General features: G+C 35.0%; 1 protein-coding gene across 1 annotated transcript; it reads right to left on the reverse strand.

The window, feature by feature from the left end:
- Positions 1 to 10,872: 10,872 nt before the first annotated feature.
- Positions 10,873 to 101,180, reverse strand: LOC118190956 (uncharacterized). The gene is made up of 11 exons (XM_085826188.1): positions 101,028 to 101,180; positions 96,899 to 96,993; positions 92,067 to 92,176; positions 90,370 to 90,554; positions 79,024 to 79,122; positions 61,938 to 62,052; positions 45,061 to 45,139; positions 44,062 to 44,098; positions 27,969 to 27,994; positions 20,050 to 20,119; positions 10,873 to 12,508 (listed from the first exon to the last, which is right to left on the reverse strand). The coding sequence occupies exons 1-11, from the start codon at positions 101,028 to 101,030 to the stop codon at positions 12,275 to 12,277; spliced, it is 1,053 nt and encodes a 350-aa protein (XP_085682314.1). The 5' UTR covers positions 101,031 to 101,180; the 3' UTR covers positions 10,873 to 12,274.
- Between the last annotated feature and the right edge of the window lie 42,999 nt (positions 101,181 to 144,179).

Here is a 144,179-nt window from a genome sequence, read left to right on the forward strand (position 1 = left end):
ATTAAACGCCTTTATGAAACGAAACACATTCAAAATTACTCAAAATATACAGGAAGTTTGCAGAGATAAAAATCTGAAGCTTTGAAGAGCGGACTGTAATCGCAGCAATATTTGTTTACGAAAGTCTATACTGAACAAGAAGCTGCAACTCATGGAACGTAAAACGTGGAAACCCATTCATCTATAGAGAAATGATCAAAGAATGCGTAATTGCAATAGCCGAATAAATATGCAACGAAAAAGTAAATTTATTCAAAATTATCAGTTTGTCAGCAAACACCGTGGCTCGGAGGGTAGAAAACATCGCAGAAAATATATCATTTCAACCATCTTACAAAAATCGATGTCTTAAGTGGTTTTCTCCGGCCTTGAATGAGTCGCTCAGATGTTAATTTTTATTCGAGGAGTAGATAAAAGCTATCAAGTGTATGAAGAATTGCTTGATACTAATAATATTCACAGCCCGACTACTGGGGATGGTTGCTCCTGCATCAAACGCTTGGTTCAAAACAATTAGTCTTACATTATATCATTCATCAACAGTCCTTGTGCAGGAAATGTTTGGATATGTCTTGAGTTTTAAAACCATTAACAATTATTAACATTTGAATCAATTAACATCCTTGTTGTAACAATTATTAACAATTGTATCAATTAACATCATTGTAGTAACAATTACTAACAGCTGTATCAATTAACATCATTTTTGTAACAATTATTAACAATTGTATCAATCAACATCATTGTTGTAACAATTATTAGCAATTGTATCAATTAACATTATTGTTGTAACAATTATTAACAATTGTATCAATCAACATCATTTTTGTAACAATTATTAACAATTGTATCATTTAACATCATTGTTGATTCAATTAACAATTGATACAACAAAATCATATCATACTGCCATATGCTGGCTTAGCTGCGGTTAAGTCCTTCAGCGCTTTTTTGAACTTGTAGAGACATTAGGATTTTTTTTGGAAGCCAGCGAGATGAAAAATTAGCAACCGCCTTCGCCGACAATCGAACCACGGACCTCTGGAATACCGGCCCAGCGTGCAGAACCACTACACCACGAAGGCACGCTAGGGATGTGGGAGAAATACCTTATATACTCCCCTTTTTAAAGGGCGACTAGGGTTTTAGGGGACCTAGTCGCCAAATCCTGGGTGTGGAGAATCATCATCCATAACCCTTTTAGTTATGGGTTATAACTAAAAGGGTTATGGATGATGTAGTAGTACACTGTACCCACTGTAGAGACACTGTAGAGACTGTAGAGACCCCACTGTAGAGACATTAGAAATTTTTTTTTTTTTTTTTTTTTTTTTTTTGAAGCCAGCGAGATGAAAAATTAGCAACCGCCTTCGCCGGGAATTGAACCACGGACCTCTGGAATACCGGCCCAGCGTGAAGAACCACTACATCACGAAGGCATGCTAGGGAAGTTGGAGAAATACCTTATAAACTCATTAATTTTTTGATTGAAATATTTTGAATGAAAAGCATCGCCCTTTTAATGAATAACGAAATAGCGAATGGCTGTTTAAGTAAGCATTCTATGTCGATTTCACAAAACATGTGAACGGACTGAATTTGAAATTGCAAAGAAAAAACCAGCTTCTTCCTGATTTATACATAAATATCAAATCGTTACAGCAGAAACTAATACTGTTTCAATCACAATTACTAAAAAATGTTTCATACATTTTAAAACATGTGAAATATTCAGCCAAACTGCTGAGACTGAATTTCCCGTTCGATTTTGCTGTCGAAGATTTGAGTGCTTTGAAAAAAAAAAAAAATTGATCCTCGTTTCTCAGACTTTGATGTCATTGCGAATGAAATTAATATTTTTCAAAATCCTTTTGATATTGACATTAAAAGCCTAGCCCCGGAAATTAAAATTTTGATTTATATAATTAACATTAACTATCAAAACTTATCTTTGTTAGAATTTATTAAGAGTCTTCCTCTGGTACAATTTGATAATTTGTTCGTGGGCTGTTTTCTATTTTTTGTACTACTAACTTGTGTGAGAAAACATTCTCTAAAATGAAGCATACAAAGAATATTTACAGATCTAAGCTAACAGACTGAGTATCTGAAATCTCTTTTAACCCTTTGCACTCGAAGTCTTTCTCGCTCGGGCCAATCAGGGAGTGGAGATGATTTTCCGCTTGCAGTCTTGTGCCTATTTCGCGGGGTACAACAGGTATTCATTGTATAAATTTCATTCGGATTCTGTGCTCGTTATCAGTTCCCAATTTTCTCTCTCTTCTGCTGAATCACTGTCGCTTTCATTTTCACGATTCTATTACATCACCTTACACCTTTTACTTCATCACTATCTTCATCAGTGCTTTCCTTCTCTCTATCGTCAGGTGGTCTATCCATAGACGTAATTTCATTCTTCATCAAAGAAAAATTGAATTCGTCTTCACTTCACCTTTTATTTCAGTGTTATATACATAAACAGCACAGGAAGTGGAAAAAAAAGTCGCAGACTAGCCAGAAAAGCTGCTGGTCCTAGTAAGTTTTAAAATCTCTTTACCACGCAACGAAGACTGAAAATATTTACCATCGCAGACTAACAATTTGTAAACGTACATGAAACTAAAAAAAAAGAAGAGAGGGAGGAAACTTTAAAACCGGTCTACGTATAGTCTTTTTAGCCCACGTCCTTTGCCACAGACTCAATTCTGAGTGAAAATGTGAGGAAGTGCCTTCACAATTAGCTTTCAGATTTTAAAAATAGTGTTAGTAATGATTTTAAATTCCTGTTAAAATTAATCAAGTAGAATATATTGGAAATCTAAAGAAGCCATTCTTATGCTCCCACTTTAATGATTTATGGATCTTTTATTTCAATATCACACATTTAATGTCTCAAATAGTACATGAAGTAGAAAATCACGTCGCAGAATAGCCGGAGAAGCTCCTATGTGGTCTTGGTAACTTTTACAGTGTCTTTATGTAAAGCGAAGACTTAAAAGATTTACCTTTTTAACTTAGCAATTTGTCGACGTCCGTGAAACGTCCTGAAATAACACTTTTGAACGTAATCGTTTTCTCAAGTTTACTAACTCTTCATTCAGAATGAGAATAGAATAATTCTGCCCTTTCAAGATTAAGTGCTATCGACAAGATTAAAAATTTTCCTTGATTTATATAATTTAAATGCATTCATTATAGTGAATGAATCAAATAAAATATAAATAATTTTCAGATTAAATTCAAGTAATATCTGAGAGTTTATATTATTATTAAAAATGTTCAATTAATTAATACTAAACATTTCGTTTTTAGGGATGGTGTAAAAAAAAAACGTTACATATATTGTAACCTATTAATTTATGCATTTTAAATACTTTATAACACTTTCATATTTTCTAAGTATGAATAAAATATGAAATTTAAATCTAATAAAAATTAATTAAACTCCTACTAATATAATAGCCTGCGTAAATGTAATTTTTTTAATAAATATTATCACAAAAATGTAGACACATTGTTGCACATCATTTGTACTTTCACAAATCTATCGAGTGAAAGGTAAGATAATGCAGACAATTAGAGAGGTGGCTTTCAAATTTTGATACTTGCGTTGCAAATGTAACATACTAATATTTCTGTTGCAAATAAAAAAAATTGTAGATTAGTTAAGCTTTAAAAGCCAAAAACTAGAAAAGTAGAATTCCTATTGTCACTTTAAAATATTTCCGAAAACATTCTTTTAATAGTATGCATTTTAAACTAAATTTTTTTAATAGAAAGCTATGCCAATGAAACATTTTAGCTCTAAATTCCTTATAATTTTTATGCTAATTAATTCATTGCTCTTAACAATATCCTTTCGAAAAATGCTTGCAGAAATAAATTATTTTTATTACTATGGGAAAATGCATTTTTGTTACAAAAAGGGAGCTTTCTTTAAAAAACATTTACTTTGAAAATGTGTGTTATAATTAATCCGATGTGAGTACATGTCATAAAATAACATACCCGCACATTTATATTGTTTATTAGCATGCTTTTACATTTAAGAAATTTCACGGAAATCTAATTAAAATCTAAAATTGCAGCAAATTTTGTATATGTTTAGGTGTTTCGAAAATTTCACATAAAAATTAATAAATTCAGAAATTTTAATACAGTATTTTTGTTACATTTAAAATATATTTTCTTTTTATCTTTTACATAATGTTTTGGTTTTTCTTATTGTGATCTTAGTAGAAAAACTTTAAAATGCTTTCATTGTAACTAAATAATTATTAAAAGAGTTTCAAAGGGAATATAACATTTAAATACCTTACTTCTATAGTAAGTGTTTGTAATGTGTAATATTGTAGTATTATTTATATTATTCTAAGGCTGTTCAATAAGACTAATGTCACCTTTGATGTAATACGTGAAGCTTTCAACGATGAAGCATTAGCGAGGGCAAGTTTATTTCGCTGGCATAAAGCTTTTAAGGGAGGCAGGCAACATGTGGAAGATATTGAACGTGAGGGACGACCTTCAACGTCCGTCACAGAGACAATGATTAACACAGCTGCGGTTATCATCAAGGACGACCGCAGAATTACAGTACGTCAGCTACATTGCTCTCTTGAATATTTCTGTAGGAAGTGTTCGCTCAATCATGGCAGAACATTTGCAATTGAAACGTGTTTGTGCGCCATGGATTCCGAAACTGTTGACACCTGAGCAAATGCAGTGGATGTGTGCACAGAATGGAAAGAAAGACTGGAACAAAAAGGCGACAATTTCTTAAAATGCGTCATCAAACGGATGAAGCTTGGTTGTATCAGGTGACAAGTGACGAAGGACGAGGGCGCCTGATGTTTAACATAGGTAAACAGGCATATGCCCCGCGTCCTCCACTATCTAGTGGCAACAACTCCCTGGAGCCTCATCAGGCTGCCTCGGGAGTATATTTGAATCTTAATGAGAAAGTTACATGGCCATACAAGGGCGGTTGACATAGTCTACATTACGAGTGATGTGTATGACATTTGAAAGTTTTAGGATTACAGTGGTTACAGGAAATCTAAAAAAAAAAAAAAAAAAGGGGGGGGGGAGGTGGCATAATAATGTAAGACATAATACACATAACAACATTAAATAACATTTAGACCATACAGTACACATAAAAACACTTAAAATACACAGAACATACTCACACACTACTAAGTAGAGTACTAATAATGCATCCATGTGATGCTGTTAGAACATATAATGCTGGGCAGATGTAATACTATGTGACATATAAAAACGTGTAATAAAACTAGTAAGATCAGAGGATGCAGAGCAGAGATAAAGCTGTGATACTAGTGAAAACACAGGGTGCATGGCAGATATAAAGCACGCGTGTAACATTGCCAGATATAAAGCACGCGTGTATACTAATTAAAACACATGATGCAGGGCAGTTTTAAGACAGATAATAACATAAGTTGCAAATAATTATTAGCGATGAACTTTTGGTTTACATATGAAACAGATGGTAGTATATGAGTAATAATACTTATGGGGAGACAATTCATAGTGCATGAACCTAGGCTAACACGTGATAGGAGTACATGATGCAGAGCAAATATGTTAATAGTATATACACATTATACAGAGCAAATATAGAGCTAAATAAAAGACATGATTCAGGGCAACTATAATACTGATAAAAAACACATGACTTTGGGCAGAGATGATGCTATTTAAAAGCACATGATGCAGGACAGAGATAATACTAATGAGAAACACATGATGCAAGCATGAATATGATACACATGGTACAGGGCATATGTTATACTAATAGAAACTCATGATGCAAAGCAGATATAATACAAATAGGAGCATATGATACAAATAAATATTAGGGTAAACAGTTGGTGTTAGAACATATGATAGTATGTGTGTAGTAATATTTTAATGAGACAACTCATAGAGCAGGAGCCTAGGCGAACACATGATAGAAACACTTTATGCAGAGCAGGTATGATGCTGGTATATACACATGGTGTAGAGCAAATATAGAGCTAATTAAAAAACGTGACATAGGGCAGATATAATACTAATAGTGATACATGAAAATACATTATGCAGTGCAGTTTAAATTCTAATGAACACGTATGATGCAGATCAGATATGAGAGAAAAAAAAAAGGGCCACATGCCGCTGAGCAGGTATAGTACGATTAAAATCATTTGATGCGGGACAGATATGATACTAATGAATATACATGATGCAGAACAGATAAATAGCTTATAAGCTCATATGGTACAGATCATATGTTGTACTAATAGGAACGCATGATGTAAAGTAGATGTAATACAAATGAAAATATTTAATGCAGACAAATATTTGGGGTAAACAGTTAGTGTTTCACATAATGCATATGATAGTATATGTGTAAAAAAAAAAAAAAAAAAAAAACACCTTAGGATTAGACAACTCATAGTGCACGAACTTAGGCTGTCATACGATTGAAACACATAATGCAGTGCAAATATGATATTAATGTATATACATGATGCAGAACAAATATAGAGCTAATTAAATGACATGGTGCTGAGTAGATGCAGTACAGGTGAAGAACGAGTAAAAACACTTGGTACAAAGTAAATATGATGCCAATAAATACACATGGTGCAGAGCTGATATGATACTAATAGCAAAGCAGATATAATACGAATAAAACACATTATGCAAATAAATATTAAGGTAGACAAAGATACATATGATAGTAAATGAGTAATAAGTGCTAATAGAAACGTATGATACAGAGAGCTGATATGATTCTGTGCTTGTATAGAACTAATAAGGACACATGACAGCGTTAAAGTTCATTAAATATTTGCTATTGTGCAAGAGTTCTCAAACCAGTTTAAGTTCTGTTTAGGTATAAGATATAAGGTATGCGTGTGTAAATTGTAGTTTCCTGGATCAATGCAGTGGAAAACCTTATGTTGATTAAATGGGCTGGCAGATATCCTGACCTAGTGCCGCGATAAATTTTATAATTTTACATATTGCATTAATGCTTCCCTTGTGCTTAATTATCAGTCTGTGGTAGGCACTTATGTTGCTCGTGGGCATGAAAAGATGCATGGTATCTGTCAGAGGGCACTTGAATAGGTAGTGGTCTGGCGTTCCGTCTTCTCCACAGACACAGATGTCTGTATTTGATATCCCATGTCGATGAAAATAAGACGGGAACGGCCCGTGACCTGTTATGTAGTTTACCAAAGGAGCAATGGCGATAAGGCGGTCAGTTGATACCTTTGAAATACGCTCATAGGTGCGCCTCCCTATTTCCGCATTAGTCCATTCTTCTTGCCATTGTCGTATTGCTTGTCCCTGCAAATGACGCTTTAGATAGGATGGTGGGGCAGGAATATTTATTTCTTGTGCTTCGAGATTGCTTGCAGCATCCTTAGCCAAACGGTCAGCTGCTTCATTTCCCTGGTTGCCATCGTGGGCTTTGACCCAGACCATGGTAATTTTAGTGTGACAATTATGCTGCAGGATGTCTTGCAAGTTAATGATGCTCAGCGATACATGGTGTTGATTCTCTATTGCATTTATTGCTGAAAGGCTGTCCGTGTATATGGTAGCTGCCTGTATATTGTTGTTGAGTATATGCTGAACCGATGCTGTGAGAGCAGTAACTTCCGCCTGAAAGACGCTGTTTTCCGGTTTCAGATGTCCTTTCCATGTGTATTCGGTGTTGGAACCGTCATAGTGTTGGATATTCGGTGTTGGAACCGTCATAGTGTATAAAGGCACTAGCTACTCCAAGTTCATGCTTCGAGCCATCCGTGTATATCTTCGTGAAGGTGTCTCGATGAAGGCAGTTGGATTTAACTGTGCGTATGCCTGTCCCTTTTATTGAGGGATGTGTACGCAATACGTCGCCCTGATGCTCATATTGGACTGGGCTATAGGTAGTGTTTCCAAATGTCGCATCTCGGCGCAAGTGGATCAGTTGGGCATATGCAGATTCCATTAAAGCTTTGATATGCAGTGGTATGATACCAGCTAGTACCTGTGCTGCATTTGTGGCTGTAGTTCGATATGCTTTGGACCCAACCATGAAACAACAAAGTAGTGAATGGAAGCATCCGTCTTCGCCTACTGCCAAGAAAGCAAAAACTGTGAAATCGGCTGGTAAAGTTATGACCATATTTTTTTATTATGAAGGAAAATTATGTATCAACACGCTGTCAAACACGGTAATACCGTAAACAACTCGTCCTACGTCAATGTCCTATGAACAATGGTACAGCACGGTAAGAGGAAACGTCCATTGCTCCGAAATGGCTTCCTATTGCATCATTACAATGCCCGACCACATATTGCTCGTTTCGTACAGGATGTTTTGCAGCAGAACAACGTAGAGATTTTACAGCACCCTCCATACAGTCCTGATCTCAATCCATGCGATTTCTGGCTGCTTCCTGAACTTAAGAAACCATTAGGAGGCAAATTTCGCAAGCAACAAAGAATGTGTAAAGGGTGCGGAGGAGTTTTGAAAAAGCTCTCAAAAAACGGACTTTTACGTTTTTCAGAAGTGGACAGAACGTTGGGATAAATGCATTGCGTGCCGCGGAAATTATTTTGAAAAAGACCATGTAAATGATGAGGATTAAAGGTATTCTGTATTTTTTATAATTTTAGTCTTGTTGAACAGCCCTCGTATGTGTCTGAATGACACACTTCATAGGAAAAAAAATGTGCGGGATTATTTGAAGAACCGATGTCAAAATTTCCAAAAATGCAAACAGCATTTCTGTAAACATTTACCATTCTAAGTTTGTATTTAGCGTATTTAGTTTTAAAATTCAAATTGGCATCTTGATCTCTCATATATTTTATTGAGTTATATATTAGAGAGAAAACTCATTAAAAATAGTATACATGTGTGTATTTTTGCGAAAGCTGTTTTTATGTAGCTAATTATCTAATTATGTACATGCAAGAAAAGCATACAAATATGTAGATGAATAGTTAATTAAAATTTTAATTGGGTAGCATAGCATTCATTAAGAATTAATTCTAGTTTATTTCCTTAAAAAGGCGCAAAATACAGGGTGATTATAATTAAAGTTTAAGTTTCAAAACGCTATAAAAAAAAGAACCACTCATGGAAATGACGTCAAATTTGAAAGGAATGTTATTGAAGAACGCGGAAAGCGTATGGCAGAAGAAAAAATTTAGTTTCAAAAGTTAGCAACAGATGGCACTGCAAGCGGAAGAAGACGTAAATTAAAATTTTAGTTAAATTTCAGTGTTATAAAGCCGCCAGGTACCAGGTTGTTCCTCATTTCGCGTCTCAGACGTTCGCCATGGGTGTTTCACTGCAGGATCGCGTCTGCTGGTAAAGCTGTATTACAAGAATGATGATTGTGCAAGAGTAGCTCTGCAAAAATTCAGGACACTGAAGGGTATAAAAGAAGGCGTTGGTCCAATGAGTGTCGTAGGTCTAAAGAAAATGATGCAAAAATTCGAAACGACAGGTTCGTTTGATGTGCAATCTGGTAGAGGGAGAAAACGAGTGCATTCGACGGTAGTTGAAGAAGTGGCCACAGCATTACAAGAGGGGTCGGCCGGTGGCGTGCAACCGTGCAGTGCACGAGAAATCGCCTGAACATTGGACAGGCCTACGAGCGCAGTGATGAAAATTGTACGAACATCCTGCAATGCTATCCGTACAAAATTGGCCATGTGCAGGAGTTGCTTCCGTCTGACTTGACAGCTAGGGAGACTTTTGCGTTAGAATTCCTGGCTCGCATGGAAGTGGATAATGAATGGCCGTGGAAAATTGTGTGGACAGATGAAGCCCATTTCCATCTGATAGGATACGTGAATACCCAGAATTGTCGAATATGGGCAACAGAAAATCCACTGGCAACGCACCCCGTACCACTTCATCCTGAAAAGGTCACGGTATGGTGTGGCTTTACGGCATCATTCATCCTACAACCATATTTTTTCGAGCAGACGGGTGCTTCCGGTCCTGTTATCGCAACCGTCACTGGTCAGAGGTATGCATCGATTTTGCGCAACCACGTGATTCCAGCTCTGCAACAGCGTAGATGTGTGGATGAAATCATTTTTATGCAAGATGGCTCTCCTCCGCACATTGCACATCCCGTGAAGCAGCTGCTGAGGCGCCATTTCGGAAATGCTCGAATTATCAACCGTCATTTCCCTATAGCCTGGCCGTCCCGATCGCCTGATCTTACTCCGTGTGATTTCTGGCTGAGGGGATATCTGAAGGATGTTGTGTTCCGTGCTCCAACTGCAAATTTAGCGGAATTAAGGCACGCATTTCGTAACACATTCTGAACATCACCCCGGAGACACTGCGATCCGTTGTGGAACATGCTGTTTGTCGCTTTCAACTTGTTGCACACAACGGTGGACACCATATTGAACATGTTTTGCGCCAGTCTCGCGACAGTTCCGAACTGCTTTGATGAATGGTTTTTATGCGGTATGTCGCCGCAAAACCCTTGAAACCGATTTGTTCCTTTCTATGTGATATGTACAGTCATGCAAATAAAATTAATTATTCAACAATTCTAATTTGTCAATGCGTTTTAATCTGTAACTTCCACCTTAACCCGTTGTTTTACGAATCATTTCTCGTTTCTCGTCGTGATTCTCCCGCTTACAGCGCCATCTGTTGCTAACTTTTGAAACTAAATTTTTTCTTCTGCCATACGCTTTCCGCCTTCTTCAATAACATTCCTTTCAAATTTCACATCATTTTCATCAGTGGTTCTTTTTTTATAGCGTTTTGAAGCTTAAACTTTAATTATAATCACCCTGTATGTCAGTTTTCATAAAATTCTGCTTTGTAATAGATTGTAACTAAATCACTAATTAAACACAATGTAAAGCAATGTAATTTATATATAAAATTATATTAATTTTCAATCATTACTTACCAAGAAGCACTAAATTTTACATTAAGTTCTTGGTAAGTAATTAGCATAATTTAGAGTACAGTTTTTATATATATTCAAATTCTCTTTATTAACAACTTCAAATATGTAAAAACGTTATAGCGATAGCTTAAAATATGTAAAAAACATTGTAATGATAGCTTTTATCTATAATGTTTTTGTATCAGGTTGGTATGAATCAGTGGTATTGTGCAGGCAAGTTTTCACATTATTCAAGCATCAGATGTGCTAATCGCAACCGTAGAATGACAAGGCGAAAACGAATGCAACAACCGGTTTCTCGCTCTCTTCTGCTGCTGGGGTTCAGAGGTGTAGCACGGCTTCTGGCTGTTCCTCTCCTGCCGATGCGATGGCTTTTCCTTGTTTGCTTCTTCCTTGAATGCTGTTTTATAATACTACGGAAATTTTTTTGTAAGATTTTGAATTGAAGGTACAACGTTAGAAAAGATTTCTCCAAAATCGTAGAATATTGCTGCAGTTAATAATTTTTTCCAGCCACATTATTTTTGTAAGAAATCTTTGTGCACACGTGTCTCCTCTTTTCTCGATATAAAAAGAAAAAAATACCATCGTTTATCAAGTATCCTTATTTACTACCTTGAAATTTTGATGGTTCGAATTCCACCAGAACCTTGATTTGTACAGATGTAAGAAGATTGACTTTAACTTTGAGTTCAGCGTTATATTAGTAATGTGCATTACACGTGTTACATGTTACGGGTGTGATTTAGTTTAGATACCTACGTTCGTCTGTCTGGCTAATATCTTCTTATTTAATCTTTAGTGCATATTCAGATATAGTGATGGTAAAGGAAAAATAAAAATAACTGATTTTGTGATATTTGAATTATCATCTTTTGGGGTAAGTTTACTTTGATCTCATATTTTTTTCATAGATCACATATTTCTATTCTCACATTTGTATATATCTATATGTTATTGCATCCACATCGCAATCTAAGTAACTTATCAAATATTGCACGTATGAGTCAAAGTTCAGTTGATATTACAAATAATATCCGTTTTCTGTATCCAACTTTCCAGAACTCTGCATTTTCAAATACAGCTAGCGCGATTTCATGAACGAAATGACAACGAAGATAATGTAGCTGGTAAAGAGGCGAGAACGATGTTTTTGTGTAAAAAGAGATGAGTTCAAGGCATGAAATCGACGCTTTTGAAATAGCTACGAGTAGTAGAATCTCGAGGATATCTGAGGTTTTAAATGCGACAAAATATAACACTTTGTAATGCATGCGCAAAGAAATTGCATTGCCGTGTATCGTGCCACCTGTGTTTTAACATTCAGTTTTTGGAGCACTTTTACGCCTCTTCGATGATCTCAACATCAAATTTTGAATTAATCTTCCCGGACACATTTTCTGAAGTCTGGATTTGCATTTTAGCGTAATGTTTTTCACTGCCACTAAGAAGATGTAGATAAGTGATGTAACAAAGTCAAATAATGCAATGGCAGAGAATCCTAGCCACAGTCCCATGTATCCACCAATATGGCTGAAGAGTTCGAAAGGCTGAAACAAAAATTATCAAGTTTAATCGATTATCTGTGGATAAAAAATAGCATTAAAAGAAATTAAAATTTAGATTTACGAAATGCAAATTATTTACATGATGAAGTAGTTATGCCAATGCTCAGGAAAAATATTAGAACGCCATATATATATATATATTTAAATAAATGTTTCTTTTTAAAAAAATGTTCTTGGTCTTAGCAAGACCCACTGCGTTTGTTTTCATTTTAATTTAATTTCAGATCTATAAAATTTATAAAGGTTTAATTCTTTAAGCTTGCAGGTCCAGCCCGTACGTTATTGTATAGTTTGACTAATAGCAGACCGCTATTTATTTTATTTTAATTTTAGCTGTACATCGGATTTGCATTTACATTTTTTACACCTTAAAGATTTTTTGGAACAATTCATATTATAAAAAAATTTTCGTAACACAAGAGTTTCGATTGCCTGTTTCGGCGAAACGCGTAATGGTGTTAGCTTGGTTCAACGTTTAACTGAAATTTCCCTTGAAAAGCCAGGTTGGAAGTCGAATTGAGCTAATTTACCATTTACCGCTTTATAATTTTTATAATTTTATGTTTTTTATAATTTTATGTTTTTATAATTTTATGTTTATCGATGTGATAACTTTTCACTTATCACATCGATAGGTTTTTACTGTATTTTTTGCCATTCACATGTTTCCAACGATTGATTTTAACTGTGTTTTATTTTCTACATTTTATTTCGCGTGTAGCCTAATTTTTCACCCTTCAATGTCATTGTTTTTTAAAAAATACTGTGTTGAACTATTTCTTGGAGCCACAGCTCCTGGTAACTTTTTGGCGAGCTCACTACAATTTTTTCTTTTTATTATATATATATATATGTCGTATATGTCACAGATATATATATATATATATATATATATTTGTGAATTTAATTTATGAATTATATATATATATATATATATATATATATATATTGTCTGTTTGTGTGTGTGAAAAATAATACATACATGCAATGAAATTGTGGCACGAGATGAAAAGACATGAAAGATTTGATTATGAATGCGGCACAAACTTGCATTAAAATTTTCTGAGAAACAGGTCTTTTCCCGTGGTTCACTGTGAACACAGAATAAAAAAACCATTTAGATTTCTTCATAATTAGAACTGACCAAAGAATGCAAATTCTGAACACTTTTAGAGGCACTGAAATAAGAACACTGAGACGTAAATGCGTAGAAACACTAGTTCTGCAGATACTTGAAGCTTAGAGCATCCATCCATTTTGAAGAATAAGCAATCGAGCCGGATTAAATTACTTTTATTTATTTTAATTCACTTGTGGTTACAATTCACTTGGCACTCAACTCGTGCCTATTAAAGAACATTTTCAATTTTGATATTATTCCCATAGAAGCGAAAGTAGCAGCGCACACATAATTGCAGAAAGACGTCTGGCCAAGAGGAAAGCTCAATCAAAAATGACGCATCATTTCATAGAAAGAAAGGAGGGAGTCAGTTTTTAGTTTTGGTTTACAATTTGGTGATTGGTGAAGAGGCATCTGCATTAAGGATTACGTAAGATCGCATGATTAATTTGAAGGCGCAGTTTAGACTTAAGCGCTTTTTTAGGACAGATAGATGAAGTTCTCAAATGAAATAAAAAATAAAAGTGGTTATAGTGAAGGAAATTTAGAAGTTTGCTTTCATATTTTTTACCTTACATATATATATGGGACATCCTCACCCGCACCAAAAGGTGGCGTTTTCGTGACTTGCCGGTTGTTAAAACAGTCGCCACAGTGGAGAAACAGTACGAAAGTACGAAAAGTACATTCGAGAAGGAGCAAGATGACAGGCTCATCATAGATAGCATATGACAAATTCCAGTCTCTCTCGCAGTTTAATTAATTAGAGACAATCTAAGTGCCATGAGAAAGTGTTAAATGTTATTGATTGTACGCAGGCATCAGTTTGTGATCGCATCTCCGTTTTCATCTACCCTGTAGTATCTCAAGCACCCATTTTATATAAACTTCAATAAATGTGTGTGTCTACAAGCTGCATTTCTTCATTAAGAATTTTACGAGATACTCACACACGTACATGTACATGGTAAGCCAAAAGTTTGCTAAAGTTTCAAAAATTCATAGAAAAAGAAGACATTATAAAAAAGACGTGTGGTTTGTATGGAAGGACTCACAAAGTTGGAATTTTTTAACAGCAAAACACTTTTTATTTAAAAATATCACCGGTAGAGGGCGCTGACATGCGAGAAATTCAGCAGAACTACGCAAATTAATCTTCCAATAAAAAACTGCGATACACGAGAATTTCTCCTTCGCTCTCGGAATGCTATCAGTATGCAAAAGACTGTTGGTGGTAATGATGTTTTATTTGAACGGGCAGTCAGCAACTGTTGTGTTGCGGAAATTTCACATGGCTAAAGGACTATATGATGTCCGTTTTCTGTATCCAACTTTCTAGAATTCTGCATTTTCAAATACAGCTAGTGCGATTTCATGAACGAAATGATAACGACGAAAATATAGCTGATAAAGAAGCGAGAACGATGTGTTTGTGTGAAAATAGATAAGTTCAAGGCGTTATTGGACTTGCAAGTGATGTGGTAGCTGTTATGGTTGGCGAAAAATAGAGCTGTAGCAGCTGTGGTTAGTAGAAAAACGAAGAAGCTGTAAAATAAATAATTCATCAGGAAGCACTCTGAGCCCAAAGCAAACAAATGGATGATGTTATAGAAACGATAATTAAACATTAAACTTTATTCTCAGACAAGCCCTGAGTCATTCATAATTTATAGTATTGCTTGAAGAAATAGAGTATAAGTACGGAGAAATGGTGTATTATAACGAAATGGGGTATTTAATATCAAAGAAGTGTATTAAAATGATTTTATAATTTAATAAAGAAACAAAGGTTTCATAAAAAAATATAAACGAGTTACATAATGATAAATGAATAACAAATTTAGCTTTCTGTGTTGATTTAACCTCATATTTAAGTATTCTCAATTAAGAGCTTCAAGAAAAGAATAAATTTATCACTGACATGTGTGCTGTTAAATTTTCCAAATGCAAATAAAGGGGAATACTACTGAAATCAAGACGTTTCGCACATTTTCTTTGTCTTAAATCTCTGTTATTTTCAAATGAAAAATCTCAAGAATTCGGAAGAAAACTAACATTATTACAACAAAGATCTCAAGCTAAATTTAATGATTTGGGGTCCGAATTTAAATTCTTTTCATTACCATTAAACGTTGACGTGAATAATGTAATAGAAATCTACAAATGGAAATAATTAATTTACCGTCTGATCTAAATTTTGTTCAAAGATATAGATCTGATTAAATTTTATTCGTACTTTCAAAACACAAATACCCTCAGTTGAGAATCTTTGCAGTAAAATTAATCATTTTTTAAAGTACACACACACATAAACATATGTTACGGTGAAACACCGAAATCTGGAGAATGTCGACTTTCACCGGTGAATATCAACATTCACATAGCCGCTTGGTGTATGTCCGAAATATTTCCAAATATTTTTATTTCTGACTTCACCGGTGAATGTCGACATTCACCATGTACTAATGGTGAATTTTGAACATATGAGAATATTATATTTCCTTCTCCGTAATTCATTGGCGAAAAAACGCACTTGAGACTGAGAATAAGGAGTTAAGAACATAAGAACTTAAAACACGCAGTACATTCAAAATGAGAAAGGAAAATAATAGAAGTTATAAACTCACCAAATTATGTGATTCAAATCTTATTTATTGCAACAACTTAAACTATTATGACACTCCGAATTGCACAAGAGGCCCTTGCTTTTACAACTGCATTTATTTGCGGAACACTTCCTTTTGGAATGGCAGCGTGTACATATACTCCTCTCTTTTCGACCTACACCAGAGCTAAACTGTGATTGTCGACATACACCGATGAATGCACACAAGAACACACGACATACACACAAGAATGTAAAGAAATATTCGATCTTTCACCGACGTATTGGTGAATGTTGACATTCTCCGGTGAAAGTCGACATTCTCCAATTTCGGTCTTTCACGGTAACATATATACAAAACAAAACTAAGTAATAAGCCAAAAACTAAAAGCTAATGTTTTTTTTTTAACCAGTCCTGCACTATAGCTGCAGGATTGAAGTAAATTAAACTAAAGCATCTAAAGTTAAAATTAAACTGGAATCAAAGCCAGGCAATTCCTCAACAATATTAAAAACTGCAACCTTGGAAGAAAGGAACACTGTATCTAAATATACCGAAATTTAAATGAGAATTCATCAAGAGAACAAACTCGAAAAATAAAAATGCGAAAAGGAAAAAAAAATATACAAAATTAAAAAATATAAAAAGTAATCTTCTTTTACTGAAATCCTTATTCAAAACTCATCGTAACAGATTGAATAGTCCTACAAAAAGTTAAAACTACTTTTTCTTATCACGAGAAATATAACAAAGCGCTGAATTTTTTTCCTCAAGGATATTCGTAGAATATCACAATACCACGCAATATAATCAGTAGCTAAATTTTAAACTGTTTAAACGTTAAATAGAACGCAATTCAAAGCGCAGAGAAAGCAAATCCGAACATCAAATAAGTAAACAACAACAGCTCACATAAACAACAACAACTGGGCTGAGATGTTTTTCTCCGAATTTTTAGCTTTATAAATCAGCTGCGCGAGAGAGTTCTGGCAATTTCTGGAAAGCAAAAAGAGTAGAATTACGGTTACAGTTAACATTGTAGTCAATTACGTTTATTCAAATTAAATATCAATTACTGCGATAAAATTTGATTAAATGTTAAATGCACGTGCTCCTGTATTTTTAGTGTTTCGGCGCAGCTTTCTCTTAAAACTCGTCACGCTCTGTATTGCACGGGGAAATAAAGCAATTGTAATTACAATTCGACTAATATTAGCTAACTAAATACAAAATCCGTAACAATATATATACACACACACATATATAAGAACACACATATACATATATATAAATACGCGTGTATTTTCACGATATATATATGTTACCGTGAAAGACCGAAATTGGAGAATGTCGACTTTCACCGGAGAATATCAACATTCACCAAATACGTCGGTGAAAGATCGAATATTTTACTACATTCTTGTATATGCGGACCCTCACCGGTGTATGTCGACAATCACAGATATGCTCTGGTGAAAGTCGAAAAGAGAGGTCATAAAGTGCCATAATAGTTTAAGTTGTTGCAATAAATAAGATTTCAATCACATAATTTAGTAATTTTTTTATTACTGTTATTTTATTTTCTCATTTAGAACGTACTGTATAATTAAGTAAGTTTTTAACTTCTATTATTTTCCTTTCTCATTTTGAATGTATTGTGTGTTTTAGGTTCTCATGTTCTTAAGTTCTTATTTCAAGTCTCAAGTGCGTTTATTCGCGACAGAATTACGGAGAAGAAAATATAATATTGTTATATGTTCAACATTCACCATTAGTACATGGTGAATGTCGACATTGACCGGTGTAAGTCAGAAATAAGAGTATTTGGAAAAATATTTCGGACATACACCAACAGACTATGTGAATGTTGACATTCACCGGTGAAAGTCGACATTCTCCAGATTTCGGTGTTTCACCGTAACATATACATATATATATATATATATAGGAAAGTAGAAAGATAACATGAATAATGAAAGACTTTAGTGGTCAAGAATTTTGCGGATTAAGCTGCAAAATTAAAAATTTTTTTTTAAAGAAGAGGAATGTTTAAAAGCTAATGCTAAAAATAAATTTGACACTGTAGTTTCTGAGCAAAAATGTAACATCATGTAACAATAACAAGCCGTTACGTACCATTGGCTATTGCTTCTTAGCCCACCAGCGGCCGAGCGGTAAAGTCGCTGAACACTGGTAGTTCGGTCCGACGTTCGAATCCCGCGAACGGGCTGGCTGCATGGGCGTTTTCGTGGTTTTCCCCATGTGTAACGTGTATACGAGCCAGTTTCCCTTAGAAAGTCCTCCACGAAAGGCATCCCTCCCCTTAGGCAGATAGCCCTCGTGTGCTTTGCCATAATAATTAAATACACGCTAGTGCTTCTTTATGTTTGTTTCCCCCTTCTACGAAGCTCCACCTTATTGGAGAATTTCAATTACTTTACTTTTCTGGTAGCACTTCTTTAGAATTCTTCTATTTACGGCAACCCTTTGCAGCAATTTTGCTCATTTTAAGTTGAACAGGCAACCGCTTTGGACGCAGGCATGTTTCGTCTTATTTTTGTATTTTTTCTTTGGGTCTTTCAAGACCCATTTCGATTCGTTTTTTATTATGTTTGTTTTAATTCTTCTCCTTATAAAAGTTTATATTCTTACTGCTAGGAGGTGTCTCCCTTAAAATTGTGTAATTTTTGTTCTAATAGCTTTTTAGCTATTTATATTATTTGTACATTGACCTAACTAGGCTTTCTTGTATAGCTTTTTCATGCTTAATAGTAAGTTTTACATTTACAATTTAAATTGCAAGCGCGTCGGGAAAAGAAATGATATAATTAAGTTTGATTATTCTGTTAATAAAATTACGTTTATAGTCTCAATTATTATCGTTTGACGAAACGTGCTAAAGCTTAATACGAATTTTGAGCTGCTTTTCCCTTGATAAATCCGGCTTAAACCTCGGGTAGTTGAGCTAATTTGCTATTTGTTGTAAATTTTTGTACATATTTACTGTGTATTTGAAATGTATTTAATTTTTTGCGAGCAGCCTCTTAAAATGTATTGTGTGTTAAAATTTATTAATTTTTTCTCACCCTTTTTGATTTTTAAGTTATCTCGTTTTGTAATTCTTACATTTAGTTTTTACGCGATATCCTTTTACTTCTTGAGTTATTGTTTGTTGTTGTTACATGACGTTACATTTTTGCTCAGGAACTACAGTGTCAAATGTATTTTTTAGCATTAGCTTTTAAACATTCCTCTTCTTTAAAAATACATATATCTATATCTATATATATATATAAGAATAGATTTTTTTGCAGATCAAAATTGACAAGTCTAACAAAAGTGCCCGATATACATACGACCATCTATAATCCTTGATGAAGATAATTTCCGATACTTTTTGTCCAAGGCTAGAAGCGTTTAACTAGAAATGCCACCAAGTGTCAAGCTCTTATAAACAACTGAGAAGCTTATAATTATTTGCTCAAATATATACATTTTTTGCATGTGTCGATAACAAATTTAGTACATAAAAGAAAGAGAAAAAGTTACAGTTATTTTTCTTAAATTTTGTGCAAGAGATCATTTCTTTGAAAATCTGTTAAGTTTTCATAATTCAGAAATTAAGTTAAAAGTTAGTGATTTATTTGAAATTTAGATTAAAATTTTATTAAAAATATTCTGGCCGTCAGCAGTTATCAGAGACCCACATGCAGTATGAGTATGAGACCACTGAGTTAGAATGTAATCATAAGCAATGAAACCATAAAATGACATAATGTATAATAAAATATAATTACCTGATATTTTGGCTGGTACGAAATTATTTTGACTGGAGGATCCAGATATTTAAACCAAATAACCGCATTTCTAGAACAGAAAGAATGTGTATGAATGCAACCAAATTAAAACAGTTATTACAATACAACTGATAGGTAAGAACTAACAGAAATTTGCAGTTTTTAGTTAAGATCATTTGAAGAAAAAAGGAGATGCCGTACTGGAAAAAAATGGGAAAACACGATTTTTAATCCGAATAAATAAACAGATATTGGATATTTAAAAATTTAAGACGAGGAATACTTCAGCAATGTGTATTTCAGGAAATCATTATGAAATCACTGAAGTGCTCAATATAAGGTTCCTGCTAATGTTTTTGAAACTCAGAAACACTTAAATGAATTTATATTGGCCCAAACTGGAAGAGAAATAAGCAATACGTTAAATTTAAAATTAAACAAAATATAACTTTAATTTTACGTATTTTGAGTAAAACTTGACAGCAATCAGAAATAGTATATTTTTAGCAGCGAAACACGTTTATCCATGTGGAGTTGCTACAAAAACTCCATATATTTCAGACAAAATTCCATATAATTTACAAAATCGTAAAGAACAGGGACCTGTGTATGATCATCCTCAAAAAAATCGAAGGAATTTTATCCACATTCTCCCTTATGTATCATCTTTTGTAAAACAATATAAGATGACGTCCACCTTCTTTTCATTTGCATGCTGATCCAGTCCAGACCGTTAATGCCGCTGCAAGAATCATGAACCTGATGATAAGACCCAAATGATACCTTTACCTATACTTAAACGTTTACCTTACAATTTTATTATTCTTGATTTTTTTCTAATACACTCTGCTTCGATGCTTAGATTCTACATTGAAAAGTACTTATTTTTGGAGTATATTATTATTTATTACATATTATTACTCTTTATTATTTTTTGATTGAAATACAAAATCTGTGCATTTTAATAGTTTAAAAATAGAAATAGCTAGCATTTCAGCTGTTGATTGTTTTTGCGCTTACATACTCATGTTATTTAAAGCTCCATTGGTCGATCTCGGGTTTTCCCCTCCAAAATGTGGCGCTTATATATATGTTACCATTAAAGCGTATAATTCAGTTATTTCATAGAATGACTAGGTATTTCGTGAAATAACTAGACAAGTCAGTTAAAGTACATAATAGATCAAAAATTTCATAATTTACCTAGTTATTATGAAATAACTAATAGTTACTATGAAATAACTAATAGTTAAAGTGAAAAATATACCATTTCAAAGTTACTTTATAAATTAATTGATGATAAATAGTTAAAATCGCTCGAAAAATACATTCTGTCTCTATTGCGGCTGATTATTTGATAAATAATAAGTGTTATGAATTTTATTAGGTATGTTAGCAAATGATTGCTAAACCAGCAAGAAATTGAAGAAATCGGACATCTGGGAACAGTTATTATATGAATAACAAGAAAACTGCTAAACCTTGCTCTATGCTAGAAAGTGTTTATTTGATTTGATTTAACCAGAATATTAAGAATCGTGGCGAAGCATCTTCTGCTACATTTCACGTAACTAATTTTGTACTAGGCCTGCCTGCGGCCGAGCTGTAATAACGCTCAACACTGGCAGTTCGACCATGTATAAAGTTCTATGAAAAGACTTGTTCCATGAGAGTTTTCAGAGTTTACTCTCTGTATAACAGGGAATACGAATCAGTTCCTCTTGGAAAATTCTCCATGAAGGCATAGATAGGTTGCTTTGCCTTTATTAATTAATTAAATCCCATCTATAATGTTTTATTAGCTTGGAAACGGGTACAAGGTTATTTCTGCCTTCCGCTAATGCGAGTCCGGCTCAATAGGGCATCACTAGTTCAAGTACTCAGTAACTATTAATATCATCTTAAAGAATAATAGAGAAGTTGAAGTAACTGATTGACACTTACTAGAAGGTCAGAATCTCAACAAACGGTTCAAGTGCTGATTAAAATTGAGGGAAGAGTTACAACAAGTATTTCGTAGTGGATATTTTAGACCAGATAAAGATGGAGGTCAGTAAGTCAGTAAAAGATCAATTAACACCATGTCGGTGTTAATTCATCTTTTACTGACCATGTCGGTGTTAATTAACACCAATTGACACCATATCGGTGACATGGTGTTAATTGGGCATGGTCATAAAAAGCGATTAAACTGACCACTTGTTAAAGCAATACATCATATTCCGGGCCGTAATGGTAGAGATAGAATTGTACCTGTCAAAACAACATCACGAATATTGTTACAACGAAAGAATCTGTCCATTGGAAATTGTGAGACATCAAGATGTTGCTGAATAAACAAAAGACTTAGCTCGGTCCAAAAGTGTTGAGATACAGGAAACAGCGGAAAATAATATATGCGAACTTCATTAGAATTATTCATGATTCAGCACAGCAGAAAAGTCATGAAAACCAACAGGCAACAAAAAAAGTAAAAGAACTTCCTGAGACTCTAATGAAATCATTTTCAAGTGATGTTGATATTAAAATTCCCAAGAGACTGACTAAACTTAGAAAATTATTATTTGTAAAACATATAATAATATATTTTCAGTAGTATGTTGTATTAGCTTTTTTTTTTTTTTTTTTTTTTTTTTTTTTTTTTTTTTTTTAGAATTTCAGAATTGAATTTCAGAATTTTTTAGAATTTCAGAATGTTAAAATTTATGTTAAATTCTATGAATGAAGTTAACTTTATTCACCTTGGCTCTTGAAGCCGTAGGCGAACGTTGACTAATGAAGAGCCACAGCTTTTGATGACACTATTTAGCTGCAGCGGAATGGCAACAGAGCGTTTTCCTTTGTCGACTAGCGTATTGTGAAATCGAAACCTTCTACGAAGCGGCATTTTTGTAAATAACTTAATGTTTTTCTTATTCTTCATGAAGAATGTTTGTAATTTTGCTAAATCACATGACTCGCTAAAAGTTAAGCGAATGATCGGAATTTCCAGATTAAATAATGTAAATATTTGTTAATAACAGAAATGCTTTAAACTACACTCCCCTTCAAAAGTTAACGAAAAGCATGTTTTTTGTCTCTTATTTGAGAATGAAGCAACATAGAAACAAGAAATTTACAGGACATGTTCACTCAGCAGTTCTTTAATAAATGCGACATAGAATGTTTCTGAAGTTTAACACAAACTTGAATTACAACAAAAAATTTCACTCTTAGTAGAGAAGTCCAGTCTTGAAGAAACAGTATATCACAGTTCTTTGAGGTAATTGATAACACCACAGTAAAGTGGTAACAATATTGTATGCCACGGAGCAGGCTTCCGTCCTATAAATTCATGCGGAATGATGGCTGTTCGGTGGAAGAACCTCAGGGTAGGACCGATAAACGTAGCTTTATTCGTTGTCACTGAAGAGTTTCCTGGCCAGGGTAGGTTATTGTTGCTTAGTTACATTGCATAGGAATGTTACGATTACTCATGGGGGAATCTACTTTTGACAATATGCCTTCGTGTTTGAGTCACTAAACGAGTCTATAGTCATAGTAAAACCAAACCTGTAGCATCCAAAGTTCTAGGAAAATACCATCGTGCCTATACGGATATTTCCGTGGAATTATTCCTAAGAATAATCCACAATGATCAGACGTTACTAAACCGTTATGCTATTTTGCATACCTAGATTACTGCAAGTAAAGTGGTATACGTGGTTACTGCACATAGATTACATACATTATCAATGGCCTTTCCATTGGGATACATGCCACAGTTATTAACAAATTAATATGGGTAGCCTTTAGTAATACTTTAGGTTATAAATGATAATAGAAAACTTAAACTAAAGTATAAACTTAAAACTAAGTATCTAAATACGAATAGGCCCACCAGCGGCCGAGCGGTAAAGACGCTGAACACTGGTAGCTCGGTCTGAGGTTCGAATCCCGCGAACGGGCTGGCTGCATGGGCGTTTTCGTGGTTTTCCCCATGTGTAACGTGTATACGAGCCAGTTTCCCTTAGAAAGTCCTCCACGAAAGGCATCCCTCCCTTTAGGCAGATAGCCCTCGTGTGCTTTGCCATAATTAAATACACCACCACACCACACCTAAATACGAATATGTTTGAACGTAATTGCATAGTGTAAGAACAATATATAGTATAGCAATATACACATGCAGTATACCTAGTATAAAAACAGTACACAAGCAAAATATAAGTACTGATGTTGCATGTATTCAGCATTACCGATACTACTAAATATGGTGTAATGAAAAATTTTACAAACTAAAGTATAAACAGTTTCTACAATAATAATTTTACAGTATAAAGTTAAAACGATTGTAGGATGAAAACAGAATGAACTATTCAGAATATACTCTCATGAAAGTGTATATTAGCAATAGTGTGTACTTCAGTACTGAAATATATTGATTAGTTTATTTGGTGCACCTTTATGCCTCATTAAATGCAATGTCCATTCTTTCCAGTATGATTTTGAAGGCTTGGACAGGCTTGGTGTCTCTTTGCAAACTCGCAGGAGAATGCATAGTGTTCAGAATTGCCTTGCTGTCCACACTCGCATGTATCGTTTTCCGCAATTCCGAAATGGTGCAGATATGCCGGGAATGGGCAGTGGCCAGTGAGGAAGGTAATTTGCGCTGGTGAAAACGAAGATACATCTGTGGAAACGTGCGGTCGGAAACAAAAGAATTTGTCTTCCGATGGTTCATTCATTCCACCTGATTTGCCATTTGGAAATTAGTAGTGTATATGTAGTCGTCTTAGGAAGAGGTAGGAATTTTGGGAACAATTGTGGATATTCTGGTAGGTAAATACTCATTGATGCTTCATTAGCAAGTTCACCTGCAATTTCGTTATCGAAGATGCTAGTGTGCGCTGGAACCCAGAGCAACTAGGGGCCTTAGGTCTGGCGAAATTTGAAGCAGTTGTTTTTGTATTGCAAAAACAAGTGTGTTCCTGCACCTGGTACCGCCAATGGCTTCCAGACTTGAGCTCGAGTCGCTCAAAATTTGTGCAGGTGCAATAAAGCGGCTAGAGAGGCTAATCGCCTTTTTTAAGGCCATTAACTGCGCTTGGAAGACTGAATTGTTTCAGGCAGCATTCTTCGCCATTTGTGTATGGGGACGCCATCTTTCATAACACATAGGCCACTACCAGTTCCGGTTTCCGTCCTGGAGCCTTCAGTGTATATCGTAATTCAACAATTTGTTGTTGTGGAAAGTTTTGTGCTAATATTGTCCGTAAGGTTATTACTTGAAAGGTGGCAGAGATAATTGTTTGTTTTACCTTCATAATTAGTATGCAAATATGTTCTGTTTCATAGAGTTCTATCTTTCTCAAGGCGCAAAACACAGGTGAGTGTACATCCCTGCTCTGCGACCAAGTCAAGAGGCAGAATACCAGTGAGCACTTATAGAGCTGTGGTGGGTGTGGAACGGTATCCCTTGCTAACACTTGACTCCAATTTCAACTTTCCCTTTACAACAAGGAGAAAATCGTCCGCGTAGGCTATAATGTCGCAGCTTTGTACGACGTTAAGTTTTCTGAGTATTGTATTTGCAACTACATTCCAAAGGCTAGGTCCTAAACATGAACCTTGCGGACATCCTTTAGAAAGCTTCCTTATAATTACTCCAGAGTCTAGGGTGACTTGGACTGAGCAATCTTTAGGTAGCTTCGAATTATATAAATCAAAGTGGCATGGTGACCAGGGTGTCTATGACATCTGGTCACCACAGAGAGTCGAAGGCGCTTTGAATATCGAAGCTAATGATTAGCGAGTGTAGATTGTTGGCTCTGTTGGATTGAACCACTGAGAGTAGCCGAGTGATGGCATGATCGGTGGATTTCCCCTCTAAGGAAACCGAATTGCATTGGAACTTGATAGAAAGAACAGGAGCCTGCCTAGTACTACTCTTTCCAACAATTTTCCCAACAAGGCTGGAAGCAAACAGATTGGCCTATAAGATGTAGGAAGCTCAGGATACTTATCTTTCTTGTGAAGCGTTATTAAAATGGTAATTAAATGAAACTTTACTAAAATGGTGGTAACATTACTAAAATGGTCTCTAATTAGAACGTATCAACCCCTAGCTCCAATACATTGACAGCAACGACTTCCATGTTGTAAATTAAGTTATCAGTCAGTGAAATAGAAAGCAACGACAAGACGCAGAGCAATCCTTGTTCAAGATCATCTAACGACCCTGGACGAGTACTTAAAGCAGCAACCTGTCTCCCAAGGTAGTTCCACAGGTGCTCTATCGGTTTCAGGTCTGGGGATTGAGCTGGCCATTCCATTCGCTTCATACCGTGACCTCTTTAGCAGCCCGTGCTCGTTGCAATCACGTATTGTGGTCCATCAGAAGAAATCCAGAATCAACAGCAACGGCATATGGGCGGACATATTGATCAAGGATCTCGTCTTGATATTTAACGCCGGTGAACGGTCCTCCATGGAACACATGCAGGTCAGTGTGACCATCGAGAGAGATCCCAGCCCAAACTACTCTTCCACCACTTATATAACTGTGTCTTTCTACAATGTGGGATTGGTTGTATCTGAAGCGTTGTTCCCTCTAGATCAGCTGACGACCTGAATCACCCCCAATATGAACCTGGACCCGTCTTTGAAGAGAACAGACGTCCATTGTTGACTGGTCGAGGAGACGTTTTCTCTTGGCCAATGTGAAAGGGCACCTCTGTGTCCTCGGGTCAAGGGGACACAAACAACTGGTCGTCTTGCATACAGACCTGTATTGTACAGGCGTCTACGTTCTGTAGTTTCTGAGATTCTTGTTCCTGTTGCCACTAAATTTTCGGCCATGTCCTGAGGCACGGTAATGTTGCTTCTCCTTCGAGCTAAAACAGCTAAATAATAGCCTCTCGCAAGTGTTTTAACTTTGGTCTGCCTGGAACATGTCTTCTGGACACAGAATCCTCGGATTCAAACTGATTCCATAGTCGGAGGATCACACTACGAGAAACATTAAGACGTATATCAGCATCAGCTTGTGACATTCTCATTTCAATCCCTCCGATCATCTGCCAACTCAACGAATCGGTCAAACAACTTCTCCTGAACAATAATACACTCTCATGGATATTGTCCATGAAACTGTGACAGCTGAAAATCAACACTCGTGGACAAAAATTACAATTTTTGCATTTATTTTTCGAACTTCCAAGTATTCATTTTCAGAAAATAAAAGTGAAGAAGATATAAATAATATCTTCATTTTCGTGATATTGTTTTTGCATATATTTTCTTTAAACTTCGTTACTGTCATGCATATGAACTGTGACTTTAAACATTACTGACATTTTTGTTATGGTGAGCTTTGAAAACTTGCTGTTTCTTAATTTTGTAGGTCCGTGTAATACTACCGGCTGAAATAATAAATCTCTCTGTCTTAACATTAGATTCTTCATTCTGTTTAATTTTTTTCTCATTTTCGTTTTGTAGCTCAGTAGATAAAATAATAGAAATATAGGATAGATTTTGAGATAAGGAACAAAATTACAAGTGAGTTTAACAGTAGATGTGTACGATAGATTCTTAACAATTAAAATAAACCTTACAAACAAGTTCAGTATGAACTAGCTAAAATCAGTTTTAGAGAGATAAATTTTGAATAGTATAAACAAAAATAGTTTAGACTTCCTCAAATCTGCCTGAGTGCTGGGCCAGTACTCAGGCAGAATTGAGGAAAGAAATTTCAGGTCCATAATTAATATGCTAAAACATTTTCAAGTCCATAATTAAATTATTCATTTCTAATTCATTCTAAATTTCCTGTCCAAAATTATGTGTTATTTCTTGAAATTTCAGGTCCATAGTTAATATGCTAAGACAACAAAATAATGTGCAAAAAGTCCGATAAAAGCTAAAAATTGTTAACTCACCGCTCATGCAAAAGAGAATAAGTCACCTATAAAGAAAATATTAATAAATATTAATAACATTCACAATTTTATTGCATAAAATTAGTTTTTAAATTATGTATCATAAAAAGTAAGAAAATCAGAAAATTAAGAAACATTATCATTAAAATAATAGAGAACTTCTTTTACATAAATACAGGGTGATTATAATTAAAGTTTAACTTTCAAAACGCTATAAAAAAAGAACCTCTGATGAAAATGATGTGAAATTTGAAAGGAATGTCATTGAAGAAGGCAGAAGAAAAAAATTTCGTTTCAAAAGTTAGCAACAGATGGCGCTGTAACCGGCAGAATCACGACGAGAAACGAGAAATGATTCGTAAAACAATGGCTAAGGTGTAAGTTACACATTAAAACGCATTGAAAAATTAGAATTGTTGAATAATTTTATTTGCATGACTGTACATATCACATCGAAAGGGACAAATCGGTTTCAAGAGTTTTGCGGCGACATACCCATTCATCAAAGAAGTTCGGAACTGTCGCGAGACTGGTGCAAAACATGTTCAATATGGTGTCCACCGTTGTGTGCAACAAGTTGAAAGCGACAAACAGCATGTTCCACAACGGATCGCAGTGTTTCCGGGGTGATGTTCAGAATGTGTTGCGAAATGCGTGCCTTTAATTCCGCTAAATTTGCAATTGGAGCACGGAACACAACATCCTTCAGATATCCCCACAGCCAGAAATCACACGGAGTAAGATCAGGCGATCGGGACGGCCAGGCTGTAGGGAAATGACGGCCGATAATTCGAGCATTTCCGAAATGGCGCCTCAGCAGCTGCTTCACGGGATGTGCAATGTGCGGAGGAGCGCCATCTTGCATAAAAATGATTTCATCCACACATCCACGCTGTTGCAGAGCTGGAATCACGTGGTTGCGCAAAAGAGACGCATACCTCTGACCAGTGACGGTTGCGGTAACAGGACCGGAAGCACCCGTCTACTCGAAAAAATATGGTTGTGGGATAAATGATGCCGTAAAGCCACACCATACCGTTACCTTTTCAGGATGAAGTGGTACGGGGTGCGTTGCCAGTGGATTTTCTGTTGCCCATATTCGATGATTCTGGGTATTCACGTATCCTGTCAGATGGAAATGGGCTTCATCTGTCCACAAAATTTTCCACGGCCATTCATTATCCACTTCCATGCGAGCCAATAATTCTAACGCAAACGTCTCCCTAGCTGTCAGGTCAGACGGAAGCAACACCTGCACATGGCCAATTTTGTACGGATAGCATTGCAGGATGTTTCGTACAATTTTCAGCACCGTGCTCGTAGGCCTGTCCAATGTTCGGGCAATTCCTCGTGCACTGCACGGTTGCACAGCACCGGCCGACCCCTCCTGTAATGCTGTGGCCACTTCTTCAACTACCGTCGAATGCACTCGTTTTCCCCCTCTACCAGATTGCACATCAAACGAACCTGTCGTTTCGAATTTTTGCATCATTATCTTTAGACCTACGACACTCATTGGACCAACGCTTTCTTTTATACCCTTCAGTGTCCTGAATTTTTGCAGAGCTACTCTTGCTTGTAATACAGCTTTACCAGCAGAGCGCGGTCCTGCAGTGAAACACCCATGGCGAACGTCTGAGACGCGAAATGAGGAACAGCCTGGTACCTGGCGGCTTTATAACACTGAAATTTAACTAACATTTTAATTTACGTCTTCTTCCGCTTACAGCGCCATCTGTTGCTAGCTTTTGAAACTAAATTTTTACTTCTGCCATACGCTTTCCGCCTTCTTCAATAACATTCCTTTCAAATTTGACGTCATTTTCATGAGTGGTTCTTTTTTTATAGCGTTTTGAAACTTTAATTATAATCACCCTGTATATAATCAATGAAGAATTTTGAATGTATTCTCGTTTAAACACAGTTCAACAATGTAATGAATTATACGTGTTTTAACTTTAATGAATTATACCTGTTTTATTATTTGAAAAAGACAACGAGGGAAGGGCCAAATGTTTTCTGTGTTGCATTGTGCTACGTAATATAATAGACTGACGTCATTTCATTATACAAATTCGCAGTTCACTTTCTTTATAATTTTAATAACAAAGTATTTCTCGAGGAATTAAAAAATAAATAGAAAAAATCGCAGCACTGTTTAAATATCTCAACACTGCTAGTTCGACTTGGCGAACAGACTTGAGCTTCATTTTTGTGATTTTCTAAACTGCATTTTCGGGATTTCGGGCTTTTTCGTGCGCGTGCTATAAATATGAACTACTTTTCACCTGAAAGTTCGATACGAAGGTAGTTCGTCCCAATAGATAGAACGCACCTGTGTGTTTTGCCTCATTCAAGCAGAATAATTTATAATTAAAAATATCTTAAAAATGATAGCGAGATAAGAAAATGTTTCCACCTTTTTAACATATTCGTCATTAAAAAATCTGACTTGTAAACGACATGACTTCCTTGAACGGAATATTAAATCCTACATATTTTTTACTGCATTTCATTTAAACTTATTTTCTCGAATTTCATTAGAGAAACATTTCTCATTCAATTACTTCAGTTCTCATTTCGCGACAAGGCAAAAATACATAAAAACATCAAATAAAAATTGAAAAATATAAAAAAGTATAAAAAGAAAAAATCTGAAAGTTTTTGAGAATTTATATTACCTTCAAAGGGGCTTTTTTAACGTTTTGAGTGTTACCTTTATTTACTAAATATCATGTTCTTCGCACTTGAACCATAATATTCAATTCGATAGCAATATCACAAAAAATAATATCAGATCACACTAAAGAATAAACGTCATTCTCACGTGGAGACCATGTTGTCCCAGTTTTTCTTATTTTTAGTCACCACATATCTGATACATAAACATATCTTAGACTGAAATATAATCCAAGGAAATGTAGGACGATTAAATCACGTCATCGTGATAATACTAGTGGCTTTTCTGTGTAGCTGCTCATAATTAATAATCCAGCAGAAACTTTTATGCTGTCTATGCACATACGTAAATATCACTAAAAATTTCATTTACTTTGCTATTCTATTCTATTCTGTTTGATTTATGTACGTTTTACATCTGTATTCACTATTACGACAGGAGAGAGTGCAACTATGAACTTTGGATTACCAAGTAATTTGATACATTTTGAATTATACAATGTGATGAGACTTTTCAATGCAAACCTCACTCCAGTACTTTAAGAAAATAATTTTCATATTTTATTTTCAATTTTTCGATATAAATACACTTTTTCAGTTTTACTACTGTGGTGTATCCACCAATCCAATGCCGTTCGCTGTTACACGTGACTATTGGTCACGCCCCCTTTCCCCAACTAGCCTATCCCCCGGACCTATGTTCAACATTCGCTTACCTGCTGCTCTCTTTGAAGCATAATTTCAAGGCAGCCGGAACAAAGCATGCAGATGCTATTCGCGGCATATTCATCGGAACTTGGAACTTGGATGGATAATTAATCAGGTAATCCGAGGAAAAGTATAAATTAACCTAGTAAAAGTGGCGTAGCTAGGTTGGGGCAGGGGGGACATCTGTCCCCGGCACAGTATCCAAGGGGATCCAAATTGATGCTACGAAATATTTTAATGAAATGTTTTTCATTTCACAGAAAGGGGCGCAAATTCTTTAGTTGTTCCCGGGCCCTGGAAACTCTACTACGCCCCTGCCTAGTAAGCAAAAAATATCCTTTACATTCCGAATTCTAAATATTTATGTGGGTGGGGAATTGAAGATGTGTAGCCTTGGCTACTAATGTTTAAAATTAATTTATGATTAGGTACAGCATGAATTATAAACAAATAGCTAAGTTTATCGCGTTTTATTTTCCAGCTATAGAAATGCAACGCTACGAGCAACGTTTTGAAACCAAAACCTAGCAATCATGAATCAGAACTAGTTGCCATTCGGCATAAAGAAATTTAAATATAAATATGAACTGCTTGTTGCCATTCAGCATAAAAGAAATATAAATATGAATATTAACAAAATATTAAAGTTAATTTTATAAAATAATTAAACACATGAAGAAATATATGAAATAAGAAATAATTATTTCTCATGCAGTAACTGGGCCACCACACTATTCCCCCACCAGTAACTAAGTTACGCTAAGAAGATGGAGAAATAGGTAGTAACTAGAATTACAGTGTTAACCACTATCAGAATAATGTAGTCAGTCCTTGAATCTAACAGGTAAACGTATAGTTCTACCTACGCGAGAATGTTCTTGATTCACATCCGAATTTGAGTGCGGTCTCTGCAAGTTAGTGTAGTCAGGTTGTATCAACTGGGAATTTTCCTGAGCTAAAATATATGCTGGTTTCAAGCGATCCAGGGATACATTGACATGTTTTCCTGTTATGCTAATAGTAAAATATTTGTCCTTGTGATCAATAACAGAAATGGTCCTTCATAAGGAGGTTCCAGAGGTTTTATTACCCGATCTATTCGCTGAAGCACATGAGAACAAGTTTTTAAGTCTTTAAGTACAAATATCGGTTCAGATGAATTTTTATGAATTAGTCTAGGTCCAACAACTTCCATCTGTTTCTGGAGTTTATCAGCAAAAGTCTCCGATGCTATCTGGATACTTGGTTCGCTGAAAAACTCTCCAGGAAGTCTGACAGTCTGGCCATAAACTACTTGCGCAATAGAATGATTTGTATCTTCTTCAATAGCAGTACGCAAACCCAAAAGTACTGTTGGTAATGTGTCCGTCCAAGATATGTTGTTGTGTGCTTTTAATGCTGTTTTTAATGTTCAATGAAGGCGCTCAACTTTGCCATTACATGAGGGGTGGTATGCAGTAGTGTTTTGTAAATTGATGCCACAGATTTTGGACAAAGCTCGTAATGTATCACTTTTAAATTGGGATCCACGATCCCTAATGAGTTTACTTGGCGTTCCGAAACGCGCAATCCGGTTGCTATAAAAGGCTCTTGCGACGTTCTCAGCGGAAATATTTTCTAAAGAAATTGCTCCCATCCAATTAGAAAATCTATATATGCAAGTAAGACAATAAATATTCCCTTTAGATGGAGGAAGTGGTCAAATGAGATCAATATGGATGACAGAAAATCTTCCTGGTGGTACTTCAAACTCACCTAATTTTGTTTTGGTATGCCGACTGATTTTAGCTTTTTGGCAAGGAATGCAGGTTCTTGTCCACAACTGTACATCTTTTTTTTATGTTAGGCCAAATGAATTTTGATGTCATTAATTTCATAGTCTATTTTATTCCTGGATGTGATAAACCATTAATTAGCTGAAAGACGTGTTTTCTGAAAGCCTGAGGAATAAACGGTCGAATATGTTTAGTTGATGTATCACACCACAAATACTTCCCCAAAGGTAGAGAACATTGCTTTAAATTCAAGGAAGTAGTCGTTTGCAAACCCTTCAGTTCTTCATCTTGAGTTTGTTCATCAGCTATTCTATCATAATCTATCGATGAAATTTCATTAACTCTAGATAATGTATTCGCCACAATATTATTTTCACCTTTTACATATTTGATAGCAGTCGAAAACTGGGAGATGTATTGAAGTTGGCGAGCCTGTCTAGGTGCTGCTTTGTCAAGTTTTTGACGAAAGGCGAATATTAAGGGCTTGTGATCTGTATAAATTATAAATACTCTTCCTTCTAGATAATGCTTAAAGCGTCTAACTGAAAGATATATGCTTAATAGTTCTCTATCATAGGTGCTATATTTTTGCTGAGTATCATTTAATTTTTTAGAAAAAAATGCTATTGGCTTTTCACGAGGAGTTTTCGTATTGTTGCAACACTGAGCCAATTGCCGTATCTGAAGCATCTGTAAATAACGCCAGAGGTAGTTCAGAATTGGGAAAAGACAACAGTGCCGTGTTCACCAGGTCATTCTTGCACTTTTGAAACTCTTTTTCAGCTTCTTCAGTCCATTCGATTTTATGTTTGTCCCTCTTTTTAGATCCCTTAAGATACGCATGTAACAATGCTTGATTCTTCGCTGCATCCTTTATATAAAGACGATAAAAGTTAAGTATTCTAAGAAAAGTTTTAAGTTCATGAATTGTTTCTGGTCGTTTGTAGTTAGTAATAGATTGAACTCTTTCTGGCAAAGGACGTGATTCCTTAGGTGTCATTAGGTAGCCTAGAAACTCGATTTGTGGAACAGCAAATACAGATTTTGAAACATTAATTCTTAACCCAAATGTATGTAATCTTTCGAAAACTAATTTAAGGTGATTTTCGTGTTCTTCATGGGTACTGGATGCAATGAGTATATCGTCTAAATAGGGAAAAACGAATTCTAATCCTCTAAAGACTTCGTGAATAAATCGTTGGAACGTTGCAGGAGCATTTTTTAAACCGAAACTCATTACATTAAATTCGTATAAACCGAAAGGAGTGATGATAGCCGTTTTACATTTGTCTTCTTCTGCAATGGGAATTTGAAAATAAGCTTTGAATAAATCAATTTTATAAAAAATATTTGTACCTCTTAAAATATGATGAAAATCTTCAATGCGAGGAATTGGGTATCGATCAGGTATCGTCTGCGCATTCAATCGTCGGTAGTCCCCGCAAGGACGATATGAACCATCCTTTTTCGTAACAAGATGCAAGGGGCTTGACCATTGGGAGTTTGAGGGACGAATTATTCCATTGTCAAGCATAAATTTAAATTCCTCTTTAGCTATAGCTAAGCGTTTTGGATCGAGCTGTCGTGCCTTTGAATAAACGGGTTGACCATCAATCGTAATAAAATGTGTAACACCATGTTTAATTTGTGTAGGAAAAAGTTAGGTTTAGAAATTTCGGGATATTTCGACAGTAAATCGAAAATTTTTATGGATTTATTTAATGTGGTTACTGAGTAATCACTGGAAATAGCAGCGACATCACAGGGGACAAAAAGCTGTGTTACGCCATCAACTAATTTTTTCTTATTTACATCGATAAGCAATTTATATTTGTGAAGAAAGTCAGCTGCTAAAATACCTTTTGTGACATCAGAAATTATGAATGGAAATTGAAAATCACGACGTAATCCCAAATCAAGAGTTAGCGTTTTTATTCCATAAGTAGAAATATCTGTGCCATTAGCTGCATACAGTTTGTATTCAGTTTTACATTTATTCTGTGAAGTAGCAGGAATTATGCTTACTTCAGCTCCGCTATCAATAAGAAAGTGCACATTTGATTTTCGGTCACGAACGAATAAACGAAATTTGAGACAATCCTTCATATTTTCTGTAGAAGCGTTTGCCGCTGAACCTACTGCAGATTCGAGTTTTTCTGGTTTTGGAATCGTTGTTTACCGAAGCACATGGAGGCCGGCATTTCTCTGGAATACATTTTGCTCCAAATCGAAAGTGATAGAAACAAAATTTGCCAGAAGGGTCATATCGTTTACGAGATCGGCTTCGAGATTGTGAACGTGAATTACGTAAATCCGAGTCCCTACGTCTTGAGCGAATGGTTATTTGATCAATTTTTGTTCAAGAGAGGTAATTCTTTGCAACAAATCATTTGCGGGAACGGAAAGAGCATTAGCATTAAATACTTCTAGTTTCCGATTCATATCAATAATTTTATCTACCATAGACGATAACTTGGTTACATCTTCATCACTAACTAATAATGTATTTTTTATTAAGTCAGGTAGCTTCTCCAGCCATAACGTTTTGATTAGATTTTCAGACACATCTGTAGTAGCAACTGATCTCAACTTCTGCAAAAGTTAGCTTGGTTTCATGTCTCCAAATTCGATACCAGTAATCAAACGTTTAATCCGTACATTTTCACTTTCTTTGAATAAATGTAATAACCTAATTTTAGCATCCGAATATTTTGTGGCACTATCGTTCGTTACAATGTCCCAAATATTTTCGACGAACTTAGGTTCAAGCTGTGAAACTAAATAATTAAATTTCGTTTCTTCTGAAACGATATTACTAATTTTGAACTGAGCTTCAACTTGAAAAAACCATATTTCCGGTTTATCTGTCCAAAAAGGAGGTATTTTTACACTCACCTTATGAAGCTCTGGTGACTGAATCGTATCTTTCGTAGCAGTTTCAGAAGAGTCACTTGTTGACATTTCGAAAATTAATCAGGGTCACCACGATGTGGCCTTGGCTACTAATGTTTAAAATTAATTTAGGTACTTTTCCGTTTTGCCGGCGCAAGCGATAAAGTCGCCAATAATGGTACAACCGATGACAAACGTAATATTCTCGCTGGTAACCTTTTACGCCTCATTTTCAAAACAAGTCGCAGTTTTTTCTTATCAGATTGATTGTTTCTTTCAATACTGGCATATAATTACATAGAATTTTTATCAGATAGTTCAGTTTTATGTCTAAGGCCATTTTCGGTAATTAAGTCAATTAGGATGCAATCACAGCGCTTACCCGAAGCCGAAAATATAGAAAAGGTAAAGTCAAGGGTTAAATTCATCAATTCTAATGAGAATGCATTAGCGAAGTAAAGCACTGCAGTTTTACAAAATTTCTGAGTAAGCTATTCGTACGAATTAAAATATTTCTTGCATTTAAACTTATGTTCCAAATTAAGATTTAACTTGAAATTAATGTAGATAATTACTGAGAGCATTAGATTTTTGTAGAATAGTTTGCGTGAGATGAGATCGCTTGGGGTCACGTGATATGAACCGGCGAATCAGGATGTTGAACCATGAAAGCATAGTAAATTCTTAAATTAGTGTCTTTTTATAAATGTATTGTCTTTATTTATTGACTTTTTATAAAATTTTAAGCGATATTAAAATGTTTATGCCTTCAAAATAAAAAATTCTTAGAACTAAAATTTTATAAATATTTTTTATGTGTATACTGTATGTTGTCGCCAATAAAATCTGCTTGGCGAGATTTGCGCCGGCGAAACGGAAAAGTACCTTAATTTATGATTAGGAACAGCATGAATTATAAACAAATAGCTAAGTTTACTGCAATTTATTTTCCAGCTATCGAGATGCAACGCTACAAGCAACGTTTTGAAATCAAAACCTAGCAATCATGAATCAGAACTAGTTGCCATTCAACATAAAGAAATTTAAATATAAATATAAACTACTTGTTGCCATTCAGCATAAAAGAAATATAAATATGAATATTAACAAAATATTAATGTTAATTTTATAAAATAATTAAACACATGAAAAAATATATGAAATAAAAAATAATTATTTCTCATGCAATAACTGGGCCACTACAGATGATATCCTTAAGTAAATAACACTTCCACAGACATTTAACGAATAATAAGTAATAATAGAATAGCTACAGATTTGAATTAAAAAGAAACAGTACTGTAGCGCGTTCTCGCGCTTGTTAGATAAAAAATAGCCTACTCGCGCTCGCTATTTTAACAAAGTTCTTTTGTTACGACCTTTACGTGGAATCAACATCTATCATCATCGTCTTTCGCCTCGATCTCGCGCTTGTTAGATAAAAATAGCCTACTCGCGCTCGCTATTTTAACAAAGTTCTTTTGTTACGACCTTCGCGTGGAATCCACATCTATCATCATCGTCTTTCGCCTCACTCTCGCGCTTGTTAGATAAAAATAGCTTACTCGCGCTCGCTATTTTAACATTCTTTTGTTACGACCTTCACGTGGAATCAACATTTATCATCATCGTCTTTCGTCTCGCTCTCGCGCTTGTTAGATAAAAATAGCCTACTCGCGCTCGCTATTTTAACAAAGTTCTTTTGTCACGACCTTCACGTGATGTCGTGAACATCATTGTGAGTTTAAGAGAAAATAATGAGCGGTTTGTTAAAATTTAGATCAGATGAAAGATCTTTTAATATATAGCATTTTAATACTATTTAGCACAGTGTAATAGGTTCATTTTACAATACGCAACATCCATAAAATGATCGTTACAACGCAGTTCGATCATCCATCTTTTGAACAACAATCTCTCTCGTTGCCATTCTGTAACAGAGAAATTTACCTCTCATTCAGTTCGATCGTCGCGCGACATTCTCCCCACCTTGAGTTTGGGGATACAAACTCAAACAATAACATCATGATAATATATACATACAATTTCAGATAACAATAACGTAGAAATAATAATAGAAATATTTCAAAATATTAGAATGCAAATTGAAATCAATATTTTAGAGTTCAAACACAGAAAGTTCAAAAGTTTGTTTAGAAGCTTATAAATCCAGTCTTAACTGGTTTCATTTTTCGTCCTGAGCGAGACACGCGAACAGTTTCATTAAAGTCAGTATTAAGCTCAGGATTTTGAGCTACCACTTTTGGAACCTTCTGAGGTTCCGATACGACTTGATCGTAATTTGGTATCAGTTCCAAAGGGTACAGTCGTTGGATTGGTCTTAATATGTTTCCCTTTTCAGTTCATAGTTTCACACGTCTGATGATTCCATCTTTTCATGGAAAAAGTTCCAGTACTCTCCCTAGCAGCCAATGGAGCCTTTTTTTATCGTCTGTACCAATCAACACTATGTCACCTACATGTATTTTATCTTCTCTTTTGTTAACTGAAGAACGAAGGAAACCCAGATACTCCCTTTTAAACCTTCGTTTTAGATTTTCACGAACCTTTTGAATATGTCTCCATCTCAAAACAATACTAGTCTTTTCAATTTGATCCAAGTCAGAAACATCATTTAATGGAATGTCCTGAAAAACATTGAGGGGGTCAAGGTCTTCAGCTCTTATTCTTACCCTCTATGTTTACAACTAGGGTCTGAAGGAAAACTTCATTCGTAGCACGCGAATGCAAAGAATCGATTGTTTTCTCTTTTTTTCTCATCATTTTCCTGGTTATGCATTTCACTAGACTTATTACATTCAAGACTAGGACAAAAAAATTTCAAATGTCTTTTTGAACAGATCTGGCACTTAACATTTGATCGAGACTGGTTACTGAGGTGACCTTTAACCAAGCATATTCTGCATAAACCTTTCTTTTTTACCGCAGACATTTTGTCATCTAACGGAATATATAACGCCTTTTTACAGTTACGCGTTTCATGATCTTTTAAACAAAACTAACAAGAAGGTATTGCTTCATGATTCATCAAATCCGACACGGAAGGAATATTTTGGCTAGTTGCCAAGTGCTTACGATCAGAAACAGAAAAAATATCCTCTCTGCTTAATTTTATTTTTTCTTCTGACTGAACTTCGCTTTTCAGAAATTCAATTATTGCATCAAGACTCGAAATGTTTCGTTCAGATTCAGTCATTTTTCGTTGTCTTTCAAACCATCGCAATACGTGAATAGGAATAGCACTTTCCACAAGAGGATATAAAATTGTTCCACACTGATCAGTCGTTACACCAAGACTGCTCAGGGCTCTAAGTTGTGTTGAAAGTTTGTTATACAAACTACTCAAAGAATCCTGCTTCTTTTTCGCTGCGTTATCCAAAACAAGTTTTATTAACTCTCGAACATAAAAATTAATTAAAAGTACTTTACGGCCATATCTCTCAGTAAGGCTTTCTATAGCTTCTATCTTTCGTCACAGGAAAAGATTCTACAATATCTCTAGCTTCTGATTTAATTTTTGTTGACTGTATCAAATAATGGAATTTGTCTGCATTCGTTAAGTTATTATTTTCATGTATGTTTTTAAACTGATTCCAAAACGTAAGCCAATTTTTTAAATCACCTGCGAACTTATAAAGTTCTACTTTCGGTAGGCGTTGGCACAAAGTTTTTCATATATTTTCATCAGTAACTAATTTCTGACTACTCTCTGACGATGTATTTTGGATTTCGTTTAATTTACTCTTAATATTATCGAGAAATCGTTCCGATTTTAACTGTATCGTAACAGCCTTTTCTCGTTAATCCTCTGTTATTTCAAATTCTGTTTCGAATTCTTTATCATCAGTTATAGTATCTAAATAAGCACTGTGCGTCAATTCTAATGTTTCTGCCTTTTTCTTGAACAAATAAAAACATATTTCTGCTTCTTCATAATCAACATTATCATCATTTAAAAGTTCATCTAGTCTTTTATATGCTTTAGTAAAAGCTGAACGTTGCGCAGTTTTGTTTCTTTTCATCACTTCCATTTTGTCTCAAGTTTAAAATATTCAGATAAAAATTAGGCAAGAATAGTATTTTAAACTTCAGTAAAACAATAATCAATAACTTCAAAACGGAAGTATAAGGTAATCAACTTACCCTATCTATTCTCAGGGATAAATCTTTTTTAAGTCCTGATCTATTCTTTCATCCGACATGTTTCCAACAAACACGCCCACCCGGGGGCGCCAGAAATGTCTTGAACATCATTGTGAGTTTAAGGGAAAATAATGAGCGGTTTGTTAAAATTTATATCAGATGAAAGATCTTTTAATATATAGCATTTTAATACTATTTAGCACAGTGTAATAGGTTCATTTTACAATACGCAACATCCATAAAATGATCGTTACAACGCAGTTCGATCATCCATCTTTTGAACAACAATCTCTCTCGTTGCCATTCTGTAACAGAGAAACTTACCTCTCATGCAGTTTTATCGTGGCGCGACACGTGGAATTAATGGGATTTTCCAAATCTACCCTTTTATATGGAAAGAGAAAATTCACTCCCATTTTGTCCTATGAAGGCATGCGCATTTTTCCTAACAGACGAAAATCGGAATAATTTACTTTTGAAAAAGAAAATGATTTTACTTAAAAAATAGGATATCTTTTACTAAGTGACCTAGAAGTAAAGAAAGATATTTCAACTTTTATGACACCAGCGTTTCTGAGAGGGTTCACTACAATTATACATTATTTGTAAAAATATTCCTAATGTATAACGTGGATATGAACTAGTTCCTGAGAAGGTACCTCACAAAGGCGTTGTTTTCCTTTAAGCAGATAGACCTAGTGTGCTTTTGTTATAATTCAATACAGATTAGTATATATTTATTTCAATTTCTGGGACTGCGAACGTAGTAGGTGGCTGAATTTAGTAACTTAATTTAAATAATTGGGGTGGGGGTGCACTAATAACATAGTCTAGTCTCAAAATGTATTCCATATATTTTGCAATTTATTGAAAGGAAAAATAAAAATATCTGATATTAATTATAGAATGGATCTGTATTTAATGTTTCGTTACTGAGTAATAAAATAGACTGCACCATTCTGTCTGATCTTAATTATACATTTTCATTGTGTAAAGTACACTGGCTGGAGAATCTGCAAGAGGAAAAATATCTTAAAGTTATACTTCAAACTACATTTAACCTTTATTTTGTTAGATTTTATTTTAGTTTTTTGTACGTAAATCCTTACTGTTCTTTTTGTTTTTCTCATACAACGCATCGTTTAATCCAGATGTCCTTCAGTTATTGAAATTTAACTAAAATAAAAGAAGTCATATGTTAGATGAAGCGAAAGAAATGATAGAAAACAGTTTTCAGTGTAATATCGTTATATTCTCATTTGCACCTCTATAAATGGTGACATTTAGATGGTAAAACTGACGTGAACATTTAGATGGTAAAATTGTTCAGGAGACTTAAGTTTACATACCAGAATGTGCCTCTTAACTGTCGGGGGTAGCTGGAAACGCTTCCAGCCGCAATCCAATATATGTGTATTATACAGTGGCTTCGTGGAGACAACTATATATTTACACTTCACAAATAGTAATCTAAAAGTAATTGAATATAAATTTCTCTGAGACATTCGCTAATCCTGGATTCAGATAGCAATCATTTGTTTGGCTGTAATTTATTAAATAAACAAAAATTATCACAAACGCGAATAAATCAACTCTTTGTAAAAATTTAAAATATGTCTTGCACGTAATTAATTTTTTAATTTAATATATTTAGCTTTAAATTTGCATACTTAGTTTAATTTTAGCGTTAATCTTTACTTATTATTTTAGGTAATAATTATATGTTAGTTGTTATCTTACTAGATACGTTTAAACCTGATATCACGATTTGCAGTATTTGAATCACACTCTATTAAATTCATCTGTTTAATAAACTCAAATGTGTTCTAAAGGATGTGGATTTTAGCAAACGGTGGGTCGTGTATACTATTTCAATCTCGTAATGATTTCGCAGGGATTTACTACTTTCTTTTACAAATAAGATATACTCCAGGGTTTCTGGATGAACCACCTACTGCCTAACATGGAGACTTCTCAGTTGGGCTCAGTCCTTGTTGCAAATTTGATAGTGGAACACGTACTTAAAACCATTAGCATTACCATCATACTTACAGCACATTTCTTTCATTATTGCTATTCCCACGTTTAACATATAATGAGATCTGCTGCATTTACACAAATACGTAATTTTTAGCTTAAATAACATACAGTACAAAGTCTTTCTAACCTTTCAATGATCAAATACTAAATCCTGACTATGTTCAGCTAGAAGTTCAGACACGTCGATGTATTTATGTCCTTCATTAAATCCAGTACAAGGTAGCCTCATTTAATGTTTTGAAAGAGAAACAATAATACTCTTACAACATTCGGACAGCCTTTGCGTTGAAGCCCCCAGCATATTATCGCCATTTTGCATTTTATTAATAAATGTTTCAAAAATCTTAGAAAAATATATAAAGAATATAAACAATGAAATTGAAACAATAAGACATATATGACATTCCAATTGCCAGATGAAAGGGCGTAAAGAATAGGATCTTGCTTCCTTATAATGTGTTTAACAGATTACATATCTAGAAAGAAAATTATGTGTTTTTCTGCAATTGTTACAAAACGAAATGGAAGAAAATTCAGTATCTTAAATTAAAATATACACTCTTTTGCAAATATATCGAAGCAAGAAGGACTTTTGCGATAGTGACGAAATTTGGTATGCAAAACCATCTTGATCGAACATCCAAATGATCAAAGTTTCAAGGCAAATGAACAGGAGTTGCGATCATAGCGCTCATTTCCAGTGCGGAATTCGCAAAGTATAAAACCAGTAACAGAGGTGGAAAATTTATCTTTTTTGTTGTTGTTGTTGTTGTTGCTGTCATTGTAATTCCGTAAAGAAGCAACTAAAGATGCCATTACGACGATATCGAAGACCTTATACACAACTCTACGACTTCGAATGTAGTTGCATTGTAGGGTTGCGTGAAGCTGGTTGGTCATACCGAGCAAATAAGCCGCCACCTGCAGCGTACAGACACTGCTGTGCAAATATGTTAGCAGCAATGGTTGCTACAGGGAACTTGCCAACGAAATGAAAGTTCTGGAGGGCCAAGGAGCACAAACGCGAGGCAAGATAGGATGATTGTTCGCCAGTCCCGAACCGCCCCAACAGTATCATTGTCAAATATTCAACGCCCTATAGCCACGTAATTACATCCTTTGTGGTACCGTCCATCATCCCACGTCACTTGTCAGGAGCCTTTGTTTCACAAAGGCATACAGCCATAACCATTGCTGTGATCGTGGGGGGACGCTATTTCTTATGGCAGCAGGTAATCTTTAGTCATCCTCTGTACATCTTTAAAAGCTCAACGATATGTTGATACTATCCTGCGGCCAGTTGCATTACCCATCATGGCACGTCATCCTGGGGCCATTTTCCAACAAGATAATGCCAGGGTACATACCGCTCGCATAGCTCTGGACTGTCTCCGTGCGGTTGATACTCTTCCTTGGCCAGGAAGGTCAACAGACCTTTCACCAATCAAGCACGTCTGGGGCATGGTAGGCTGCCAGAATCGAGGGCCACAAATTATCGCAGATCTGGAGCGACAACTGATGAAATCCTGGCAGAATGTGTCATAGGATGACATTAGGAACATCTACCACTCCTTGCCTCGGCGAATGCAAGCATGGATTGCCGCCAGGGGCGGTTAGACCAACTAAATATTCGTATACTCAATTGGTGATTGTGAGGCGTGAACAGGTACTATGACTTTTATTTTTTAATCATTTTATTATCTGTGTATGAGCTATACACATATTCAATTACATCAAAAACAACCCCTTCCTTCATGGTGCTTGGATGTGTTTGCAAAAGAGTGTATTTGTTCTTCTTTTTATAAATATTAGTTTAAAGAAGTTTTAATACTTACTTTTGATTTTTCAATTGAATAAGAATATCTGAATGTCCTTGAAAAGGAGAAAATTAAGAGGAGGTTATTTAATTATTTATTTCAAGCGAATATAGATAATTTTAAATATGAAAATCAATATGAAAAAGTAGTTTTAGCTCGCTAAGTGGTATAAGAAGCACATTCTTAAGGGGACTCATACACCTTAAACCCCTCATGATCTTCGAATATGTGACTATTGCAAGAATTGGGATATTTTATTTATTTTAAAAGCAATTACTTCCAACTTTTTACAGCTGACTTCATGGTATAGCTGCTTTGGAAACTAGTAACCAGAAAGTTTGTGTTGCCACAAATAGTTTTGTAATTTAAACCTCTTTGTGGCAAAATATTTCGCCATATTTCCACCTTGCGCGCATGATATTTTAAAAATGGCTAATGGTACATACTTGAAATTTGACGGAATTCTTTATATGGGCACTATTTTCTAACTGAACCAAAAATCTGATGAATATTTTAATTTTAAAAAATTTTATGGACGAAAATATTACACATTTTTTTAATAAAATACATTTTATAAACTCATCTCAATATAAAATAAAAATTTGACATGAAATTTTTAGAATTTTAGGTTCACAGTATTTTCCAGATATTATAAAAGCTATATATTAAATATAGAATTAAATTACGAAACAGAATGTTTTAAATAGTTTGCGCAAGTTGGAAACATGACGAAAAATGTTGTCACAAAGCAGATTAAATTATGAAAATATTTGTGGCAACACAAACTTTCTGATTACTATTTCAGAAAGCAGCTATATTATATTGTCATCTGTAAAAAGTTGGTAATAATTGCTTTTAAAATAAATAAGTTATCCGAATTCTTGCAACAGTCACCTATTCGAACATCTTATGGATTTTAAGGTGTATGAGTCCCCTTAAACTGAGTTGTACATAGAAATAAAATGATTATTTTTATACATTTGATAAATTTGATAATTTTTTAAGAAAAAAACTTACAAGCAGGATTCTTTACAAATCCCCGAACATTCCCTTTCATAATCATACATATATATTCCACAGAAGTTCATACGGTAATCTATATAAGAAATAACGATTTGAATAAATAAACATAATAAAAAGAAAGAAATGTTGCATATATTCTCTGAAATATAATTTAAAATCTTTGCTGTTCACATTATAATTTGATTAAATTGAAAACAAATAAATGAATACAATTTTTTTAATTATGTTTAAAATTTCCCATCACTGACATTACTTATATAAATCCACTGCTATTATTGAACGTTTTTTTGCTTACAGCAAAACAAGATTTATCTAAATAAATTAAAACTGCATAGACTGGAAGGAGATATTACTGCTAGATTTAATGACATAAAAATATTGCAGCCATCGTTTACATATTTAGAAAATCTTTTCCTGTTGATAATATAAAAATCGCTTTCTTTTCTAACCCCCAGGTGCTAGAGACATTACGGCTGTAGAGGAACTAATGAAGGTTAAATAAGATGAAGGATTAAAACAAGTAAAACAGAACTGTTGTTCAACTAGTGAGGCTTGAAAACAAGAACCGGAATAAATACATTCTAAAACCATTTCAGTGTGCGTTGAGAAATGATCTCATTTTTCGATATTTCGTATTGTTGTCTTTTTTAATTGTGAGAAACACTTAAATTCATTAAACATAAGAATCGGTCTAATCAGCATTTAACTGAGATGGTGCCAACTGCGTAAACATATCATAAACCAAACTTCCGGCAGTTAACTGCTAAATTGGAAAACATTCTTAAACAATTCACAAAAAAAAAAAAAAAAAAAAAAAAAAAAAAAAAAAAATCTAACTTTAAAGATTTTTTTAATTATTTGATTGAATGAGAGCAACTTTTTTTACATTATTTGAAAACATTAAACTTTTTAACTGTCAAAGAATGAAATAAAATAATAACGTTTGGATATTGATCATCTTAAATTTATTTATAACTTTGTAAAAGGAAATCAAGTGAATTAATTGCTTTCTTTACGATGTTCAGTAGTTTAGTTTATGTTGCGGCAAAGCCAGCGAACTATTAAAAATAACATTACTGTTAGCAATTAATTAGTTCCTTTATTAAAAACACATTCCGTCAAACATTACCGTTCAAACATTAGTTGCTAGATACTTGCTTTATTCAGAAACATTGCCGTCAACATTACTGCTAAAAAAATTACAGTTGAAATTATCACCGTTCTAAAGAAAACTGTTGTTGCCAATCAGGAAAATACATTTTAAATAAAATTAATACGCTGCGTTTACATTCGGGCATCCTGACTTAGTTACGACCTCGGAACATTAAGAACTTATACTTAAAAAATTAAATCTGTAATATTAATGTTTATAGTTCGAAAGGCTTTAACTGTCATATAGATTCACCGTCGTTTTCTATTCTTTTTTCCGTGTCCTTTTTTCCGTTTTAGTAATATGCGGCGTGTTGTTATCGTTATCCCCAGTAACACTAATGTCATCACCCTCATCATCGTCTTCTTCTGATTCAGCTTGATACTGCCATGACTTTAATTGGCTCACATGAGCTGTCGTACTAAAGAAATGTTCTTTCACATTCTCTTCTAATTGAGTCAGTCTGTAGGTATCACTTGGTAAAACTTCTGTAACTACCAAAGGTCCTCCATACTTTTGTTGTGTTTTGGTTGATTCTCCAGTTGATTTAGGTACTCTTCTCATAACTACTATTTCTCCTCGTTCGAATGTTAAAAATTGCTTTTCTTCTTGTCATAATTTGCTTTCATTTTCATCTGCATATCTTCAATTTTCTTCTTTAACTTCTTCCTTTTTAGGTGTTTTCTTTTACCAGTAATTGTTTTCGTAGATCTGTCTATTCCCTCATTTATCTTAGATTGCTTTACATATGGATTTACATCTTCCCGAGGTTTATTTCCTTTTGCAATATCTTTTTCCGGTTTTCTTTTGTTTTGTTTCTCAACAAACTTATTTCCCTTTAATTTTGTTTCTTCACCAGCAAAATTATCTATTACAGTTTCTTTTTGTAAACTTTTTTCTTTCCCTGTATTAAACTCTTTCTCAAGTGCTGTAATTTTACAATTCTTACTATATTTCTTAAGCTTTTGATTATAATGCTTTTCTTGAATAGACTTACATTCTTTAATATCACTGATATCATCACTTCTAGTTTATTCTTTAGGATATTTTTTTTCTTCACTCGTATTCTGTTTAACGATTTTCTTTGAAGTCCCTTTCCTTTTCAGTGATTTTCTACCTTTGGAATTAGTGACTTTTACAGTATTTGCATTTTCAAACTTTCCATCATAGTCCAGAGTTGCTGCCTTTTCATCGTTGTAGTTAGTGACTGGTATCACTGTTTCTCCCTGTATTACTTCCAATAATGAGCCCAACTCATCTTCCGATCCACTTATTAAAACATAACCGTTATTTATTTCATCAGTTTTAACTTTCACGAAATTAACCGTATTACTTTCGATTGGAGTTTCTTGGGAAGGCTTCAGTTTAATTCGCGGAGTGTTGCTATCATTTTGCAACTGTGAAAATGGGCAGTCATTAGCATAGCGTATGTGCAAGGTATTACCTATCTTGGCGTATGCAATATGTGGTAAATCAATCCATGTTCGACCAACTAATAAGTCGCATGGTTGCGTTTCATCTCCTACATTTAGAACTGTAATGTCCTTTCCTTCCACAATATCAATCTCTAAGTTAACAGTTACTTTCCCCAATGTTCTAGCGGCTGGTTTACTCTGGTTCCCAAAGTCAAACAATTCCTCCACATCAGGTTTTATAATAAGATTCAGTCACATTTCTTGCCTCTTGCCAAATAAGCCATCTTAGACTTCAATTTTCAAATAATAATACAATAATTATACTTAAGTTCTTTCCGTTTAATACTTAGACATAACATAAACAGTTTATAAATTCACGTATCTTTCTACTTTCAGTTTTGGCGAGCTTCCGCATTCAGTTTAGGCTTAACGTACATTAAGGCAATACGTTGTTAAATCCTAGATAATAATTCTAGTTAATCCCACTTGAAATGTTAGCAATTAATTAGTTCCTTCATTAAAAACACATTCCGTCAAACGTTACCGTTCAAACATTAATTGTTAGATACTTGCTTCATTCAAAAACATTACCGTCAACATTACTGCTCAAAATTACAGTTGAAATTATTACCGTTCTAAAAAAAAATGTTGTTGCTAATCAGGAAAATACATTTTAAATAAAATTAATACGTTGCGTTTACATTACCTTTTTTGTGAATGACATCACTTACGTTTTTGTATTCATAAATGTCTTTTACTTGTTCTGTACTTCATGTTTATGTTAGGAAATAAATAAGTATAAAATACTATCTCCTAATATCTGGTGCCGAAAAAACCATTTACGAAACAAGACCTTGAACTTATACTTCCTACTGTTGGATTATTCTTGCTGAATTATTTTACTTCCAACATTAAAACTTAGTTTTGTTTTTGTTCTTTTCTACTACTCGGGCAATGGCGCAGACCGGTAAAGCTGTAGTCAAAATGACGCAGCTGAAACGAACGTGGAAAGCCGTGCGAAGTAATGTTTCTCGCTTTTCTACTGAAATTAATACCTTGGACGATGATTTCTCAATTGAGAAAGTTGAATATATTTGTAATCGCTTAACAACTGCTTTAAATGATATGAAACTAATAGATAACGAAATTCACGACTTCCTTTCTGATGATGAATATGAAAGTGATAATTTGCAGTGTGAAAACTACATAGATACTGGTGAATCCGCGATTTTCAAAGCACGAAAAATTATTCAAAATAAATTATCGCCAGCTCCAAATAATGTTACTGCCTCAAATATGGATACCAATGATTTAGCGATGACATTTGGCGACCCTTCTACTACAGCGCCTATGACTCAATCATATACAGTTAAATTGCCAACAATTAAACTACAATCATTTTCAGGAGAAATTGAACAGTGGCATTGTTTTGGGGAACAGTTTAAATCTTTTATAGATGCCAATCCCCATCTTTCTGTTATTGATAAACATGGTTTCCTCAGAGGTTATTTAGATGGTGAAGCTAAACGCCTTGTTGATGGAATTAGTGCAATAGGAGACACCTATGAAACAACAAAAGAATTGTTGGAGGAAAGATATGGAAATAAAGATCGAATTATCCAATCACACTTAGATTATTTAGAACATTTAAATATTATTCAAGACCCATCTCCTACGCATCTAAATGATCTTTACATAGAATGTAACAGAAGAATTCAAGCTTTAACTGCTCTGGGTGAAAATATTGAAGCATATGGTAGAATCCTAGTGCCAAAAATTATTCGTGTATTTCCCAATGATATTTGTTGCCGCTGGATTATCTATGCCAAGCGCGAAAAACTAAACGAAGTTAATATTATTAGATTGATGCAGTTCTTGGCAGAAGAAGTGGAAGGTGTAGTTGCAGCGCAAAGAGTTAAAGGTACGTCTTTTTCTGATCACACCGTGAAGTGCACTGTAGAAAATTTTAATATCAATTCCAAAACAGTAAACAAACGTAAGAAAATTTCACCATTTTGTTCATTTTGTGATACTACAGGACATTGGCCTCAATATTGTGAAACTGGTACAGACTATGATACTCGTGTTCAGAAATTTAAAACTTCAAATCGCTGCTTTCTGTGTACTAACCGTGGTCATAGAGTTTCAAACTGCCCAAAAAAATACTGCACGATGCACTAAATGCAAGAAAAGGCATCATGTTTCTATTTGTCCTCCTGTTGAAAACAATCAACTGCGGATAACTAACAGTGCTGTAAATCACATAACCTTTCCTAAAACAATTTTCACACATTTGCAAACTGCTCGTGTGTATGTTACTGGCCCCACAGGCATTACTAAATTAACACGCTGCATTTTCGATGGTGGTAGCCAAGCAAGTTTTGTTCACACAAACCTCATTGAAAACCTTAAGCTTAAAGTTGTCAGTTCTGCCTCACTTTCAGTTCAAGCATTTGAATCTTTTACTCCACAAGAACAACGTAGGTGTGTTCAACTGTCACTTTCAAGTTTGTGGAGCAAACAAGCATTTTTGACCTGCGCATTTGAAAGCTCCGATTCCTATACTACACATCCTACTGCTCCACCAGAAATAGTTCACTTTGCTCAGAAGAAAAGATTGAGAATTGCTGATCCTCCGGATGACGCTTCACTGCCCATAGAAATACTTATTGGTGGTGATCATTATTGGCAAATTGTTTCCGCAGAAGCTCCAATCAAGCTTTCAGAATCTTTTGTTATGGTACCGTCAGTGTTTGGATGGGTTCTTAGTGGAACAAGAACACATACTACAATCGCTGAGAAGTCTTCTGTCCATCAAGTTTGTGTGCAAGTTAAAACTGATTGTTTAAATGATCAGTTACGTCACTTCTGGGAATTAGACTCCATAGGCATACAAGATGCGCAGAAACGAAGAATGACTACTCGAGATGGAGAAATTTTATCAGAATTTCACAAAACTTACAGTACTGAAGACAATCGAAGAATTGTGTCTCTGCCTAGAAAACCATTGGTCACACCTTTGCCTACAAACAAAATGTTCCATGAATGAATCCAATGAGAAGCCAGTATATTACCTTCCTCCTCATACTGTAAGAAAGAAAACGCAATCTAAACCTAAGTGGAGAATTGTGTTTGATGCTTCCTCGCATGCTTCAGGAATGATTTCACTGAACGATACCTTGGAAGCTGGCCCGAATCTTCTTCCTGAATCTATTGGTTGTCTACTAAGATTTCGATTACATGAATTCGCTGTTACATGTGATGGTAAGCAAGCTTTTTTACAGTTGTCACTACATAAAGAAGATAGGGACGTCACAAAATTTTTCTGGTACAAATTAAAATCTGCTTCATCTCCACCTACTATTACAGATGAAATAACTGTTTACAGATTTACTCGTTTACCATTTGGCCTTACTTGCAGTCTGTTGTTACTCTGTGCTGCGACACGAGAATTGGCTGCAAAACATATCGCAGAATTTCCAATTGCTGCACCAATGACAGATAAACATCTCTATATGGATGACTTTCTTGCTAGTCTGGAAACTGAATCACGCATTATAATGCTATATCACGAGATCAAGAATTTAATGGCTCTAATGAAACAGCCTATGGAAAAATGGGCTACAAACTCTTTGAAACTCAAAGATGTACTACAAACACATAAAGAATCTCACAAAACGGAAACAACTGTCTTAGGTATTGGCTGGAATACAACTTCTAATACTTTGAAGCATGCATTCAAGACTTCCCTCTGTGTTTCTACAGACAAACCACTTACAAATAGATCGTTACTCCGCTGCATTGCTAGTTTTTATGATCCCTTAGACCATTTTTCACCGTTTACTATTCTTGGGAAAATCTTATTCCAAGATACATGGATTCTTGGAATAAAGTGGGATGAATTATTACCTGCTAATTGATCAATTTTATGGTATGCAGCTGTGAAAGAACTTGATGACATTTGCTCCCTTCAGATTCCTCCATGCATAGGCATTTCATCACATGTTCCTTTTGCTATTCATGTGTTTTGTGACGCGTCTGAACGTGCCTATAATTCAGTTCTGTACATTGTTACCTTTAAATGTGACCAATCGAATGTGAATTTAGTGTGTAGTCGCAACAAACTAGCTCCTATCAAGAAAGTTACCTTGCCTCGTTTGGAGCTCTTGGCGGCCCTGATGGGTGCACGATTGTTGCAATATTTCTGTGCTGAAACAAACATCTGTTCGTCAAATGCAACACTGTGGAGTGATTCTCAAGTTGTCTTAGGGTGGATACGCAGTGACCCCAACAAATGGAAAACTTTTGTTAGCAACGGAGTGCCCCGGCAAAGGCAATCCAGCTGACAAACTTTCTCGAGGTGTTTCACCATCAACACTAAAAAACCTGGAAATTTGGTGGAACGGCCCTCCATGGTTAATCAAATCTCTAGAATATTGGCCTCATTCTGATACTATTTCTAAAGATTACAATCATAACTTCGAGGCAAAGAAAGAAAACGTTCAGAACCTTCACATCGTATCTACTTAACCAATCATAAAGGCTGGAAACTACAGTTCTTACGTTCGATTGTTACGTGTAACATCTTGTATTCTTCGCTTTATTCACAACTGTAGGAAACAAGAAAAATTAGTGGGTGAGTTACATGCCACAGAACTGAATCAAGATCGTATTTATTGGATACAGAAGGTTCAGAAAGAATACTTTACTTCAGAATATGAAGCTCTGTTGACAGGAAAATCACTCCCTACGAAATGAAGGATAAAACAATTTAACACTTTTTTCAAGAACAATATTATACTTCTTGGTGGTCGACTACAATTTTCTTATTTATCTCATGCTGAAAAACATCCCATATTATTGGCAAGTTCTCATCATTTTACAAGCCTACTGATACGCCAAACACATTTACGAATGCATCATCTCGGTGTTCGGATTGTACTTTCTCATCTTCGTTCAAAATATTGGATATTAAGAGCCAGACAAGCCATTAAAAAGGTGATAAAGACTTGCCTTCCATGTAAAGTACTGAAACAAAAGAGAAGTGAACAGATAGAAGCTCCATTACCAATTGAGCGAATTCAAAAGTCATCTCCGGAATTGATTTTGCTGGACCACTCTACGTAGAAAATAATAACTCTTTTACAAAAGCTTACATTGTCATCTTCACATGTGCTACAATTCGAGCTATCCACTTAGAATTAGTTTCCGATCCGTGTACTGACATCTTCCTACTTGCATTACAACGTTTTGTCTCTAGATGTTCACTTCCTCATACAGTGTACACTGATAATGATACAACTTTCTGCGCTGCGCACAAAGAGCTGAAGTTATTGTGGGATACTATATCCTCTGCCAAGGCAGAACAGTTTTATGCCCACCACAACATCAAATGGAAATTCATCGCCCCCCGAGCGGCTTGATGGGGAGGATGGTGGGAAAGAATGATATGCTCAATTAAGCGATGCCTTCGGAAAACATTAGGTAAGGCTCTTTTGGATGACGCTGGTTTGATCACTGTATTATGTGAAGCCGCTCTTAACAGCAGACCGATTGTCCACGAATATGGAATAAAAGATGACTCTGAGGAAGCTTTAACACCTTCGCACTTCCTCATAGGAAAGAAATTAACTACTATTCCTTCCAGCTTCAAATATCCTGAAACAAATTTAAATCATACGTGGGAAAATCGTCAACATTTGATGGACTCCTTTTGGGGAAAGATGGCAAAAGGAATATTTGATGGACTTGCGTACATTTCATCAAGTGCTGAATCCATCTGAAACAAATAAAATATGGAAAGGGGACATTGTTCTACTACAAGAAAATGTTAGACCTCGCCACACCTGGGAAAAGGTCCGTGTTGAGGAGGTAATCCTTGGCCGCCACAGAAAAGTCTGTACTTGTGTTCTGCGCACCAATGGACATACCATTAACTGACCTGTTCAGCTGGTCATGCCCCTGGAGGTTGACCAGGGTGGGGAGGATGTTGCGGCAAAGCCAGCGAACTATTAAAAATAACATTGCCCTTTTTGTGAATGGCATCACTTACGTTTTTGTATTCATAAATGTCTTTTGCTTGTTCTATACTTCATATTTATGTTAGGAAATAAATAAGTATAAAATACTATCTCCTAATAGTTTATCATATTTCATATATGATGTTACATGTTTTCTATACATGTAAATAATTCTACTGAAATTACACTCTTTTTCAAAAAAAATCGAAGTACCATGCAAGAAGTAGTTTTTTTTTTTTTTGGATGAAATTAAATATGTATATAGCTCATCCACAGATATTAAAATGATTAAAAAATCAAGGTCATAGTACCTCAATGGGCTCACAATCACCTATTGAGTGTTCAAATTAGTAGTTGGTTGAACCGCCTCTGGAGGCAATGCATGCTTGAATTCGTCGAGGTAACGGGTGGTAGAAGTTCCTAATGTCATCCTGCGAAACATTCTGCCAGAAATTCACGAGTTGTTGCTCCAGATCCGCGATATTTTGTCGTGCTCAAATCTGGCGGCCTACCATGCCACAGACATGCTCGATTAGTGCAAGGTTTGGTGACGTTGCTGGCCAAGAAAGAGTATCAACGGCACGGAGACAGTCCAGATATGCGAAAGGTATGTGGCCTGGCATTATCTTGTTGGAAAATGGTTTCAGGACGGCGTGCCATTAAGGGTAATGTAATCGGCAGCACGATGGTATCAACATACCGTTGAGGTGTTAAAGATGTACGGAAGATGACTAAAGATGACCTGCTCTCGTAAGAAATAGCACTCCATATCATCACACCAGGGATTATGGCTGTGTACATTTGTAAAACAAAGGCTTATTGGAGCCGCTGGTCCCGTCCTCTCCAGACATGAACATGGTGGCCAGCTGCTTCGAGAATGAAGCGGGATTCATCGCTGAATACTATAGAATGTCAGTCTGATCGGCTGCGACACCACTCCAGACAACTCCGCCGATGTCGTGGAGTCAAAGGCAAACGTCTTAATGACCTCTGTGAAAGTAACCCCGCTTCAGACAAGCGCCGTAAGATGGTAGACGGTACCACGGGAGGTATAGACGTGGCTGTAGTGCGTTTAATAGTCGACAATGATACCGTTGGGGCGGTTCGGGCCTGGCGAACAATCATCCTATCTTGCCTCGAATTTGAGCTCCTTGGCCTTCTAGAGCCTTCATTTCGTCGGCAATTTCCTTGTAGCAACCATTGCTGCCAACATCTTTTCACAGTAGTGTCTGTACGCTGCAAATGGCGGCCTGTTGCTCAATATGAGCAACCAGCTTCACGCAACCTTACAATGCGACCACGTTCGAAGTCGTTTAGTTGTCTGTAAGCTGTTCGATATCGTCGTAATGGCATCTTTAGTTGTTTCTTTACGGAACTGCAATGGCAGCAACAAAAAAAGATAAATTCCCCCCCCTCCGTTACTTAGAAATGCGCACTATGATCGCAATTCCTGTTCATTTGCTTTGAAACTTTGATCATTTGCATGTTCGTTCAAGATGAGTTTGCATACCAAATTTCGTCACGATCGTTAAAAGTCCTTCTTTGTGCTTCGATTTTTTTGCAAAAGAGTATATATCTAAATTATAGCATCTCTTGTATAACGAAATATGAAACCACTCGGAATGCGTAACATTGCTGGAAAAGTAGAAATGAAAGGTATGTCCATTTAACATTTAGGCAAATAGTGAGATAGTACCAAGCTAATGGTAGTTTTGGCCGCTAATTTCCGTCCCCAAATTTGGCAAGAAATCGCCAAAAGTCCCAAATCCAAATAAAGCTTGGCCATTATTTGGCCTTATTTTCGGCCGATCCAGGTGTCACTGTCACTGGTCTAAATTTTATGTAAGTGTAACTGTACCGGCTGTATGTAACTGTAACTATGTATGTCTTCTAGCAATTTCTATAAATCGAAGGTACTGAAAATTTCTTTGCGGACGATAGTAAACTATGTAAGACCAGAAAGAGTTTTTAGTTAACCGTAGAGTATTGTGAGTTTCAAATTATTAAGAGAGAGTGCAATGTTAGCTTCCACATTTGAGGCTCTTTGCCTTACATTTAACATTCTCAGTAGTTGGGAGTGGTAAGTAGTGATGGTGCTCTGTCGTAGTGAGAAGAGCTATAGGAGTAGTTTTGTAAAATTTCTAGAACTGTAAAATTTTCCTTTTAGGAAAAGAAATGTCATGCAGCTATCAATGGTTTTTGTGTATATTCAATCCAATACGAACTTTAGGCACGTAACAATTTTCGGTGTCAGAAGTGCGATAAAATATCTGTGCCAAGAAAGATGGCGAGCAACTAAGACAGCTTGTGACAGTCTTTGCTGCATTCCAACAAAATATGGAAGTAAATGTCAAGATCACTAATGAAGAGATGGAAACGAGCGAAGGAAAGATGGTTCTAGCTGAAATTCAGTTCAAGCAGAGATGAACACGGGCAAAGAAAAGATGGAAGAAGCCGTCAAGTCAGTGAAGGAAAGATTGAAGCAGGTCGAGAGGATATGAAAAGAGAAGTTACTGAAGTAAAAGAAAACCAATTCGAGACTATGAAAGACAAATAGACACAGTTGAAGCTAAAATTGAATAAATCGAAGAAAAGGTTTCTGTTGTCGAACAACAAATCTATGAAAGAATTTCTGCTCCCATCAAGGAAGTTTAAAGCTTGAAGAAATCCATAGTTACAGCTGGAAACAATTCTGAAGGATTTAAATTTCTGTCTATGACTTCACGACCCTGGCTAAATCTAATCACGCATGATGGAAAGATTTCCTGACAAATTTTCCTGACTTAGTTCTCTATAATTGTGGACGCAGATAGATGTGTTCCGAAACTTAGGCCTGCCATCTCACCGTTTCTCTGATAGTTTGAGATCAAACTCAGCAGACATTCTTCAAACTCTGCCCGAAAACCACAGATCAGATATCGAAGATCTATTTGGTGCATTAGAGCTGCTCACAATTGCAATAAATATTTAAAAGACAGCAACAGGCTTCAGTTAAAATTTCCCCAACAGACACCCGCGGAAACACTCCAGGAGCTGTCCTGGATCTCGAAGAGATATCATCTCGCCTTTTCCAACTGCCCAGGATAAAGAAGGGATATACTCTCCCTGCAGTATTTCATCGATGGCATCTGAGATCACGAGATACAACAGATAGCCAGCAGATGGCAGTTGTCAAGGATCGGAAAACCATTTTAGCGTACGCCATAAAACTTGAGGCAGCCAGTAACCCGTAGAGACGGCCACGGAATTGCAGAGCACACCAAGGAAAACTGATTAGTGGCCATTTTTGGTGATGGAGGTTGAGAGTTCAAAGATCTTCAGATTTCTGTACTGAATGGAGCAGTAATACGGTTCCTCATTAAGGGACATATAAATGGCGTTCTTTATGATGTGGCCATTGATACAGGAGCCAGTTAGCATCATCCGAAAAACTCTATCTCATGAGCGGAAGTGTGCTGAGAATGGGAGGTAAACTTATCTGGACACCACTTTATATTATCCTCCAGACTGTGTGTCCGATGCCAGATTCGATATCGATGGAACGTTAAACATTAACATCATGTTTGGGAGTGCCGACTACCATCACATGACATACGTGGCAGATATTACAGATCCATGCATACTCGTTTTATACTTTCTAAGGGAATAAGACTTTACCTTTAAAAATAATTAACTATATTTTAATCTAAAGGATATAACCCTGTTCGGAATTAGACAAAGGATTTGAAACGGGTAAATAATAACTCAAGAATTTTTATAGCTCGAAAGGAGCACTAGTAGCCTCGACACTCATTGTTCTATCGAAGACCTTAATCCCAGTGAGTGTTGTTATTATAAGAGATAAAGAGAAAGTAATTGAGTTTTTGAGTGATTAAGTGTGTGCTCCAGTGACCTATATTAAATTAACAAACAGTCCTCTAATAACTGAGTCTTCAGAAAGCCTAACATCAAAGTTACTACAGGATGTAAAAATAAGCAATGGAAAGAGGAGTGCTGCAGAACGTGTCATTCAAGAACTTCAAGATTTTTTCTTCCACGTATGTTCTGATCTAGCATGAAAGAGATTGGCACTGCATAAAATAGATACAAGGGATCATCCGCAAATTAAGAAACATCCAAACCGGCTACTGACTGCTAAACACCGCAAACCTGCCTGTAAATACAAATCGGAGATCAAGTGGAAATGAAACCCATGCAGTTTGGACTTGGGCTGTGTTTCTACTTCGACCCAAGTACATCGGTCCTTATTTGAGATCATCGAATTTCATCCCTCTGATCGTTAAGCTGTAAAGTTAGGACGTCATGAAGGAGCAACTATAACATCAACTGCTGCTGATAAAATGAAACGGTGATGCACAAACTGAACATTCATCATGAAGGCATGAATTACCTTCTTTTTCCGCTTCTTTTATCTTTTCAGATGTCTTGTATTCTTCAACCAGCCGCAGTGGACCACTTCTAGGAGAGACACGAGACATGAGCAACGATGAAATTTGAAAAAAGGAAGAACAGTGAGTGATTATTATGATGATATTCCGTTTCTTATGATGCCATGCGCCGACTTGCTCTTCTTACTCCGTTTTATTTTTATGTATTATCTTTATGTTAATTTCGTCTATTACGTTCGCGTGTTTGCGTAATTCAGTTACTGAATGTTAATGCTTTCGCTATAGATCTAAAGTACAACCATAACAGCATTTATGTATATATATATATAAGGGAAATATTATATATATATTCAAAAATATATGTTTTAATGTCCTCTGTTTAATGCTTCAGAATTTGTCAAGAGGAAAAAGTGTTTCAAAGCTTTAAACCAGGTTGATTAATGAGTTCCAAATACATGTTTCTTTCCTCTGAATTAAGCGTTGAGCGTTCAGCAGAGGAGATTAATACATATATTTTTTAATTTTCAGTTTAGTTTACGTATTTGAAGTTTCTTTTAAATTTACATGTACTCCTTCTGGTTACGCCTTTCCTGGAGAAAGAATTGGTTAGGGCCTTCATAAAGAAGAAATTATAATTTTCATTTTAGTTCCGACTTTGCAATTTTTAATTTCGTTATTTTCGGTCTAGCAACACCCGCGCAAGTTCGTTTCTTTGCTTTTTAAAACTTAATTTTAAGATTTCGTTTTGGACTTTCTTAGCACTTATATAAGCATACATAAATATGTATGTTTACTTAGCATATATGCTTAGCATATATACTTACTTAGATATATAAACATACATAAATTTCAAAAGCTATTGCATAAACTCCAGTTTCTTATCCTTGTGTAAAGGAGGATTAAAAATTTTTCTTTGAACTCATGAAGCAAGGATTTTATTGTACTATTAATAGATATGACAATTCCGTAAAAACAATAATAGTGAAAGGAAGAATATTGGAAAAACTGTAAAAAAACAGTTATGCATCTTAAGAATAATACTGATGAATTTATTTCTCCACAAATTTTGTTTTGAAATCAAATTTTCTCCCAGCTCTATAGTGGTCATGAATCGAACTGTAGCCTGTGCGCCATATATTATGTACTCAAGTAAACAAAGAAATGGTACTTGTTCTCCTGATTATAATATTACTAAGAAGTAAAAAATCTAAATGATTTAAAGCATAAACTTTCTAAACAACAACACAAAGAAATTTACCAGGGAATTTTTTAATAATCCGAATCATAAATTTGAAGAATTCCACCAAGAAGAAGGGAAAATTCACTGAAAAGAATTCCTAGTTAACACAAAAAATAAGGAATTAAAAAAAAAGAAATGACAACTCAAAATAATTGGTAGAGCTCAAACAATCCAAATGTGGAAGACGATTAACAATGGATATGATCAAATTAACTTAAAATAAAGATCTGAATTAACTGAGAATGAATTACAAGAAGAAATAGATATTTAAACAATAGAAAATTATCAACATATTTTTTAACCCTCCTCAAACTAAAATACACAATTAAAACTACTAAGAATATAATTACAGTCTTTAACTTAGGAACTAATGCAGAACGAATTTGTATTGACATGCGAAGTCACGTGATCATACGTAACTATGATGTCGCAATATCACGTTATTTCTGATCTCACGCGCTATTTTTTACAACTTTCGTTTCTTTTCCTGTTACGTTAACTGAAAAATGTCTAAGAACACTGTCAGACTGTAAAATATTTTATTAATGGATGCAAGATGAATGGTAAAATTGATCTGCCTTTTGTTACACATGAGGATAGCAGAGAAAGCGGTGCCAAACAGTACAGGATTATCAACAAACGTTCAGGCTGAGTTGCTATGCTTAAATAATCGCCATAAAATGAATTAAAATTTGTTTTACTGCTTTGAGATCCCGTTTGTTGGTTTCAGTATGTAGTTGGTTTCAGTTCAGTATTCACTTGGTTTCAGTTCAGTATTCAGTTGGTTTCAGTTCCGAGTTTGTTGGTTTCAGTTAAGTATTCAGTTGGTTTCAGTTCCGAGTTTGGTTTCAGTATGTAGTGACTTGTGTTTCCTAGCGTAAAATAATATCTCAGACGAGTTTGTTCTTGAAACTCCGGCCATTACCAAGATTTTGCAAGTCTTTAAGATCCGCATTCATTTTGCTTATATTTACACCCCTCGTGGAAATTTTGGGATTGAGTGAGATGATGCTTTAACGAAATTAACCACGTAACTTCGCACTGATTTTTAGCCTTAATATAATAGCTCATACTTAACACTCCAATTTCTCTCTCGAAGCGCTTTTATAGGAAAGATATTATCTACATTTCTAACAGAGAATATCGTGCATCGCGAACATTATAACATGAGATAAAATCTTTTTTTTTTTCTTTCTAATACTGGTGCCTATTCGACAATGGCCACTAAGGCCAGAAGTGGTAGCTATTTTATTCTGGAGGCACGTAATAAGCGGCAACCGTTGATTCCTATGATGGAATAGAATATTATAACCATGCTTTCTCCGGGATTCGAATCCGGGGTTTTTGGTATCGCAATCGGCTCCGCTAACCACTATACCGTATGGACGACCAGATAAAAATGTTTTATTCTACAGTTTTTCGGAGAATAAAAGTTAAATAACATTTGCAAATTTTAAATTAACTCAAATTTTGCCTGAATATGCAATTTTATGAGTTATTTAAAGCGAAATGTGTTTACTGTAAGTTCTCTGCCCAACTACGGTATCAGAAATGAAGTTATCAGCCATATTCATGAATCCATTCATCATACCTAACCATGGAAGATACTTTAGACTACTAAAAGAACCTGTGTAGTAAACCCTATTCCGTACTGCCCAAAGAAAGCCTTCCCGGAAGTTCTTAAGTAATAATAAAATAGACAGCTTATTATGATAATAATAGATGATGCTATATGAAGTCAGAAACATAATTTTTATGCCCCCCACACTGGAGTCATATCATACTCGGAGATTACGTCGCCATATTCAATTACATCCCCACGTTGCACTTCGTAGTGGTTTTTTTTTTTTTTTTTTTTTTTTTTTTTTTTTTTTACTTGTGGCTATGACAGTTTTTTCCTATCTTGAACCACGCATTTAGAGAAGGGATCATCATTCTTCCTTCTTTTTTAATTGATTTACTTTTATTAATTTTAGTTATATTAATTATGAGTGAACTTCTCTATATTCGTTTAATGCATGTTTTTAAATTACGATGATTCTTAAATATTAATCGATATAATTACAAGAGTTTTTTGTAGAGAAGTGTAGACCTAGCATCAAGCCTGCTGTAGAGAGATGACGTTTTTATCCATTGAGTATGTCGAGGCACTGAAAGCTTATCGCCTTTTCATAGCGATAATCATGATGTTACTCACAAAACAGGAATTTAAACCGGAAAGCCGTTAGTTTTTTTAGAAAATGTTTCTTTCTATGTGTAAGAAAATAGAAATTTAGTGATAAGAATTCATATTAGAAAGCATATCATATAACATCTGGAAGAACAATGCATCTCTTATAATTCCTTTTCAGATATGTTTCCTTTTGCTGCAGTAGGGCATTCTTTTGCTTCACTTTCTCCAATTAAAGAGAATTTGAGAACGCTGATGATTGCCAGGGTACTTATTTTACATAAAATCCGCATCCAAATTCGTGAATCATAGGCACGTGTGTTTTGCAAGCTTTACGAATTTAGTTCCAAATATACTAAATCCTATTGCAAATGATGAATTTAAACTTAAAACTCGTGCATATAACTGAAACATAATTATTTTTAAATAAATAAAGAGCTTTCAGAGAGCGCAGGTATAATCCTTTAGGACTTAAAATTAAAACTCACCCAAACACAGGAATTTAATAGGAAGTGCAGCTTCTACGTAGTATTTCCGCATAGGGCAACAAGACTCCTCTCCTGATTCCAGGAATTTCTTTATAACGCATGACATAATACATATCTGTTCAAAATAAAGCATAATAATGTACATTTACACACATACACACATATATATCTATATATATATATATACAGTACAATGTTCGAGATTCGGAAGTCCAGTATCCGGAAGGATTTAAAATCCGGACCTTAAAGCCACCAACAATCTTTTTCTTTTAGGAATTTTCTTTGTCTGCTTTACGCATGCGTATTTAATTTTTTCCCCATAATAAATCATGAAAAAATTCTCAATTCTTGATTTCACTTCGGCACTAAATAAAATACCTCGTTTCTGAAGAAAGAAGCATTTTAGCATAAAGTTGTGTGATCAGTAATTTGACTCCGTAGGTGCATACTGCTTGGCATGCATCTCAAACCGAAACATTGTACATAGAAACATTGTTGATTTTACATCCACTAGTATTTTATATCCATGATGTCATGCTGGGGAATCATTATTTATTATAATTTGCATGTTTATCAACACATGACAACTTGAGTAATGATTCATGCAGCAATGTCTAAACGATTTTTAATCCTTGTACGAAGTAAAAAGGAAGTATTGTAATCGCGAAAATTTTCAATTATTAATTTGATGTTTTCTTATACTTGCTGCGCTTATACAGTGATGAAACTTACCTTTACAAGTCACAGTATCTGTGCAGATTCAGTTACTTGAAAAGTAAAGTATAAACTAATTACAAATTATGTAGATATTTCCTATCAAAATTATTCTGAAAATTCTGATAACTTAAAGGTCCAAGTTCTATCTGACAATGACTGCACTTGAATGTGAATGTTAGGATTGCAATAGCTTTGCTGAGAATGGTTCCAGAGATCATGTGCAGGTAAGGTAGTTTCTGTGTAGGAGATCTGGAACAACAGGCCTTATTCATCGATCATGCTCTGAAATAATGTAATTTAAAATATTTGCGAAGTCTGCTTGATTTTCTGTTATGATTTTCTGGCAGAAAGTATTGTTGATTCTCTTTAGATACTTTGCAAGGTGTTCCAATTCTAAGATCTTATGAATGGTTTAGTTTTTGAAGAAATACGGCGCATCTGAGATAGTGCGAAGTATTTTGCTCTGCAGGAACTGCAGTTTCTAGATTTCGTTGACACTTGCGTCCGTTCACGCGGGAGAAGCACATGTAATGATCAGCCGAATGACGAAAGTTTAAAACATCTTTTTTCTTGCCAGGAAGAGATTAGGACATTTGAGCCAATAAAAAGCCTAATACTTGTTTCGTATCCCTTGTTCCGAGCTTTAGCGCCGTGAGTGGAGCAGGGGAAGGAACAGTTAAGCTGATACCGTGATATTTCGCTTTGTCAGAATTGGTAATTTGCCTTCAAAACAGGCTGGCATTGTTTTGGATTTCCTTCCTGTGTATGAGCTCCGAAATACCTTGGATTTTGTGGACCGAAAATTGATTTTCTAGTTGCTATACTAGCATTCAATTTCAGGAATCTTTTCCTGTAGCTTAACAATTTTTTGTTCTGGTTTACTGGATTTAACAATAGTTACTACGTCAGTAACGAGCGACTAGGAAGTTACGACCTGTGGAGATTTTAGAAAATCGCTTGCATAAATTACGTACAAAATTGATCCTAAAATAGACCCCTGCGGTGTACCTGCATGAATATTTTTGGAGTTGGAGATGGTATCTCCGTTTTAACTGCAGAATTCCGCTTCTTTAGGAACAAACTGAATATGTAACGATATCTCATAAGAAATGCAAATTTATCATTTATTGTCTGTGTTGTGTATGGTAGACGCCATCGAAGGCTTTGGCCATGTCTAGCACCAGAATTGCGTAACCATTTTATTAAGTTTATTAATTTAACAGATTTATTTTAATAACACTTGTAATTTACAAAACTTGGCCTCTGGTAGCTATTTGAAATAGCATAAGTGAAATTGAAATTGAAGTAACGTAGTCGGAGACTAGAGATATGTAATAAATTCTGTAGATAACTTGATGATTAAAAGATAGCTTTTAACGATGAGATGATATCTGTAGTAACTTAGAAAGGCCTTTAATGCATAGATTCCATGGTGACATAACGAGGAGAGGCTTGACCAAACACAATGCGTTAATTTATTCGTGGACATTCTAGCACAAACATATTCACACATAAGTTTGGCAGCGATAAGCAATCTTCATGTGTTCATATGATGGATCACATCATCAGACAATGGTGAAGCAGAGAAGTGAAGAGCAAAGTGTTTGCACAGCGAAAGGAAGACAGGAAAAGTAAATACGCATTTCAGAAAAGCATATTTATAGCGTTGAAACCTTTGTTTAAAGTTTGAATGGTGACTGGATAAGAGCTATTGCATTGCAAATAACAAAACGCAGATTAGCTTTCGAATGATACCCTTTAGGTTCCAGGAAGGAAACGTAGCAATTTAAAATGAGGAATTTAGCTAAATTAAAGACAGTAATTTTTTTTCATATTTGATATCTTATATAATACCCTCCTTCAAGAAAAAAAAATGTTTGACGTTAGAGAACCGTTTTTTTTTAGAAAAATTATTAGAACATTAGCAATTGAAGGTAAATTATATTCAATGTGCACAATATTTGTTTTTTCAATAAGAAAGTAAAGGATTTTCTTGATATAGCCTTTAGGTTTCACTGTGCCCCATGATTTTGTTCATGAATTTTCTCATATCTTAAACATATAAACACTAGTTATAAGTTTTAATAAAGAAAGTAAATATAAAAAATATTATATACTATCTAAACTAAATGTACAGTACAATTTTTAAAACAACGTAACATCGTTTCCTGTAAAAATCGATATCTTTAAAGTTCCTGAACATTTTCCCTCCAACCATTATATAGTTCAAAATTTGGAGTTCTAATTTTTTCACGCAATAATTCAAAAACATTCACAGTTCTTGGAAGTCTTTGCTTGAATATTATACTGTAAATTTTATAGTGCTTGTCTTGAAAGCCTCTTATAAAAACACTGTATTCAGTATAAAACCAAAATATTTCTGTTGCATATTCATGAAATGCATGAAATTATTTACTCATTATAAAACAAACCGTATTTTCTTATTATAAAACAAAGCAAAATGTAGTTTATATTAATAAACAGAAAACAAGCTGATGGCTGTAGGATAGTTAAATACAACAGCATATAAAATCTTCCCTACTTTATGCAAAGTAATTGGCTTTTAACATTTTATAATTGCATCAAAATTATAAACGCTATGATGTTCCCAAAATATGTATTCAGAATGATTTTCACAAAGGTACAGATACAGGTAAAAGTACGGGAGATACCAACGGTTTACCATCATGCCTTCCCATACTAACTAACCCCCCCCAAAAAAAAAATCCCATGCTTTATACGTGTTTACAAAAAAGTTGTGAAGATGAGTAACTGAAGTATTTCAAAGGATTTAGTGTTTGCTTACTATGGTACATCAAGCAATCCCCAACTACAACTTGTATCCACTATTTACTAAAAATTATAAATTAGGATATAAAGATATTACAATATAATTCCAAAACATTTGAAATTTACAAATTAAATTGAGACCATCTCTTTTGATACAACACAAATAACAGATAAACATGATGAGATAAATATAATAAGCACTGTAACACAATGTTTAATGAACACTATAATAGTCATTCTAAACATATGTCCACGGGGTCAAATCGCTTGAGAATAACATCAGAAAACACTGTGATTAGGAATGGGAGAGTTCAGGAATGTGAGAATGCAAAAATTGAGAAATAATTTTGATAAGGAATCCACACAATATTTAAACATGGTATGCTGGAGCAGGTTATTACAGTTTGTAAATTCACAAATGGAATCCTTTTGTACATATTCGCAGGATGTAAAAGTCTTTAAGTTTATGCAGCATGGGAACTTAAATTTAAAATAGATCTACGTAGGAAGAGAGTCGTTGAATAATGTTTGAAACTTAGAATACTGATGCTTACCTTTAATTAGAAATGTTTGGAATGCCAAGACATCAGTTTTGCGAGATTTTATGTGAATATCCTCAGTTAAAAGGCATGAGAAATTGTAATGATCACGAGTTGTATATTCGCCACATATACAGATGTCGGAGTTCATCATATTTTTTGCTTAGAAGTATGGGTTCAAATGTCCTTGTCTTGTTATATAGTAATTTAATGAAGGATTCGAGTACAAAGATGCGAAGCTTAATTGAGAATCAAATTACATGTGGGTCTACTCTGTGAAGCCTTATTCCAGTAAATTTTATATTTGAAGTAAGTTGTTTTAATTGTTTTTCAAACTGAATGAGGCCATGGAAGGATGGTTTCAATAAAAGTATGATTAAGAGCTGCTTCTTTGGCTGATTTATCTGTCTGATAATAGTCTGTCTGATTACGAAATAAATACTATGTCATTTGATCCACGAAATATGGGGTTTTTGTAGCTTGGAATTAAAACATGAAGAGAATTTATGTCGAAAATAGTGGAGAGAAAAGTAACGGATTTTTAATTGCTAAAACAGCTGCCTGGTAGTCAGATTTCATAGTAAATTCTTTAAGATTTTTGAGAATGGCTATTTCAATTCCTGCTCTTACGGCTGACAATTCAGCCTGAAAAATACTATTATTTTTATCGTGATAACCGTTCCATTTGATGATATGAAGGGACACTTTGAAAGTAGATTGCTAAACCCTCTTTTTCTTCAATTTTTAATCCATCAGTATACGGAATTGGAGATAAACGACTTTCGCCAGACATGGAGAATTTCATTTTCCTGAAGCAAGCGCTGGTTGAATAAGATTGGAATTTGCAAAGTTTTTGCAAAGTTGAATTGCTGCTAAATTCTGCAACGCTGGTTACGCTGAATGCGACTAGTGTAGGCGCTTTCCATTTATGCATTGATTAATAGTAGAAATGCACTAGCTAAAGTATCAATAGCTATATTTGAAATTGTGCGATACGCTCAAGTTATGCAAAGAGATAAAGAGCTTTGAATTCAATTTAAATATTTTTTCACTGTCATTGGGGGCGCCTAATCTCCTGCTCCGTAATTTTCCATCCTGAAAGCCTCTTATAAAAACGTTGTATGTAAGATAATGTTGGAGGCTCTTATTTTATGAGTGTGTGTAATTTTTTTATATTATTATAAATTTTTTTATTGGGGAATATATTAGTGCAGTTCTCAAAGGCCAATTACCTTATGCAAGGAAGGGAGGTTTTTTTCAAGTAACTGCCTAGTCACCCTGAGCCACCAGTGCAGAGAACACACTGGTTAGCTCAAGAGGATAGCCCTATTGATAGATATTGGTTTGTTTAGAAGTATTGCGAGGCCTTCCAGTTTGGTAAAATCAGGAATTACAAATGAAAAATAACGGTGAAACCATAATTTCTGAAACTGTTAATCCTATTATATTTATGGTGTTAAAATATAATTTATCAATATGGAAATTAGTATCATAAATGTGAGGGTGACGTCTTATCATCAAACAGAGATCACACTCAAGATTCAAAGCATCAGGTTTTATTATTTCTGATTTATAGAAGAAAAGATAAACGGAATGAGTATGTACAAATGGATTAAATATGTTTAGAAGAGTAATCACACTGGTGCGGTCACTTTAGGTAAGTTCCAAGTCCGATCGCCTACGCGCGACCAGTAAGCGTCTAGTTGTAGCTCCTTCGCGAGCGTTCTGTCAGACCGCCTCTATCGGACTTCTCGAACCAACTGAAGATCCTGGAACCTGGACAGTACCTACAGAAAAGTGATAGATGGCGACATCTGGTGCTTCGTTGAGGCACGATTCCCACACGCTCGGCCATCGACAGGTGAGGACCTCCGAACACTGGAATACATCTGTAAAACACTAAATACAACAAAAAAAAATTGAAAAATAGTTTGCAAAATGATCTCAAGTTGCGGTGTAATCAGACCAAAGCTTCATGTGGTCTGCCGAAGTGGAAATTGCTTCAGGTCCTTCATGAGATCCTACTTTGGCTCCATCGTATCGATCATGTGGCTTAATCTTGATCACTTTATAAGGTCCTAAGAATTTAGGTCTTAGCTTGAGACCTCCTCCTAACTGAGTTCTCTTAATGGCTACTAGGTGGTTGACTTTGTAGAGTGGAGCGGTTCTACGACGTTGATTGTATTGTCGTCGGTTCTCCTCCTGCAATTTTAAGATATTCGCTTTAGCCTCTTCATGAATAGATTCTTTCTCCTGGACGGTGGAGTTCAGGAATTCTTCATCGAGAATTTCTTTAATTCTTTGGTCTACCTTATTTCTCATTTTCACGCCTGTCATCAGCTCGAAAGGAGTGAATTTCGTTGATCTACTGACGGTGCTGTTGATGATTCTTTGGACGTCAGGCACAAATTTGAACCATTTGGCAGGATCATCTACTGACAGTTTTGCAAGCACTGGGATAAGGGTTCCATGAATTCTTTCGATCTGGCCGTTGGCTCTTGGAACGCCTGTTGTGATTTGTATGTGCTGAATTCCTTCATCTTTACAGTACTCCTCAAAGTCCTTTGAAGTGAAAGCAGATCCCTTGCCAGAGATAATTCTTGAAGGATTTCCGAAGACAGCTTGCTGGATTTTTAGTTTCTGTACAGCTTCTGCCATTGATGTTGTCTTGACTGGGTAAAACTAGACAAATTTTGTAAAAGCATCTACCACTGTAAATATATGTCGGTATCTCTTATCTGTAAATGTCAGGAGCTCTACAAAATCTATGTGATATGTGCTTAACGGAATATTGTCCTTTGAGATTGGGTTCAATAGACCTTCTGCTTTGCCTCGCTTTTTATTACAGAGGATGCACTCGACACAGTTCATTATACCGTGCTCTATTTTCTTTGTAGCTTTCGAAATATGAAAATCTCTTTCCAACAGATCTTCTGCCTTTTGTACAGCAAAGTGTCCTTTGTTATGTATGCCAGGGATGATCTCGAATTCCATCGCTTCCGGCACAACGATGAGTTCTCGACCTCTTTCCTGCAGATACAACACATTATCTTTTAGCAGATAGTCATCTCTAAGTCCTTTCTCGACCAGAGTTTTCAATAATTGAAGACGCTCATGAGCCTGTTGCGCTGTTGCGAACTTAGTAGTGATTTCACTTTGCGAACGAGTGACCATGCACACAGCATGCCTACTTAATGCGTCTACATGTCTCATCTGTTGATTGGGTGTGTAGATAACTTCATATTAGAACTCTTCGAGTAGCAGTGCCCATCTAGCTATCTTTGGTGTCAGATCTTTTTTCTGCATTGTCTTCTGAAATGCATCTCAGTCTGTAACTATTTTGATTTTTGTGCTTAAGAGATAATTTCGAAATTTTTTCAAAGCTTCGACGATCGCTAGCACTTCGAGTTCATAACTTGACATTTTTTCTTGTTGAGGGGATGTTTTCTTGCTCATGTAATGGATTGGATGCAGCTGTCCATCATCTGAACGTTGAAGCAAAACTGCACCGAAACCATGACTACTAGCCTCCATGTGTAATTCCAAAGGTTTTCCCTGCTGAAAGATGTTAAGTACAGGACTTTTGCTCAAAAGTTCTTTAAGATGGTCAAATGCCTGCTGCTGTTTTGGCCCAAATTCAAATTCTACACCATTGCGAAGTATATCACTCAATGGTTTGGCAATTTTCGAATAACCAGGTACAGATTTTCTAAAATAGCCTGCGAGACCTAGGAAGCTTTGCAATTGCTTAACGTTCTTAGGTTGAGGAAGATTTTTAACTGCAAGGGTCTTATTTGGAGATGGACGAATTGTACCTTCTTCAATTAAATAACCGAGAAATTCAATTTTTCTTTTAAGAAATTGACATTTTTTAAAATAGATGGCGACATCTGGTGCTTCGTTGAGGCACGATCCCCACATAAATATTTAGGTGCATTACATTTAATTATAAGTAAGGATTATGTAAAAGTGTATTTTCTGATATTCTGTGATAACAAGAACCTTCCCTGAAGAATTATGATTATGTGAACTTTCAAACAAAAAGACTTTTGGACTGAAATGCTGAAAAATTCAATAGGACTCTAAAAGTTAAGAAGCTATTTTAAAAAATTGATATTTATAAATTATACTTTACAGGATTAAAATTTTATGATTTATGTTTTTTTTTCATTTGCTAGTGCTTTAATACTTTCTCTTTAAAAAGGCTTCTCTGTCGCTACGCGTTTTTCTTCCTGAAGGGGGGTGAAAATGTAAGAAAAATAAAGAATATATAAGAGATTAAATTGGCAACTTAAATTTCCATTCTCTATTCTAAAAATAGTAACTCCTCTCTGCACTGCGTCATTTCGAGAAAAATCTGGGCCATATGATTCAAGTAATTATGATGATGAAAATGAAACTAAACCAGCCAATAATAATTTCACAGCAATATTAACTGTCGAATCAAAATGCTTTTAAAATCAAAACCAACTCAGTCTGACTTGAGATTTCATTGTAAACATTACGCACTTGCTTTCCACGCTTTGGCCTAGCTAGACTGCAGTCTGTCTGCTGCTGCTTTCTTGCTACAATGTTATCAAAAATGTAAGTCCTTTGGAACAGGCACATTTACTGTGTCGACTTGTGTGCAGCTGAAAATTAAACTGAAGATTTCATCTGTTTTCGCTTCCACTTTCCTAGTCAACATGGATCAACTCTACTACGCCATCCAAATTTCTGCTCCTGAATTTATTACATATATATATCGCTGTTAGCTACAGATTTGTGAACATCGTGTTCAATAAATGCACCAGTGAGAAAGAATAAACAGGCAATTTTTGCATCAGTAACAGATATACAGCAAAATAAAGAGTACATTTGAGTGGAGCGCTCCCAAAATTGAGCTTTTTTTAAGCCCTTTACACTGTTAATTTCGCCACCTCCACATGCGATCCGAGGAGGCATAACACCGTCTCAGGAGGAAAAAATTGAACACAGTCAAAGTTTTCATTACACAAGTCAGTGGCTACATAAAATGTCCGTCACCTACAAATAAAACGTAATCAGGTCAAACACTGTCCACCATCGAACCAGGGGGATCCAAACCCCTAAGGACAGCCTTCAATATCCAACCATGTAACGTCTCCATAACCAAAGGGCAGACAAGTCAGTACCAATGCGATCCCTGTCGATCCTGAACCTGGATCAAAGGGCATAATGGTCATTTTAGTAATGATCAGGCAGATGAATTAGCCTATTAATCAAGATGGTACTGAAATCATCATTCCATGACCTCGCTCAAATTTCAAGTACTAACTAAAACAACTTGCTTCAAAACTTCGGCAAGATTTGTGGAGCAATGCTTCACAAGGAAGGCGCACATATAACTTGATCCCCAATGTAAACTTCGCATCTCTGTACTTGAATCATTCATTAAATTACTACATAACAGGACACGGACCCTTCCCCAGATATTACTGCGCAAGAAATATGGTGAACTTCGATATCTGCATATGAGGGGAACAGGGAACTCCTGATCAATACACTTTCTCATGCCTCTTAACTGAGGATACTCACATAAAATCCGAACGAACTGATCACCTGGCATTCCAAAGCTTTCTAATTAAAGATAAACATCGGTATCCAGTTTCAAGAAGTTATGTAACAAACTGTTTTCCTAAACTAGATCTCTATCAAGTACGCATACTACATAAATTTAATGAACTTTTACATGCTGTGATTATGGACAAAATGACTCCACTCGTGAGCTTTATAAACTGCAATAAACCTTTATATCTCAAATGACATGCGGACAACCACCTCTTTAGCATTATTAATACAATTCATTATAAAATTTTGCTGCCAATACTAATTGTAATCATCTGTTTACTAATTATGCTTTTTCCTATTTTTGTTGCACCAAAACAGATGTTCTATTTAATTTGGCAATTTCAAATAGCATTCAGACTATTTTGTAATCTACTTATCTCCTACATCATTATTTTTAATAAATACTGGATGCGGGGCGTACGGTGGGATTGCACGATGTACCATACCAAGCAAACTCTAGACCATCTGGAAAGCTTCAGTCTATGTGAATTCTTATAAAACTTGCAATTCTCCTTTTTTCTAAGAGTTAATTAGTGTGGGAAGGCATTACCAGTTGATCCAGGGTGTATCGCTGGAGTCCAATACTTTTACCTGTACCTGTACCGAGAAATCGATGGTTCTAGTCTCTGTGAAGACTGATTATGTATCACAGGAGCCGAAATTGTCGAGATACAAGTGTTAGCTGGAACGCCGGGAATTGCCACGAGTCAACTCCTGGTGGAAAGCAAAACAGACAGTCGTAAATGTCTCAAGAAGAAAGTAGAAGAAAGGCAAATTCTCCAGATCACACAAAAAATATCGGAGATTACATATCGCTTGAACAGTATACTCTGAAATGCAATAGAAGATTCTTTAGTTCACATTTACCATATTGTTGCGTACGTACGGGTTCGTAATAAGTTGAAGCACTAGTCTGATGAAAAAAGAATAAAATTTATTGTTATCACAACAAATGAAAACAATATGCTTAAATTTCCTTAGAGATATTCGTACAATGTCGCAATGTCTCCCAATAGTTATCTATTAAACTACTAAAATGTTCAACAGAACTTAATTCAAAAAAAAAAAAAGTTCATCCGATTTCACCGCGAATTCGCTACAATAAACAACAACAGTTATCCAAACAACAATTGAACTGATATGTTTTCCTCCAGCTTTTATAAGCTTTTTAAATGCAGGATTATATTCTTGTATTTTCTCGATTTTTTCGGAAAGCAAAAGCGTACAGTTACAAGATATCTATTTATTAAATGCGCGTGCTCCTGTATTTTTAATTTTTCCGCGTAGCTTTCTCTTCAAATAAGTCTCGTGCAGCATTACACTGGGATATAACACAATTTTGACTCGCCTTTGTATCAATTCAAACCGGGCCTGGAGATCTTGGATGTATTCCTCAGGCGATGAAGGCGCATCCGGAGAGCGACCAATCAAAAGATCACAAGGCAGACGAAGGTCAAGACCGAAGAGTATCTGCGGTGGCTCTGGTGTTTCTCTCAGGTCCTAGTATGTTGTCGGCAACTTTCTGAACAGGGTCTTTCACATGCGATGTCGGCATTTCCAGGTGACGATCCCTTCAGGATGGATAGTCGCGTCCTCCTCAGATGCTGAAAGCAGTTTATTGTTTTTGAAATCTAAGGAAAAATTGTATTTCCTTAAAAAGTTCAATCTGAGTATGCATGGATCTGTAATGTCCGCCACATATGCCGTGTGATGGTTTCCCAGCTATGGAGATTTCATCTCCACACGCAGTCTGGAGTGTAACACAGGATGCGGTCCAAATGAGTTTATCTGTAAATTGTTGAGATAAATCCTTCCGAATGATGGTAACATTAGCTCCTGTGTCAATGATCATACTGCAAGGAATTCCATCGATATGCCCATTGATGGATGGTCCACTGGTATTTCAAATCACTACAGAAACCTTGAGTGCTTTAAAATGCGGTTTTTCACTCGTTTAAACTCCGCTCCGCGATATGATCATTAATTTGTTTCCTGCATCGTTGCTGTTAAATGGCCTTATTTCCATACCCTGTGGTGTCCTGCAGTTTCCTCATATGTGGCCTTCAGCTCCGCAGTTCCAACACTTTGGTTTCTTGTCACTTCTTTTACGTCTCATGGCATTTAATTGTCTGTTTAAATCTTCTGTCTTATTTTCCGTGCTCTGAGGTGTTCTGCAGTTGCTTCGACTATGGCCATCAACACCGCAGTTCCAACACTCTAGAATTGGTTTCTTTTACCTCTATTCTTTACTCTAGTTCCAGCACTCTAGAATTGGTTCCGTTTCATTTTGGAGACAGATTCTTCTCACTCTTACTCCGTACCAAAGCATTGACTTGTCTGGATAAATCATCTAAACGATTCATCAATTGATCCACTGCCTCGTGGGCTCGCACAGCTCTGATTGCCTAGCGATGTCTACAAGTTCCTTGCTGGGCTGCCTCATATTTCGCGGCGTACAACTGGGCGCTTTTCATGTCCTCGATATCCGCCATCCATACAGTAATCCGCCATTCGTTGCTGTATTTCCCAATCCCGAATGCTATGAATAACGTAATGCAGCGACATGTTTTTCCTTGTTTCTGTCAGACACTCCAAAAAGGCGAGCTGATATAGCCTTTCAACATCCGTGGCGAGCTACTGGAGTGTTTCTTGTGGGTTTCTGTTGACGGGATTTTAACTGAAGCCTTCTGTAGTCTTTCAAACATTTCGCGCCATAGCGCAACTCCAACGCCCTGGACAATGCTCCGAGATCCAGCGTTTGGTTTTCTGGTAGAATTTTAAGGATATCTACTGCGTCTGCTCTCAAAGAAGCGGCTAGGTGACAGGCCTTAGCTTGGGAATCGCATCCATTCACATCCACCACTACAGAAAATTGTGTCTTATATGCTTGCCAAGAGGTCTTCCTATCATATGTGTTAGAGAGTGACGAGCAGGCATAGGTAGAAATTTAAAACCGTCTGAATTGTTTCCTGCTGTCGCTATGCACTTCTTTAGGGCATGAACTTCTTCGGTGACGACAGCAAAAACCCTGTCATCAATTTGTTGTTGGACGGCAGAAACGCTTCCTTCTATTCGTTGTTTCACAGGAGAAACTCTTTCTTCTATTTGATCTTACGCAGAAGAAACTCTATCTTCTATTTGTTCTTTTACAGAAGAAACTCTTTATTCAGTGTGTCCAACTTATTTTCAACAGCGTCTATTCTGCCTTCCACGGCTTTTAATTTATTTTCTATTATACTATTTAATTTGTTTTCTATTATTTCTATTATACAGGTAATCTCTTTTTTTAATTCCTTTTGACCAGTTTTCATCTCTTTTTAACGGATTCTTCCATATTTTCCTGACCAGCTTTCATCTTTCTTTAACTTATTTTATCTCTTTTTAACAGAATCTTTCATGTCTTCTTTAAATGATGCTTGGCCAGCTTCCACCTTTTCTTGGAATGCAGCAAAAGCAGTGACGATCTGTGTTAACTGTTCTTCCATAACCCTGGTGATTGGCATTCAACCCCAATCCTGACACCAAAAATTGTTGCGTGGGTACGAGTTCTTAATAAATTCAATGCACAAGTCCGATGAAATGTGAATAAAATTTATTCTTATCACAACAAATGAAAACAAAATGCTTAAATTTCCTTAGAGATATTCGTACAATATCGCAATATCTCACAGTAGCTGTCTTTTAAACTACTAAAACGTTAAACAGAACTTAATTAAAAGCAGACAAAACTAATCCGATTTAATAAAAAAATAATTAATAAAAAAGAAAGAAAATCTGAAAGAATTCAGATTTTTAACATCGCGGCAGACGATTTGTTAAGGTTTTTATACACTTGTTGATCACTATAAATTACCAATCTGCATTTAGACTCACTCCTGCTAGCCCCTTTATTTTCCATTTTAGGTTTACTACTAGTTTGCCACGCATTGCATACTTTACACTTACGCAACATAAAATTTAAGAAAAAAATCAAAAGTATTTAAAAACTGCATATCTTTAAAATTCTCTATGGCGTGCTAGGAGTCGTCAGGCATTTTCTACATTCTCTATATTATTTCTTTGAAAACTAGCCGCTCGAGCGGCGAGGAATATAAAAGATTTAAAATCATAAAAAAGAAAAAAAGTATGTAATGATTCTAATGAGTCCAGCTAGTGTCATTTCATAAAATATTTAATATTTCTAATTAGACATTTTAGGATTTAAATGCATTTCTATTTTAACCGATCAGATTTTAAAATAGAAAAAAAAATTAAGTACTGCGTTTATTTCTTTTCAGTCATTTGGTTTGTAACTCATAAAACGTAGCAAACCAAGTGATTAGTAACAGAAAGACTAAATTTAAAAGTTACATATCTTATACTTTATTGAGCAAAAGCAACCTGGTGCGTGAAGGTTAAACCCTTATCACATTACGATATTTGTTGCCGGAACAAAACGTTTCCAGCAACAGTTCTGAGAAACGGATTTTGGCGAAATAGGGCTACCATCTTCACTTGGTAAACAGGCTGAAAGCCAAACAAGAATCAGTTATCGCTCAGATTGGCGAAAGTGACGTTTCCTTTGAAGTGACGTTTGCTTCTTCCGTGTTGTTTTGTATCGCTCACACTCTTTTCGTTTAAAACTTTATTGTTAGTAATGGATGATAATAGAAAGGTGATTGCTATCAAGATAATCAGTTTGATCTCCATTCTGGCACTTCAAGTAACAGATAAGCACACTTCTGGTTATAGTAATCAATTACATCAGTAATAGCCAAATTCTGTATACACTAAAAATAGTTTTAAACGTGTGCTGGATAAGTCTATTTATCAGACATTATCTATGTGTATTTTCTGTTGTCTGCATTGCAATGAAAATTTGATGGCTCACTGGAAAATTTGTGACCTGGTGACCACCTTCTGACCTTGACTAACTTTATGGCTCATAATTACTGTTCTGTCCATTCAAACAAACAAACAGACAAAAAAAAAAAAAAAAAAAAAAAAAATCTTTTATGACAAAAGTTTATATGGATGATATTTACATCCTCACATCCACCACATATTTCTTCAAATAAAGCACAGCCAGCAGATACCTATTCAGCAAAATGAAGATCAAATAAAGCATATGAATACATGAGCAATCAAACATGTGCGAGTTGTTTACTGTCCCATAGAACACTCGGTAATACACCTAAAACACATTAATTATACCAACTCTAGAAATTAGGTGGTGCACATCACGAGTTTGTTTTATGTGATTACGGCAAAGCCTCGAGGGATATCTGCCTAACAAGAGGATCCCTTTGTTGAAGAATTTTTTTAAACTGGCTCGTATACCAGTTACAAATCGGGCAAGCCAAGGAAACGTCATGTAGCCAGCCCGTTCGCGGCATTCTAACCTGAGACAGAACTACCAGTGTTCAACGACGCTTCGGCCATTAGTAGGTCCGTGCACTTAATTGGAAAGTGCAATTTATTATGTAAACAGACATGAAGGTGATAATCAATTGTGTACTGTTTTAAGTAATCAAATGTTATAAATGCACAGCTGTTACATTTCTTATTATTTATTAGTCATGTTTTTATTACGTAGATCATACGTATGATATAATTATGAATTAATCCAATAACAAAATGTGTACTTTCTTTACTACTCAAATACTATACTCATCAATTATTTTTCAACTGATTATTACATACCCATAATAATTTGCAAAGAACTGATAACTATAGTTGCTGCCAATTACATAATCGTTATCTGAATTAAAAGCAACTTCAAATAAACTTCTTGGCAATGTTCATTTTTGTATTCATACATACATATATATACACATCTAATAAGTCATATATTTACATACAGATAGAGAGATGCGATGGTTTAGAAGTTGTTAATATACATTTATTAGTATTAATGTAATGAATAAGATTTATATTAATAAATGTATATACAAATGTTTTTCATTATGCATAATAATAAATCCATAAATTTCCAATGTTTCAATATGTAGCATTTACAATAAAAGTATAGTTTCTAATGTATTTATAATCCAAAAAGTATTTCATTAATAATATGAAAATAATAGACAAATTTAATGAGCATTCTCATTATAACATAAGCTATGCTTTTCTTTTTTTATGCATCTTTTATGCTGTTTAAAATGTGTCACTGATTATGCAATTAACAATTTTAAAAATAAGTAATTAGGAGAAAAGCCGCACATATACAAACGGATTTAAAAAATTATTCAACTTAAATTTAAGAAATAAAATTCTATTATATAACAGTGATAATACACAATCAGCACGAAATACGACAAATTTGGCGAACTTTTGACGACGAACAATTTGTAAACAAATCCGAACTGCAAGAACGTCGTAAAATACTGTCAACTCTGAAATTTCCACAATTATATATTTAATGAATATATACACATTTAAAAAATGACTCAGTTGTATTACAACAAAACAGCAATAATTAAATCGGCCTCTATTTCCACCGTCCATCACTTCACAGTGAGAGCCATCGCCATATTCAAAGTTACCCGTGATCCTTCAGAAGCAGAACTTTCGTCTGATTGGTTGAACGTTCGAGGAACACGTCTCCAGCCGGAACATTTTCGAACAAATTTTAAAATGTTGCTCGTAGCCGGGACAGGTTCCTCCTAGCTAGACGAAACATTTCTCGGAAGCCTGCCGCTTAAAGCCGTACTACTAGAATCTCGTTCCTCGGAATCGTCCCGGGTAAGCGCGCGCGTCCATAGAAGTGATAGGGCCCTTACACGTATTCTGCTTGAGGCAGTGCAACATGTTGGTCCGGATGTGTGGATTAAAATTTAAAGATCTTTCATTTTGTCCAATGCCCAACAATTTGGAACCTTGTGGCTAAACATATTTTATTTGGAACAGTGTGGCTACTTGTGTCTGTCACATCGCTGAGTCTATTAAGCAAAAGCTCGTTACATTTATGCAAAATATGAAATAAGTCAAAAGAAAATTCTGAATTTAAAATTGGGCTTTGAAGTACCCTTTTCAGGAGGACAACTAAGTCCATTAAATAATCCGTGGCTTTGGTATTGTCGTTTTTCCTCAGTGCAAGGGACATACATACAAATTATTCAAATTCTTTATTATTTATGTGTTTTTAAATAATACATCATGATGACATTCTGTGACAAAACTTTGAAAAGTGATTCGGACAGAAATGTGATATGGACAAAAAGTGCGTTTTGAGACTCCTAGTACGACTGGTGCTAACAGTACGTAACTCATAACAATACGCAAACGCAAAACTACCATCAAATGGACGCAAAAACAATTACAGAAATTTACAACATATTGGAGCTGCTAGTATTACCTCCAGCAGCTCCAATAATATATAATCCTACAACTGCTCTTTCCATGGCATTACAGTTATCAATGATAGCTGTGTCAGCAACGAAGTGCTAAAAAAGGAAATAAATTACACTTACTTTTCTGGAGAGCGGTCCACTAAAGTTGTTTTTTCGCCACTCTTCGTGATAGTCTTGGCAGTCTGTATCATAAGGATACGGCAGTCTTCTTTCTTCGATCTGCGACAGGGCAAGAACAAAAAATTATTTTCCATTTTTATATGGCTTCAATTTTGTCACTTAAATTCAATTTATTCTTTTGAAACAATTAATTTTGATATTTATTAAATGCTTGAGGCTTGTTTAATGTCACGTAGAGATAGATATGCTAGAATATTTATTATATTCCCGAGTTTACGAGAGAAAAGGTATGCTTTGTTAGTGCAGATGAAGTGGCCAATTTGAAGAACGACTGAAAGGGAAGTGAATAAAAAATAGTGATGAACTAATGTTTAATCAATGTAATTTCCAATGATTTCATTTCATTACTGCTGACGTATGATAATGTCTTTTAGATTAAATTTATAGACCTCAGTGGACAAATCATAAAATCTTCCATTTTACGATTAATTCATGTGTCGTTAGTAAAGCATTTTCTTGGACAAAAATAGCCTTGGGCCAATAGAACGGCAGTTTGTTGGGGACGCATTAGCAGTGTACGCAGGATGATACGGAATTCAAAATGTCAAATTCTTGATTTGATTCAAATATTAGTTGTTGATGCGGCCGGACGTTAGCAGATCGTTATCTTGAAACAACATGATTCCATACATATTCAGAAGTGTTGGTTGCTTAAGGAACAACGTTTCATGCATTTTCAGTATCCGTACATTATCGAGATGTATGCATCATTTTACCTCAATGAAAGGAATAGTAGTGAAAAACATCAGTAGAGAAGCACCATACATTAAACAACATCTTTCAATCCGAAGGTGCCTCTGGTATCCTGTCTGAAGTATATTTCTCTTCCAACCACTGTCGACAAACAAGTGCGTTTATTGCGCAATATCAGATTCCCCGCTGTAGTATCTTCTCAATAATTCTTTTCCTTTACCTCGCCGTGTGTGTGTGGGAGAGAGAGAGAGAGTTATGTGTATGCTAGTAAAGGTATGTATATTCGTAAGAGTTATACTCTGTCACGTTTTTGACAATCTTTCGTTCATGAGAAAATATATTAGCTAATAAGAGAATTATTGAAATTAGTAAAGTAATGAAAACCAACGTTATCGAAAGAAAACTCTAGAAGCATTTACATTTCCAGAAATGTATCAAAGTTCCTTTTCTTAAAAATAGCAGATGTATCGTAGTTTTTATTTCTATTTCGTTAAAAGCTGAACTTGTAAAATAAAAGTTTTCTATTCTATGGTCAAAAAAAATCAAGAAACAATCCGTATCATGAATGAAATTCATGTCTTACATCGGATTAAAAAGAAATATTCTGAATCTAAATGTTTATGCCTATTTAGCACAAAATGTGTTTATTTGTCTTATAAATTTAACTAAAACATTCTTATAACAGTATGTCTCCTTTAAACAGAGTAAAAATGCCAAGCGTATTTTCTGATGATATTGATACACTTGCCAAAGAAGTTCTAAAAATCTGAAATGTCGAAAGAGCATATGATGGCGAAAGGGCATAATATAAAGAGCATATGAGCTCCTTTGCTATCTCTACATCAGTTACAGGTTAAGGGGTTTCTTGAATAGAAGAAGGTAATGTTTGTGAAAAATATGCTAGTTCTGTTTTGAAATGAGAAATAATTCGCTTTTTGTCAATTAAGGAAATTTGTAGTATTATCAAAAAGAATGTCAGTGAAAGACATTGAAGGTTGCATATTGAATTAATGTACTGTAGGCAATTTGAACAAACAAGGTAAGGTTATATGCTAGCATTAGAAGAATAAGCTGCTCAAAAGACGTATGTTAGAATCAAAAGTAAGATGTTAAAATTTAAAAAGATACAACAGAGTAAAGCCAAAGAATACTGCTAATTCCCATCTGGAAACTAGTAATTTGAGTACGATACTGAAAAGGTTGGTTTTTAGAATTTTTTTATGCATGTGATGTAAAACATTGCTAGTTTTTCATGAGTGTGGATATAGATGCAAATAGTGTAGGGAAAATGTAAAATTAGTATAGTCAGTGTCTCTAAAACATGAAAAAATAATAGTGTGAGCAGCGTAAATTCATTTGAAGTACTGAAATGTGACATAGACTAAATATCAGAAGATGTATGAAATATTTTGGTATCTGTGGATGAAACACTGAATATGGTTGTAAAATTAGAAATGAAAATTATCAATACACTTAAACATAATCGGGATTTAAAACTAAACATGATGTTAGAAACTTTTAAAGACTTTAAAACTATATGAGAAAGAAATACGTTTAGATATAAATGGTATTAAACAGTAAAGTTGTGAATGGAAATTTCTAAGTAAAACCAAGTCTGATCAATTATGATTGGAGAGCATAACAAGTATTTTAAAAATTGTAAGGAAATGTCTGAATACGTAATAAATGAAAACAATCCATATTGTTAAAAAGACTAAAATGGAATAAAATGTTAGAATTACGAATGATGAGACAGAAATAAAAACAGTATAATAAATAAGTTAATCTAGAATTATGAAATATAAACTAAGAAGGGAAATCATGAACATAAGAAAAGCAATTAACAGTTATAGACTTAAATTTTTTTTAAAAATATTCGGTAATGTAAGGAAGATATTGTTAAACATGTGATAGAAACTAGAAATTCTGTAGAAAATTTAGTAAAAGAACTAAGATCACGAAAAATAAACGTTTCTTTTTAAACGGAATTTAAAACAGCTAAGTGTGTATAGAATACTAGAACAGTTAAAAAAAGTAAATGAAGTTTAAATTCAGAATATATTGAACACTATAACGTTAAAAAAAATGCGGAATTGCATCTAAAACTAAGTAATGTAACAAATAAACAGCATGTGCGGGAACAATTACGTTTGTAAAATATAACATATAAGTTAAAAATCAGGGTATGCTAAAATTTACGAAATGTATAAAAAAATAATATGTGGAAATTAAATAAAATATTACAAATTAGAAACGTTAAGTATTAAAAAAATATGACAGTAAACGAATATGTTATTATAAACAGAAAACCTAAGAAATAAGTTAAAGTTTCATGAGAAACTAGAGAGAATAAAAGTATCAGAATAAAATTAAGTAATAAAAACTAATTAACTTGTAGTTTCATTTTCATGACATGATGAACAATCTTTTTTATATTTGTTTCTCTTACATTGTTTTCAGAGTCGCACATTGAATAATTTTAACACCAGACTTAAAAATATATTTCTAAAACATATAATTCACTTTTTCATCAATAGAGGGCAGCACGCCATATCATCAAATTAAGATGAAGAAAATATTTCCCGTTGCCAATTTAAAAAAACTAATTTTAAATGAAAAGCAGGAGATATGCAACTCAACTCGTGATGTTGTTGGACACGCTCCTGGTGTGATGTCATCGATGACGTTGCACGATGCACCTGTGACGTCATTCGCCACCCCCTGACCCTCTTACTCTCCTGATGCAAAACTGTCATTATTATACTAGTCACACTAGATTAAGATACTGTTTCAACCATGCATATTTTTGACAAAACTATGCAAACTCTTATTTTTATACAATTATTCAAACTATTTAATATAAATTCATTGCTGCAATAAAATAATAAACAGTTTGATAGCACATAATATTTTGAAACTGAAAAGGGACCAAAAAATATTTAGCCATAAATATTTGGATAGCAGGGCAAATCAGATATTTTAAAACACATCTGTTGAGATTTACACATAATTCACGACAGAACGGTAACAGCTCATAAAGCTGAAGATAGCTAACACATTTAACTGTCAAAATGGCATAAATAACATGAATTCGAAACGTAATTAATGACATAAATAACGTAAAAGAGATAAATTCGAAAAGCAAAAAAGTAAACATGCAAGTACTGCAACTGAACTTACTTTTCATGCAACAAAATATCCATAGCACAAGTTTAACAGCATGGCACAGCCATCTTGGATTTCGTTTCAAGTCAGACGTTCAGCGATTTGCGGAAGAATACGAGGAACTAACAGTCTGCCGGACAGAGTGTGAAATGACACGAAAGAGTATATCTGGTTCTTCGGAAAATGATACAGGTTTTTGCAATTGTTTATCTTTCTTGTACATTTTTAGCAACAAAAATATTTTGAATTACATTGGTTTATATATCATTTTGAAGTTCTATTTTTGCTCTATATTTCTATAATAATCATTTTGTTCCAAAATTATTTTAAAAAGTATTTACTAGGTGTTTTCTTTTTAATGTAAAAACGGGATTTTCTGCCAATTTACTTTCATGAGTACAAGCTAGGCCACAGCGCAGCACAAACGGCTCGAAATGTCAACGAAGTATTGGGCGAGAAAAGTGTTAAAGAATCTACAGTTCAACGGTGGGACGAAATGTTTCGTCGTGGAGAATTTGATTTGGAGGATCAAGAGCGTCGTGGACGTTCTTCAGCTGATGAAGAAGATTTGAAGACTTAAGTTGAAACAAACCCGTTCACAACTGTTCGACAGCTTGCGGAGGAGCTTGGCGTAAACAAAACAACGATTTCTGATCACTTGAATCGTATAGGAAAGTCAAAAAAGCTCAATAAGCGGGTGCCTCACGAATTGAAGCGAAAGTAAAAATAATCGCCGTTTTGAAGTGTCGTTTGCTCTTTTTCTTCGCAACAAAAACCACCATTTTCTTGATTGAATTGTTACGTGCGATGAAAAGCGGATTCTCTCTAACAACTGATGACATTCGGCTCAGTGGTTGGACAGTGGTCAGACACCACAACACTTTCCAAAGCCAAATTTGCACCAAAAGAAAATTATGGTGACTGTTTGGAGATCTGCGGCCGGTCTCATCCACCACAGCTTTCTAAATCTGGGCGAAACAATTAAGGCAGATAAACACATCCGTTGAGATTTACACATAATTCACGACAGAACGGTAACAGCTCATAAAGCTGAAGATAGCTAACACATTTAACTGTCAAAATGGCATAAATAACATGAATTCGAAACGTAATTAATGACATCAACGAAAGCAAATCAACGAAATGCACCAAAATTTTCAACGCATGTGCTCGGCATTGGTGAACCGAAAGCGGCCAGTTCTTCTTAATGACGATGCTCGGTCGCACGTCGTGCAACTGACCCTACAGAAATTGAACGAATTGGGATACGAGACTCTCCCTCTTCTCCCATATTCGCCTGACCTCTCGCTGACCGATTACCACTTTTTCAAACATCTGGATAACATTCTACAGAAGAAATGCTTCAGAAACCAAGATGAGGCCAAAAATGCCTTTGACAACTTTATCCCGTCCAGAACTCCAAAATTTTATTCTACCGGCATAAATAAACTTCTATCTCGTTGCCAAAATGCATCGATTCGGCTGGTGCTTATTTTGATTAGTTGAGTTATGATACTTTAAAGATATAGGTTAAAAACCTGCATTATTTTCTGGACAACCTAATAGTTCTACAGAACTTCCTACATTATTTCGTAACAAACAGTAGATTTCATAATTTTTTCTTTATCTCATTAATTAATTAATTGGAAAATAGTTAAATAAGACTCAATTCATTTTCATTGAAATGTAAAATTTTGCAGGTATGTGATGAGCATCTTCTGTCCAATATTTCTGAGAATATAAACAAATTTGGAATCTCAGAGTATTAGTAAATAAATGTATAGAATATTCCCTCTCAAACGACCACTTCTGAAAGTGACTAATATTTCTGAGATTATAAATAAATATTGATATTAAGCATTATTTCTCTAAGACGACTATCTCTATAGACGACCATAGCTTCTAGAATCTTAGATAGTCATTAAAGAGAATTCTTTTACTGCGAAATTATCGCATGACTGTAAAATTCAATATCAATAACAGTGTGCACGATTAAAATGTCTTTTCCCTTCTGTAATTAGGGATTTTTTTCTAATTTTGCCTATATTTTTAGTAGCATTTGTAATCTGCAAGTAATTATACATGTAATTTAAACATTTTCTTTATAAAAAAAAATATATGTTATTTAGAATTTAGCAAATGTTCTAGAAAATGCTAATGAAAAAAATCTTTCCCATGCCTAAATAAATTTTTAAAAACGTCAGAAAAAATAGCAGTTTAAAGTAATAAGAAAATAAAAAGAATAAATCATCAGTCATATCAATATTCATTCATATCAACATTTTTAACGTACAGCATTTAAAAACAACTTAGTAAAATACATATGAAAATTAAATAATGTGCAAGTTTCAGATGTGCAATGTCAAAACCTAAAACTGGTAAATTTGAGAACAAATATCCTCAGAATGCTTTACAACCGAAGTCTTCCGGACAGTGCAGCATGAATGTCCTCAGGATGTGAAATTTATGAATTCCTCCGGACATCTGAGAATCAACATCTTCAGGACATCCTCTCATATCTTCGGGACATAGCAACTTAAATAAGAAATCCTCAGAATATTAAATTACGATGTCCTCAGAACATCTGAGAGTCAACTCACTCAGGACATCCCAAGTATGTCCCGGGATATTGCGACTTAAATAGAACATCCTGAGGATGTTCTGTCCTATGGGGGTTATAGTCCATAATACACGACAGGCAAATAGATCCTTATTATGGATGTGGGCACAACATAACATCATCAGATTGCAAGTTGGTTACTGTGCATTAAAGCGAAGATTTAAATATTTAGAATTAAATCTTCTTGCAACCTCGTCTTACTCTTTCTTATTATGCTCTGCCAGAGTTTTATTCTGTTTTTAGCGTGTTCCTAGCGGACGTTTACACTAGGCGCCGATAATTATCTTGAGCCAGCTCAAGTAATATATTTTGGTGTTGTAGTAGCAGACTACGTGAGCAGACTACATTTGAATTTATTTTTATCTTATGTTAAATTAAATACCCGGAAGTACCAGAAGTTCGTCTATTGCACAAGAAGTGCCTTTCTATTTTACTTTAATTTCTTAAGACTTTGTTTAAAGCGATAACTCACTTCCAGTGCAGTAAGATTTGAAGAACATTAACACAAGCTTCTAGATACAGCAGAGACGTATAGTACTATATTTAATTATCACGCGAGAATAAATTTTACATATAAATTCTAGAAGTGTAATGGCTTTTAAGAACGCTTTCAGATAATATTGGAAACCTAAGGAATTCTGGTAAAATCTGAAGTGAATAAACAATATTAGCATTTAAAAAAGAATGTAATAAACTTATTTAAATACAATAATACACCATTAATAAATTCTATAGAATTATCTATAGCTAAATGTGAGTATAATTATTCAAAGACTTATATATATATTTGTAATAATAAAATTCTATAGTCAAGAATACACTTAAAATTCTAACTGTATGTTCTTTTCATTTTTAATGACAACGTTCTCTTATTTGAAAGTACGTGGAATTAAATCCACAGCCCCGTAGGCAAGTTGTTTTTCCAGCCTTTTTCTATACGTACAGTTATAGAATGTTCTGGAAATATTTAAAGCGAACTGGATTGGCTGACGAGGCTGACGTCATTTCTTGGAAGCTCCGCCTTTCCAGAGGCTATAAAAAGACTCGCAAAAGTATATCGGGGGCTTTTCTTAAATGTCACGATGCAGTAAACTTCATACAAAAAGTTATTAGTAATTCTTTTTATTTTACTCCGGATATCTGATTTTGTAACTGCTATTTCTCCTGGCCAATAATAAATGGATCCTGTTTTTTAAACTTATCATCGTCTGATAATTTAAGCTACGACTACATTTATGATTATTGACCATTCTATTTATTCCCGACAAAAGCTGGTACATCACAAGGATATATATATATATTGCTTGAGATCTGTACAAACTGAAAATCGCGATCTATAGTTCTCATTAAATGCCAAATTTCGTTTTAATAAAAAAATGCATGAGAAGCGAAAATAATGGGAAAATACTTTTTCATTTTATTACTCGTTTTCTGTAGGAGATAAAAATATTGAAAAATACTGCGTTTTCATAACATTTAATCCCCTTCATGAAATAGAATACTAGTTTTTTTTTCCCTCTTTTGCGATTATTTCAGCATATCAATGAGTTTTGAGCTTAACATAAAAATTTGCTTTTAAATAACTACTTAACTGGAAAGTATGTAGATGTTACAGGACAGACAATATTATATCCATTATGTTTCACGACGCACAATATTCCAATGTGTTATTATATCTGCTATTTATAATTTGATGATTTTGTCTTTTGATTACCCTTTTAATCCATTACTGAAATACTGAGTAGGCTGATCGACCGAAGCATCTTGACACACGGATGATGTCACTGTCGCCAACTATTTCCTGGGCTAACTTTTAATGTACTAAGAAAACTTGATATAGATTTTTATACTTTCTTCTAACCATCTTCACTCTGGGAGTATCAAAAACTAGTAGTCTATTATTTTAGTCATTCACATCAATCCAAAAGTTAGCTCAAGGTCGTTTTATTTTGCATTATGTCTCAGGACTGACAATATTTTTAATCCGTTCCGTCGTTGAACTCCCACTTGTAAACAGAGTTGTCCGCGAAAGAAAATATGTCACATGATCCAGTTATCTACGTCACACGCTCGAGGTAAATACATAATACGTTTAAACGACATAAAAAATAAATAAAGGAAATGAAGATAACAGTTATCACAGACGATTGAGTGGCGCCTATAATTAACATGGATGCGTTGCTCCACAGCATTCTTCTCGGTCAGACAAAGTGGTGTCAGTTCTGTTCTGTTAAATTTCGTAACACAGAGGAAGATAAATTTTCCTTTACGAAGCACTAAGATCAGCTTGTCATAGCTTCAGTTCAAGAAGAAGATTCGTAAGTTCATATACATATTGTATTCCGCGTTTTTCGTGAAGTGAAATTTCTTCGTGCTTCATAAAAATTAGAGATAAGGAGTTCTGAGCAAAAATGCACCATCAAGTTCTATTTAAAACTCCGGCATAACGGGACTGTAACTTTTGTAAATGTTTTACAGACCTATGGAAACCTAAATAAAAATGCTTCTAGAAAAATTCTGATTACTTAATTTAGATAGCTTGTACTTGCTGGGATAGGCAACCGAAGTAAAGGTTTCAGACGAATCTCCATTCACCATGAACAGCAGTACTTCGGTTTCAGCTAGTGCAAAGAAAGAAAAAAGACCACTATCTTCGACTGAATGTCCAAGAAGCTCACAATTAGGATAGATAAGATATTGTTTAAACGAGCATTATGTACAATGGTAAAATAATTCTTCACATCTTCCACTTAGGCCCCCAACGGTTATATAAATGGTATAAGTGGTATAACAATGACTTTGTGGTATAACGGTGACTAAGCGGTATAACGGCCACTGTTATATAACGGTGCCACTTAGGTATAACGGTGCCTAAGCGGAAGATATGAAGAATTATTTTCACACTGATACTACACCGAGTTTCTCCTAGACTATGTCTATTGTTTCCTGCTTGAAATGAATGTTCGATCTTTTTCATGAACGACAATGCTCATCGTCGGAGACATTCGAAAGAAAAATCGGTGAGCTCATGGAATGACCTGTATATTTGCAGGACTTCATTTCTATCCCATAATTCCATCCATCATACCATCAAAACTAATAAAGGGAAGAGCACCCCAAAACTCTCCTGAAAAAATTAGTGAAGAGCATGGTTATCAAAATCCAAAGCTCTTAGTACTCGTATCTTAAAAGGTCTTTGTCCTAGTGATGAGAGACCGCACCAGCGGCCGAGCGGTAAAGTCGCTGAACACTGGTAATTCGGTCCGAGGTTCGAATCCCGCGAACGGGTTGGCTGCATGGGCGTTTTCGTGGTTTTCCCAATTTACAATGATGCCCAATTTACAATGATGAAATACAAGTAATAAATTTCTTAATTACAATGAGTGTTCACTATTTTGCAGTAGCTTTTTAAGGTAATTAAAATAATATTATTTTTGTATAGATAAATTTAATAACGTAACTAATTTATGCGAATTTGAAGAGCAAACATTTAGTCACTAATTTTGCAATGAAATACTAATTGTAGTGTACATAATTCTATTATATTTAGATAAGAAATATCTACGAAACAGGAATAAAATGCGCTATCAGTGTTTCTTTTTTCAGGTTTGTAGCAGCCTCCAGATGACGCTCTGTGTTAGTGGGTGGAGAGCAAAGCCAACTTATACTCAAGGCCTGCCAGACCAAAGAATGTCTTTGGCCAGACTGAACGAAATTCCGGTTACCAGTTCTCAGTGGCTTTCGCGAAATTCGTCACTAGATGGCTCTCGCATTCTGCTACACTTTTGCTATACGTTCTCTCTCTGTAATGTGGTTGCCCACCAGCGGCCGAGCGGTAAAGTCGCTGAACACTGGTAGTTCGGTCCGAGGTTCGAATCCCGCGAACGGGCTGGCTGCATAGGTGTTTTCGTGGTTTTTCCCATGTGTAACGTGTATACGAGCCAGTTTTCGTTAGAAAGTTCTTCACGAAGGCATCCCTCCTCTTAGGCAGATAGCCTTCGTGTGCTTTGCCATAATTAAATACACCAACACCTAGTGATGAGAACATATCTGCAATCACTCTTGCGGGAAGGATTATTTCCCATGACAGCTTGAAAGTTCTCCAAATAGCCACCGTTTCTCATTTTCTTATTTTATTCTCCCAAGTGGAAAAATCTATTATTCTTTTTCATTGGAAAGAATGCATTGTGTTTCTGAAAAATATAGGTTAAATTCGTTTCTTATCACAATATCTGTTATTAATTTTTTGAAAAGATATATCTATTCCTTGGCAGTATAAATAACTTATTAAAATGCTGGCGATGCGTTAACTTCAGCAATCCTAATGCAATACATTTATTCACACATTTATACCATTTTCTAAAAGATTACATTAATATAATTTTCATGTTCATATTTAGCCAGACTTTTGAATAAATGTAGTTCTTAAACGAGATAATTTACATCAAGTTAACTAGACACAATGTATTTAACTAAGCAATATTTAACTACTCCTGGAACAGCAGCAGCAATAAAAAAATTATATTACACAAGATTCGCAATTGAGAAAGGTAATAACAGAAAGTCAAGAACGAAAATTAATAAAAATTCTTAGTATTGTTTTGGTACCGTCGAGCTCTTGGAAACGCAGCACCATTTGAAATATGAATATATTGAAGTGAACGCATGATAAAAAAATTAATGAAGTTGTGGGGAAAGAAATAAAAGGTTTTTAAGTAAAACAAAGCTAAGGTTTACGTAATAATAGCAAAACTATAAATAGATTTGTATGGTGGGATTTTTTATCATTTTACAAATGTATCACTCACCATCTGTAATCGTATATCATAATGCCAACCAGGTTTTATAGCAATATCCGGAAAAAAAGGTTCAAACGGAGAACCAATTCCAAGCAAACCACCTGATTCTATTTCCATATGAGCTGTGTTCTTTAGATCGAAATCCAAACGAATGCTAGAGAATATTCGCAGGTTCTTTACGTCGTAATTGATATCTGTAAATTAAGACATATATTATTGTCAGATAAACCACAAGATTAGAAAACGCTTTAAAGAGAGTTCTGCAAGATAGAATTTTAATTTGAATTACATTATTACAAAGTGGACCCATAGAGTAACCGAACAAATTAAAATACCAAACGATAAAATAAAAAAGTGAAGGGATAAATGTATGTTTAGAAAGTGCGACATATCAGCTGTTGCTAAGCAGATTATTCAAACAGTATATGGTAATGCGTCATTATCAAGAATACAAGTCTATGAGTGGCGCGACTGCTTTAAATTGCCGCGAAAGAGATGAAGCTGAACCAAATACAGGACGCCATTCGCTCCCACCAACGGCCGAGCAGTAAAAGCCGCTGAACACTGGTAGTTCGGTCCGAGGTTCGAATCCCGCGAACGGGCTGGCTGCATGGGCGTTTTCGTGGTTATCCCCATGTGTAACGTGTATAATGCCAGTTACCCTTAGAAAGTCATCCACGAAGGCATCCCTCCCCTTGCGCAGATAGCCCTCAAGGCTTTGCCGTAATCACACATACTCAGAAGATGTAGGACGCCATTCAAATTCAAATGTTACGCATATTTTGAGTAACATTTTAGTTAATGCGTAACAAGGTTAGTTCCAGCGACTATAAACAGTACCTCCATAACCTGAAGAAAAGCTGGAAAAATTGTGTAGATTCCTCAGGAAATTATTTTCAAGGAAATCAATTTGTTTGAAGCTTAGTTAGCATTTTCTTACTTATAAGAAACTGTCCAATTATTTTATGGGCGCACTTCGTATAAAGACAGATTTACAGAATAGTTAAATGCATCTTAAGTGTAAATTACCCTTCTCCTTTCTAGAATATTAAAATTCAGAAAAATTCCTGATTTTGCATTATCCTTAATTTATGGACATGAGTGTAGATAACGTTTCCGAATTAGGAGTTTCCTTTATGGGCAATCTATAGTCTCAGCAGAGGTTGTTTTTTTTTTTTTTTTTTTTTTTTTTTTTTTTTTTTTTTTTTCAGATAGGAAACATATAGATCATCAGTTTAAAATATGAAATAAAACAATTAATTTGAAGTTTTTATGAATTTATACTAGTGCCTTTATTTCTTATACTTACCCGAATGAAAAATATTAACATAAGAACATTCAAATGAAGCATTCTACGCAGAATTGATTTCTTTCACTAAGACTACAATTAAACAAGTTGCTATTATATTTAAATATAATGAAGAAATAAATTACAAATCACATTTTCGGTATACGTGTATTATATTCATTGCATAAATGAAGAGTGTTACCATCATACTGATGTAATGTACATTCAAATGACTTAAATACTAATTTTCCCCGTAATTTATATTTAAAGGCTTCAAAAATCAAAATATTAAGAATTTGGCAATTTAGTTGCAAGTTCTAAACACAAAATTATCTTTGAATTTCATGAAGAAATTAAGCATTGCTTTAAGTTTAAAATGTACAGTCTGTAAGCTTCCATCAAAAGGAAAAATATTTACCATTTATGACGGGATATATGGGATCACCTCGAACGTAATTCCTTTCGTAACATGGTAGATATCCCATCTCATAGAAGACAGCATACAATTCTCCCTCGTTTTCTACCGGTCTGAAATAAAAACAATAATCAAATTATGTTCTAAACACAATGCGTTTACCAAGTTTCAGAAATAAATGTTTAACAAATTCTACCAGTCATACCGAATGATAACTGAGGCATTTCATCATTATTACATCTAAATATGTGTTTCTCAAAACGCATTCTGCTTACAGAGTGAGGTTTCTATGCAGACAATCGTTTGTTTTGATCCAGATAATATATGTTGGCATAGATTCGAGAGGTGAAAGAAGAACAGAAATAAAGCTTCATTGTACAAAGAAAATCAAACAAGAGGCATTTCAAATCTCGTATTATAAATCATACCGGGACCATGGAAGTCATAGGCAGCTGTGGGCCAGGCGAAGTGAACTACTGGGCCAAACCCTCTAATAAAGTAAAATGCAACGCGTCGATAATAGTAGGCAGCTTATTTTAAAGCATGAAAAATTATTTCCATGAAAATATTAAGAATAGCAAAAATTTTGATATTTGTCGAAATCATTGAAGAGGTAAAAGTCAGCTATGGTGAATGTAAACTCAATTATGGTTTTAGAAGGTCGAAATGACTTGTGGCAGTCACGAAAGTCAAAGCTCAACTAGAACTGCAATGAAATTGGGCAGTGACGAAGGAAAAGCAGGAGATTGGATGTAATCCAAAATTGACGGCGAGAAGAGAAGATAGCAAAAAAGAGTCCCTGCTAAAAATGCCCCATAGAAACTAATAAAACTTTTGATGGGTACCCGTAAAATTATAATAGTTTCTGCTGCATTTTACTGGTTTCTGTTGGTCTCTGCTGGTTTTTCTTATGTGTCTATTAGTACCCATAGAATTATGTTGGTCTCTACTGACTTTTCCTGGTTTCTATTGATCTCTGTGAGTTTTTCTTACTGGTATCAACCTGACACCTATACAACTAACATCAATGTCAAAACTTTCTATGTTTTGTATTGGTTTTACTTTTGCTGGTATCAATATAATCGAAATGGATGTCAAATAAATCTTCTTTTGGTTTATATGGGTTTATAATAATTTTCTAACTGACAAGAATAGACTTCTTGTAAACAATGAAATTAAAACTGGTATCAGTACACCAAAGTTCATTGGTATTTTTGCTGTCTACTAATAATTTTAAATTATTTATTTATTTATTTTTATTTCCTTTACTTGATACTGTTGAAATGAAGGTTATTTCTGGTTTGTAACCAACAAAAAGGTTTAAAATTTAAAAATTTACAATGACCCCTCTTGTCTCTACCTCTTCTCTAAGACGATCAGTATTTTTAAGAATATAAATAAATATAAGTATTAAATATGACCTCTTTTTTTTTTTTTGCGGGTGGTCGTCTTAATAAGAGGATGTTTAATACCTACATACACTTATATTTCCAGAAATACTGATCTCTTTCAGAGGCTGTCATGCTAGGAAGGTGGTTTTGCCACGAGTTCGTTCTCTAACTACACACACACTTATATACGCATGTATCAAACATTCTGATAGTACAAATAAACACCACTATTAACCTTCACCGCTTTAACGCGGCCACGTTCATTCACAATTGAAAAACCATTTTTCTCCATGTTAACGCGGACGTGAGGAAAATATTCCCCTCCCCCTCCGCTTTCAGCAGATGGAGTTTCCCGAACAAGCAACATGGCATAGGTCGCAGGTTAGAGGTATCACTTTAATAAGTGGTGTACTACCAAGCGGTCTTTACCACTCTATATTTGTCCCTTTCGGGTAATCCTGAATAAGAAAATAAAAATCCAAAATTTTGGAACTCACTTTCTATTATCATAATATTCAATTTTAGGAAAAACACTCATTCCGTAAGATACTAAATCTTTGGGCTAGTCAACAGTTCAGTTTAACGCATATTTAGAAAAAAAGAAAACACTTCAAGCAACACTATATCACTAATCTATTTTTCATTTAAGGAAACGAATAATGCACATCTCTAGACTGCGTCTCAGGACACACGCAAAGAAAAAACTCAACAGAAGTTGCCGCGAGATGGCGCTCCAACAACAAGCATCATCGTCTCCTCGTGGTGAGTATAGAGCATAAAAATAATACACATTTTCCACAGTTAGCGCCTCCGGCGTCGACATACTCCCAGATATTGAATGTTACAAATATTCCATAATACATACACAGGTTATGTCACATAAATTGCTGTAACGCAAAATTGTTTATCAATTCCAAAATATGAGATAATAACCACATAATGATACCGGTAACTTTCGATTCTGCTTTTATCCTTCAATTCTTCTTTTCTTCAAGTAAAATATTCTTGAGAATTATTAATATACCTCTCCAAAAAATCACAGTTTAGTCTTTATATTAAGTTTCTAAAAATGAAGTTTAAATATCGGAAGCGAATTGTTATTTCGCGTACTGATAGTTGTCAGTTTTGAATTCGGTTATGAGGAAAACACCAGAGTCATCATTGTTAGAAGAGTATGGAATCGGTGGATCTAGGAGGGCTATACTAAACGCCATGCCAGGCAGGTAACGCCCGAAAAGACAGATATGTTCATGTAGGATCATACGGCCAGGTTACGTTTCTTGAGCCAGGAACTTTTACGTTTGTTTAGCCAGGAACTTGGCTCGTGTCCAGGACGACAAGTATCCACACGTATAAAATAAGACGGACTGCCAGCACGGATAACCGTTGCTGCAACTACCTCTGACACTTGCAACAGAGACAGGCTCGACTATAGTGTCGGGATGAATAATGGCACTGAACATAGGAGTGGAAGTACGTAATGCTCGCAAATGAATCTTAGTTCTGTGCACAGTATCGTGATGAATGTGGAGGCACCAGGGAGAAAGAACGTTGCCAACGTGCTTTCAACATTACCATACCTGAAGCCCAGTACCTGGCGTGCTGCTGTGGATACATATCCTCCCCAGTAGAGCGGTGTTTGCGACACCAGGGTGCCTAGGCCAGAGGCCTTACCCCTTGTAGAACAGTTTGGTTCCATTTAATTAATTTTGTGATTTAGAAACTTTCAAATAGAGCATTTAAATAGTGGCCAAAATGATAAATGAATATATATAGGAATTTATTTATTAATTAATCTTTTTTTTTTTTTTTTTTTTTTTTTTTTTTTTTTTTTTTTAATCCTAATATATTTCTTTGAAAAAATTTATTAGGTCAAAAATTGCTGTAATGGTGGAAGCCCAAGGAAGCTGTCGAGCTGTGACTACAAATACATGGTAAGTTTAGCAAGTAAGTTAGTAGTCTGGATAATTTTAAAGTACATGATGCATGATGCAGAATATAAATATGAAATGTAATAAATAAAATATAAGCAATTGGTACTGATACATTAAAAGAGAATGTACATTAAAATACATGAAATCAGAGGTGGGTGGTAGGCGAGAAATGGTAAACACGTCAGGAACGAATTACATAATGTAAACATTCAGCTGGGCAAGGGGGCGGTCAATGTGCCTGAGATCATTGTAGTCATATCCACAGATTTTAATACATGTGTTGTCAATGGCTTGTTGCCTACTGTGGAAGCGTTTGGCAAGCCTATAATAAAAAGATCTTAGCTGCGTCATGCCCAGCTCTTCATGAATTCTGTTGTTCCTGATGTACCATTCTGCATTAGTGATTTGTCTGAGTACAACATTCTGACAGGCCTGTAGCCTACCTCTGTTGGTTTTACGCGTGTGAGCCCAGATAGGGCTAGCATAACATAGTAATGGTCTGAGAATGGACTTGTAAATAAGTAACTTGTTGTCTATAGATAATACACTGTTCCGAGCAATTAAGGGGTTGAGTTGTGCTTTACGAACCCGGAAGGATACATATCCTGATCGCCTCTTGTTATCAAAGTCAGTAATGTGTACAGCCCCTGTTTTGCTTCTCATGTGTTACGGACCATGGTTGTGTATATTCGAGGCCTGAGTTACGCCATCAATAAGATGAGTTACGCCTTATATTCGAGGCCTGACTTACGCCATCTTTCAATAAGATGATGCTCGGCCGCATGTTCTGACCTTAATCTACACACAGGGGTGCGACTATTGCCCTGGCCAGCACTTCTCCAGATCTCTCACCCATGAGAAGCGTATGGTTATTGAGTTGGCGAGAGACACACTCCAGATGCACCAGCCACTACGATTGATGATTTCTGGGATGGAGCTGAAGTCGCATAAAATGAAAAACCCACATTTGACATCGATTTCGATGCCCAGACCTATTATAGCTGCTGTTGCTGCTAGAGTTGGCAGCTCTGTGTACTGAATTCTGCACGCTGTGACACACAACAATCTGAAAATTTAATTATGCTTTCATTGGATTTTATTATATATAAATAAGATTCTGCTGCATACTTTAATTCCTAGTGTAGCCCAGCAGTGTATATAAGCTGTATACATTCGGGAAAAATTTCTATTTATACTCTGTTCTGTTAACATATTTTTAAGGGAGAGTGATATTTTCCCTTAAACGTTCAGTAATAACTACATATCAATAATATATATTATTGCATTTTAATAATATATCGCAATTTCAGTAATAAATGCATATAAATAATATTATTCCACAGGTCTTCTTGGATTAACTTGGAAAAGAAAATAGTATGAAAGTCCTGTAAACACAAAACAATTGTTATTTTTTAAATCTGAAAACACTTTTTGTAATATCCGAATCATTTAGAGTAAGTGCAGAGCTGAAATTAGTGTGAAAATGAAGCGAGTTAGAGAATACAATTACCCGAATGCGCTTAGATCTCTTTCAATCCAAAAATCTCCTTCCGTCTGGTGGAATTCTTTGACAACAAACTCGCTGAAAATTTCCCTCCTAGCAATCTGTTCGAAATAATAATATATTTATAATATAAAGCAGTTTTTCCCGAGATAAATGAGTGGAAAAAATATAAAACTATAATGCTAAATAATTTTTCAATTGATATAAAATATGTAAATATACAAAAATACAGGATAAATAATTATATAAATTTTTCAATTTCCAGCTACGAAGTAGGAGAGCTACAAAATTCGTGGGGACAACTCAAAAATTACTCTGTCAATTTCCACGTATCTAAAGTTCGGTTCCTTTTAAACGTGATGCTTGCAAACATAACTCTGGCGGTGCATAATATGAACTCCAAATATATTTCGGGGGATCATCTCCTATTTGAAATAATGAAGATAAGAGAGGTGTTCTTCGAAATGAATCGAATACACCAGTGATATCGAACGAGACAAGAGCAACATGATGCGCTTTTACATGTTTGAATAATACTGACTACTGCATGAAGCTCACTTCAGTGAACTGCCAAACTGTTTCTCAGAGAAAAATTCGTTAGAGAATAAAAATGATAGTTATCTGATAACGCGTTTGTCCGATATTTTTGCCAAGACGGAAAATCCGAACTGAGGAATATTTATTGTTGTCTTTTGAAAAGTAAATTTAATTTAGACACTTTCAAGGTGGGGGGAAAACAGATAAACTGAGATATATATGTTCAGTTTAAACTGAGATATATATTTCATAAACTGTTATATATATTTCATAAACTGAGATATATATGTTTATGAAATCTTAATAAAAGTGTCCAAATAAAATATTCAGTAAAGTATCATTTTTATTATGTTTACAATAATCTCTTCGAACAAGAAATCTCTTTGGTCTTAAATGCGATGTCACAGGATTTGAAAAATGGTAAAATGTAGGTCATTGTTGGAATTTTGTTAACAAAAGCAATGTCAGGACCCCGGGAGCTTTACTCATTTCTGATGTAAAAATGTTTAAAAACTGCATTTTAGAATCAGAGTTTATATGTCTAGGATATAATCTTATGCATAACGTTGCTAGTTGGCATCTCGAACGGTGCATCATAATAATATTTAGCTGTAACGAAGTGAAGGATTTTACGATCTTTCTTAATATTTCTTAAAATATTTTCTGTAGATCGTAGAGTCGCGGTTATATTGGCTGCGCCAGCAGCCAAGTAGTTTAAAGACTGCTGAATTCTTGTAGTTCTGCCTGTTTTCTTTTCGAACCAAGTTAAACGGGCAGGCAACATTGTTGATTTTCGTGTTTTTTCTCATGTGTAATGTGAATACGAGCCACGTTTCCTCAGAAAATCCCTATGGAAACATAGTCTGATAACACTTGTAATTTTGTCATGTTGAAGAAACGTAACCTCTCATATACTGTGTGCTCCTATGGACATGCCATTGTTTTAGATATTTTGGAAATCTTTTTTTTTTTTTATATAATAACTCACATTTTTTTCTTCGACAGAAAGTTCTAAAGAGGGAAGCCTTACTTATTAGTACAATGCAGCCAGCATTGTTAATTTATAAATCCTTAAATTTAATTATTTCTTATTTATGATCACTGTGCAGTTCCTCATCTAAAATTTGTACTTTAGTTGTTAATTTCTCTCCGTGAGAAGGATCGGAGGTTAGGTCAGCCCACCGCCGAACGACCGAAGAAATAAAAGTGGAGGCTCCTTGGAAAAATTAAGTTAGCGAAACACCATTAACTGATTTTAAAGATCTCCCATTACTATTGTGTCGCAAAATTTTAATTATGCTAATGTAATTTAATTAATTACTTTTAAAGTTTTTATTTATCAGAAGTTGTTTGTGACTTGCGTAGTGAACATTTATTTTTGGCATTTAAAGTTGTAAGGTGTTTCTCCCGCAACGTAAAGTCGTACGCAAGGACGTAAAGTCGTACGTAAAGTCGTACGTAAGGTACGTTAAGGACGTAAAGTCCGTAACGTAAGGTCAGTGAGTGGAGTCCCGTAGAGGGCATTGTTCCTTTTTCATCTCTCCCGCTTCAAAAATACCTAATGTCTTTACAAAGTCTTTGATTTGATTTATTTTTTTATGGTTAAACTTTGTCATGAAGAAACAGGGAGCGGTTTTTTTCGGAACATCTGTGCGGAAGCGGGGATCGAATTACTTGGTCAATGTTCGCCAAAGGAATTCTTTGGGCGCGCTGGGAGATTTAAGATGAGGAACAGTTGTTAAATTATCATCGCTACAGGAGGTTTTGTTTACTGTGAAAAGGAAGAAGTAACTGCTTCACTTTTTCTTTGTGAACGTTGCAATTGATGGATAAATGGCTTTTCGAACAGAGGAACGTCCAGTGAAATTGATTTCAGTGACCTTATCTGTTTGTAGTTATCGAAGTTTGCTTTTTCACGCGTTCTGGTGACTCAGTGGCAGATATGTCAAGCAAATGTCTTTATAGCAGCATCTCTGTTTCTATTCGTAAGGAGGGGACTGAAAGTAATACAAAAAATCTGGTTGGCCAAACTAACTTTTATGTTTTAATTTCAGCCCGTAGAAATCTAGTGTATGGATAAACAGAGTTTTCTTCAAGGCTTCTGCTGGACTTTAAAATCAAAATTATCTAGAAATAAATAAAGAGGCCTGAGGAGCTTACTCTCCTGTGGGTTTGCCTGCTCCCGTGGCCTGCCTTTTGCCTTGGGGGATTTCTTCTGGTGAAATTAGGTTGAAATTTCTTCTTGATTTTCTTCAGAAAAATAAATGTTATGTAATAGAAATTTACTATTATTATATCTTACTTATTTATCACTGGTGCCATAAAAATAAAGAAAGGCATCTAACTTAAAGGCTCTTATTCTGTGTTGAAGAACTGCATGATTGACCTAAACCCAAATTAAATCAGTAAACTAATATCCTTAAAATTATTTAACTCAATCAAAATGCAAATTCCCACTTATTAAATCAACAGCAAGTAAATGAAAAGGAATAAATCTTTGCTGGTGCTTGGAGAATAAGAATGCTATCTCTTTTAAAATTTACCATTCCTTAAAACACACAGACTAAATCAGTTCCATAATTATCTCTAGAATTAACCACAAGTTAATTTCCATGAATTCAACCTCAAATATCAGAGAAGAAGTATTCATACACATCAATCAATCAGTTCCTCGAAAATAAAAGAAAATCAATTAGTTTAAATAAGTTTTCGGCAATTTCAATAGCCAAATAATTCCCCAGTACACATCCAGTATAATGAGAATAAAAATGAAAAGTGGTTAGTACTTGAAATTGTAAGTGGTGTGTTTTAATTCTTAAAAATACTTAACAATAACCTACGTAAATCAATCTCCATGTTTCTGAAAGCCATTAAGAATCAAACATGTGGAATGACCGGCCAGACCACCATATAAAAAAACTCAAATAAAACATAAGATTTTTCACTAAACACATTTATTATATTTTAGGTGTTGTGTAACTGTTACCTAACATTATTCTTAATTTTATTAACTAAATGGTTTTGTTAAAGTGGTTATTCAAAATTTTGTTTTGGGCTGTACCTGTATTACTTAATTTTGCTATTGTTAATTTTTCTACTTAAAAATGGATTTTATTTAAATTTCTGTTTCAGAACTTTAATGTAGTTTTGTTTGGTTTTATTGGTGGTTTGTTTGGAGGACCTTTAAGGTTATTAATTTTAATTTTAAATTTTGATTTGTTATCTAGTTTGGTGCTTAATAGTTTTTCTATCTTAATTCTGTTTAGCTTTTACCCCTCTTTCCTGTAACGTCAAGAGGGGATTTTATAGGTTTTTTTATTAATATAGTATTAAAAATAACGTTTCTTCGAGGTTCAACAATCTCGATTTTTAGCCCTATAACATCTCTCGAATGTTATGCAAATGCACTATAGAAGATATATCTAATTAAACATATTATTCTGCATTCATTAAAAACAAAACGGTAGCACACGATGCCAAATCTTTACCTCAAAATTCTAACGAACAATTTAAATAGAAAAATCGTATCCATAACGTGCGAGCGACCTTTTGTAGGAAGCGTATAAATATGTAAATAAATGTACAACTTACTACTTACCATAAAGTCTTTTGGAAGCTCTGAATGTTCACAATAATGTTCATATTTCTGACAGAATGCTCTCTCGTTTTCAGGTCTATAGCAATATGTAGGATAGGCTGAACAATAGTTGCTTCTGAGCACACTAAAGAAAGGAAATAAAAATATAAGAGAATTGACATTTCATATGTTATATCTTTCTACATTCTTATCGGAATGTGAAATTTTTATCGTACATTTCATCACGAAACACTTATACCATATAAAATACAAATAAACACTCATCCTTAATAAAAGTGGCTTACTGTTGATACTGGAGAGAAATTTATTTCTTAGATATGTAATATCGTGGTTTTTCCGCCACGATAAAACTTGGCTGTTAGTTCCTGATCTACCTTAGTATTCTAAAATAGTCTAATTTAACCTTAAATTCAAGTTCAATCAAAATTAACGTTTCTGTGATGGTAATTACGAGTAATACACGTTGCGTTCTGATTAGTGTCTTCCCGGGACCGTGCTCGTGAAATGATCCTGATGAATTAAAACTAAAAGCACATAAATAAGTTTTACTATTAAATATAAATTTGTTTCAGGTAGGACTTGAGAAAAATTGCATTATTTTATCTATTCAAACATCAGGAGTATCAATAAATATTCCTTAATAATTACTTTGGATATTTCATTTCCTTTTTCAGTAAATTACTTTCTTTATATTGTAAGGATCTTAAGTTTTACTAACGTTTATTTTATTTTAAATCTTTACTATCACTTCTTATTTTCTACTTCCGGCCAGAATTAAAAGCTTTAACTTATTTAGGCAAATTTGTCTGGCGAACGCCAAGTACTTAAGTTGTGGCTTTTTGCCAAGCGAGAGAGAGGAAGGAGTTAGTAGAAGCAGGCCGCTTGCCTTAGCAGTTTTACTCGGTTGCTGGTTGCCTTCCAGGCCAGAGGTTTAATCCTCTTAATAATTTTAAACGTATTCTAGTGTTAACAGTTCTCTGTACTACATACGGCTTCCTGTTAATATACGGCCAATCTTCCACGTAGGTCCTTGTTTATTATTCCAAAGTTAAGTTAGAGTTTAGTTAATATTTTTATATTCTTACGTTCAGACCACAAGTGGTTGGTCTCTGTATTCCGAAGTCCGGAAATTATTGTAAAGAGTGAAAAATAAAGGGTTTCGTATACCCTTCCTGTGTATCTTGTCTATTTCCCACATTTATTGAACATAGCTTTAGTAAGCTCCCTGTTCCGAGTCAGGTTCTTGAATGTTCCCCAAGCAAGTAAGGAGAAACATTGAACCTGACAGTGGCGCCCGACGAAGAAGAATAACCATGGCCGAGTTTCAACAAGAACCTGTGCTGCCTGCAGAAGCGGCTCAGAATCCAGAAATGCCAGCTGCCGCCCTGGAAGGATTTGGTTACATCGTCCAGACCATGCGCGCAGCGATGAAACCAGAAGCAACATTTAATGGAAACTCACCGGTAACCAGTTTTTTGGAAAAACTAGATGACCACTTCATGATGTATCCCGTGCAGGAGTTCCAAAAAGTCACCTTAGCTACCAGCGCTTTGAGGGGCCAAGCGCTTAATTGGTTCAAATGCATAGGCAGAAGTCTCTTGGGTCAAGCAGGAAGTCCCACCTATACTTACGAAAATTTCAAGACTGCCCTAGTAAAAGCCTTCCCTGTCGTAAGGGATCGTGCGAAATTAGAAACGGAACTTTTCGGCATATATCAGCAAAGAATCGAAAATCTTTCCACCTTTATTTTAAGAAAAATTCACGTCTTCAAACTCTTGTATGGAAACCGTCCGGATCCTGAGATAATTCAAGTGATTTTGCTGAGGTTACTTCCCCAAGTACAAGACTTTATTGAATTAAGGAATCCGACTACACTGGAAAAGTTATTTGAGCTAGCAATCCAGTTTTGAAAGTAGAAGAACGGCGGACATTGAAAGAAGACGCCAATATCAACAACGAAACCAATTTGGTGAGCCAAGACCACAGCAAAGTCAAGCACACGGCTACGGAAGCAAAGCGAATCAGTGGGCATATGAACCCGAGCATCCAAAAACAGCCGGCGAACGTCGACAGTTCAATAGCAATCCAGGAAAAAAGTCTCAAGGCCAGTGGAAAAAGAAGGAAAGCATGGAAAGAAAAAAAGATTTAAACTAAAACGGATTTCTGCTGACGGGAGGGTGCGGAAATCCGAAGGCCAAGAAAACCCCTCTTCAAGTTAAATACAGTAATGGTGAAAAATTTGACTCTTCCGAAGATTGAAGTGTTGGTGAATAACATCCCAGCCACCGCACTCCTGGATACAGGCGCGCAGTGTTCCTATGTGGCAGAAGATTTTTTTAGGAAGTATTTTCGGAAATACCGCATATATAATTCGGATAATACAAGAGTGTTAGCTGCGCAGGGAGAAAGATGTAAGTGCATAGGTAAATTACCGCTATACGTTCGTATCAATTACGAACAAGTAAAAATTATGTTTTTTATAGTAAAGAATCTGCAAGCACATATCATCTTAGGAATAGATTTTCTTTCAGAGGCAGAAGCAGCGCTGGATTTTAATGAAGCGTCCCTTAAGCTGACGATGAAACCAGTTCGAGAAGAAAAAAACGGAACCGCCAATGTTAAACCTTGACCACCTGCCTAAGGAAGAGCAACAAAGAATCCGACAAGTGGTAAGTGAATTTGCTTCGTTATTTAGTGATATTCCAGGATTTACTCAAGTTACTAACCATAGTATCGACACCGGAGATTCAATGCCAGTTCGCCACAAAGCATACCGGTATGATAAGAATAAGGAAAAAATTATAGAATGGCACATTAGCGATATGTTACGTAAAAAGATCATAACGCCCATCTCAAGTAGTTATGCTAGCCCGGTGGTTTTATGTAAGAAAAACAATGACTATCCATTGACACATCCAAAAAGGTGGCGTTTCGCGATTGACTATCGTAAATTAAACTCCATAACTAAATATCCGGTATATCCGTTACCTATTATTGAAGAAATTCTAAGGAACATAACGTCTACCAAATATATGACGACTTTAGACTTAACGACTGGTTATTTTCAAATAGGGGTTAGACCGGAGGACGTGCCTAAGACTGCTTTTATAACCAAGTCTGGCACTTATGCATTCCTGCGTATGCCGTTTGGCCTTTCAGGGGCACCGGCAACATTTCAGCGATGTATGGACATTGTGCTAAGGCCTGTTCTTGGACAGTCCACATTTATCTATTTAGACGATATCATTATTACTAGTGATAATCTGGACCAACATGTACAGGATTTAAGACAGGTGTTTTCATTATTAAATGAGGCCGGTCTAAAAGTTAATGTCGAAATTTGCAAATTTGCAGCCCCTGAATTAAAATATTTAGGTTACAAAATATCTCAGAAAGGAATCGAGACAGACGAATCAAAAATAATCGCTGTGCAAAAGTATCCGCCACCAAATACGGCGAAGAAGCTCTCTTCTTTTCTAGGACTTTGTTCATATTATAGGTCCTTTATAAAAGATTTTGCAGCTATTGCTGAAACATTGTTAAAATTAAAAAGGAAAAAGGCAAGATTCTCGTGGACGGCCGAAGCCAATAGGGCTTTCGAAAAATTAAAGCAAGCATTAACGCAAGCCCCTGTGTTGAAATTTCCTGAAAAGGATGAGAAATTAGAAATTTCAGCGGATGTTTCGGATTATGCGGTAGGAGCGGTACTTTCGCAAAATCAGCAGCCCGTGGCATTTTTTAGTCGAACTTTAAATCAAACACAAAGAAATTATTCCGCGACCGAGAGAGAGGCACTTGCAGTTCTGTTAGCAGTGCAAAAGTTCCGAGTCTATTTTGGAAGGGCGCCAATAACAGTGTATTCTGATAATGCGGCGGTAACTAGATTGTACTCAGGGAAAAACTTATCCCCAAGGTTAATAAGATGGGCACTTAAGCTACAAGAATATAATCTGGTAATCAAGCATACCCCCGGAAAGGAAAATATCGTAGCAGATGCCCTATCCAGAATAAAAATAGATGAAGAAGGTAATACTGTAAAGGTGCAATGCTCACAGCATGTACAATAAATTCCCGAGAAACTGTAATAACCGAACTGGGTAAGGATCGTGAGTTTGGAAACATTTATGAGTATTTAAAGGATCCTGAAAATTTTAGCCACCAAGATATTGTGGCGATAAGAAATAGGGCGGCCCATTACGAACTAATAGATGGTCTATTATTTTATACAAAAACTACAAATTCCAACAACGAATTTCGACCTGTTATCCCAGCTAGTCTTAGATTAAATATCCTGCAGGAGTTACATGACAGCCCTTTAGCTTCTCATGCTGGTATTCGAAAAACTATCCAACGCGTACGCGAGGCAGTCTACTTTCCTGAACTGCAAAAGTTAACAAGGGCGTATGTCCAGTCCTGCCCAACATGTCAAGCAGTTAATTATATTAATTTCCGCCCGGCCGGGTTTCTAAATAGTATTAAATCCGATTTTCCAAATGAAATAATTGGTATCGATTTATTGGGCCCTTTCCCAAAAAGTCAGTTAAATAAAAGTCGCTATCTCCTTGTTATCGTTGATCATTTTGGTAAGTGAACCGAAATTGTTCCCTTAAAATGAGCCTCCGCGAAATTAGTTACTGATTCTATTTTAAATAAATATATTTTAAAATACGGGGCGCCGCTAAAAGTTATATCGGATAATGGTCCTCAATTTGTAAGTAATATATTTGAAGACATGTGCCAAAACTGGGCATACGTCATTTAAAAATGGTCCCGTATCGGCCGCAATCAAATATAGCGAAACGGGTCAATAGAAATATAATGAAAATTATCCGTAGTTATGTTAAAAATTTTCATAAAAGCTGGGATAACTATGTCAATGAATTTGCTTTCGCCCTTAGGACCGCAAAACATGATACAACGGGCAAAACTCCTGCTGAGTTATTTTTAGGCAGAAAGATTATAACGCCGTTAGATAAATTATTTTATGTTCAACAAAGAGCCCCAGAATTTAAAATGGGTGATATAGAAAAATTAATTAAAGAAGCAAAAAAGAACACTGAAGTAGCACAAAGAAAACAGAAGCTCTATTATGATATGAAACGACGGGAGTAACTTATAAAGTAGGAGATGAAGTATTAAAAATTAAGCATTCACTTTCTTCAGCACCAGAAGAAAAAACCGCCAAATTTTTTCCACGATTTGAAGGACCATATGTCATAGAAAAAATAACTCAGGCTGTAGTGGTGTTAAAAGCCAGGAATGGTGAAACATGCTCCGCAAACATTGACCAGATAAAACCTTACTATGACCGTAATAAAATACAAATATTTAAAGATCTTTTGTAGGATCCGGCACGGCAGGCACAAGCTCCAGAGGTGGAACAACCACAAGTACAAGGGCAAGCCATTAGGAGGCAGGAGCAATTGAAAAGAAAGTTTCCCCGTTGGAAAATTGAAGGTAACAAGAAAAAGAAGCCGTTCCACCGACCAGAAAAGAGAGAGCACGACCACCCCCAGAATGAAGAAGGGAGAAGTACGACGAATGAAAAGAGAGCCAGGAGAAATAACGGCAACTATAACCCGGCTCCCAAACGGAAGATCTACTCATCGGACAGGACTCTAGCAGCAAATGTCGCCGAATTGCGGAAGGACCACCAGCGGCGGAGGAAAAGATACAAGGAAAATTTGAACGGCCAGCAACGAGATCCAAGCAGGAACGAGAGAGAAGTGTCCTGATTCCGCCAAGACCAGCGGCCATCAAACGGCCAAGACCACAGGCAGAGGCGAAAAAGAAGGTATTCAAGGGTGACCGAACTGGAGGGAAAAGAAAGCTCCTAGAGGAAGGCACTGAAGGGCGAGCCCGCACAAGAAGGAGGATCAATCAAACACGAATCTTCGCTACCTTCCAGGACTGGGCAGAGAAAAGAATGTCCGAATATCACAAAGATAAGTAAAATTTTATGTTACTTTGCAAACTTAAGTTAATCTTTCATTCTTACTGCAAGTGGCAGATTTCAAGACGTTTTACCTCATGTGAGGTCTACCTTTATCGCCAAAAAGGCGAGAAATGAGTTGTTACCTATTTTGGTATTATGTTTTTCAATTACTCGCCAGTAAAACTAAAGTTGATGTATAATAGGAATGTGTAAATACTTGAATATTGTAAAAGTTATTGTATAAATTTTATTTAAAACATTCTGGCAAGAAAGAAGTTTTAGTCTGAAAGACTTTTGAAATGTAGTATTTCAATGTAGAAGAATTGGCACTTGCTTGGAAAAGAATAGAAGTTAACAATGTACTACTAATGTATGTTTTAAATTGCGTAAAATTAACGGCATGTTAATATGTCCTTATATACAATGTGAACTGTTATTTTAAATGTTAAGAAATACTGTGATATAGTAAAAGTGAAAGTAATGCCAAAAATTTTAAACATATTCGTGTGACTATAATTGAATTGAATTATGTTGCTTTTATCTTCCGGTTGAGATTTTTATGCCCTTAGTTAATCTGCGTGCAATAGTTGTAGAATTATCAAGAATTTAAAAGTTGTTTATGTTCCACTACGCCTAAGACGCCACCATTTATTTACAATTGAGACTTAGTAGCTTAGTGAATTAAATCAGTTTCTGCATCAACTTCAGTGTCTTTTTGCCAAGTGGGGCCAGAAGTTTTGTGCATAGAAAAATCTGCCTTTCTGCCAAATTTTAATTAATTAAAACTCTAATTTTAATGTAGAAATTTTTTAACGGTTTAACTCTAATTGGTGCTTTTGGTTTTTCTGTATTTCACAATTTTTAATGAAGATGTTTTGAGATTTTGTGCATTTTTTCCACGCTTCGAATTGAGAACTGATGAGAAATATATCGCTAATGAAATTCAGGAAAATAAATTTAAATGAAATAGAGGGAAAATTTGCATAATTTAATAGGCCGTACAAGGAGGTCATGTTGTGTCCACATCAAATTGTTTATAATTTTAATTTATTGCTGTAACAAACTCCTGCAACTAGTATTATGAATATGTATTGACTGTTAATGCAACTAGTATTGACTGTTAATATCTTTGTGCAGGGGAATAGAAAACAAACTCTATACAATAAATATCATAAATACTTCGCTTTGCTCTAATATACAAAAGGCAAACACACAACATAAGTTTCTTTTTTTTAGAACACAGTTATAATAAAAATAATCGCGTGTTGCAACATCGCTGAAACAAAATTATAGAAAACTTCGCTTATTTAAAAGTAGAAATAAATTATATGTAGCGTTTTATGAACAACAGCTGCGCCATGTTTTGGCGGGCGGTAACACAGTTTGTCCTAAAAAATTTGTTTGTCGTAAAGCTGAAAACATTTTCGATTCTTTTAGGAAGCAATTTTGTATCGTTATTTTTGTTAGCTAAGCAACAGAAATATATATATATATATTCTGTTGTTATATATGTTCTCTCTTGTTGCTTCTATTCTAGACTATTATAATACCCCAGGCAGCATGCATTCGTAAAGTGAGCTCGAAAAATACGTGCAATATACGAATGGCCCTTCGCATGAAAAACGTAAAATTTGAACGTAAAAATATCATAAATAATGTCTAGGGAAAAATAGCAGATATTCACGTATATTTTTACGTAACAATATACGTACGTATGTTATACATAAAATTTAGGTATATTCATGCAAATCATCGCGCTTTATTCGTAGTTAAACTTAGAATATACACTCACTTCCAAAAGTAAAGCACGAAGATGTAAAATGCAAACAAATCAACAAATACTGCTTTGATTGACACAAAATTTGGCAGAAAAGTAGCATATATATTTATGCATAAAATAAAATCAATAATTATATACAGAAATGAAAACAATATTAAATTTGTGTAAGTTATCAGATAATGACATACTGGAGACTTAAACAGAATTATGTATAAAGTGAAAATAAATAGCACAAAATGAAAAAAAAGGACATTAAGGGTATATGATCCCCCTCATCTGTATACAAAGTTTACACCTTGTGACTATGCTTTCAATTAGGTGGTCAACCACCGCAGAATTAAGCAATCACTATTCTTCTTGTACAGCAGTTTCCAGCTCAATAAGAGTGGCTGGAGGTGGGAAACGTGAAGACACGGCACGGCCGAGAGCATCCCAAAAATTTTCAATGGATTAAGGTCGGGCGAATATGCTGGCCACGCCATACGCGCAATCCCTTCACTCTCCAGGTAGTCATCGACGATGTCAGCTCTATGGGGACGTGCGTTATCGTCTATTAAAACAAAAGTAGGGACAACTGCTGCAGCGTACAATCTCACAATGGGTTCTAGGACTTCATCTCGATACCGGACAGCCGTCAAAGAACCCCGTTTAAACATGTGCAGGTCGGTGCGGTATCCAAATGAAATCCCTGCCCACAACATAATGCTTCCGTCTCGGAATGCGTGATGTTCGATGATGTTTTGCGACTGATTGCGTGTTCGTTGTTCACGCCATATCCTTTTACGCTTGTCATCTGGCTCCAAAGCAAATCTTGACTCATCAGTAAACATGACATTGCCCAGGTCAGACACATTCCAATTGACATGTTCCCGGCACCACTGTAATCATGCCCCTCTTGATTGGACGAATAGAAGAACACAAACTCGAGGTACCCGGGCGTACAGTAGAAGATATCGCCTTGTCAATGGACGCTGTAAATATAGATGCCACACGTGTGGAGGTCGCTCTGCGATTCCCCTTGGCTACAATAGCAATATATCGATCTTCCACGGCGTTGTAACCCTTGGGCGACCTGCTACGGCCTTTTGACAACTGTCTCTGTGGTTTGGAATTGTTTCCATGAACGTGAAATTACAGAATGATGAACGCAGAAGAAAAGAGCAACATTTGTGATCGACTGTCCTGCTTCTATGCCCCCACATCACGCCAGCGCTCAGAACCTTCCATTCGTTTTCCGGAAGTCATAGAATCACGTATGTCTTGAAAACAAATTGTACGAAAGTTAAATTAGAATTTAATGGTCGTACTAAAAACTGGAAAGAAAACACACCGAGCCATTTTTAATTATAAATGCTTTAATTCAATAAGTATTATTCTTCATTTAATTGCAGTATTAAAATTTTACGACGTGTCAGTTCATGATTTCAAACTTCCTGTTTTCTTTCTGAAATTTATTAAAATGATTACATTTTTTATAACAGTAGGTATATTTTCTGTTATTTGTAAACTTAAGATAGTTGCCTTGAAGAGATAATGTTTAATATAGATGTCATATTCTCAGAAATATCGGCTGCTTTTAGAAGTGGTGGTCATTGCGAATGGCTTCAGTGTAGATTTTAGCATACAGTGAACCCTGTCATGGCGATCATCATTTTGTAACTCTACTCCTAAAAATTATCAGCATTTCTGACAACACGATTAAAACATCGTTGTTAAATTTAACCTCTCTGAAGCGACCACCACTTCCACAGAAAATCAAAATCGGATGAGTCATGTTACTACAGTGTTCACTATAAAAAATTTCTGGTATTTAACATTATTCATAATATTCAAGATTATTCAGTTTTTTTTTTCTAGTTTGATAACTTAAAAATTTTGGGATAGTCAAGAAATACGTAATTTCGAAACAAATGTCACTTCATTATTTTATGTATTTGATTGTACTGAACATGCTAAGCTTACATAGGTACACCTTACCTTATATCAGCACTTACAATCAACTTCTGTAACCCTTCATAAAGCTGGCTTCTTATAAGACTGCCTTTTTTGCATATTTCCTGACATGAAAGCTCGATTTGTCTGTTACCTAACATATTTGCATACTTCCATCCACCTCTGCAGCAAATTGCATCCTCTTCAATTCTGATTGGCTTCCGGAAATAAGCATTTTCCTCTCCGTGCTTAACTTTTGGAAGTGAGTGTATATATTAAGGAGGTGACTGTATTATTTTAAGGATTTACCTATATTTTTGGTGAACGTTTACCTATATGTATCGCATATGCGTAAATCTTCCCCATTTTTTTACTTCGTTTATTTTTAGTGAAAATTTACGTAAATTCGCGCATTTTTTTACTTCCTTGTACGAAGTAAAAGGAAATACTGTAATCGAGTAAAGTTTCAGGCAGCATATTTCAACAAAAATATCTATTTTGACCGCTATCGAATGAAATTTAGCGATGTTTTTGCCTGACATCTGTACGTAAGGACAGAATAAAAGACTCTTTTACTCCAAAAAAAATTATAAAACTGCTTTAAAATGAATTCTGAAGAGAATTTTTCGTGGCGTCTGTACGTACATACGTATCTCGCATAACTCAAAACGAGTAGCCTCAAAACGTTGAAATTTTATATATAGGACTGCTATAACATGTAGATGTGCACCTCGTATTTTGGTTACAATCGGCCGCACCAAACGTATATAAATATTTATATATATATATATATCCACTCTGTTACCCGGCTCAGTGATCTCAGTTTCTTTACTCTTATATGTTTGTAAATTGTACATTTTTTTGCTTTAAAAATGATTGAATTATGTTTTTTTTATCTTCCGGTTAAGGTTTTTATGCCTTTCGTAAATCTGGAAGCAATATTTGTACATTTACCAAAAATTTAAAAGCTGTTTAAGTGCGGTTAAGTTTTAAATAGCATGGGGGACATATTTGTTTACATTTGAAAGAGCAGAATAGTAGATTTGTTGCCAATCTAGAGAGACTAAGCTTCGCAACAACAAAGATAACGCCTTCATTTATTATTGCGAATTAAATCCTGCTTAATCCTTTCTGGAATTTTTTCGAGGAAATAAGTGTTTAAGATTTACTTCGTAATTTTTAATACACATATTTTGAGTTTTTATGTATTTTTGCCTTCTCGCGAAGTGAGAACTGAATTAATTGAATGAGAAATACTCAATCGTCTGTGAAAAACTGTTTCGTTTTTGTTTTGTTGGCTTAATTTCTTTTATACATCGTTCTAGCTTTATTATAGTATTTGAATAGAACATGTGGCAACGATAAGATAATTCTTCAAATGATATAAATTTTGTGCATTCTGAGTTATAATATGAACGAAATATTAAGTGAACCAACCTAGCGCCAGAGTGTCGCTATGGTAAACAAATATAGTGAATTTTAAAGCGTGCATTTATTCTATTGTGGTTTATTCGCTGTCGACGAAGTAGATTTAATTCAATCCAATAAGTTTAAATGAAATGCAAGAAAAAATGCATATAATTTAATATTTTGTGCAAGGAAGTCATGTGGTGTACACATCACATTTTTTTAATTTCACAAACGTATACTTTACGCAGAAATTTAAGTAAACTTTTCCAATTTTCTTTTATGCATAATTGGGAATAATTTGGGTAAAAATTCATTTTTCATGAATTCTAGATATATTTTCACAGCTTATTTAATACCATATTTTTATCATTATAGGCCAAGGGTGGCCACCCTGCGGCTCGAGAGCCACATGCGGCTCTTTGAAAGATTATTTGTGGCTCTCGATAAATGTACCAGAATTCCCTTTTCATTTTTGTGTTATTATACGAGGGCTATCCAGAAAGTAGATTACGTTTTGGAATAAAAAAATAAACAAAGTATAGGAAACAAATTTTATTATATACAGATGAAAGCCACACTCAAATACTACTTTTCTACATAGTCACCATACAAATTAAGGCATTTATCGTAGCGATGTACGAGCTTGGAAATTCCTTCGTCGAAAAATTCGGCCGCCTGCGCCTTCAACCACTTCGTTACCTCTTCTTGCAGCTGTGCGTCGTCATCAAAACGCTGCATAGCCAGCCACTTCTTCATTGCTGGGAATAGGTGGAAGTCGCTCGGTGCCAGGTCGGGACTGTACGGCGGATGAGGAAACAACTCCCACTTAAAAGATTCAAGAACTTTACGAGTGACATTTGCCGTGTGGGGCCGGGCGTTGTCGTGAATCAACAAGATCTTAGAGCTCAACATTCCTCTGCGCTTGTTTTGAATTGCTCTTCTGAGTTTTTGGAGAGTTTGGCAATACCTTTGAGAGTTTATTGTAGTGCCTCTTTCCAGGAAGTCCACCAAAATTACACCTTTTCTGTCCCAAAAAACAGTCGCCATCATCTTCCTTGCCGACATTGTTTGCATGCATTTCTTGGGTTTTTGGGGAGAACTTGTGTGCCCCCACTGCATTGATTGCAATTTCGTTTCACAGTTCACATGTTTCACCCATGTTTCGTCACCAGTAACGATGCGATCGAGTAAAGAGTCACCATCCTTATGGTAAGCGTCCAAAAAGTTCAACGCTGCAGCCATTCGCTGATTTTTGTGGTCCTCTGTCAAGATTTTTGGAATCCATCTTGCACAAAACTTGTGGTAACCAAGCTTTTCGCTGATGATTTCGTGCAACAAACTTCGCGAAATTTGTGGAAAACTCAAAGAAAGTTCCGTTATTGTGAAATTTCGATTTTCACGGACTTTAGCATCGACATTTTCGAGAAGTTCGGCGGTCACTATGCTGGGTCTCCCACTTCGATCTTCGTCGTGAACATTGGTTCGGCCATTTTGAAATCTTATGACCCACTGACGCACTCCACCTTCAGTGATAATGTTGTCCCCATACACTTCACGAAGCTGCCGATAGATTTCTATCGGTTTACAGTTTTTTGCAGTCAGAAACCTTATTACTGAGCGCACCTCGCAGGATTTTCAATTAACGCAGACATTTCAAACCGTCACAGTATCTGAACGGAGCACAGCACGAACCTCTCACTAGCACGGCTAGATGCAGACTGAGCTGCGCAACGCTCTGACCCCAAGATGGCCGCGCTAGCCCCGCCCCTAGCGGACACAGACGGAAACGTAATCTACTTCCTGGATGGCCCTCGTAATTTTAAAAAAATTATTATTGTTGCGTACGTGTTTCAAAATGTCTTTTAAATTACTGACAACAAATATGAAAGACTAAGTGCAACGTTGTAACTAGTTTCATTTCTGTCCAAGTTAAGAATGATATGACTAGTCGAAAACTGCGCGAACGAACATAAACAGTAGCGTAACAGTTCTGTTCATCGGATTTTCTTCCCCTTCGACTGCCTCGTGAATTATGAGAAACAAAGGGGAATCAAGGCCTTGTCCGGCCGATTGCTTCTCGACGAATGACGATCTACGTAATCGACGGACTCCAAACCGATTTTTAATTTATAAACTTTCATTGCCGGACAGTTGACATTGTGCTCTGGAGGAAACAATTTGTATCACTCTTGCTACGGATATTTTGTAATCTGGAATTTTTGGTGAGTTAACTATAATTTGTTTCGTAGTATGTAACATGTGTTGTTATTGTTTTAATAACACAAAACTTGTATTTTCTAAATTTCTTTATTTATTTCCAGTTCTTTTAAAAATATGACGACAGAGAACGAAAATTTAAAAAAGAAAAAAATACGAGCAAAAAAATAGAAGTTTTAATAATAAGTGGGAGGAGAATTTTTATTTTATTGACAATAACAGAAAAGCATTATGTGTTATTTATAATTCTACGGTAAAAAATTATAAAGCTAGCAATTTGCGTCGACATTCTGAAACCAATCATCCTCAGTTTTCTAATCAGTATCCACAAAATTCCAAATTAAGATCAGATAAACTTACTTCTTTAAAACCAAATTTAAATACACAACAGTCAATCTTGATGACCTTTAGCAATCAAGCTAATAATGTGGCTGAAGCCAGTTTTGTTATTGCCTGGAATATTGCTCGTGCAAAACGCCCGTATGGAGAGAGAGTTTATTAAAAAAAAATTTTGGAAGATGTAGTTAAAGTTTTAGATCCAAATAATGCAGCATTGCACAAAGTTGTTTTGCAAATCCCATCTCGAGACACAGAACCGAACGACACATAACTGCCATTAATACATCACTTGAATATAATTTTAAAATGATTTGAAGAACTGTACTGCATTCAGCTTAGCCCTTGACGAATCGACAAATATAACAGATCTTCCGTAATTGGCAGTTTTCATACGTTTTGTTTCACCTGACTTCGTTGCTAAAGAAGAATTATTAGATTTAGTTGCACTTCAAGAGTCAACCCGCGGTGTCGATATTAAAAATGCATTAGATTCTATATTGAAAACTTTTGATGTGCCTCTTAACAAACTTGTAAGTAATTCAAATAATGAAGCTCCGGCAATGCTGAGTAAAAAAATTGGTCTTATTGGGCTTTTAAGAGATGATTCTCAAACTCCACAATTCATACGAAAAAAAAAAAAAAAATCTGAAATGTTTCAGATTTTAAATTACGTCCAAAGGGGCGTTTTTTAACATTTTGTGTGTTACCTTTCTTTATTAAATATCATGTTCCTCGCACTTAAACCATAAGATCCAGTGCAGCAATATCGCAAAATAGTTTTAAAACGAGCATATCTTTAGAATTTCCGATACAGAGACTCACGCACTGGAGATAAAAATGTTTTTTCTGCACAACGTTGCCATTGCTCGCTCTGAAATCCTTGAGTTTGTTAATCAAAAATTCGTCAAAGTTTTAAAAAATAGGAAATCGATCATAAAACAAATTTCAAATTTCAAATTTGGTCTTCCACATGCTCATATTCGTTGGAGGATTACGTTATTCAAAATTCGATGACTCTATGTACCGTTGTTTTATCACAATACGAGAAATATACATACATTTATGCAGATTTTTCATTATTTAATTTCTTCAAATATAATGCAGGACTCTAACATTTTGTGGCAACAATTTGAAAAGTGAACCGACATTTATGAGTCCGACGCAAAATGCCAAAACGAAACTAATAGTCCTTCGGGATTCAAATCCCTTTGGACTAAAAATGTGTTCAGAATTAGAATTTAGGAATTGTTGCTTGAAGCGTTCTATAATCCCAACTTCTGGTATAATTTGTGATAATACCTTCTTGAAAAAGACATCTAAGAAACTACTTGAAATAACAACACATTTAAAGTATTTACATTTCCAACAAATAAGTTAGTTATAAACTGAATTAACTTCTTCAATACATTTTTATTTACGTCTTTGTCGTCGTCGTTCTTTTACTACATCTTGAGTCCAACTCATCTAATTGCCAACTCACAAAAAGAAAAATGAAACATTAAAATAATTATACTATGAGCAAACTGGATGCCATCTTTTATTCAACATTGGCACTACATTAATAGGTTTTATATTTCTTATTTTATGGGTATATATAAATCTGAAAACTTAGTGAAAATGAAATTTAAGTGTTGAAAGTTAGATATAATAGATTAGCAGTATGGGATGTAGGTTTCGGCCATGTCGGGATATTGCCAAAGGTTTAAGTAAAACTTTTATTTGGCAGTTGAGCTTCTAAATGCGAACGGAGAGAAATTCTCACCGAGATACATTGAAAGCAGGACAAGAACTCTTCCACTCAAATAACCCTCTGGAGAGCAACGATCGGCTTTATCCTGTCAATGAAATATTTTGTCAATTGGTATAAACATTAGCTTCTAATTTAAGATATTCTGCTTTCTTACTTTCTTTAATATAAATCTCATCTTAATATATGCAAGTTTATGAAAATAGAGATTAAAATAATTTATCTAATAAAAGGCTGTTTAAATACAGGTCTTCAGGACAGATCCAACAACGGTAACCATGGCGTCAGTTTCTGAACATATACACATAAGCAATCTTCATTAAAAAGATACAAGTCGGAAGACTTTCAGATAAGTTCACAACAAAAAGAAAATATATATATATATATGTTTAGCTTAATTCCGATATAAGGTATCCGACTACGTTTGATACCCTAATTTTGACAAAGTGTACAAATAAATTCATTTTTGGTGTTAATTAGTATAATGCTACCTAAAATGATAGAAAGAGTTTAGAAGAATATTATTAAAATGTAAGTTTTACTTTTTTCTCACATTTTGGATCAAAAATGTATTCAAATTTCAGTATCACGAGATTAGTTCCCTCAGAAATATTTATCAATATTTTACTTTCATTTTTTTCACTTATATTTATTAAAGCATAAGGAATAAAATGGACTAAAATCTACGTCATAAGGCAAAATGTCTATTAAATGTACCTGTTTGAGTACATACACTGCCTATTTTTCGAGAAATTTTCCTCTTTTCATTTACAAAATTGTCTGCAAAAATCTTAAATATGTATATAAACCTAGACTTTTAGTCCATTTAATTTCCAATATTCTATAGATTATTTGTAGTAAGTATCATAAAATTGCTATAGTAATATTTTAAGTTATTACGGTGTTTTTCGTATTAGAAATGTTGACAAAAACAAGTTTTTCAAAAAACAAATTTAAAGTTTTATCTTTAGAAAATACGAGAATCGTATATTAGAAATTGATATATTAAGAATGCCGTTTTGAATCGACAATTAGAGTTTTATCAAAACAGTTATATCCCTTGACAGTATATTGTAAATGTTTCATGTTAAGTTTTGCCGATATTTTTAACATACCCAAGAATCCATTATTAAACTGTATTACTCCTACATAGGAACCAAGACACAATGTTGTCAACTCAACAAACACTTGTTTTGGTATGATACGTTATTAAAATTCTCATTATTTTGAATTTCGAAACACACTGGACAGGATAATGCAGAAAATACAGATTTTAGAATTTCAACATCGAATATTCTATTACCAGCTTCATTACCAGCAGCATTATTAGCTTCAATATAATTTTCAGAAAATGTTTTATTGTTTCCTAGTTTCGATTCACTGGCAGAAGCTTTCACAGTATATCTTTTTCCAGCAAATCGCCGTTTTTTAGAACGAAAAGTTCCACGCCGATCCATTACGACGTTTACAATAATAAAGTGAAAATATTTTTATCACAATGTTAAAATAACAAAGCAGAATGAGATAAAAATAATACTGAATAAAAGCAAGCACGCTAAATCAGAGTGTAATCAAATCAGAATGTAAAGACAAACGGAAATGTTGTCAATGATACTGAAATTTCGAAAGTAATCACATAATAGTAATATATATATTTCAAAATCATCTTTTGAATATCGCCAACAGTATTCAAATGAAATATTCTGGTTTAGAACAGTCTGTGTCCCTCAAATATCAACTTTCGGCCATTTAAACAGCAACTTCCGGTTCATGGTGTAGAACAAAAACAGCCATAACTCTACTTCTAATCACCGGAGAGACAAAACAAAAATAGTTTTTGGAAGCTCAAAATATAAGCTTTAAACCTAAGTAATAATTTGTTTTGACAAATTTCTTCAAAATTGACGATCAGAACGCAGTCGGATACCTTAGCGTAAGCTTAACATATGACAACCTTTTATTCATGAAGTTACAGACACTTAATTAATTTATTAAGTTATAGACACTTAATAAATAGAAGTCTGTTATATGCTATTTGAATGAATGAAGGCGCAGAGCCTACAGAAAATCTAAAACGGACTCATACTTATATATTCTGAAACCTATCTTACCCAAGACATTTTATCTGAAGTGCTTTGGGTTAGTTTTAGTAGTTGTAAATAGGCCATTTTTACATAAGAAACAAAATGTCACCAGATTCACAGAAAAAGTCAGAAATTCATATCATTCATTTTGCGTAAGATTCGAGAATTCTCTTACTTACCGATATGAAGAACACGACTGAACTGATAGTTTTGAGCACCTTGGTCAAATCCCGTAGGAAACATACGGCAGGACCTTCATCAAAGAATAAACACCAAACTGTATAATTCCAAGAATGGCGATAAACTGATATATAAACCTTTTTAAACTACCAAAAATTTACTATATTTGTTTTAAATAATAGAATTCTGGAGTTAGAACTCCAATCGCATATAGTGATGTAAGTAATATTAAGGTTATTTTTTGGAGGGCCCTCGAGACGATATAATGGTTAGAAGACTATAACGCGATACCGAAAGTCCCGTGTTCGAATCCCGGAGAAGGCATGATTCTAACTGTCCGGCTTTTCATAGAAAGCAACGGTGGCCGCCTATTAGATGCCTCCACGATAAGATAGCCACCACTTCTGGTCTTAGGAGCGGCCGATGAATACGCAAGTGCCCTCCTTTGAATAAAGTATTTTTTTGAAGGATTACTTTTTCGCATCCTTTGTTAGCAAGGAGGTTTGTATTCTAACCTCCTTGTTTGTTAGTAATGTGTAAACTACCCAAATGTCTCTGCTATTTGCTTGTGTTTTAGTGTTAGCTATTTGCGTAATATTATGAATTGGATTTATTTACTTTGGTGCATTTTGTTTTATTATTTTATGCTCGTCTATCTAGTATTTGCTTAATATTTCATTTATAGCTACTTATTGTGCTCATATGCAATAATTTCATGTATTAGTTTGTGGATCTGCATCATTAAACTCTCAGTCGGCTGACGTTGTAATTGAAAGAATAGTTGAAATGAAGCCGCTTATATGGGCGAATACACTTTATTTGGCCTTCACCATATTTTGAACGTTTTTAAAGAGAGTAATTCTGAGGACTTTCCAAACAGCCCTAGAAATCACTTTTTAGAAAATTGCCTCTTCTTTCCTCATTAAATGATGGTGTAAATAAGAAACTATGTGCAGACATGGATTAATTGAATCAAAATTAGACTTTTTGAGAGTTAATTTACAACTTGAGCTGTCTTCCAGCTTTGAATTCCAAATACGTTTGGAAACATAAATACTATATAGTGAGAATTTTGTAACGGAAACATATACCAATCTAAAACTCTAATCCTGACACCAAGAAGGAGTTATGCTACATAAACGAAACAACTGGGGAAGCGTGTTTGCATATCTAAACATAATATCTTTTCAAATTTCCCGAGAGACGAATAAGTATGGCGCTAGTAGCTCTACTATTAACATGCATATACCGTTTGCTTCAAATATGCGAAACAAGTTTTGTTTGCTTTACTTATCTGCCGGACGAAGCGTTGCAGGCGGGATTTGAGTCAATAATACTCTCAAAGAGATGAAGGAGGTAATATCAGCAGCTGGTTAAGGTTGAACGAGGCCGTGTAATATGGCTACAAGAAAGTGGACTTTTTTCCACGATAAGACTTGACAGGAATGTATCCACGGTAGATATTCACGGGAAGGTACTGTGTCCAGATATCCGAGGTCTGGTCGCACACTAGCTACCATTCAGACACAAGACCGCCGTATTTGCGCATGTCGTTGGCTTATCACACTGTATGAACTTTTGCTGGCAAGGAAGTGATTAAGTGAACTGTATCAACTCAAATACTTGAGGAAGAGTTTCAAACCAGAAGCCCTCTAGTGACTATATGACTAATACTAAATCACCACCATCTGCGATTTTGGTGACACTAAAGTTCATTGGACGGTTGAGTGGAAATCTGGTGGGTTCTCAGAAATAAAGCGAACGATAGCAACCAAGCTCTTTGTGAAGTAGACATATTGGACCAACACCAGAAGCTACTGTCTAGGAAGCAATTTCCTATTGACAGCAGGAGAACTTTTGTCGTTATCTCACATAACTCAACTGCAAATCTGTACATCAGACTGCTGATTACAGCGGCTGTGCTGCTATTCTTGAGAAATTGTCCTGGCGAAATTTTCTAGCAGGATTACGCTCCTCCCCATGTTACTGCAATCATCCAACATCCTTTACGGAGTGTCGACAAGTTGCCTTGGCCTGCACGCTCAACCGATCATTCTTCCATCGAACATGTACGGGGCATGTTTGGAGGACAAGTCTAGCTTCATGTACAACCAATATGAACCATTAATGCATTGACTGTCGTGGAACTCCGTTCCACAAAGTGACATACGGCACCTGCATGCCAATACCTGAGCGTTTGCATGCTTGCACTAAACATTATGACGATAACAGCATTTAATAACGCACCATCTTTGCACATTTGGAATGGCTCCTCTCGTGCATATTTTAGCATGTGACGTGAAACTTTAATCAAATGAATATATTATTTTTAAACCTGCTTTCCTTGTATTTCATTCCTCTGAACTATTTTTTTATGATGGTGTTTCTTTTTCATCCGTGAATATAGCTACTTACGGTTATCTTCAACTGAAAAACCCTTAATTAAATTCAGCTTGCTAAATACAGGTGTATAGAGTACGTTACATTTTGATAATCATTTTCATTATACTTTGACTGTTTTAAACATTTGACTCTGAAAGAGCGAATTTTTATGTTATGAAGACTGTGCAATTAATTTCCTCGAACAAGAGTGCAATACGAGATATTTTTCTATAGAAAGATGATTGTCAGATTTTTCCCATCTTGGCCTCATATTTTAAGCATTAACTTTGTATTAGTACAGTTAAACTTTTGTTACGTTACTACGAATTCACAACCCAACTATGTGTGTGTGTTTTTTTTTTTTTTTAATTTTGTCTATTCATTTCTAATTAGATAAATTATTATCGGACTTTGAAAATTGTGCAGCAATTGGACAAACTGAGACCAATTGTTAAAAATAGCAAACCAATATTGAGAAAATCATCATCTATTAAAGGTTTTTTTTAAATAAAAGTGTGTATAATTTTTTTTATTCCAAAGAGTCTTTGTCCCTGAAGGACTAATGTTTTCGTTTTGCGATTTTGCGTCGATTCATTACAAACAGCGAATCACTTTTAAAACTGTTGCCACAAAGTATTATCGCCCTGTGTTATATTTAAAGAAATTAAATAATGAAAAATCTGCATAAATGTATGCATATTTCTCGCATTGTTATAAAACAACGGTACATAAGGCCATCGCATTTTGAATGACGTAATCCTCCTACGAATGGGCATGTGGAAGACCAAATTTGAAATTTGAAATTTGTTTTATGATCGATTTCATATTTTGTAAATCTTTAACGAATTTTTGATTAAAAAACTCAAGGATTTCAAAGCGAGAATGGCAACGTTGTACATAAAAAAAGAAATTTTTATCTCTAGCGCGCGGAACTGTGTATCGGAAATTCTAAAAGATATACCCATTTTAAATTACGAGTATTTTGCGACATTGATATTGAACTGAATTTTATGGTTTAAGTCCGAGGAATGTGATATTTAATAAATAAAGGTAACACACAAAACGCTAAAAAGACGCCCCTTTGGACGTAATTTAAAATCTGAAACCTTTAAGATTTTTTGTTAGTTAATTTTTTTAACTTTATAGTGCAATTAATTTTCCAATTATGCATTTGGAAATAGTACTTGAATGAATGTATTTTAAATAACAAGAAGAAGCTTTAAGTATATATGTGTACTATTTCATTTCTAAAACGTCAAATAAAAATTTCGTTAACTTTCCACTTCTAACGACATTTTTGTTTGGTCCTCTAGGGAAGACTGCTTAACGAGGTTTAACTCTATTAGCTGCACCTGCGTGAGACGTATTTTCTTAGCCTTCATTATAATCATTCTTTTGCTCTTTAACAGTATTAGGACAATTTCATTATCTGATTTGTAATACTGAAGAATGCATACAACATTTTTCAAATATTACTTAGTTTTTCTTTCTTCATCTAATTGTAAAAATGTTTAAAGACAATGGAAGGGAAAAACAATCTTGTATTTACAGAAAATGAGCTGTTGCTGTGATCAATTACACCACATTAATTTCTAAAAAAAAAACTTTTTTTTTTTACTTACGGGTTTTTATTGCAGATAACAATACCGGGCAGCGCAAATGATATCTTTTCATTTGTATCCATAGGCGTTAGAAATTTCGCAGTTGACACTGTTGGATACTTCAAGTATTCGGTTAAGAACTGATGCAGCTGGTAAGCAAATAAAAACATAAATAAAAGAATACCAGTTATTCTGATAATCTTCCATGCAATGGTTTTTTCCAAGAAGATGTTGGGAACCCCTGTCAAAAGTGAAGATTTCAGTTTTTCTTCTGCAACTTCTGCAACGGTTTTGTTCTTTTTCTCTCTTTCTTCCATGATCGTTAGGCTAGGGGAAAAAAATGACTTTACACACAATTTATTTTTCATAAATAAAAGGACATCATAGTGGTTACTCAGAATGGAATTTTAAAATAGTACTAATATTTAACTGAGGAAGTGATAAATAAACAAAAAGGTCTTAATTATGGACTTCTCAGCTCAATAGCTCTTACAAAGCAATAGTAGTGATTAAAAGTACTGAAATAATAACTAATGAAGACAATAATGCACAAAACTTGCAAGCATATCCGTACTCTTTTTTTCGCAGGTACAAAATAAGCAACAGGAGTTTACCAGAACAAAAGTGACTTTCGAAAATATTTTGAGAATGATGAATGCTGAAAGCGTAGGAATGAATTAATGATTAAAGATTTGTTAAAATTTTTTAGTTTGAATTTTAATACCTATTAGTAATCATAAGCTATGTAACACTCTTGAAACGTAGTTAATTCTATACCACACTGAGATACTTTTATAAAGATTTGTCTTTGTTTTGTTTCATACACTCTTTTGGGGGGAAAAAAAAAGCACCAAGAAGGACTTTTGGGATAGTGACGAAATTTGATAATCAAAAACATCTTGATCGAACATGCAAATGATCAAATTTTCAAGGCAAATGAACAGGTGTAGGGTTTATATTTATTTTAACTAACATTTATTTTAAGCTATCTTTCCTGTCAAGCCTTTACTTTCCCCTGGAATTGCCAATGCCAGAGTATGAAAATTTTAGTAGAACGCGCAGAGTATTCAAATTTTTAGCAAAAGTAATAATTTGAGTTAAATAGAAGGGAAACGAGTTTGTAAGTGTGCTTCTTGATTCACGAGAGTGAAGGTTGCTTGGTAGAAGTTTAAGAACCGCGCGTTTCGGCCTGTGTGCCTACTTCGGCAGTTAGTTGAATTCTTTCAACGTCTTAATCAGAAAGTTTGCTGAATCTCAGCTGTATCTTAGAACGCGGTTAAGATAGTTACTATTATAGAGCCTCGTAGATAGTGACTTCGTTAGTTATGCATCCTGTTATTTATTTTTAGTTGTACTTTTCTATTTTTTGTTACACCACAGGGTCGGCGTAGTTTGTGAGCGTCAAGTGAACGCAACTGTAAGTTCTAAAGTGAAATAAAAAGGGATTCAACCCTTCTTACGAGTTTGTGTAACTTCCAGCTCATAGCAGTCACTACTACTGTTGCGGACAAGTTGGGGCCACGCAACGTGACATTGGCGCCCGAACACTTTTCAAACTGAAATGGTCGAAAACTGGATGGAAGCTCCTGTACAAGACCAACAACAAGAAATGGCGAACCAATTAGAAGGATTTGGATACCTGGTCTAGACGATGAGAGCATCAATCAAGCCAAACGTCAATTTCGACGGAAAACATTCGGTGGCGATATTTTTAGAAGGCCTAGAAAATCATTTCCAGCTATACCCTGTGCCTGAAAGACAAAAAGTTGCCATTGCCACGTCTGCACTAATAGGACAGGCCTCACTATGGTGGAAGAATATAGGCAAATGTTTATTAGGTGAATTCGGAGGCCAAACATATACCTTTGAAAATTTCAAAAGATGATTATTAAAGGCCTTCCCCATAGTGAAAGACCGAGCAAAGCTAGAAGCCGAGCTATATAAGCTTTATTCTGCGAAAAATTAAGCTGACGAATATGCTGTATTGGAAGAAACCCGACGCGGAGATTATTGAAATAATCTTACCAAAATTGCTACCTGCTGTCCAAGATTACTTCGAAATTCGAAACCCAAGCACCTTGCAGGAACTCTTCGAGTTGGCGGTCAAGTTCCAAAATCGCAGAATAGCGGAAAAAGCTAAAGGGCCATCGTATTCTCAAAGTCTCCGAAGGCAATCCTCAAATCAACAGACCAGAAACACAAATCGCTCTTATGGGGGAAAGAGCTATCAAGCTAACTCATCGAAGCTCGAAGGTCAAGGCCCAAAAAGGAAGTTTGAAAACAACCGTCCGCGTACTCAGAAGACAGAAGTTGAAAAGAAAGCTTTAAACGAGTAGAGGGGCCTGTAAAAGCGAGGGTCCAGACCCCCGGAAGTTTCGAAAAAACCCTCAAGAAGATACCTAAATACGGTCGTGGTAAAGAACTCACAATTACCGATTATACAAGTCCTGGTTGGCGATGTACCAGTAGAAGCCCTCATCGATACAGGGGCAGAAGGTAATTTTATGAGTGATACATTTTTTAAGAAGAATTTTAATAGGTTACGATTATTTAAAAATATAAACACAGAAATCATAGCAGCGCAAGGAAAAACTTGTCAATGCATTGGGAAATTATCATTACAAATACAGGTAAAAGATGAAAGCCTCAAAGTATTAATTTTTGTGGTCAAAAATTTACAGAGTCCAGTTATTTTAGGCATGGAGGTTTTAAAAGCCGGGAAGGCCAAACTGAATTTTCAGGAAAATTCAATTATGCTGGAAATGGATTGGAGGGTGGTGGAGCCAGTGAAACAACCGCAAGTGGACCTTAGCCATTTGAATGACCATGAAAGCCAAGCCATCCAGCAAGTGGTGAGTACTTTTTCGAACTTGTTTTCAGAACGGCCTGGTAATTATCAAATTGTTACGCATGATATACAATTAACTGCCGACAAACCCTGTAGGACTAAACCTTACTGGTATGATAAACAGAAAGAGCAAATTATCGAAGAACACATTAAGGAAATGTTGAAGAACCAGATAATAACGCCCATAAATAGTGAGTACGCGAGTCCAGTCGTACTATGTAGGAAAAAGAATGAGTTCCCTCCTTCGGATAAGGGCTTGGAGGTTTGCTATCGATTACAGAAAGCTTAATAGTGTTACTAGATTCCCAGTTTACCCTTTGCCGGTTATAGAGGAAATTATTAGAAAGATTAAGTCTACGAGATACATGACTACGTTGGACTTAACGTCTGGCTATTATCAAATAGCTATGAGACCCGAAGACATACATAAAACCGCGTTTATCACAAAATCGGGCACTTATGCATTTTTACGCATGGCCTTTGGGTTGTGTGGCGCCCCGTCAACATTCCAGAGAGCTATGGACATTGTTCTAAAGCCTGTCCTAGGAAAATCGACTTTAATCTATCTAGATGATATAATTATAACGAGTAGTACGTTCGAATAACATATTAAAGATTTAGAAAAGGTTTTTAAATTATTAAAAGAGGCCGGTATTACAATTAACGCATCAAAATGCAAATTCGCGACTAAAGAACTTAAATATATGGGTTATAAAATTTCGCAAAAGGGTATAGAAACTCAGGATTCGAAAATAAAAGCCATCAAGAATTTCCCCCCTCCCAACACCGCCAAGAAACTTTCTTCTTTCCTTGGGTTATGTTCTTATTATCGGTCGTTCATAAAAGATTTTGCGAACATTGTTGAACCGTTGTTAGTAATTAAAAGAAAGAAAAGTAAGTTTACCTGGACAGCAGTAGCAAATACTGCATTTGAAAGGTTAAAAGAAGCACTCATCAATGCCCCTATTTTGAAATTCCCGGAAGGGGACGAAAACCTGGAAATTGCAGCAGATGCGTCGGACTATGCCGTAGGTGCGGTTCTCATGCAAAATGACCATCCTTTCGCATTTTTTAGTAAAACTTTAAACTCTACGCAAAGGAATTATACAGCTACAGAGAGAGAAACATTAGCCGTATTAATGGCTGTACACAAATTTCTAGTTTATTTCGGCAAAACGCCAATAACAGTCTTTTCGGATCATGCGGCTGTTGGTAGACTTTACTCGGGGAAAATCCTAACGCTCAGGTTAATAATATGGGCTATAAAACTTCAAGAGTGTAACCTGATAATTACATATAAACCGGGTAAGGAAAACAATGTTGCTGACGCACTATTTCGTATAAAACTGGACGATGAAGGCAATGAACTCAAATGCACTGTGTTGACTTCAAAAATTTTAGATTCTAGAGAAACAATTATTGCTGAATTGAAAGCTGTTCCTGAATTTGGAAGTATCTATGCGTATTTGAAAGACCCCGAAAGCTTTGAACCCACAGATATCGATGCGATAAGAAGTAGAGCAGAAAACTATGAAATAATAGATAATTTATTGTTTTATACGAAAGCAACAAACGAAAATTTCGAATATAAACCAGTCATCCCAGCAACGCTTCGATTAAGCATTTTGAAGGAATTACACGACGCGAAAACAGCGGGTCATTTAGGGGTCAGAAAGACTTTAAAAAGGGTACGCGAGGCGGTATATTTCCCGCAATTATACAAAATAGTAACTGCGTATGTCAGGTCCTGCAATCAATGTCAGTTAAAAAATGATATTAATTACAGCCCGGCCGGGTACTTAAATAGCATTCGCGCTACATTTCCGAATGAAATTTTAGGCATAGATCTTGGTCCTTTCCCCCAGAGTGAGTTAAATAAAAATCGTTTTCTTTTAGTAATTGTAGATCATTTTTCAAAATGGACAGAAATTGTTCCACTTAAACGCGCGTCAGCCAAAACAGTCGCAGATGCGTTCTTACACAGATACATTTTAAAATACGGTGCACCGATAAAAGTCATTAGCGATAATGGTAAACAATTCGTTAGCCAAATATTTGAAAACATATGCACTGGAATTGGCATACGCCATATCAAAATGGTTCCGTATAGACCACAGGCAAACATAGCAGAAAGAGGTAATAAAAACATTGTAAAAATAATTCGAAGTTATTTTAGCACACATCACAAGCGCTGGGATGGCTACATAAATGAGTTAGGTTATGCTTTAAGAACGGCAAATCACGATTCTACGGGAAAAACCCCAGCAGAATTATTTTTAGGACGGAAGTTAATTACACCATTAGATAAATTATTCTTTGTGCAACAAAGAGAGCAAGAATTTAAACAGAAAGATGTGCACACACTTATTGACCAGGCGGTTAAAAGCTCGGATACGGCAAGAAATAGACAAAAGTTATATTATGATAGGAAACGCCGTGAAGCAAATTTTTAAGTTGGGGATAAAGTGTTGAAGCGGAAATTTTCTTTATCAAGTACCCCAGACAATTTTACTGCAAAGTTAGCTCCAAAATTTGAAGGCCCCTATGCAATTCAGGAAATCAAGGGAGTCGTATTGTACCTTAAGAACGAGAGAGGGTAAATCTGTAAAGCAAGTCTCGACCAGGTGAAAAAATATTATAATCAAAATGATTTTGAAATCCTTAAAATTTTCTTGCAGGACTCAAGCGCAAAAGAAGTGGAAGGCCCAGAAGTAACGCCACTCGCGCCAACACCCAAGAAGCAGAGAACAGAAGAAGAACCTAGCCCTTCTACAAGTCATTATAGGGTCCCGAAAAGAAGAAAGGAAAATGGTCAGACTCCAGCATTCAAGAAGTACAGGAAATCAACGCCGCCGCGTAAAGAATCTTTGGTAAAAAGGAAAAGACCAGTTATAACGTCCCGCAGTAGAAATTCTTCGTCGAGGAAACCACTTACAGGGCCAGATAGTCAGGAGCAAACAAGCCGCCGTTCACGACAAGAAAAGACAGAAGAAGGAACGAAAAGACTGTCGACAACAGAAGAAATTCAAGCGGGAATCCAGACCGGAAACCGCCAAGACCGGAAGCCGTACAGGGGCAAAACGGAAAAGACAGGAACCCGAAGACTACCACTCCAAGAGGCCGACGTACAGAAGGCGAAAACGAAAAGTCACCATAGACGAAACTCGAAGAACCCAAAGGCGAAGATTGACTTCTATGAATTTCATAACTTGGGACCAATTCTGGCAGAAGAGGATGTCGGAGTTCCAAGCATCGAAAACTCAAAGATAAGTTAAAATCTATAAATTTTTTCTTTTGTTCTGAAATGTTATGCTTAAATACGAAGTTCTAGGTTTGACGGAAGTCAATTTTTCTCGGTTGAGACTTAGTTTTGTTTTACTTTATTTAGCTAAGGCAAAAGTATTATTTTCTTTCAGTATAAAATCTAAGAGCAAGCAGTTCCTGTTGGTCGAAAGACTAATTCTGTTATATTAAAGCCAAAATTTGGCCGAAAGTAAAATAACTTCGTATTCTTGTATTAATGAAAAATTTAGTTTCAGTGCCGCCAGCTTGGCGAAGAATGCGTGAAGTAAAACTTTATTTTTATCTTATTCATTTTATGGTAAATTGTAAAAATCATATGTATTAGAATCTTGTAAATATACGTAAATACTTGAAAGTTATGTAAAAGTAGAATTTAGTCTAGAAGCATAAAATTTTAGATGCTAAAAGTAAATACTCGAAAGAAATAAATTCAAATTTAAGTATTAAACAGCAGATAAAATCATGCTTTAAAGCGAAAGCCTGCATGTCTAAAGATGAATGAGGGAGAATTAGAATGAATGTGTTTTGTAGGGTTCTCCACCTACACTTGAATTTTAAGAATGTTAAACATAGCTCATCGAGTTTCAGTATGTCGATTAAGGTGTGTCTATTTGGTTGTTGGAATTCTAACAAATCATTGTGGTTAGGGGAAGTGTTGTAATACTAAAACACGAATATTCCCGTTTGACACCACACATGTTGGAGAACCAGGGTAAAGTTAAATTCATGTTGAATACTTGAATGAATGTGAATTAAGCAGTTAATTAAGGAAAATAAAAGGATCGAAAACGAAAACTTTATCCAGTGTTAAGAAAGTGTAAATCATAATGTATTTAGAAGATACGCTGGAAGGAAGAGAAGAGAGTGACTGCTGAAGACCAGAAAAGGATTCTGTAAGAAGAGATGGTAAAATTATGCGTCTACAGAAATTATTGTAATCTTATACGAAACAGTTCGTTTTATGTAAACGGGGCTCTTGAGTTTTAGATCAGAATGTGGAAACTTTCTCAACAGGTGGTCTCTAGGACCTGCCTCCAAGTTTACCAAATTCCAGCAGCGGCAAATGTAGGGTTTATATTTATTTTAACTAACATTTAAGCTATCTTTCCTGTCAAGCCTTCACTTTCCCCTGGAATTGCCAATGCCAGAGTATGAAAATTTTAGTAGAACGCGCAGAGTATTCAAATTTTTAGCAAAAGTAATAATTTGAGTTAAATAGAAGGGAAACGAGTTTGTAAGTGTGCTTCTTGATTCACGAGAGTGAAGGTTGCTTCGTAGAAGTTTAAGAACCGCGCGTTTCGGCCTGTGTGCCTACTTCGGCAGTTAGTTGAATTCTTTCAACGTCTTAATGAGAAAGTTTGCTGAATCTCAGCTGTATCTTAGAACGCAGTTAAGATAGTTACAATTATAGAGCCTCGTAGATAGTGACTTCGTTAGTTATGCATCCTGTTATTTGTTTTTAGTTGTACTTTTCTATTTTCTGTTACACCGCCGGGTCGGCGTAGTTTGTAAGCGTCAAGTGAACGCAAATGTAAGTTCTAAAGTGAAATAAAAAGGGATTAAATCCTTCTTACGAGTTTGCGTAACTTCCAGTTCATAGCAGTCACTACTACTGTTGCGGACAAGTTGGGGCCACGCAACATCACACAGGAATTGCGATCATAGCGCGCATTTCTAGCTCGCAATTCGTAAAGTATAAAACCAGTAACAGAGGCAAAAAAATTCCCCCCTCCCCTCCTTTTTTTTTTTTTTCTGATATTTGTAATTTTGTAAAGAAGCAACTAGAGATGCCATTACGATGATATCGAAGACTTTACAGACAACTAAAGGACATCGAACATGATCGCATTGTAGGGTCGCGTGAAGCTCGGTGGTCATACCGAGCAACAGGCCACCACCTGCAGCGTACAGACACTGCGATGCAAAGATGTTGGCAGCAATGTTTGCTACCAGGAAATTGCCGACGAAATGAAGGTTCTGGAAGGCCAAGGAGCACAAATGCGAGGCAAGATAGGATGATTGTTCGCCAGGCCCGAACCGCCCAACGGTATCATTGTTGACTATTCAACGCACTACAGCCACGTCTATAAGTCCCGTGGTACCGTCTACCATTTCACGATGCTTGTCTGAAGCGGGGTTGCGCTCACAGAGGTCTTTAAGACGTTTGCCTTGGACCCCAGAACATCGGCGGAGTTGTCTGGAGTGGTGTCGCAGCCGCCGATCATCATGGCTGCCATCAGACTGACATAGTATACTATTCAGCGATGAACCCCGCTTCACTCTTGAAGGAGATGACCGCCGTGTTCGTGTCTGGAGAGGACGCACAAAGGCACACAATCATAAACCCTGGTGTGATGGTGTGGGGCGCTATTTATTGTGACAGCAGGTCATCTTTAGTCATTCTCCGTACATCTTTCACAGCTCAACGATATGTTGTTACCATCCTACGTTCGTTTGCATTACCCTTCATGACACGTCATCATGGGCCATTTTCCAACAAGATAATGTCAGGCCACACACCGCTCGTATATCTCTGGACAGTCTCCGTGCGGTTAATACTCTTCCTTGGCCAGCAAAGTCACCAGACCTTTCACCAATCGAGCATGTCTAAGGCATGATAGGTCGCCAGATTTGGGCGCCACAAAATATCGCAGATCTGGATCGACAACTGATGAATGTGTGGCAGAATGTGTCGCAGGATGACATTAGGAACCTCTAACCACTCCTTGCCTGAACGAATTCAAGCATGCATTGCTGATAGGGGCGGTTCGACCAACTACTAATTTGAACACTCAGTGGGTGATTGTGAGCCGTGAGCAGGTACTATGACCTTGATTTTTTAATCGTTTTATTATCTGTGTATGAGCTATACACCTATTCAATTTCATCAAAAACAACCACCTTCATGGTGCTTCGATGTTTTTGCAAAAGAGTGTATTAAGAAATGAGGTCCTTGCTAGCTGTTTAATTTCCTATGTATTTCATTTCCTATTTAAAATATGTTTTGAATTCACTTCAGTGACTGTAATAGGTACTGGAAATGTTATTTAGATATGATTAATTCCTGGTACCAATATTTAGAAAAAAAAGGTATTAGCGATAATTGGAGATAAGTACGGCTCACGAAATTCGCAGCTGAGGATGATGGTTCGGTAAAACCTTCGAAACTAGTCCTGTGAAAACTTAAAAATATAACGCTTATTTTTGTTGTTTGACTTCTAAATTAGTAAAGACCGCTACTATCCCGTAGTATTCGTACGTTAAAGTTTTCTTAAGATCGTGTTTTTAAGGCCAAAGTAGCATTAGCCCAGAGCGGCTATTATTAGAGCGGCTCGAAACGACATTTTTGGTGGCATCAATATAAACGGCTCTATCACTTTTCAAACTGTAGCCACCAAATATTATCGCCCTATATTATATTTAAGGAAATTAAATAACGAAGAATCTGCATGAATGTATATATATTTTTCGAAAAAACAAATATACTTAGAGCCATCAAATTTTGAATAACGTAGTCCTCTACCCGAATATGCGCACCTAAAAGCCCGAATCTTGAATTTAGAATTTGTTTTATTACATATTTCATATTTTTTTAATTTTAAAGGAATTTTTGATTAAGAAACTTAGCGATTTAAAGTAAGCAGTGGCAACACACTGTGCGGAGTAAAATATTTTTGTCTCTGGCGTGCGAGACCATCCATTTCGGAATTTAGGAATTCTAAAAATATGCTCTTGTTAAATATATTTAACCGAAATGCTCTCGAAACGTGTATGTTCGTGTAAATTTAAAAAAGAAAAAAAAACACCTCTTTGGGCATAATGTAAAATCTATAAGCTTTCAGTTATTATTATCTCTCCTATCGTGTGCCACTATTTTCCAAATTTAGCATATTACTTAATAGCTTCAAAGTCGAGTCTAGGACTTTTCACCATAGAAAGATTGATTTATTTTCGTTTATAAACAGGAATATTGATTAAAATTTAGAAATACTTCAGTTTATTCGAAGTGTTTGTTTTTAATAACAAACATATTTTGTTTTAAAAAATGACACAATTACTTAGTTGTGGCTATCCATACATATAGCTGTGGCTCTTAAAAACTTTCGTATTCTAAATTGCGGTTCTTATTGTCACAAGGTTTATTCACATCTGATATATGCAGCTAAAGCGGAGATATTATCCAAAACAAGTATCCCGAGTTACATTCATTACATTACAATTAACTGCTCAGAAAAGGATTCACAGTTTAAAACCTGGCGAATCCTTCCCTGAGCAGTTAATTGCATTGCGAGAAATAGCCAGTCGTGGTTCAATTGACGATTCATCCATTATTGATTATGTAATTAATAGAAAACTTCAACCAAGCAGCAACAAAATTATTTTGTATGGTAGTAATAAATGGTTGTATAATGTATGTATAAATGGTTGTATAATGTATGTATAAATGGTTGCACGATAATACCTTATAAAGTAAGACTCTACGTGAATTTAAAGAAAAATTAAAATTTATTTGAAAATTTGCGCTCGATATACAAAGCCTAAGGTTTATTGAAGTACTAACACACTCAAAAACCACGCGTTTTTATTAATAGTAAGAGTAAAGAGCCAAGGTGTTATAATTGTAGAAATGTAGGTCATAAATCGAACTCATGCGACAATAAAAGATTTATGTGCTTTAAATGTAGCATATATGAACACAAAACGAGAATTGTTCCAAATCTTCTCCTAAAACAACCAAAATGTCAAGTTGTAGAGACATTAGGTATTTTTGGAAGCAGGAAAGGTGAAAAATTATCAAACGCCTTCTCCGGGAATAGAGCCACGGACCTCTCAATTACGCGCTGAGCGTGCAGACCACCACACCACGAAGGCATGCCAAGAAGGCGGGAGAAATACCTTATATACTTCCAATTTTAAAAGGCGACTGGGGGGTTTAGGGCACCCACTCGCCAAATCTTGGGTGAAGAGAATCATCATCCAACACCCTTTTTAGTTCGGGCGCCACTATTATGTTTCCGGTCTCGAAATAACCAAGACATTAGGTTATTTCGAGACCGGAAACATGAACAATGCGCAACTGCCTTCGACGGGAATCGAACAACGGACCTCTCAATTACGCGCTGAGTGTGCAGACCACCCCACCACGAAGGCATGCGAAGAAGGCGGGAGAAATACTTCATAAAGTGACTGAAATTGCTCAGACCTATGAGAAAGATATGCATAAAGCTGTTCATTTAGGTAATTTACAAATCGACTCTTTAATAGGTACTGGAAACTGAGTAACGTTAATCCGAAAAGATGTATATAAGAGGATGGGTTGTACTGAACTGAAGCAGGCATATCTACTGTTTACGGGATTTGACAATGAGAAAATTAAATCTAAAGTGAGATTTGAGGGTGAATTCAAAATTTATGGTTCTTCATCTAGATCAAATATTTGTATTATCGTAGAAAACTAAATGTTTTTACAGGCTATCATTTGCAAACGTGCTATAAGGCAAGGACAATTAACTGTAAATGAATAGAGAGTTGAAATTAAAAAGTGCAGCCAAAAACTATTTCATGTGAATTCTTGATATTTATAATGACAAGGAAATGGATTCCATACACATTAAGGACGCGGTACACGGAGATCAAATACTGCAATTAGTAATGAATTATAAATGTATAAAATAAAAACACCTGCCTCTTTAAGTGTTGTTCACTTCGGTTACAGCCGAAAACATCGCGGCAAAAACATCGCGGACGAAAACGTCGCGGAGAAAACAACGCAAGGTGAAAACGTCGTGATACAAAAAATCACGGGAGAAAACATCGCAAAGAGAAAACATCGTGATACAAAATATCGTCGTCCAAAATAAAGCGGTTCAAAAATTTCGCAGTTTAAAAATATCGTCGTCGAAAATATCGTGGTAAAAAAAAAAGTATCTACAAATCATCGCATGACGATAACATCGCAGACATGCTTTTTTCAGGCTTTAATAATTGTAAATGGATATTTCCATAATGATTTGTGAGCGCATGATGGGAAGAAGTATAATCTTTACTTTCATATTTTTTATTAACTAATAAATTTTTGCTAAAAATGTAAGAAGGAAATTTAAGCATAGAAAATTAAGGCAACTTACAACACTTAATAGAATTTTAAATTGACATATTTAAATAACAAAGGTCATTAATAAATCATTTTTTATAAAGTTTTTACTGGTAATTTTTCATTAAAAGTATAATCTAAAAATGTTTAGAAAAAGGAAGCTATGTAACTGCATGACCTTATCTATAAAAAATTGCTAATTATGAGATTATTTTCTTCACTTTTGTCAATCTAACAATCTTATAATGAAAATTATTTCTTGTTCTGCTTCAGTTTATTCCTAAGTATTAAGTTTCCTTCTTACTTTTTCAGCAAAAATTTATTATTTAATAAAAAATATGAAAGTAAAAATTATCTTTCTTTCCATCCCGCGATTACAAATCATTATGGGAATATCCATTTACAATTATTAAAACCTGAAAAAAGAAGGTCTGCGATGTTATCGTCCTGCGAATGATTTATCGATACTTTATTTTTTACCGCGATATTTTCGACGACGATGTTTTTAAACTGCGAAGTTGTTGAACTGCTTTATTTTCGACGACGATATTTTGTACCATGATGTTTTAGAACTGCGATGTTTTCTCCAACGATGTTTTGTAGCACGACGTTTTCGCCTTGCGTTGTTTTCTCCGCGACGTTTTCGCCCGCGATGATTTTGCCGCGATGTTATCGGCGGACACCGTTTACTTCATTCTGTGCCGAGACGCTTTTCCCTGCAGAGCAGCGTAAAACTGAAAAACAGGTTCCTGAAGTGACTACATAAACAAATCATAAAACCAAACTTTTCCAGTTACTCAAGTAATATTGTGTTAAGCAGAAAAACCTGGTTCATACCGCCACGTGTAAACTTCAGACGCCTGAAGAAAAAAATAATTCGCTATTGTTTTCCAATGTCATTAGTTGATCACGTCATTGATAAATTATAGTCAGCAAAGATATATACTACCTCCGACTACATTATATGATACAATAGACGAAACATTTTTTTTTTTTTTTTTTTTTTCATACACACCAGTTGCAACTCAAAATGGGCAGTTGTAATTTTTCAAAGTTCCCTTTCGTCTTGTTAAGGGTCCAATCGTTTTCCAAATATTATTTAAGGAATTTAAATTAATAATCGTTTTCCAAATATTATTAAGGAATTTAAATTATTAAGGAATTTTCCAAATATTATTAAAGAGTTGTATTTCGTGACCATTTAAAGGATAACAATTTAGTAACTAATATGGATAATACCAATTATTCTTTCGGAAAGGTCCAAAAATTGAAACGCGTTTTACGGACTGCATCGTATATGGATCAAAACTAATTATTAAGAAGTGTTAATTTGTAAAGCATGAAATAGAATTTCTACAACACAAAATTAAAGATGGGATATTATATCGTTCTTTCTTCTCAAACCAAAGCAGTATTTAATTTTCTCTAGTCTAATCGTGTAAAAAAATTCAAAGTTATTTAGGTTTATTGGTTCATTTAAAAGAATTCATAACTAATTACTCATAAATTGCAAAAAACTAGCTTAGTGATTTACGAAGAGATTCCACGACGATGACGTTCAATTTTCCTAAATTTCCTAAATTCCTAAATAAATTTCCTAAGATCCTAAATTTAAATTCCAAAATAAAGAACTTTATACTTTTAATGAATTGAAACGCATCTTGTGATCTAAACTTGTTTTGTGTATTTGTAATTCGGAACCACAAACGAAAATATACTTGCGCTAGTGGTGACGGTTGAGGTGTAGTTCTACTACAGAAATCCTTTATCAGATGCATCTAGTTTATTGTATAGATAGGGAGGCGACGTGCTATCGAACGCAAATATTTGAGCTACGAATTAGAAGCAGTTGGAGAAGCTCTCAAAAAATTTAGGTATACGTATTAGGCATGCTATTTAAAGTCATGAGAGACTGTAATATACATTCAAACACAAAATATAAGCACTAATGTTACAAGATCACGATTACTCAATCAAACGCAGATCTGGTACCCGTATGCAACATATTGACGCTCTGAGTAGTAACCCTGTATATATGGCAGTTCAGGATAGTGTAACATTTAAGAAAATTTAAACTGAAGAAAAGAAGGAAAATATGGAAGTTAAGCAAGGTGCTTTGAAATCAAAGCCAAATGAAAATTATTGCTTAAGAAATTATATGCCTTACAAAATGGAGAATGAAAATGATGCTCTCAACGATGAATTGGTGCAATAGGAAACTTAAGAAAGTGCAACACTTTCAGATTCGAAGCCATGGACGAAACATGCCACCGCAGAAGTAGATTCTGAAAAGAAGCATTTTCCCGAGGAAGTGTCAGTTGCTAAAGACGAAGAATCAAACGTTAACTCGACTTAAAAAACTTCAGTAACATCCCCTGTAACAGACAAGCAAAAGAAATTACTGAAAATGAAGAAACTGCAGATATCACCGAAGAAGAGGAGATGGCTGAAAAACGAAACTCTCTTGCAAAATCTGATGACAAATACACTGGTACGGAAAGCTATGATGCAACAAAAGAAAAGAAAGCGGAAACGCAGATTCAGAACATCGTTTGGAAGAACATCGAATGGCTTTGATAATACAACACCGATTTTACTGATTCCTGCTTTAGACTTTTACCCAACTTGGCAAACATGTCCCGACTCGACTAAAAGACTATTGGACTATTGTTTCTAGAATTCCAATTAAACAAATTTTAGCCCATGTAGTCACGTTTGTTTATAAACAAATTTATCTACTTTAATAATAACTATGCAAATAGATAAATTCACTGTAGAAAATTTTAACTCTTTTCCTGCAGCATAATTTATTTATATCTAATGTAAGAAAATAACGTTTAAATATTACTTGAACTATATTTGAAACTAGTGCTAAAATAGTACCTTTACTAAACTCGTGATCTGAAAACCTTTGGCTTTAATTGTCTTCTAAAAAATTTTAATTACTTTTCCAAAATTCATAAGCATATAAAAATTATTCCATTTTTAAATCATGTGGTGTACATATCAGAGTTTTTGTTTTTGTATTATATTAAGAACAATATTTCTGATATAAATCAAATAATGCAATATTTAATAAAATGTTTATCTACAAATAAGCTATAAACTCAGAATTCCATTGGCTTTGTTTATTGAAGTGAAGATTTTTATTGAAATATTGAGAGTGATAAATTATAGATTTATTGTTACTAGAGTTTTCTCATACCTTCTTAAATAAGGAAAATTAATATGATTAAACGTACTACCTGTGTAAATTGATATTGTTATCAAAATATATTACATCGTTAAAAGAATTTGACTGAATTAAATAAACCACGGCAATTATGAATATTCTTTTTTTAAATAAATATTTTTTGTAAAGAATGAAATAGAGAAATCATCAAACTAAACGGGATAGTAATTGCTCTATAAACGTGAAATAATATTTTTGCTAAAAATATTTGTACTTATATTATAAGGTGTTTCTCTCGCCTTTTTGACATGCCTTCCTGGTGTAGTAGTCAGCCCGCTCGACGCATATTTCAGAAGTCCGTGCTTCGCTTCCCAGCGAAGGAGTTGCTATTTTTCATCTCTCTTGCTTCCAATTAACTTAATGCCTCTACAGTGGCGCCCGAACAAAAAGGTGGTGGATGACGATTCTCCACACCAGGATTTGGCAACTGGGTTCCCTAAAACCTCAGTCACCCTTTAAAAGAGGGGAGTATATAAGGTATTTCTCCCGCCTTCTCGGCATGCCTGTGTGGTGTGGTGGTCTGCACACTCAGCGCGTAATTGGTTCAATTCCCGGGAAAGGCGTTGCTTATTTTTCATCTTGCCTGCTTCCAAAAAATACCTAATGTCTCTACAGTGGCGCCCGAGCTAAAAAAAAAGGTGGTGGATGATGATTCTCCTCATCCAGGATCTGGCGATTGGGTCCCCTAAAAACCCCAGTTGCCCTTTAAAAGGCGGAGTATATAAGATATGTCTCCCGCCTTCTTGGCATGCCTTCGTGGTGTGGTGGTCTGCACGCTGGGCGCGTATTCCAGAGGTCCGTGGTCAAATTCCCGGCGAAAGCGTTTGCTCATTTTTAATCTTTCCTGCTTCCAATTAAATAAAGTCTGTACAATATAATATCATTTGAATTTCGAACTTTACAAAAACTCGGTATGTTCCAAGAATACAGTTCACAAATTTTCCTAAATATTCAATAAAATTTCAAACATACGCGATATTAAATGTTTTAATTTATTGAATTAAATCCTCATTTAAAAACTGAATAGTTTCACAACAGAGTAAATACATTACACAGTACTGTACAGGTAAAAGGAAACTAGCAAAGTGTACTTTAACATACAGATTCACATACCTTTCACTTTAGTCTCTATTTTCTAGGAAGATTTAGGCGCTTCTTGTATGTTAGTGATCACACACAGTTAGCGATGTCACAGATCAGACGCACTATGAGTTTAACCGTAATGATCTACAAAGTATATTGCTGATCTTGTTCTTCGCTGCTATTTGTCTACCCTTATGATTTTAAATACGAGTGGTAATGTGTGCACATTGGTTATATTAATTCGTTAGTAATTCATAAATGTACTTTTTCATTACAATTATCACGCAATAAAATAATGGAATTGGGAAGAATGGTAAATAATACATTATCGTGGATATTTTATATATAAAAACGTAAAAAAGCAATTTTCCAGAGCCACGTAGACTCAAACGCTATGATATTATTTCGATGCAAAACTCCATTTAGTATTAGTATTTGCGTGTCGTTAGATTATGAATGGAAATTTTTGTTAATGAAAGTTAGTAATTTTTTTATTAGCTAAACGAAATTACAAAACGAAAACACTTCTCGTTAACGCACTTTAGTATATTAAACTATAGTAAGGATGTATTGTTTTCTTTCCGGATATGTTAAAATTCCTGTTACTATACATATGCTTGAGATGAAAGCAATTCGTAAGTAACTTCAAAATAAAGCTGTAAGGATTCATATTAATTAACCGATTTTCATATAATCTGAAACTGTTTTTTACTTCCTTGTACGAAGTAAAAAGGAAGTATTGTAATCGCGGAAAGTTTCAAGCATCATTTTTTTCAACGAAAATATCCATTTTGAACGCTATCGAATGCAATTTCACGGTGTGTGCGTGACATCCGTACGTGAGGGCAGAATAAATGACCCTTTTCCCCAAAAAAAATTATAAAACTGATTTAAAATGAATTCTGAGAACTTTTCGTGGCGTCTGTGCGTACGTACATATGTACGTAAGTATCTCGCATAACTCAAAAACGAGTAGCCTCAGAACGTCGAAATTTGGTATATAGGACTGCTATAATGTGTAGATGTGCATCTCGTATTTTGGTTACAATCGGCCATACCAAAAGTATATAAATATATGTATATATATGTTCATTCTGTTACTCTGTTACTTACATTAATCTCAGTTTCTTTATTCTTATATGTTTGTAAATTACGACTTTTTTTGCTTTAAAAATAATTGAATTACGTTGTTCTTATCTTCCGGCTAAGGTTATGCAATATTTTTAGAATTATCAACAATTTAAAAGTTGCTTAAGTGCCGCTAAGCCTAATTATTTTTGCCGTGGCGGCCATTGCTTGTTTACATTTGAAACAGCAGAATAGTAGATTTGTTGTCAATCTAAAGAAAGTAAGCTCTGGAAATCAATAACAAAGATAACGCCTTCTTTTATTATTGCGAATTAAATCATGCTTAATCCATTCTGAAATTTATTCGAGGAAATAAATGTTTAAGATTTGCTTCATAATTTTCAATACAGATATTTTGAGTTTTTATGTATTTTTCCCTTGTCGCGAAGTAAAAACTGGATTAATTGAATGAGAAATACTGAATCGCCTGTGTGAGAAACTGTTTCTTTTTTGTTGTTGTTTTTGTTTGCTTAATTTCTTTTATACATCGTTTTAGATTTATTATAATATTAGAATAGAACATGTGGCAACAATTAGATAATTCTTAAGATGATATATAAATTTGTGCATTATAAGTTAAAAAATGAATGAAATGTAACGCTATTAAGTGAACCTAGGGCCAGAGTGTCGCCGTGGTAAACATATATAGTGAATTTTAAAGAATGCATTTATTCTATTGTGGTTTATGCGCTACCGACGAAGTAAATTTAATTCAATCCAAGAAGTTTAAATAAAATGCAAGAAAAAATGAGTATAATTTAATATTCCGTACAAGGAAGTCATATGGTATACATATCAGATTTTTTCTTTAGCTCTCTGAATGTAAATGGGGTGCTACTTAAGTCGATATAGAGAATAAAAAATTCTTGAAAAAAAAAGAAAAATTCTTAAAAGATTCTTGAATGATAAAATTCTTGAAAATTTAGATTTTTCTTAGGAAAGAAAATATGAAAGCTTTCAGATTTTATATTAAGCCCAAAGGGGCATTCTTTTCATTAACACACACGACATACACTTTCGACAGCATTAGCGTTAACCAACTTTGGACTAAAAATATTTAAAAACAGCATATCTTTAAATTTTCCAATGGACAGTTTCGCGCTGGAGATAAAAATGTCTTATTCTGTATAGGCTTGGCTCTGCTTGTTTTGAAATAATTGACTTTGTTAAGCAAAAATTCGTTAAAGTTTTACAAAATTTGAAATATACAATAAAATATTTAAAAGCAGTATATCTTTAGAATTTTATATAGACAGTCTTGGAGACTGGAGATAAAAATACTTTTTTCCGTACAGTGTTGCCACTGCTCGCTTTGAAATCATGTTGGTCAATCTTCTGTCATATCAGAATTCCTTGTTGTTGAATTTTTTAATTTGAGGGTTATTTTCATAATTTTGGGACTGTTGTGTTTAGAAGGCTCTAGAGTTTCCTTACTAACATTTCTACTTATCATGTTCTTAGCCTCTTCATATAAATCCAGTTTTTCAGCAAGTTAAAGAGACTCAGTCCAGTGATCGTAAAATGTTCGTTGTACCATGGAGATTATCTTTTTTGAATTTGATCCGATATTATCAAATCCTTTAACTTGTCAAAAGATTTGACTTTTAATTCTCCGATCCAGCCATCAAGAAAATTTCTCAAATCGAAACAGAATTCTCGCCAAGTGTCACTAGGACCTTTGCGATGCATGCTGCGCAAGTAACTTTCGGAACGTTTCCGCACTTAATTTGAAGCTCTTTAAGGGAATTTGCTAGATTTCCTCATAATGTTGGGCATGCGCAGTAATGTCTTTTGCAAGTCATTTTCTAATATCATTAGGTAACAAATCTAAGAAATATACTTACCCATTTCTGTCGAGATAAGCTCAAAATTTTCAGTTGCCTTCGAAATAAAATAAGAAAAAGGATCGTATCATCAGTTTTGGGATTAAAGTAAGGAATTAAAATGTTTATTTCTAATTTAGGCACATCCATACTGATTAATAATAAAGCAGATACGGAATTATGACTAGCACCTCAACTAGCTGTTTGCACTTTTAATTTTCCAATTTTAATTCTCTAGTTCTTTTTGTTCTGTAACTATGCTAAAATTTAATTCTTATGTAAACTCTTCAGTATATCTCTTACTTGTTAAAATGGCATCCTTAATATCAGTTGTTGTGATTTGTTCCGAAACAGTTACGCAAGGTTTTCGTGCTAAAATTCACATGTCATGTTTTCTTCTTTAGCAAAAAAAGACATGATAAGGTATGTCACTTAAGATACAGTCTTTCAGAAAAAAAAGAAAAAAAAAACCACTTAGATATTATGATACTAAATAGGAGATCTTAGCTTCTCGAATCGCGTGCACTTTTTAGCCACCAACAATTTATGAGAAACTGTTGCTGAAAATGTAAACCATTTTATTTGCAAAAAATGATAATAAATTATGGTGGCAAAAGCCATCAGCTCGAAGGCTCCGTAGTAAATTTTAGATCCTAGATCCTTCTAACTGCAAAAATATCTCCATTAGGTTTTCTCCAAAAGCCAATGTTTTGGCTTCTAGTAACATTTTCGTTGCGATTCTTGCCACAATTTAAACGCGTTTCTCCATTTTCACGGTATTATGCTCGCAAATGAACATGTTCTACACATTCCTACATTTCTTTAACACTCTTAAATTTCTTTTCTGCAAATGGAAATTACAAGTTCTTACGTCATCCAAACCTTACGTGACTTTTAAGACACCTTCTCGGATAACAGCAATCGAATCGACCCATCATAATATCAAAGTGACTTTGGTGATTTAAAGTGGGTAACATTTTCTTAGGTAATTATGCATTTTTAAAGACACATATACAATAGCAGCAGTTTTAAATGGAAGCGATGGGATTTCGCCGATTTCAGGTAAGAGATTTTTCCGGATAAATGAATATATATCCGGGAATTCAATTACTCACTTTTGTAATTCCATCTGCAGAAACTGCAGCATACGAAGTTAGTTTTCTGATCCGTGGGCCACAGTTAAAACATTATATCAAAAATCGTACAGACCGTTTAAAGTTAAAATGCACTGTCCTTTTAATGTTAAGAACGGCACATTTTTTTGTATATAAATTAAGAATGAAGTGACATCGAAACAAAATATTTCGAGGAAATTTTCACTAAAATGTTCGTTAATGAATGCGGAAAGAATATTTCTATAGTTCAACGTAAACATGAATCATAACAAAAACTTGCACTTTTCGCAGAGAAATCCACTCCTGGAGAAAACAGGTTTTTGAGGCAAAATGTGGTGATAACTCTACAAAAATTGGTTCAAATAAGGAATGTTTCAATTCCTAGCTGCAACCCATTGGCGACAGTAATGTTCCATGGTGTCAATGAAGTTATACATCAGTGAAGTGGAAAGCAACGACCAAACACGGAAATTAGCCATTTCCTCAATGTTAATTAGACTTTTCCTGTATTGTTACGTTCCTGGCAAAGTTGCGGTTCTTTAGATTTTCCTTTCATATTATGCAAAAAAAAAAAAATAAATAAATAAATAAAATAAAATAAAATAAAATAAAAAATTGCTACAATTTCACATGCAATTTTACTAACGTTATTTACCTACGTACGAAATTCTAACATTGAACCTTTTCAAGAACAGCACGTCCCGGCTGTACAATCCCTGGACAGGAAGAAGTACTTACCACTAAGGAAAACCAGTGCATTACAAATTACAATAAATGACATAAATCAATGAATAAATCCATAAATTTACAAATTCTTATGCAAATACGACCATGCTCTTAGTATACTATTCACATTATAACATTATATATTCTATAGGGATTACGTACTATGGCTATTGTAAGGGAGGGCTAGCCTATC

Source organism: Stegodyphus dumicola, chromosome 11 (assembly GCF_044657685.1).
Source record: "Stegodyphus dumicola isolate Sdum_Otavi_A_Nest chromosome 11, ASM4465768v1".
Classification (NCBI taxonomy): Eukaryota; Metazoa; Arthropoda; class Arachnida; order Araneae; family Eresidae; genus Stegodyphus; species Stegodyphus dumicola.

Bases quoted from the DNA above. Each gene is read 5' to 3' on its own strand.
- LOC118190956 (XM_085826188.1), bottom strand. The intron at 62,053-79,023 runs GTAAGTGTAATT...TATTTTGAACAG, and splicing joins GTGGACCGCTCTCCAGAAAA to ATATGTATTATGTCATGCGT. The intron at 12,509-20,049 runs GTAATTATATTT...TTTTTGTTTCAG, and splicing joins CGTACCAGCCAAAATATCAG to CCTTTCGAACTCTTCAGCCA.